Source organism: Schistocerca americana, chromosome 2 (assembly GCF_021461395.2).
Source record: "Schistocerca americana isolate TAMUIC-IGC-003095 chromosome 2, iqSchAmer2.1, whole genome shotgun sequence".
NCBI classification, from domain to species: domain Eukaryota; kingdom Metazoa; phylum Arthropoda; class Insecta; order Orthoptera; family Acrididae; genus Schistocerca; species Schistocerca americana.
In genome coordinates, this window is record NC_060120.1 from 365,454,169 (window position 1) to 365,586,532 (window position 132,364).

At 41.8% G+C, this 132,364-nt stretch overlaps 1 protein-coding gene and 4 non-coding genes across 7 annotated transcripts; 4 read left to right on the top strand and 1 right to left on the bottom strand.

The window, feature by feature from the left end:
• The first annotated feature begins 16,841 nt into the window (after window positions 1-16,841).
• LOC124595752 (iodotyrosine deiodinase 1) lies at window positions 16,842-117,833 on the top strand. 3 transcript variants are annotated; one of them, XM_047134628.1, is made up of 6 exons: window positions 16,842-17,020; window positions 67,181-67,432; window positions 81,378-81,503; window positions 101,894-101,932; window positions 113,995-114,185; window positions 117,483-117,833. In XM_047134628.1, the coding sequence occupies exons 1-6, from the start codon at window positions 16,885-16,887 to the stop codon at window positions 117,663-117,665; spliced, it is 927 nt and encodes a 308-aa protein (XP_046990584.1). In that variant the 5' UTR covers window positions 16,842-16,884; the 3' UTR covers window positions 117,666-117,833. The 3 variants fall into 3 exon arrangements, with proteins under 3 accessions (XP_046990584.1, XP_046990585.1, XP_046990586.1); XM_047134629.1 differs by having other exon boundaries at window positions 101,930-101,932; XM_047134630.1 differs by lacking the exon at window positions 101,894-101,932.
• Window positions 91,777-91,851, bottom strand: Trnat-ugu. The gene has a single exon. It is a non-coding gene; the product is annotated as a tRNA-Thr (tRNA).
• On the top strand, window positions 92,166-92,240 carry Trnat-ugu. The gene has a single exon. It is a non-coding gene; the product is annotated as a tRNA-Thr (tRNA).
• On the top strand, window positions 92,605-92,679 carry Trnat-ugu. The gene has a single exon. It is a non-coding gene; the product is annotated as a tRNA-Thr (tRNA).
• On the top strand, window positions 92,965-93,039 carry Trnat-ugu. The gene has a single exon. It is a non-coding gene; the product is annotated as a tRNA-Thr (tRNA).
• Window positions 117,834-132,364: the final 14,531 nt, after the last annotated feature.

Sequence of the window (132,364 nt, forward strand, 5' to 3'; positions counted from 1 at the left end):
TTAAGTTGTTCGTAATTGTAATACCTAGGTATTTAGTTGAACTTACGGCTTTTAGATTAGACTGATTTATCGTGTAACCGAAGTTTAACGAGTTCCTTTTAGGACTCATGTGGATGACCTCACACTTTTCGTTATTCAGGGTCAACTGCCACTTTTCGCACCATTCAGATATTTTTTCTAAATCGTTCTGTAGTTTGTTTTGATCTTCTGATCATTTTATTAGTCGATAAACGACAGCGTCATCTGCAAACAACCGAAGACGGCTCCTCAGATTGTCTCCCAAATCGTTTATATAGATAAGGAACAGCAAAGGGCCTACAACTCTACACTCTACCTTTGGGAACGCCAGAAATGACTTCTGTTTTGCTCGATGACTTCTCGTCAATTACTACGAACTGTGACCTCTCTGACAGGAAATTACAAATCCAGTCACATAACTGAAACGATATTCCATAAGCACGCAATTTCACTACGAGCCGCTTGTGTGGTACAGTGTCAAAAGCCTTCCGGAACTCCAGAAATACGGAATCGATCTGAAATCCCTTGTCAATAGCACTCAACACTTCATGTGAATAAAGAGGATCACGTTAGGGAATTGCCGCGATAGAATCTGGAATGTCTTCGGATGCGTTCACGATATTGTTCAGTACAGGAAAGTGTGTTCCCGATGGGTTTCACGAAATCTAACCAACCAACACAAGAAGAACCGCACGGGAGCTAGTCTGCAGCTTTTGCTGCAGTTGTCCGCGGAAGGGAACAGTTTTCGTCGCCATATTGTCACAAGTTCAAAATGGTTCAAATGGCTCTCAGCACTATGAGACTTAACATCTGAGGTCATCAGTCCCCTAGAAGTTAGAACTACTTAAACCTAACTAACCTAAGAACATCACACACATCCATACCCGATGCAGGATTCGAACGTGCGACCGTAGGGGTCGCGCGGTTCGAGACTGAAGCCCCTAGAAACGTTCGGCCACTGCGGCCGGCTTGTCGCAGGTGATGAAACGTGGATTCACCACTAAACTCCAGGCAGTAAGCGGTCGTCAGTGGCGTGGAAACACACCTACTCTCCAAAGAGAAAGAAGTTTAAGGTGACACCATCTACCGGGAAGATGATGGCGACAATGTTTTGGAACAACGCGGGTGTCATACTCGTCGATTTTTTTTTTTTGGAAAATGGGAAGACAGTAACCGCTGACCTTTACTGCAAGGCTTTGATGCGATTGCGCGAAGCAGTCAGGAAGAAACGACCAGGGCTTCTTACCGAGGGTGTCATATTCCTTCACGACAATGCGCGACTTCATACAGGCAAGAAGACCGCCGTGCTGCCGAAGCAGTTTCGCTGGAACATCATCGACCACCCTCTGTACAACCAGTCCTCGCTCCAAGCGACTTTCAATTTCTCCTCACTCGACGGAGCATCTGGGAGGCCGATAATTCGCTTCAGACGAGGAGATGAAACACTTCGCGACAATGTGGCTCAACATGCAAGGACAGGATTTTTACCGGGAGGGTATACTCAGTCTCATCCCACGAAGGGACAAGTGCTAAACCGATATGGAGACTATGTCGAAAAATAAAGTGATATGTGTACTATTAGTTGGCTGAATTGATTATATGAAATAAAACATACACGTTTCACTGCAGGCTTCGTAACCTTACTTTCTGATAACCGCTCGTAGTAATTTACATGTCTTTTACATCGCATCCTCTCCGGTTCCTTCGAGAACATGCAAGTTATTGGTCTGTGTCGTAACACACATCTTATCATTGTGTATATTAATTGAGTTCGTATTGCACATCTATCTTTCCTCCCTGATTCTGCGAGGTATCTCCATACTTTTTGTCTTGTCGGTAAGTTTTATTATCAGCGATCTTCCCTAAAACCACCCCTTAAACGCCTAGATTATCTTCTTATCCGGTTTTTCCACGTTAGTGAATATAGTCCCCACACAGCTACGTTCCAGACATAGATTCTCAAAAAAAAATTTCCTCAGACTAACGCCTTTGCATGAGACAAGCAGATTTATTTTGCCCGCATCTCGTGGTCGTGCGGTAGCGTTCTCGCTTCCCACGCCCGGGTTCCCGGGTTCGATTCCCGGCGGGGTCAGGGATTTTCTCTGCCTCGTGATGGCTGGGTGTTGTGTGATGTCCTTAGGTTAGTTAGGTTTAAGTAGTTCTAAGTTCTAGGGGACTTATGACCACAGCAGTTGAGTCCCATAGTGCTCAGAGCCATTTGAACCATTTCTTTTTGCTGGGCATGTCCTCTTTGCCTCTGCTAGTCTGCTTCTTGTATCCTCCTTGTTTCATCCGTCATGTGTCTTGCTCCTGAGGTAACAGAATGTCTTCACTACGTCTTCTCCAGTTTTGATGTTAATTTTGTCGCTAATTCATTTCTGTTTCTAGCCTTTGCTTATCGATATTCTGTTCTCAGTAGACTGTTCATATCATTCAGCAGGTCCTGTAATACTTCGTGACATCCACTGACGATAGCAACGTCATCTACGAAATTTATCATTGATATTCTTTTATTTCCGTCACAGCTTCTACAATGCACACGTTGAAGAGCAATGGAGAAAGAATGCATCCTTGCCGTACGCCATTTTTCTTGGTCTTGTTCTTAATTTTTGTTGAGTGCTGCACTATACTTCAAAGAGACACAGATACATGACAATATTTTCCCAGTAGTCACCAAATCTCTGTAAACGTGGGAAAGTTCTGCCAATCGTTAGGTTGCTCGCGGTAGAAGTCCGCTCATTGGTCACGGAGGCATTCGACTATCGCCGTGTCTCGTCACTGGAAAATCTCTTTATCCCCAGATGTTGTTCTTTCAGTTTTCCTGAAAGGCTGCATGGACATTTTTGTCTGTGGTCAATGTCAATGACCTTCCATCCCGATTAGTATCAGCCACGTCTCTGTGGCTTTGCCCACATCGTTGGCACCATTTCACTGCAGCTGGACATGATATTGTGCCGGGTGCTTATAAATGAAGTGCAGCTGCTCACGGAGGTCCAGTGTGGGCTGCAATTATCGTACGGCTAGTACGTTGACGCAAAACCGATTTATGATGGAAAAAATCAGATCCAATTTCGGCCACCAGTTGCAAATCTGGTGGTGTACACGGTATGTATGACGGTATAATATCAACGCTGTCATTTGACATACGATAACGTGAGTAAACAGTATGGCTACTGAGAATAGAGACCGTGCGCTGTTAGTAAAAATGCTTTAGGTGAACGGAAGCAATTACAGTATTGCATTGAGAGAATATCGCAGACTGAATAGTCTGAGGAGAGGCCCTCCCTCATTAAATATACACATCAAAAAAAGTTTTGCATCATCCCGGTTCCCAGAACTCCTGAAGATAGACTTTGACTGTGGATATTGTATCACAGACACAGTAGCTTTGACCGTTCAGAGATGTCACTAAACCCGCCCAAAGATGTAAACAACCATGCATGAGCAGTGCCTATTAGACGGAGTGGGCCCGACAGCCGATCAGTTCCAGTCAGGTAGGAGGTACACGGCTCGTGTTGGCTGTAGTTCAACCATGCCTAGACGGTTAATACCGCGTTTCGATGGTGTCGGCATTGTTACTTTGTGCCAGGAAGGGCTCTCAACAAGGGAAGTGACCAGGCGTCTCGGAGTGAACCAAAGCGATGTTCTTTGGACATGGATGGGATACAGAGAGACAGGAACTGTCGATGACATTCCTCACTCAGGCCGCCCAAGGGCTGCTACTGCAGTGGATGACCGCTACCTACGGATTATGGCTCGGAGGAACATTGACAGCAATGCCATCATGTTGAATGCTTTTCGTGCAGCCACAGAACGTCATATTATGACTCAAACTGTGCGCAATAGGCTGCATGATGCGAACTTCACTCTCGACGTCCATGGCGAGGTCCATCTTTGTAACCACGACACCACGCAGCGCGGTACAGATGGGTCCAACAAGATGCCGAATGGACGGCTCACGATTAGCATCACGTTCTTTTCACCGATGAGTGTCGCGGATGCCTTCAACCAGACAACCGTCGGAGACAGATCTGGAGGCAACCTGGTCAGGCTGAACGGCTTGGACACACTGTTCAGCGAGTGCAGCAAGGTGGAGGTTCCCTGCTGTTCTGGGGTGGCATTATGTAGGGCCGTCCTACCCTGTTGGTGGTCATGGAAGGCACAGTAACGGCTGTACGGTTCGTGAATGCCATCCTCCGACCGATAATGCAACCATATCAGCAGCATATTGGTGAGGCATTCGTCTTCAAGGACGGCAATTCGCGCCCCCGTCGTACACATTTTGTGAATAACTTCCTTCAGGATAACGACATCGCTCTACCAGAGTGGTCAACGTGTTCTCCAGACATGAACCCTATCGAACATATCTGGGATAGATAGAAAAGGGCTGTCTATGGATGATGTGACCCATCAAACACTCTGAAGGATCTAGGCCGAATAGCCGTTGAGGACAATCTGGACCAACAGTGCCTTGATGAACTTGTGGATAGTATGCTAGGACGAATACAGGCATGCATCGCTGCAAGAGTACGTGCTACCGGGTATTAGAGGTACCGGTGTGTACAGCAGTCTGTACCACCACCTCTGAAGGTCTCGCTGTATGGTGGTAAAACATGCAATGTGTGGTTTTCATGAGGAATAAAAAGGGTGGAAAATATGTTTATGTTGATCTCAATTCCAATTTTCTGTACAGGTTCCGAAACTCTTGGAACCGAGGTGATGCAAAATTGTTTTTTGATGTGCGTAGTTTAAAGCAAGTGATAATATTCCAAAATCGGGTGCGCACGATGTAGCACCTGGAAGAGGAAGACGTCCTATCCCAGTGTAACTTATTGATGATGCTGTTGCTATAACTGACCAAGCAGCGTATGCCCCGGGTAGTGCTAGAACTCGTGCAGTGTCACTTGAATTGTCCATCCCAGGGCTAAAAGTGCAGAAAATTTTGCGGGATAGGCCATATTACACTGGTAGTAGTACAAGATCCAGACGGTGTTGCAACTGGAACCTCGCGATCCGCAGCAACGTTCTGAATTTGCTCTACTTTTTCTGACACAAATCGAAGTGTATGACATGTGGCCGGGCAATATTCTGTGGAGCGATGACTGAGACTGTACACTACAGTGTGCAGTCATTACACAGATCTGCCGAATTTGGGGCACTGTTACACTGCGTGTTGAGCACGAAGGGCCATTGCACTCGTGTATGCGACTGTGTGGTACGGATTTACCTTTATTCTCTGTCCTTTCTTCTTCGAAGACATTACACTCAAAGAGCCTGTCGGATGTACCGTGACGTCTACACTTTATCGAGACCGCCTTGTTGTACGTGATTCTTGTTTTGGAAGAGTATAACAGGATGGAAATCACTTTTTTCATATAAAACGGTTAATAATACAATTAACATTATGCCTTTCTCACTTTTTTAACCTTTTCTGATCACGTTCCGTTCCTAATGCATTACATAAGGGAACATTTCTATACGTCTTTCTTGCATTCACAGCGCTAGGTTTGCACCTGTTAGCCAAAATGGGAACTACTTTTTTCAGCGTAAACTGGTACATTAGTATATCTACCAAGTTTCGCTGTCGTACGATAATTACAACCCACGCAGAACTTGAATTATAATCACCCCGGTATTTGGCCCATATACTGCGAGAATTTCGCTGTAAATCATTAAGCGATTGTTTAGCTCGTGTACTTCAATTTTGGAGAACGTTTCCAGTTGCCGCATCCTACGATGCAGCTGTTACCCGTACCGTAGCAGAACTGTAAGTAGGAAACATGGACGATGTACTCTCTTCTGAGAGTGCGCCACGCTTGTGCGCGATCTTAGTGTGGGACGACGTACGTAACTTTTACTGTCTGAACTCCCTACGTCATTAGTAGCTACGTGTTTATAATTCAGTTAATCATGAGTTTATACTTTGAAGTGTCACAATAGGATACCGGAAAGTGCAACGATGTGATGTAATTTTGTTTATGGATGTTGATCACCTAAAGAACTGTAAAAAATCTCGACATGTACAGTCTTTCAATCATAGGATTAGAATGACTAAGCATGTAAATCTATTTCCATTTGTTTTTATCTCCATGTTCCTGCGACGGATCGTGTGCTACACGAAAAGCGATTTTTTTTCAGAATTGCAAATATCCTCGCCTGCTCAGTTCCTTAAACACGAATGTATTGGGTTTAGTCGCCAAATGATATCCATTTTCTGGGAGCGTCAGAGCTTGTAAACGTTGGACTTCAACCGAAGCAGCACTGTAGCTGACATAGCAGGACACTTCCATTCGTATCGAAAATGGCAAAAGTTTCACAAACAACTTATATAGTAACGGTGACATGGCTGTATTATTTTCAATTCCATTTTATTTCTTTAAAACTCTTTTTGGTTCAAATCATATGATTTTCTGGCAATTTTTCTGGGCCATTACAATTTCTTTTGCGATATTGTACTTCGACTACAATAAAACGTAATCGTTGTTTCGTTTTTCATGTATTTAAGTGGGTCGGGCGACACGAACAGAAGCGTAATGGGTATTTTTCCACAGCATTTGTTATAACTCAAAGAAATATTTTCTGATGTCTAGCCCGTTTGATGATGACACGTGTATGCAACATCCGTACACGTTGGTTCTGATGGTATTCGTTACATGGAGCAAGCGATGATTTGGGTATGTGTGATGTCTGGATTCCAATCAGATCGCGATAAACTTCTCTGATGAGATATATGACGTTTTTGTGTGTATCTTTGTACTTCTTCAGCACTAAGCTGGAGATAAATTAGAGCTCAGTGCTAAATCTGTTTTCATCTAACACAAAATTGACGTTGTGCCTAGACAACTAGCCCACTAATAGTGTTTTAGAAATAGGTTGTAGCATTTCAGCCGGCTACCACGTCTAAGACAATCACTTGTAGCACACGATGAAGAACATTAGGTTTGTCGTAGACATATTGTGCCTAAAATGTAATAGTCAAAACTACTAACCGTTCAGAAACACTTCTTCTGTTAATCACACCGAGGAAGCCTCATAAAAATCGTAAGAATTTACGCGCACATTCCTCTTTCCAGAAATTGAGCAAAAGTCTACTGTTCGAATTATACAAGAATAACACAATAGCAGTTTGGTATCCGATGAAACAGATTTGTCTCTGAGTCCTAGACCATTTCAATGGGAGAGATAGAGGTGTATCTCTCACATTTACGAGGAAGCAGACGACAGAGTCACGCAAAACAAATAAATTTCTCAGGATTATTTTATGACGAAATCGAAGTATCAGTGGTATTTAACTGTAAAGACAGACCTCTAAACATACACAGGTGTAAGGTCAATGCGATTCGTTGTAGGATTCAAGTCAAGCGTACGAAGAGGATAGTAAATGAACAAAACACCGCCAACGCTATGTTTATTCCCCGGGTTCTTGAATTTTCTCCCTCCTTTTCACTTAAGTGAGACGTTGGTTTCGTCTTCTCGAGCACTCACTGTAAGGCACATGCGTTATCTGCGATTGCGCACCAGTACGAGATATCGCGGCACAGTTTCGTCGGGTCAGTCCACCCTGGTCTCCTTCGTCACCCGAAAGAACATCAGCCCACCAGATGTGCACATTTTCTTTGTATGCACGATATCCGTACATAATTCCGTTATAAACTGTATTCTGTAGAGATTTTCAAAAATGGTTCAGATGGCTCTGAGCACTATGGGACTTAACATCTGAGGTCATTAGTCCCCTAGAACTTAGAAATACTTACACCTAACCAAAGGACATCACACACATCCATGCCCGAGGCAGGATTCGAACCTGCGACAGTAGCAATCGCGCGGTTCCGGACTGAAGCGCCTAGAACCCCTCGGCCACTGCGGCCGGCTGTAGAGTTTTTAACAGCTGTTACGATAGCAGAATTAACAGTTCCTTTAGACGTTTGATTTTCAGTAAAAATAAGAGTTTGAAATAGATGCTAATATGCACAATAATATAGGGAGATTACGAAAAATCTGCGCCCTTCACTCTTTTACGGATGTTTATATACGTATTTCCCACCGTTCTGACCGCTGAAGGTTTGTGGCACTGAATGTAGTTACTGAAAACAAAATGTATCGAGCACGACTATATGCTTGTCAAGTACAGCAGTACAATCAGAATAAGTATTTCAGACTGCTTACAGCATGATTATTGCACACGGATTGTAGATGAGTTCTGAATAGCTAATTTGTCCAGTGCTCGTTAGTTAACTTTGCGAAGTAGGTTCGCACTCTTTCATTTTGGCTTTTCATACTAGACAAATGGAGTGGTAAGACTGCCAAAACCAGAAGTGTGGTTTGAACATAACGGTGTTTGCTAGGCGTGGTCCTGTTGGAGGTGGTGTGCCGTTGTCTGCTAACCTATGAACTGACTCACGCAGCCAGCTATATGGGGACCTACAAGTGAACGTGGACACCAAATAACGGTGCAGATCGGATTGTTTCACATTAACGAAGATTTCCAAAACTGGAAGAAGCGATAACTGACGGATGAAAATCCTAGGAATGACTAGGCTTCGAATACCAGATCTTTGTGTCCGTAGGCTAACATTTAACGACTAAGCTGCCAAGTTAACAAAAGAAGTTATTCTCGAAGTTACAATGAAAATTATTTTCTAGTATGAGATTCATCGTATTCTGTCTTGCTAAAGAAAAATCATGTGTCAGGTAACTTTGCATACGGGTGATTACTCAGTTCTGACGGGCGAGACAGTTTTTTGCTGAATGCTCCTAGATATTTCAGGCACGCACACGCACGCACATACATACGGGAACTCCATTAAGATCAAACAGGAGCGTCATGTCGCACACCAGTTGGAGTTAAAACAACAAGGCAGTCGAACTTGAGTATGCCAATCGATTCTAATCATAGCATTAAAATTCTGCAACAGACTCTTTGTCTCATATGCCTCTGAGTACATGTAGTTACTGATAAGAAACAGAAGTGGAGAAGTGGCGTGTTCTACCGATGTCACGGGGGCGAAACGGTGGTTGGTAAATCGTAGAGCTGGGTATGCCAGATGCCGCTGTTTCTTATGATCATACTTAGCTTCCGCTTACGAACTATATAGTATACGTTATTCCAGAAACAACACTGCGCAAGAGAACTAAAGGAGCACTTTCTCGAAACTCTCTGATTGTATCCCACTACGATGCACAAGTTTGAAACTTGGCAGAAAAGGTGCGTTCAGCCTCCTTCTGAATGGTGCAAATGCATGGCGCACTGCGACGTCGACCTCTGGCTCGGCGACGCTCCAGACAGAAAGGTGTCAAAGGTGTCGACACATGCGAAAAGAAGGCCACAGCACAGGAGTTCGTCTGAAGTGTAGGGTAGGCTATGGTGTAACCACTATTCTGCAAAACGCCGCTGTGGAGATTTCACACGTCGAGGAGGGCGCCACACACCTCCTACCGACGCCTCTCCGACGAAGGTCAGAACAGCGATACCCACCGTTGAAATCGCGTGGTTTTCTTGTACATAGAACCGCTAAAGAAACTGGCACAGCCACGCATATTCAAATACGGAGATACGTAAACAGACAGAACACGGCACTGCTGTCGGCAACGCCTATGTAAGACAAGTGTCTGGAGCAGTTGTTAGATTGGTTACTGCTGCTACCATGGCAGGTTATCAAGATTTAAGTGAGATGGAACGGGCTGTTATAGTTGGCGCACGAGCGATCGGACAAAGCATCTCCGAGGTAGCGGTGAAGTGAGGATTTTCCCATACGACCATTTCACGAGTGTACCGTGAATATCAGGAATCCGGTAAAACATCAAATTTCCATCACTGCGGCCGGAAAAATAGCCTGCAAGAACAACGACGACTGAAGAGATTTGTTCAGCGTGACGGAAGTACAACCCCTCCGGAAATTGCTGCAGATTTCAATTCTGGGCCATCAACAAGTGTCAGCAACGAAACGTCATCGATATGGGCTTTCTGAGCCGAAGGCTCACTCGTATACCCTTGATGACTGCATGACACAAAGCTTTAGGCCTCGCCTGGGCCCGTCAACACCGACATCGAACTGTTGATGGCTGGAAACATGTTGCCTGATTGAACGAGTCTCATTTCAAATTGTATCGAGCGGTTGGACGTGTATGGGTATGGAGACAACTTCGTAAATCCATGTACCCTGCATGTCAGCAGGGAACTGTTCAAGTTGGTGGAGGCTCTGTAATGGTGCGGGGCGCGTGCAGTTGGAGTGATATGGGGCCCCTGATACTTCTAGATACGATTCTGACTGGTGACACGTACGTAAGCATCGCCCATTGTGCGTTCTGACGAACTTGGGCAATTCCAGTAGGATAATGCGACACCCCACATGTCTAAGCACTTCCGTTGACTACCAAACTCTCCAGACATGAACATCATTGATCATATCTGGGATGCCTTGCAAAGTACTGTTCAGAAGAGATCTCCACCCCCTCGTACTCTTTATGATTTACAGACAGTCCTGCAGGATTCTTGGTGTCAATTCCATCCAGCACTACTTCAGACATTAGTCGAGTCCATACCACGTCGTGGTGCGGCAATTCTACGTGCTCGTGGCGGTCCTACACCATGTTAGGCAGGTGTACCAGTTTCTTTGGCTCTTCAATGTATGTGATACACTGGTCCCGTTATGAGCACTTGTGTTGGCACCTACTCAAAATACGTACAAATGTTACAAAGTTCACTGCGAGATCTGTACTTAAGAACAAAGAGATTTTTCACGAATTTCTTTCTCAGCCAGCATAGGTAAATTCACGTATCTCTCAGTCGATTTATGGAAACTCAGATACCTTCCCACTAGTCATTATTAATACATAACTGTTAAAATGACAGGCACAACACATTACAGATTTTCTCAGAGTGACTCCGCCTGTTCGTTAGTTGATAGAGGTAGCTCAAAGAAGGGAGCAGATTTTATTGTTAGATTACCTTCAACACTTACCTCCGCTCAGATTTCTTCATATTCTCTGTCGATATCTATCCCACTAGGTTCGAGCGAATTAATGTCTGCAGTATAAACGCCTCATCTGTTGGGTCCCAGCCTGTGTACTTTCCCGATACACATCCATTTGGAACTGGAACATCACGGAACAACCTCCAGCGTGAACAACACCGTCCACATACTGGTTCACCTGTACGATGTAACTGTCTTTCCCTTTCCTGTACTCTTTGCTTCACGTTAGTGTTTATAAAATGGAAAAAGTTTCGAATTTTATTCTGCGCCCTCCTATGACTCCATAATATTAGTTTCTTGCTATAGCTCTTTGACCTAGTAAAATATATTTTCTCCTGTTACAGTTTATTTGATTGCCCTATTCGAGCAATTCTACAGGTGCGCAACTGAATTACATTGCAGCTCGCTCGCATAATTCTAATCCTCCTTCACGTCCTAATAAGTGTTAATGAGTGAAGTGCACTAAAAGCTTTAGTTCCCAAACCGATATTGCCGACTGCGAAGTTTCCATTCAGAACCGTCATAGAGTGACTCGAATCTATCAAAATGGTTCAAATTGCTCTGAGCACTATGGGACTCAACTGCTGAGGTCATTAGTCCCCTAGAACTTAGAACTAGTTAAACCTAACTAACCTAAGGACATCACAAACATCCATGCCCGAGGCAGGATTCGAACCTGCGACCGTAGCGGTCTTGCGGTTCCAGACTGCAGCGCCTTTAACCGCACGGCCACTTCGGCCGGCGACTCGAATCTATCGAATTACCGCGTACATTTCCAAATAAAAGGACAACCATCAGTCCTAATTACGGTACATTTACGAGGACATTTAGGTGTTGTTATTCATTGTGGCCGACCATGGAAACTACTAAGACTGCTTCCTAACCAAGGCGATGTGTTTCATTGGTTCAGCTGCCCATACCCTACAAGCTACAGATCAACCCGCAAATCGTTCGCAAGAAGTGAGGCGACGCCTCTGACAACACTCTGAGCGGACATGGCATTTCCGTCCCATCCTAAATCCCTAAGGAAGTACAATGAGTACCTAACGCTGGACTACTAGACAACTAATTCCAACTCAGCGCACATGGTGCGTAAAAGATGAAAGATTCATACCGGATAAAATGTTAGTCACCCCATTGAAACAGCACAGTGGTCGCTTTGAAGCGCTGTAGATGGTGTAGATCCGTTAGTAGGCGGTCATGTGAGCATCCGCAGTTAGTGTATGTCATGGAAGTGAAGTGCAGTGTTTGCTACGGCCGGTTGAATGGAATCAGCGCAAGAAGATGCATCGACGAGGAAACGTGAGAGAATGGTGAAAAAGGGCTTAAGTGTTTGGAAGTGCCTACGACCAGAACGTGAATGAAGTTGTTCGATTTATTGGTTACTACCGAGAACCAAGAACTTCACTTCAGTGTTCTCGGTTGTGGAACATTCTGGCCCAATAAAACTGTGTACTGGACCGGCACACGAACCTAGGACGTTTGCCCTTCGCAGGAAAGTGCTCAGCCGACATTTTTCAAACTTTTTTTTTGGTGGGCAATTGCTTTGCCGACTTTTTTCCCCCTTCCTTCGTTTTTCAATATTTTTTTAACCGGATTTCCCGCTTCACGTGTGCGGTCGCTTTTGTAGAGAACAAAAAAAAAACAACCACCTACTACTTGAGCAAAATGTTACAGGTGACGAGGAAACAACTAAAAACCTCAATTATTTGAAAATAAAAGACGTTCTTCATAAACTTAAATAAATATACGTTTTCAACATCACTTTTTTTCTAACGTATGTAAGTATACTTTCTCAAAACTACTACTACTTTTTTTTTTTTTTAAAGGAGAGCGCATGAGACAGGAAAATAGGCTGCAGATACAGTACCATCCGTGAAACCAACTGAGTTATCGAAGAACGACCCACGACGCTCCCTCACAGCTTCATTTGCATCAGTACTTCTATTTCCAAACTTTACAGACGTTCTCCTGCGTACGTTGTAGGAGTAGCACTCCTGCAAGAAAGGGTACTGTGGAGGCGTGGCTTAGTCGCAGCCTGAGGTATTCTTCCCTGAATGAATTTTCACTCTGCTGCTGAGTGTGCACTGATTTCAAACTTCACGGCAAATTAAAATTGTGTGCCAGACCGCGACTCGAACTTGGGACCTTTGCGGTTGATTTTCTGTTAGCAAGTTTCGATTGAGAGGGCACTCCGCTTCAGAGTGAAAGTTCATTCTAGAGACGGTCCCCCAGGCTGTAGCTAAGCCATGTCTCCACAATATCCTTCCTTACAGGAGTGACAGTACCGCACGAGAACTAATGTGAAATTTGCAAGGTAGGAGACGGGGTACTGGTGGACGCACAGCTGTGAGGGCAGTTCGTCAGTCGCGCTTCGGTAGCTTAGTCAGTAGAGCATTTGCCGGCGAAAGGCCCAGGTCGAGTCTCGGTGCGCCACAGAGTTTTAATTTGTAAGTTACAAATCAGCGCACACTCTACTGCACAAGGAAAAATCATTCTGAAATATTCTCAGTGACTGAGTGTTGCCCCTTCTTCTACGTCTTCGTGACGTGTAGGCTGTGTACATTCCTCTTTTCGAAGACGGCAATAGACGTGTTGACAGTGCCGCACACACACGTTCCTGGTTTGATGATCCTTCTGATACCAAATCGCACCTCGACTGGCCCGTTAAATCACCCACCTTAATCCAATAGAAAATTCCTGGGACTACGCTGTGCAACCCCTGTAATTGCTTCCCGTTGCGACATAAGCTTCAAATTTGGCTCAAAGGTGCCTACAACCTAGTTCTGTAATAGTCCAGAAGTATGGCGTCCTGCGATATCACCCTCGTGCTCGAAGGCGTTTCAAACAGCAAGGTGTGAACACATGCAAAAGCAAAAAAGGGACAGTTATCGATGTCACACTCACACCAAATTTCACCACAGAGTTGCCCACCAGCACCGTGGACGTATTACACTGTGGGGACGTCGACGCACCCCGTCTTGGCCACATATCTACCATTCTTTTGGCGCATTTGCGACGGAGATCAGACCGATGAAAGGCGACATCCAGCTCTGAAATCACGCGGTTTTCTTACGGGCGGCCGAGGAGGATATTTCAGATACATCCCGCTCAGAATCGGCACGAAAAGGCCTCCGGGTGTGGCATAGAGGGCGTCAATGAAACCACCCCTTCCATTAAGGCGTTGATTCCCGCACATTTCGAGGTCGAAAAAGACAGTGCGATAAGCAACAGGGAGGGCGTCATTGTTGAGAAACTTTTATGCTGTTGAAACTCCCGGACGTTTTAACCCGTCTCTAAGGACGTCGCAGGGGCTAAACGTGATCGCATCCCATTGGAGTGCAATGCAACTGCATTTCTGGTCTCATGAACAAGTTCGAAGCACCAGAGACCGTTAAAAATCATTCGACAAAATTTGAACGTGACCCACAGCAGCAAAGGATAATTACGGCTTTTGAGCCCACCTGTTTTGTACCTCCTGTGGTGTGATGACGCGACAGTGTGACACTGACATTTGAAAATAACACATGAAAGGTTCCTCTAAAACAAAACATCTCGGCAATACTCTCGGTAGCATGCACCCTTTTTGTACTTTTAAAAATATACGTTTACGGAGGAAACCTGCGAAGAAAACCTAGGCGCCTGTAGGCAGGCAACTTCGTGATGCACCTCTAATTTTAGTTGCCTGCCTGCAGGTGCCTCGGACTAATTTACAGGTTCTGTTTGTAAAGGTGCATTTTTAAACTTCTCAGTAACGGTACACATCCATCGGAGTGTTGCCCAACTCGGGAGTATTAGGGGACCCTTTCCCATTTTATTCACGGACGTGTCAGCGTCACCACCACTTTCCCCCCACCCTTCACGCCATAGAAGGGTGTGAAACAGGTGGGCTGAAAAACCATAACTGTTCCTTGCCGCTTCGGACCATGCTTCCTAGTACGAGGGGCATTTGAAAAGTCCGTGCAAAAATAAAAACTACTTCCGTATTTGGTGTAAACCTTTTTTATTTTTCGACATAGTCTCCTTTTAGACTTACACCCTTCGTCCAACGGTGTTCTAATTTGTTGATCCCTTCCGAATAATAGGAATTGTCCAAGTCTGCAAAATAGCTATTAGTTGCTGCAATCACTTCCTCGTTTGAATAAAATCTTTTCCCGCCAGCCATTTCTTCAAATTCGAGAACAAACAGTTGTCCGATGGAGCCTAGACTGGAGAGTAGGGGGGATGTGAAACGAGCTGGAATCCTATTTCCATTAATTTTGCGACCACAGCTGCTGATGTGTGTGCTGGTGCATTGTCGTGATGGAAAAGGCCTTTTTTGCTGTCCAATCGCCGGCATTTTTCTTGCAGCTCGATTTTCAAACGGTCCAATAACGATGAATAATGTACACCTGTAATTGTTTTACCCTTTTCCAGATAGTCGATGAGGATTATCCCTTGCGAATCCCAACAGACAGTCACCATAACCTTTCCGGCCGAAGGAATGGTCTTCGCCTTTTATGGTGCAGATTCTCCCTTGGTAACCCATTGTTTAGATTGTTGTTTGGTCTCAGGAGTATAGTAATGTATCCATGTTTCATACACAGTGACGAAACGAAGCTTAAAGTCCTGCGGACTCTTCCTGAACAACTGCAAACCATCCTTGCAACTCTTCACACGATTCTGTTTTTGGTCAAGCGTGAGCATCGTGGAACCCATATTGCGGATAGCTTCCTCATGTCCAAATCGTCCTCATGTCCAAATGTTTATGCAAAATATTATGTACCCGTTCATTCGAGATGCCAACAGCATTTGCAATCTCACGCACCTTAGCTCTTCTGTCATCTATCACCATATCGTGGATTTTATCAATGATTTCTGGAGACGTAACCTCCACAGGGCGTTCAGAACGTTCAGCATCACTTGTGCCCATATGCCCACTCTGATAAGTTTGAAACCACTTATAAATTGTTCCAACCGAAGGTGCACAGTCACCGTAATGTTTATCAAGCTTCTGTTTAGTCTCCTGAGGCGTTTTGCCTTTCATAAAGTAATGTTTAATCACCATAAGAAATTCTTTTTCGTCCATTTTTTTGACAATCACTCGACTTCCTTGATTCACACGAATGCCAAACACAAATAAATAGACCAATATGGCTGAAACTTGGAGCGCGTTCTTTCCGAAGATGCTACTAACAAAACATGACCTCCATACGTGCCGGTGGTGCCATCTCCCAGACTTTGCACGGACTGTTCAAACGCCCCTCGTAGACCCAACCAATACACAAGAGCAAAAACTGCTCTCACACAGCACTTCAAAGCGGTGCGATCACATCCAGTCGGGATGCAGCTCTACAACTTCTTAGAGAGGGGTTGAAGTGGAAGTCAATTACGATATTTCGAAAAACTGGCCCTTTAATTCTATTCGGAAACATAGCAGTCAGCATCCTTGCAGTTTGGTAGCTCTACAGTATCTGATCATCAGCAACTGGCTTCAGCTGGATAGGACATTCTAAAGAAACTGAGGCCACTATCAGGCTAGTAGCGTGAGTCTCTTAACTGTCTAATTTTTTTGTCTGGTGTGCTTGCCTACGAAACAATTTTGCAGTAGCTACGGTCCTGTCTGGTCTTAACGCATGTAGATTGACAGTGCTCGGTCTCCCCGGCAACGGCCCGAATCGCAGGTTTCGGAAATCGAAGTGCTACAAATTGGAGCGCCTGCAGAGAAGAGGCGAGCCGCCGAGCACAGTGCGGGCCCAGAAAGCCCAGCAGACACTCGCCGCCCCCACTCCGCCGCCCCCACCACGCGCGGTGCTCCGCGGCAGCCGCGATGCCCGCCACCAGGACCTGCGGACAGTGCGACGGCGGCGGCGGCGGCGGCTACGACTACGACGACGACGAGCAGGAGGCAGACATGGCTTTCATGCCCTACATGCCCTTCGTCAGCCAGTACTGGCCCTTCATCGCCGCCGGGCTCGTCTGCTACGTCGCCTCTCGCTTCCTGTACCAATGGAACGCCTTCACGCGCGAGCAGCGCTCTAAGGACCAAGGTAGGTGGCGAACAGCGGTTCCCTCTGGCGAGCATCCGTTGCTAAACCTACTGCAGTGCATAACCACCGTGCTCTTTAGCCTAAGTACTGATATTTATCTTTTAGTATTTGATTGAGAAGCGGAAAGCACGAATTTGTTCGAAAGTTTCGTGGCTAAAAGTATTATTTACTTCTTTTCTATTTCTACAGCTAAACATCTGTGTTGGATCTCCCAGTACCTACTGCAACCTACATCCTTCTGAATCTGTTTAGTGTATTCATCTCTTGGTCTCCCTCTACGATTTTTACCCTCCACGCCGCCCTCCAATACTAAATTGGTGATCCCTTGATGCCTCAGAATATGCCCTACCAACCGATCCCTTCTTCTAGCCAAGTTGTGCCATAAATTTCTCTTCTCTCCAATTCTGTCAATACCTCCTCATTAGTTATGTGATCTACCCATCTGATCTTCAGCATTCTTCTGTAGCACCACATTTCGAAAGCTTCTATTCTCTTCCTGTCTGAACTATTTATCGTCCATGTTTCACTTCCATACATGGCTACGCTCCATACAAATACTTTCAGAAACGACGTCCTGACACTTAAATCTGTACTCGATGTTAACAAATTTCTCTTCTTCAGAAACGCTTTCCTTGCCATTGCCAGTCTACATTTTATACCCTCTCTACTTCGACCATCACCAGTTATGTTGCTCCCCAAATAGCAAAACTCCTTTACTACTTTAAGTGTCTCATTTCCTAATCTAATTCCCTCACCATCACCCGACTTAATTCGACAACATTCCATTATACTCGTTTTGCTTTTGTTGATGTTAATCTTATATCCTCCTTTCAAGACCATGTCCATTCCGTTCAGCTGCTCTTCCACGTCCTTTGCTGTCTCAGACAGAATTACAATGTCATCGGCGAAACTCAAAGCTTTTATTTCTTCTCCATTGATTTTAATTCCCACTCCGAATTTTCTTTTGTTTCCTTTACTGCTTGCTCAATATACAGATTGAATAACATCGGGGATAGGCTACAACCCTGTCTCACTCCCTTCCCAACCACTGCTTCCCTTTCATGTCCCTCGACTCTTATAACTGCCATTTGGTTTCTGTACAAATTGCAAATAGCGTTTCGCTCCCTGTATTTTACCTGTGCCACCTTCAGAATTTGAAAGAGAGTATTCCAGTCAACATTGTCAAAAGCTTTCTCTAAGTCTACAAATGCTAGAAACGTAGGTTTGCCTTTCCTTAATCTATTTTCTAAGATAAGTCGTAGGGTCAGTATTGCCTCACGTGTTCCAACATTTCTACGGAATCCAAACTGATCTTCCCCGAGGTCGGCTTCTACCAAGTTTTTCCATTCATCTGTAGGAATTCGTGTTAGTATTTTGCAGCAGTGGCTTATTAAACATAGTTCGGTAATTTTCACATCTGTCAACTCCTGCTTTCTTTGGGATTGGAATTATTGTATTCTTCTTGAAGTCTGAGGGTATTTCGCCTGTCTCATACATCTTTCTCACCAGATGGTAGAGTTTTGTCAGGACTGGCTCTCTCAAGGCTGTCAGTAGTTCTAATGGAATGTTGTCTACTCTCGGGGCCTTGTTTCGACTTAGGTCTTTCACTGCTCTGTCAAATTCTTCACGCAGTGTCATATCTCCCATTTCATCTTTATCTACATTCTCTTCCATGTCTGTAATATTGTCCTTAAGAACATCGCCCTTGTATAGACCCTCTATATACTCCTTCCACCTTTCTGATTTCCCTTCTCTTTTTATAACTAGGTTTCCATCTGAACTCTCCATATTCATGCAAGTGATTCTCTTTTCTCCAAAGGTCTCTTTAATTTTCCTGTAGACAGTATCTATCTTACCCCTAGTGAGATAAGCCTCTACATCCTTTCGTTTGTCCTCTAGCCATCCCTAATTAGCCATTTTGCACTTCCTGTCGATCTCATTTTTGAGACGTTTGTATTCCTTTTTGCCTGCTTCATTTACTGCATTTTTATATTTTCCCCTTTCATCAATTAAATTCAATATCTCTTCTGCTACCCACGGATTTCTATTAGTCCTCGTCTTTTTGCCTACTTGATCCTCTGCTACCTTCACTGTTTCGTCTCTCAAAGCCACCCATTCTTCTTCTACTGTATTTCTTTCCCCCATTCTTGTCAATCGTTCCCTAATGCTCTCCCTGAAGCTCTGAACAACCTCTTCTATGTGAATTGTAATAGGCAATTGAGATAATTTTTGACTAACGCATCGAAACTAAAATCTACCCTGGTGCCAGTTGTAAGTTGTCGGTTCAGCACTGCACCTCCTGCAGCTCAAAGCAGCCGACTATGCTACCGCTAGTTTCAACACGGTGGCTGTTTATACTGGGTGAATCACCTAAAACTTGCATCTCAAACATTGCGCAAATGGAAAGTACTATTGTTGTGCAGTTTTCACAGAATGGATTGGTAGTAAGGGGCTCGTGTTGTTATCCAATAAACAGTTTGTAATAATACTTAGAAAGTGCATTTTATGTGCAAACATAATGCTGTTCCACTGAGACAGCAATATACAATTTCACCGCCCACATAATTGTCTTTAAAAAGTTAAAAGGCTTCAATATGAATTTTCTGTGACTTATTCAAAGCATTTGACTGTGTGAACCATGACATTATGTTACAGAAATTACAATTCTATGGTATACATGGAACAGCACATGAGGAGTTTAAGTCATATCTAGATAATAGGAAGCAAAAAGTTTATTTATATGGCTTAAGTGATTTAAGGAAGTTTACCGCTTCGTCTAACCGGGGTGAAGTTACATTAGGTGTCTATAGGCTTTGATCATGGGTCCCCTTCTGTTCTTGATATATGTGGATGACCTCCTCTCTTATCCGAAACAAGAAGCTAAACTGACACTGTTTGCTGATGATACAAGCACCATTATTAATCCAGTGAAAGAAACTCCAATAGAAAATGTTACAAATAATGTCTTTGGAAAACTTATTGATTGGTTTCCTCCGAATGGGCTTACTCTGAACTTTCAAAAAACACAGTGTATCCAATTTTCCACTGCAAGAAGTACAGTTCCTTCAATAAATGTAACACACCAACAGAGGTCAGTAGCCAGGGTAGAGTAAACTAAGTTTTTGAGTGTACATATAGACGAGAATCGTAACTGGAAAATTCGTATTTTGGATCTTATAAAGCGACTAGAATCAGCAACTTTTGCTATCAGAAAAGTTGCCAGTTTTGATGGTATAGAAATTAGTAAGCTAATGATGTCATACTGGATCAGGGGCGGTTCTAGAAGTCGGTCAAAGGGGGGGGGGGCAATTGGGGGAGGAGGGGATTGGAGGAGTGGAATATCGCTTAACAAAAGGAGAGTTGGGGTCCTCCGCCGACAAACTGGTAAAATCTGGTGTTGCTTACAGTAGTTTTTGGTAACTGTTTTGGAGTTCAGAGTAAAAGAAACTTATTTTCACATGGGAGATTTTATAAATTTCGTAAACCATGAACTTACAACAAATAAGTTTTCATTAAGTTTCTGGATACAGAAGGTGACATGAATGTAAAAACTTGAACTTGACATGAATATAAAAAAATTCTGTAACAAAATTCACTGTATATTTCCGTCTTCTGCCCAATTTGTCATGCTCATTCACCTCTGTTTCTTTTTACTGAATATGTTAATGATATTTTCAATGTCCATATCTCTTTCTTTATGGTTATTTGCAAGAGCCAATCCATTTAGTCTCACCTGCCCCATCGTGTTACGCAAATAAGTCTTTATTCATCTCAAAGTAGAGAAACTTCGTTCAGGAGTGCTTGTGGTAACAGGAATAGTCCCAAATATTTGAAGTAAAACATATGCATTTGGGAAAAACTGCTTGTCACAGTTCTTTAGTGGTTCAGTTACTGTTTCAGGTCTTCTACTTTCATCAAACCACTTTTTCTTCCATTCTATAACTCTCCAAAAACTGTTCATATTTCTCTGATACCTGGATCACTTCATCCTCACCGTATTTTAAACACTATGCAGGAATAAGACCTACAAGTGGTAGTATGGTGCGAAAATCTTGGGGAAATCTTGTTTCTAGCTCGGCAATAAAACGATCCACAACAGGTAAAAAGACTGTGCGCCTGAAGTATTCCTCGGCTTTTAAAGCAGGAACGTTGTCTCTTTTGGTTTGTGTTGAAATAGTTCTTGGCATTTCTATTACACTTCCAATATCTTCTGCCAGTTTAACAGCGCCTTCAAATATACTTCCGAATTGTATTTCCGAATCCGTCCTTATATTGTTGAACACTTCAAGCATGTCATTGACATGATTTAAGGCACTTGTTAAATCCATTTTAGGACTTTGGAGCTGTTCGCTTAGTCTTAGAGTTAAAGAGAAGCAATATGCTGCAGTTGCTAAATCTACTACGAAGTCTCCTCTTCGGATAGCAGAACTAAACATACAAGCTTTACTAGCCGTTTCTGCGTTGGTTTCACGACTACTTGAAGGTTCGTCAAGCAAGGTCACGACCGGGACAAATAGCTCCTTGAAAGTAATAAGGGTATCGTGCCTTTCCACCCATCTTGTTCAACACATTGACTTCAACTTTGTTTTGTTTGACTCTGTAAACGGTAGTTGTGATATAGCTTCCTCTAGGGAACTTTTTCTGTTTGCAGAGACAGAGAAGAATGCTGAAACTGATCTTACAATTCCCATCATATTTGTAACTATTGGAGTATCGCAAGACTTTGAAATGCACAAGTTCAAAGAGTAGCTAAAACAGTTGGTATAAATAGCCAACGGTTGTTTACTTAAAATAAGATTCAAATTCAAATGGCTCTGAGCACTATGGGACTTAACATCTGAGGTCATCAGTCCCCTAGAACTTAGAACTACACAACTCTAACTAACCTAAGGACAGCACACACATCCATGCCCGAGACAGGAAAATTTGACATATTTTGTGTTTTCATGATGAAGAAGATCGTCTGTAGCCTTTTTGTATTTCACCAATCAAGTAATAAAAAGTATTGCTGTTGTCCTCGATACCAACAAATCTTCAGTTATTGAAGAAAACCGGAAATGCTTGAGCCCTGTTATAAAGACTATAGTCCTGTGTGCTAGAAATAACCTACCTTTACAAGGACATCGTGATCATGGTTTAATTCCTCAGCTAAAAGAAGAATTTTACCAGTGTTTCAACAACTGATGTCACCACTAAGGAACAGATGACATTTTGTATTACGTAACTGACATAGAGACCTTTGTTACCAAAGAAGACTTTCTGGGCTTTACTGAGCTTAAATCAACTACTGGCACTTCGATTGCAGAAGAAGAACTCAAGACACTGGGGCTGTGCTATCAATATCTTTGTGGCGGCTCAAACATGGCTGGGAGATTTAAAGGAGTTCAAGCTCTTGTTTTAAGCCGGCGGTTCTAGGCGCTTCTGTCTGGAACCATGCGACTATAAAAATACATTAAAAATGTCTTAGGTAAATGATGCCCGTCGCTCTTCGAAGAAAACCTGTACATTCCTTGCAATATGTGGCCGGGCAGGGTCCTGTTGAAATTGTGGCTTGTGGAGATGCCCAAAGCAGGGGAAGTACCTCAGGCTCCACAACCTCCGTTAGATACCGGTTGCTGTTCAAAGTGCCCGCAATACGTACGAGGCGAGATCGGTTGTTGCAACCAATCCAATGACGCCCCAAACCATCACACCTGGTGTTTGTCCCCTCGCCGCTCCACATTGCTGCCCTCCAGGTTGCGCTGACCACGGTACCGCCAGACACGTATGCGGCCATCACTGTAGGACACGTTGAAGCGGAACTCATCCAAAAAGATTACATGTTGCCGCTCAGCACCCCAGTGACGGTGTTCACGTGCCCATTGCAATCGGAGGAGCTTGTGGTTCCTGGACAATGGAAGCCTATGTAATGGTATGCGTGCAACCAGTCCAACCTGCAGCAGACGGCGACGAACCTTCGATGCAGACAACTTCACACCTGTTGCAGTGCTCCAGCGACGAGCCAATACTGTAGATGACGCTGTACGGTCCGTAATGGCCATATGGACAAGATGACGGTCATCATGGGATGTTCCGTGGGCCAGTTCCCGCTCGTCGCTGCGTACGCTATTCCTCTGTTCACTGCTTCCACACACGCATCACTGTCATAGCAGCATGCACTGTGCGAGTCGAAATGTCATTGTATGATAACTACGTTTCCCGGAGACCGATCATACTGCCCCGTTCGAAATTGCTCACATGCAGATATGGCTCCCTTTGACGTCCAATTGTACCTTTCGTTTGAAATCCAACTTTCGCTTTCGTTTTTCTGGAAGCATGTGCACCTCTGTCGGAAAATGCACAATTGTATGACATAGCAACAAACTGTTGTCCATTGCGAGTCCGTTATTTTGATAAAAAAATCTTATTGTTAAACATAAAATTTAAAAAATTGTTTGTAGTCTTCTTTAGCTGAGATCTTCATAAATGAGCTACAAAATAAGTTTTTTAACCAAAATCCTGACGTCTGCGAAATAACTGTCTATTACAGATGTTATGTAGACCACATCATACTACTGTACAAACGTGACGGAAAAAAATAGCAAGGCAGCAGAAAAAATGGGTGGGATGAATGAAAAAATTAAGTTCACAGTGGAACAGAAAGCAGAAAGAAATATGTTTTTTGGATCTTAGATTAACTTAACGAGATCGACGGCATTAGATTAACATATTTAGAAAGACGACAGCTACTAACACGATTATAAATGTGAGATCTTATCATCCTATAAATGGGCGTTCTTCAGAGCCATGACCAATAGCACGCCTAACGACGAAGTGAAAGAATTAAATCAGACAAGTAACCAATACAGAGAGGTATAGGGGCAGCGACATAATAAACCTTCATAATAAACTAAAGTAAAAAATAAGTGACAATAAGGAGACAGTAGATCCAGAGGGGAAGAAATTTGTTGTTATGTCATACAATGGCGCATTTTCCGACAGAATTGCACATGCTTTCAGAAAAACGAAAGCGAAAGTTGGATTTCAAACGAAAGCTACAATTGTCTCTAGGCTACGCCTCAAAGTTGGCAACAAAATAAACAAATATTTAGAATCTGGTGTCTACTAGATCAATTGTCAAGGCTGTGACAAGTTTCATATCGGTCAAACAGGAAGGAATTTGAAGACTCGTTTCAGAGAACTTACATGTAAGCAAAATAAGAGCACTCGGTACACATCTAGATAAAGAAAAACGTTCGGCAGGAAACATAGAGGATAATATGAAAGTGTTGCACAGGGCACCAAAAGGGGCAATTACTGAACCTACTCGAGAGAATGGAGATCTATGTTCACAGAAAACGCCAATCGGAATTGCTGCTGAATGAACACAAGGAGTTTAGCCTGAATAGTTTTTTAATGTGTTCAGAAACCTACTGGTTTGAGCAGCGTCGAGCGCCGAAGCGGCTTGGAGACGGGGCCTTCCTTCGCGGGCTCCGCCTCAGGAAAAGTAGAGCTTCAAACGGAGAAGCCACGAGGCGGCGCCATTGAGATCCCACTCCGAATGTATTATCTGCTATTGACTTTCTGATTAACAGTCACTGTTTCGTTGATTACCTTACGCTTACGATTATGGTTTAACTATTTTGTCCTGCTTGAAAGTTTCGATTTATAGGTGTGACTTTTTAATTAGTATTTGCGCTTATTATGTGGATTTTAAGTATCGATCTAATTCCACGTACTGTATATCACTACATGTTTTATTGTTAGATGCTCATTTAGCATATGAAGTAATTTTAATTAATGACTACACATACTGCATTTTAACTATTAAATTTGCGATACTGGTTACGCATGTACCCAAGCTATAGTGTCCTTGGCTGGCCTCAGTTATTTATATTAATACCAGACGCATCCAGGTCATCACCAATTCTGACTGTGAACCTACATATACAATTTGACGTTGATACCTACATCATAATATTTTATGGTATGTGTGGCTGGTATGCACGCCTGTTAATCATGTTGACGTTCTTCTAAATTATCTTACGTATCACCAGGTCTGTTACAGATTAGCTTCAGCTAAATGAACATAGTTGGTTATACCACTGTTTTTTGTTTGTAGTAGATCCGAAAATGGCAGTAGCTTAAACCGGTAATAGCGAAGTGTAATAAAAGTTTGTGTGATGGGAGGACCTGTGAAATAAAGCGCCACAATATGATCACGGACTCATTTCCAGATTTTATATATTCATTTGACAGATATAGAAGTATCAAATTATCAAAAGAAGATTTTTAAATATTTTATGATATGCCGATAATGCCTTCACGTGATGTGGAACGTGATTTTCAAAGGTAAGTTTACAATTTACATTATGTCTATAAAGAATATTGCATTGATATTTCGAAAAAGGTGGGAATTTAAGGAGATGGGACCTGGATAAACTGAATGAACGGAAAGAAATACAGTAGAAGAAGAATGGGTAGCTTTGAGGGATGAAGTAGTGAAGGCAGCAGAGGATCAAGTAGGTAAAAAGACGAGGACTAGTAGAAATCCTTGGGTAACGGAAGAAATATTGAATTTAATTGATGAAAGGAGAAAATATAAAAACGCAGTAAATGAAGCAGCAAAAAGGAATACAAACGTCTCAAAAATGAGATCGACAGGAAGTGCAAAATGGCTAAGCAGGTAGTTGTCAGTCGGAAGATGAGTTGTTTAAGGCGAAACACGTCATGGGAGGATAAATGAAATAAAAAAATCCAGTTCTACAACCAAGGCTGTCTTTCCTGTCACAGGCTATCTGTAAGTTGATTTTTTATAACTATCATAAATTTTTATACTTTTATACGACACTTAAATGTAAATTCCTTCCCTTGAATGTGAGTTGCTGTACCTAAATCGAAACAAAGATGTTGTATCAGCTGATTTATCTGTAAATTTTCCGAAAGGTGCCGCTTAACAATTAGTGGAGGTCACTTAGCAGCTCCGTTTCCTGAATGATTTACTAATGAAAAGAGAGGTAGCACTAAGTTGGGCTGCACAAGGACGGCGAAGGAAGTTAGTGTTCGTATAGTTTCAGAAACCCTACTGGCATTCGCCTCACATGATGTAACGAAACGGCGGAAAACCTAAAGTATAATGACTGAAAAGCATTCCCCAGGATACGAACCCAGTGACTCCTGGCTCTGTAGCACAGCTGGTCATTCTCCGTAGAAGTTACGCTGTGAGCAACGTTCTTCCGTAATTACTTCTTTTACTTTAAAGGAACATAAAAGTACTCAGTAGGCTTAAGCTCAAAATTTACATCACGTTACAGATTCCACAGCGTAAAAATGAAGGAGACACACTCTCACTGTTTATTATTAGGTTGGTGCATAAGTTCGTACCTGCCCGCATCTCGTGGTCGTGCGGTAGCGTTCTCGCTTCCCACGCCCGGGTTCCCGGGTTCGATTCCCGGCGGGGTCAGGGATTTTCTCTGCCTCGTGATGGCTGGGTGTTGTGTGCTGTCCTTAGGTTAGTTAGGTTTAAGTAGTTCTAAGTTCTAGGGGACTGATGACCATAGATGTTAAGTCCCATAGTGCTCAGAGCCATTTTTGAACCATAAGTTCGTACCGTTTTTGTTTTCCATCTTGGTATTTCGTTTCCTATGAGTTTATTTATCAATTGTTATTTTTTTATTTGCAGTTCACTGTTGCTATTTGAATTTACACGTTGTCATTTGAATGTAGTGAGTGGACATGTGGCTGCCAGAAAATGGAGTGACAATTGGAAAAATCGGAACATTTCCGACATATTCTTCTGCTTGAGTACAATAGAGGGGTGGCAACAGCGGAGTGGCAGCGCGGTTAGAGGCGCCATGTCACGAATCAGGCGCCCACTCCCGCCGGAGTTTCGAGTCCTTCCTCGGTCGTGGGGGTGTGTGTTGTCTTTAGCGTAAGTTAGTTTAAGTAGTGTGTAAGTGTAGGGACCGATGACCTCAGCAGTTTGGTCTCATAGGAATTCACATACATTTGAACATTTTTTGGTGACAGAAACGTAGGCAGCTAGAAACATTTGCGCCGTGTATGAGTATAATGCCATTCGACAGAGCCCGGCAAAAAAATGCTTTTCTCGTTTTAACGAGGGATTATTTAACGTTAGTGACTCCCCACGTACAGGAAGACCTTCGGGGTTCGAAGAAGATCGTCTAAAAGCATTAATCCATAATGATCCATGTCAGTGTACTCGAGAACTCGCAAATGTGATGAACTGTGACCATTCCACCATCACGCTACGTTTGCTTTCTATAGGAAAGATTCAAAAATCGGGTGCATAGGTACTGCAACCTCTAAGCCAAAATCACAAAAATCAGCGAGTCGCCATAAGAGCACCTCTGCTTGCTCGTCATCAATTGTCTCGCGAACAACATCAACCATTCCTATCCGATATTGTTACTGGTGACGAGAAGCCGTGTCTTTATGCTAACATAAGGAAAAGAAGGGAATTGTTGAGCCCAAACAAAGCTGCAACTGGCCGTAGAAAGACCTGCGCGCATCCATAAAAAATTGTGTTATGTCTGATGGAACAGCGACGATGCGATGTAATACGAATTGCTTCCCCGAGCTGTAACTATCACTGCTTAATTTATTGTCAACAACTGAGACGTCTTGCAGGCGCAGTCCAAGAACACCCACCGGAAAGACTGCGGTGAAGTGATACTACGCCTGCCCGCGTTCTGCTAGACTGACAAAAAACCCTACACAGGAGTTGGGTTGGGAAGTCATTCCGCATCCACCTTATTCGCCTGATCTTGCACTCTCAGGTTTTCACCTTCTCCGCTAACTATCGAACAAACTTCAGGACGGCTGGTCCCGGTGGAGGTTCGAGTCTTCCCTCGGACATGAGTGTGTGCGTTTGTCCTTAGGATAATTTCGGCTAAGTAGTGTGTAAGCTTAGGAACTGATGACCTTAGCAGTTAAGTCCCATAAGATTTCACACACATTTTTTGAAACTTCAGGAAACTACCTTTCCGGACGAAAATGAGCCCCAAACATAGTTCGATGAGTTCTTCGCCTCAAAACCATGTTATTTCATCGGTTGCGGAATGAAAAAGTTACCCCTAGGTTGGCATACTGTTGTAAATAGTGAAGGAGGATATATTGTTGATGGCTAAAGTCTCTGTTATGTGTATTTATTGTGTTTATTAAAATTATGGAAAGACGCTACGAACTTATACACCAACCCAATAATATGTATTAATTAGTTTTACTCACGACCACTGTAGTCACAGAACTCCCATGATTTTTTTTTTTTTTTTTGCCAAAGACGTAACATCTATACATTTACCATATTGTCAACCTGTTATGCTTCTCATAGTTACGGTATTGCCTTACTTCTTCCGTGCACGAGCTTACGGCACACGCATTGCGTGTACACGAATTGTCCTGTGATGTACGATTCCGCTTCAGGCAACCGCTGCTTCGTGACACACACTAAAATCTATAACGTTGCTCGCTCTACAGTGAAACACTACTCATAATTCCAGTGTGTGATAGACTTTCTCACAGTGGTTCTAAGCAGTATGTCTTACAAGCGCGGCTAGGACTTTTAAAGGTCAAAGGATTAGCTCACCTGTAATATAAAGTAAAACTAGCGTAGCAAGTGCCGCTACATACTGTCGAAATAGTAAGAGAAAAGGGACGTGTGCAACAATAAAAATCAATAATTTCTTTGCTTCAGAGCACCGCTGTTGGGGGGATTAACAATCGGTGGCTGCGATGGACCACTTAAACAATAGCGTATTTCACGTAATATACCCTGGATTGTTGGACTGGGTGATGAACACAAACATTTATGTGATGCATATATGCAGAATGAAGTGATGATTGAAAATTTGTATAGAGACCGGGATCCGAATCGCAGACTTGGTACAAATTTTCATTCGTCTCTTCTTTGTGCGTATATACATCATAGATGTTTAAGGTCTCTGGAACCATATCGTTTCATTTGACAAACACTTTCACTTGAGAAATCAGATTATTTTGCAAATAGCACCAGGAAGCTACTGCATCTCTTAACAGAAAGGAAGTCACTGTTTGATATACGTAGGTTTAGTTCCTCTTATTCAGTTGTGAGAAGGCAAGGCCACGCAGTCATTACTATCTTGCTCCCTCGTTGACGATACATATACGGACATGTTTCAGTCCTAAAGTTTCTTATACTGTATTAATAAAAAATAGAGAAATGTTATGATGATGGTTTTAATGATTTTGGTGTTCTGCATGCTTACCCCTCCCTTCCCCCCCCCCCCCCCCCTCTCAGCCCCACTTGCGTACAACGCACAGTACGTTCATACAAACATGTGAAACGGTGAGAAAAGTAGTACTTTTGCATGTTGTTCAACTCGCCCGTCGCGTTGGCTTGCACGTCGGTTCGTCGGTTATGTTGTCAAAGCTTTGACTGCTCAGCTGAATCTGTTGAGTTTGTCGTTTTGTGGTAGGTTCGCATTGATAATACCAAGTCTCGTCATCTGTGATGATTTTTTCCAGAAACTAATTGTCTGCCGTTGCATTTCAGTCAGGACAGGGCTGGTGTCCGCACGTCGTTGTTTTTGTTCGGAAGTCAAGATGTATGGGGGTAACTTTGTACACACTTTTCTTTTTTTTCAAAACATTCTGTAGAATGCCTTGAAGGCTTGAGTTCCCCTGCGCGCTCACAAGTGAATGATCGAATGCTCATCTATTGTTTACAGTTGTTAGTCCAAGCTGCCATCGTAGCTACTACGCTGACGTCGCTTATGTGCCAGGAACAAAATCAGTCTCGCAGCTTTTTGGACGGAGTGTGTACACATACCACTGAGTATATACTATATATCGTCTTTAGTTATTGAAGATTCGATTCATTGAGGATAAAATAATGGTTACTCCTGTTTAGAGATGAGGTAATGAATTCCAAATGGCTTCAGAAGCAGCGTACACACAAACTTCTTTCTTGGGAAGCATGTTGCTCCACTAGTTTACGATCGGGGAACTTTGCTTAAAATAGTCAGCAAGGAGAAATTTGTGGGCGATTATCTGCTCGTTATCTGACTGGCTAAAAGAGCGACAAAGTAGGTCAGGATTCACGCACTTCTGTGTGGTGTTAGCCAACTCGACTGATAAGCGGGCGCTCTAAGCACACATCTGTCGCAGGGCAGCGACCTAGCTAAGCGCGGTCTGGAAAGCGGGACAATAGCTTAATAGTGTTTATTGATCCAATTTGGTCAGATATGCATTGTTACTGAGTCTGAAGCCACTGCATAGCGTGACTGCTCAGCCCTATCACCTTCTGTGATCCGCATGCAGGGATTTCACAAGACACAACAAGCGCAGGTAAACTCCGCAGTATTACAATAAAACAGCGCATATTTTTTTGTTTTCATTTCGTATCTTCTATCACAGCTAAAGAGTTTCCGGACAAATAAGTCCACAAATTCACAGTTGCAATAGTTACACACTTTGTTCACACTCAGCAGCCTAAAATGCCACCTCTCATTTTTACCTCACTAACGTCACCCGTTACCGCTGTCGCTTCTTTATGCAATGGGCGAGAAAGTACTGTAAGTGCTGAGGTGATTATTGCTGTCAGTTTAAATCGCGTTCTGTGTTGACAATAGAAGCTGTGTCTCTAGCTTTGACAGGCTTGCATTTTACAAGGAAATAATGTCCAGAATAGCAAGGCTGAAGTAGTCCCGGAGTGGTTCGACGAACAGGTGAGCATCAGAACAAGTCTCTTATGCCGTCCACAAACATGGGATTGAAATATTGTATTCTGTGTTCTAAGTACTTTTACTCAATTTTTGCTCAACCGAAACTCTGCGACAATGATACAAAGTCATGGAAGCAAAGAATGAAGATCAGGGCTTAATCTTACATCAACGACGAGGTCATTAGAGACAGAATACAAATATCTTCCTCTCTGCATGACTGTTTCAGTTAAGTGGACTTCAGCCCATTTTCTGTAGTCAGTGTTTGGTCTCTCTCTGCAGTTTTTATCCCACACGCCTCCCTCCATAACCAAATTGACTTTTCCTTGAGCATCAAGATGTATCCTATCAAACGATTCCTTCTTTCACCCAAGTTGTGCCATAGAATTACTTTTCCCCCGGTTCGATTCAGTACCTCTTTATTAGTTATCTGATCTACACATCTAATCTTCAGCATACTTCTATGGCACCACATTTCAAAAGCTTCTTTCTCTTTTTATCTTTACTGCTAACCGTCCGCGTTTCAGTTCCGTATAAATCTGCGCTCTAGACAAACACTTTCAGAAAAGACTTAAAATTTCTGTTATACGTTAAATTGTTTCCCTTTTCCAGACTCAGTAAAACTACGTAATAAGTAAACCTAGAATGACAGGGAATTTGAACGCCACTGCTTCAAAATACACGTGAAGGTCACATAGCATGTCATAATGTATTCATACAGTTTTTAAAAATTCATTGTAAAAAAAATTAAACTATGAAATTGCAGAATAATAACAATAAAAATAATAACAAAGACATAACATTTGAATTCACAATTCTTAGTAATGGACAAGGGAATGGGAAGGTGTCTAACACGGCCTATTAGCAGAAACCATACTGGTATTTGCTTAGAGTTAAATCAGATACCATTCAGGACCTTGTACATTCCTCCAACACATCTCAAGACATTGAAATAGTTAGTTACTTACTTAGTTAGATACATATTTATAGATCTCTTGAACAATTTTTGTCGAAATAATGAGATGTGAGTCAGTTTACAGGATACGTATACGTAAGTACTTTTAACGTTAATGAAGATATATCTACAATCAACCCTATTCGTGGAACTACGCTTGAAAACTAGTGTGTTTTTTTTTAAATTTTTTTTTACAGGCTGCCACTATTTCAATAATATCCGTCTATGGAAAAGAACTAGTTGTCCAAAAGATGAGTTTACTTGACAGTTAAAACTTGCTTTGCTGTCTGTCAGATAATTTATGTTATTGAGGAATTGACCAAAGAATTTTGTTGATGTATAATGAACTCTTTCTGAGCCACTAACAGCTTTAATAATGGGTAGTAAAGATCATTTTCTTCTTCCAGTATTACAGTTATGGACGTCACTATTCCTCTCAAACTGTTATAGATTATTTATTACTAATTTTACAAGCGATTATTTGTATTGTGACGGTTCAGTTAAAATGCTCGACTCCTTGAAAAGGTAGCTACATGACGGCCGCGGGTGAACACCGCGTATTATTGTTACTGATCGCTTTTGAACAATCGATACTTTCTTCCTAAATATTGAGTTAATTATTCCATGAGACATTATTCCTCGCGTAAATGGTCAAAATGACAGGAGGTCGATTCGTTTGTTTTCAAGACTAGCAATTACGCGAAGAGTAAAAGCAGCTGAACTTAATTGCTTGAGCAGCTCATTAATTACTTCTTCCAGGTCATGGTTATATCAATATGTAAAAACAAAAGTTAGGACATTCTAGCATATTTAGTACCTGATGTTCAAGTACTACATCAACTTTTGGTATGACTCTATTTGTTGTACAGAAATGATTGAGAGGAATTATTTAAAAACTCATTGCGTCACATTAAAGACGTGGACATTCAGACTCCCAAAGGTGGCTGTACATCAAATTCGGTGCGTTGTGTTTTTCTTTTTTCTTTTCTTTTTTAGCATCTGTAACTCCTTTATCTAGCACTAGACGCTTTTATACTCCAGATTTTTTTCAGTAAACAATTATGAATCAAAAGATTAGAATAAGATTATCCACTACAGATATTTTCTAACCTGTGATTTTTTTATTTATTGTAAGTACAGAAACCTGTTTGTACAACACATTCCAGATGCTGGCGATCCATCGTAACAATCGGTATATATATTTATATCTTTAGTGAAAAGTGAGTGATCTGTGTCCGTTTGCCCGCATCTCGTGGTCGTGCGGTAGCGTTCTCGCTTCCCACGCCCGGGTTCCCGGGTTCGATTCCCGGCGGGGTCAGGGATTTTCTCTGCCTCGTGATGGCTGGGTGTTGTGTGATGTCCTTAGGTTAGTTAGGTTTAAGTAGTTCTAAGTTCTAGGGGACTGATGACCATAGATGTTAAGTCCCATAGTGCTCAGAGCCATTTTTTTTGTGTCCGTTTGGCAATCACGATGAAAGCTGCCCGGTGGATTCACGTACAAAGACTGTCGCGAGCCAGTGCCCAGCACTACACTATGAAGTAAACATGTGACTTCCACGTGCGTCATCTGGAGCCTGAGAAGGTCCGAAAACTAGTTAACGGAATAAAAAAAGTGACAAATTGCGGTTTTTTGTATTTACATCAAAATTCTAGAGTCGGAGATATTCCGAAGCATCCTAGATGTAATCTTCGAGTAGTTAATAGTCCACCACTACCCCTACGGCTTCTAGCAGAATTCTTATTGGCAGCCGCGAGGCAACTGAACGCAGCTCAGTCTTGCGTCACACTGTCGTCGCACCAACGGGCGTTCCGCTACAGCATCGTGGCTTTCGCCAACGCTAAACCCACCTAGTTTCATAATGCGTTCCACTCTTAGTGCACCCACGCGAGTGGCAAATGCAATCAGGAGGAACCGACACCTTTCGGCTTGTCAAGAGCCGATTTCCCTAAACCTCAGTGCCGTGTTCCTGCGTCCACGGAGAGAGGCAACTGATTTCTTCTCATTAACACCTTTCTATACATTATGATACACAGTTCAGATGAGAAGACAATAGAATGTGGCGCTACAGAAGAATGTTAAAATTTTGATCGGTGGACCATATAACTAATGAGGAGGTACTGATTCGAATTGGAGAGAAAATAAACTTACAGTACACCATCACTAAAAGAAGTCAGTAGATAGGACAAATTCTGGAGCATCAATCAAGGAACCATCAGTTTGGTAATGGAAGAAAGTGCGGGGGTGGAGAGGGTAAAGATGTAGAGGGTGACCAAGAAATGAATACAGTATGCAGGTTCAAACGCATGTAGCGTGCAGTGAAGAGGTTTGTACAGCGTGGAGAGCTGCATGAAGCAGTCTACGGATAGAAGGCCACAATAACGATAAAGTCATTAATGTTGTAGTTTCACCCCGCGAAGAACTCAGTCGAACGTTAAAAAATAACTAGCAATGTGGTTTCGCAATCTTACTAATCACTAGGCTTTTTTTTCCAAAACAAACTATGTTGTTCATTTTGGTACAAAATAGCAGTTCTTAATGAGATAAATTCAGTGATACGAGGGGACATCAAAAAGTAAGTTACATATTATTAGGACAGGCCAAGTCTGCTCTACATTTCAAAGTGACACACATACACGACACTATTTTTCTATGCAGTTACCAAATCTCCGTAAACAACGGCCGGAACGCTCTACCAATGGTTCAGTTCCTCGACGACAGAAATCCCGTCCTTGGTCACGGATCCAATTGAGAACCGCTGCGTGAATATCCTCGTCGTTGAAAAATCACTCCCCTCCAGACATTCTTTCAACTTGAGGGAAAGATGGAAACAGTATGGTGCAATATCTGGACTTATCGATCGGTATCATTCACGTCTCTGAGGCCTTGGTCGAATTGTTGGCGCCATTTCACTACTGCTAAACGCAAAATTCCATTTGGTCCATGTGGTGCCAGAGTTATACGGTGAATCAATGTGAAATTTGTAGACATTTTTTCACAAGAATCGCACTGTTCCGCGTACTTCAGCTTTGGAGCGCGTTTCCAGTTGCCGCGCCATTTCACTCCTATACTGCGATGCACCAGTTATCCGTGCTGCAGCAGAACTGTGTCTGCGGGAAACACAGAACGTGTGCTCTCTTCTGACAATGCGTTATTCTTGTTGCACAATAGTCTTAGCGTGGGACGACATGTGTAGCTTACTTCCTGAAGATTTGACTCCATTAGGAAGTTCGTGCGCCACGACCACACAACAAGTACTGCAAACAAGGAAAACTCCGGCGTTGGTCTAATAAATTTGAAACAGTTTTCTTTTGTTTTATTATTGCATATAGATTTCAAACACAGAGCAATCATCTTCAGTGCAAGACTAAGTCCAGTGGATTCATAAAAATCATGATTAGACAGTTTGAATCTTAGGTGCTGGTTGGGATGTTCTTCACTATGAACACTTATGAAGTTGTATTCCCGACCGGTATGACTAAGGAGGAGGATACAATTAAAATGTAGATTTCTGTTGTTTTTACCATATGAGTCCACTAAGTCTTGCACTGAACATGATCATTCTGTTACTGAAGTCGATATGCAATAACAAAAAATGGGTTCAAATTTATACGACAAAACCCGTAATTTTCCTTGTTTGCATTACTTTACGATGTCCATGCGTATATTTATTTCGTAAGTCTGACATGAAATTATAGAGAATAGATATATTGAAAATGTAGATTTCTGTTAATTTTGCTTTGGGTGGAGCGGTGTACCGTCTGGAAGTTTCTGCATTTCTCAGCAATAGAATGTTTCGCCTTGATAGGAGAGATTCGATCTTCTGTGTGTTGCACTTCTGAGACATTGAATAAAATGCAGTGGAATCCATGTCCACGTCGATCAGTTTAATTGGAGTGTATGGCAGAGGTCATTTACAGTACGTCGTTCGTAAAACACTTATACTTACAACTACCGGAGCTCCTTTGTAATTCATTGGAGTAGTTGCAAGATCAATTGCTTTTGTTTGTCAGTTCGTAACCTTCTTACATCGAACATGTTTCCTAGGGCTAAACATCCAGCGTCGAGAGGTACTTGGGCAGTGTTGATGAAAATGGGTCGGGCACCTACACTCCTGGAAATTGTCCCAGGAAGGGGAAACTTTATTGACACATTCCTGGGGTCAGATACATCACATGATCACACTGACAGAACCACAGGCACATAGACACAGGCAACAGAGCATGCACAATGTCGGCACTAGTACAGTGTATATCCACCTTTCGCAGCAATGCAGGCTGCTATTCTCCCATGGAGACGATCGTAGAGATGCTGGATGTAGTCCTGTGGAACGGCTTGCCATGCCATTTCCACCTGGCGCCTCAGTTGGACCAGCGTTCGTGCTGGACGTGCAGACCGCGTGAGACGACGCTTCATCCAGTCCCAAACATGCTCAATGGGAGACAGATCCGGAGATCTTGCTGGCCAGGGTAGTTGACTTACACCTTCTAGAGCACGTTGGGTGGCACGGGATACATGCGGACGTGCATTGTCCTGTTGGAACAGCAAGTTCCCTTGCCGGTCTAGGAATGGTAGAACGATGGGTTCGATGACGGTTTGGATGTACCGTGCACTATTCAGTGTCCCCTCGACGATCACCAGTGGTGTACGGCCAGTGTAGGAGATCGCTCCCCACACCATGATGCCGGGTGTTGGCCCTGTGTGCCTCGGTCGTATGCAGTCCTGATTGTGGCGCTCACCTGCACGGCGCCAAACATGCATACGACCATCATTGGCACCAAGGCAGAAGCGACTCTCATCGCTGAAGACGACACGCCTCCATTCGTCCCTCCATTCACGCCTGTCGCGACACCACTGGAGGCGGGCTGCACGATGTTGGGGCGTGAGCGGAAGACGGCCTAACGGTGTGCGGGACCGTAGCCCAACTTCATGGAGACGGTTGCGAATGGTCCTCGCCGATGCCCCAGGAGCAACAGTGTCCCTAATTTGCTGGGAAGTGGCGGTGCGGTCCCCTACGGCACTGCGTAGGATCCTACGGTCTTGGCGTGCATCCGTGCGTCGCTGCGGTCCGGTCCCAGGTCGACGGGCACGTGCACCTTCCGCCGACCACTGGCGACAACATCGATGTACTGTGGAGACCTCACGCCCCACGTGTTGAGCAATTCGGCGGTACGTCCACCCGGCCTCCCGCATGCTCACTATACGCCCTCGCTCAAAGTCCGTCAACTGCACATACGGTTCACGTCCACGCTGTCGCGGCATGCTACCAGTGTTAAAGACTGCGATGGAGCTCCGTATGCCACGGCAAACTGGCTGACACTGACGGCGGCGGTGCACAAATGCTGCGTAGCTAGCGCCATTCGACGGCCAACACCGCGGTTCCTGGTGTGTCCGCTGTGCCGTGCGTGTGATCATTGCTTGTACAGCCCTCTCGCAGTGTCCGGAGCAAGTATGGTGGGTCTGACACACCGGTGTCAATGTGTTCTTTTTTCCATTTCCAGGAGTGTATATGCAAATCGTTCTCCAGCCAGTTTCTCCGAATTCTGTACATTTTATTACATTCTCCAAAAGTTGTCGCCAGATCAACCAATTATTCCGATGCATCATTAGCAAAGTCATTGTATACCTAATACAATTTATGCATCAAAAGATTAATTTCCGATATTTCTGATTCATGTTTCCACTAGCTCTTGGCCTGCTCTTGTATCATTTGTTTTTCAGTGCTACATGTGCTGCCAGTAAATTATGATCGGATCCTACGTCAGTTACAGATTTCCAGTCTTGTGCCTCACAAGCACTGTACGGTACATTCGTAAGTTTAAAAAAGGAGTTAACACTGTTTTAGAATTGACCAGGCCTATTACTGCACCGCGTCATCACTGTCAAAGAGAAGTGATCGAAGATATTCTTTAAGATTTGGAAACAGATGAAAATCGGGTGGGTCCAAGTCGGGACAGTAAGGAGGATGATCGACGACAGTGAACCCAAGGCGTCGGATTCTTGAAGATGTCACAGCGCTCGTGTGTGATCTAGCATTGTTATGCTGAAGGAGAAGGTGCGCTATGTGTGGACGAACTCTTCGAATTCGGCCGGCCGGAGTGGTCGAGCTGTTCTAGGTGCTACAGTCTGGAACCGCGCGACCGCAACCATTTTCAACTCTCTCGCTCATCTCTCTCCCCTTCCAGCAGAATCTTTACAGCAAAAAAAGTATAAAAATATCGAAAAATAACAATCTCTTTTCCGATTACTTCCGTTGTCAGATGACAACTCGCTGTCGCAACCAGAATACAGATACGATGTATTAATAATGGAAAGTTTTCCATTGTTTAAAATCTTATTTATATTATAAAGGAAGTCATTATATTTCAAAACAACAATAAAACTTATTTTGCTGTTGTACTCTAACAGTTCGCATAATTTAACTTCATTTTAATCGAGGCAAGCATTCTGTGTTTCATGGTTACTGATATGAAGTATTCCTAGTAGTATCACCTGCTTGCTTTTTTCAATCCACTGTGTGTAATGTCACAACGTAAGTGGTATGGGTGGCTTTCTGTTGAAAAATGTTACGCAAAGGTCGAATGTATCCTCCCTAGTTTCCAGCTTTCCACATGTTCCGACAACCTAACTCAAACAGTTCTGCCTAACTGATCAACATATACGTTTCCACAGTGTTTGCATCTGATCTTACACACACGACTGTGTACCAAAGGTTTTGTTGTGTCTTTAGTGTTGAATAATACCTTAGCTAAGATGTTGTTATTGTAAAATGCAGGTCTGTAGTTGCGGGCAAACTTTTTTGCTAGCTTGTCTGAAACTTTGCCAACACATTGGATAGTCCATCAGTTGTTGTCGGTACTGAGTACCTCCTGTTGACCAGCGTACAGAGCTGGTGTAATTTTACACTTAAAAGTTAGTGAAATATTTCGAGAAAGATAGGATGCAGGACTCCCACGTTCACGCTACGAACGACTTTTAGTGAAACCCATCATGTTTTTGGAATGGAGTGGGCAACATGGATTTTCAACTTCACTCACCTTCTTTAGCTGGTATTACTAATGCAAAAGTATCGACAGTCGCCCAGTACTGAATGTTTCCTCCTGCTTATTCTCCTCATCGTCGCATATGAATCATTTCTGTGACTTCCTGAGGTTAATCTCCTTAACTGAGAAAACTTTGTTACCACAGTAGAGATAAGCAATAATTTTGTAGTGTCCAAAAATAGGGCCACGAAGTATTTTCAAACGTCGCTCTCCTCGATCCATAAGCGAACTGGCAAGTTTCACAACCGTATATATGGCGCGTTGAATTTCCCATTATGTATTTCAAATGCTATCGTATTATGTCGGCGTATTGGGAAGTGAACAAAAATGCAGAGAAATCAAACAACAGGAAAGGACCAAAAGAAAATAGCTAAGATAATAAACGAGCTCATTGTAGAAATCTGGTAAAAGATTTGGGGATTCTAACCACACTGTCAGACGTAAGTAGGCTCCCAATGCTTTATGCAAATTAAGAAAAACATTAGTCATTATTCAGCTAACATTTACTCTCAATATCATAAAGTAAAGTAAGACTTAACTTTTGCGTGCCGGAAAGAATTAAATAAGAACACTTCTAGAGAATCAAAATGTGCAACATACTCACCAAGGAAATGACAGAGATCACTGGAAAAACGGAAATGAGCGTATGGCGTCAGTGGCCGGGAGTTCCCATTCGGGAAGTTCGGCCGCCAAGTGCAAGTCTTACTGAGTGCGACGCTTCATTGGGCGACCTGCGCGTCGACAATGGGGATTAAATGATGATGAGGACTGAACAACACCCAGTCCCTGAGGGGAGAAAAATCCCCTCCCCAGCTGGGAATTGAACCCGGGCCCCCGTGCGTTGCATTCCAACTTGCTGACCATTCAGCTATTGAAATGTAATTAAGTCAAGACCTTAATTTGCCGACAGGCGTTGATATACATCAACGGAGACAGTTGAAAATGTGTGCCCCGACCGGGATTCGAACCCGGGATCTCCTGCTTAGCATCACTAGCTTAAAGCTAATGTACATCAAATTTTTCTCGAGTAAGTAACATGCTATGTATAGAGAGACACGAAAATCAAAGTGTGCTTAGAAACTAGAGTCACATACAGCCGGGCTTCAATAAAGGGTCTTTCGCTTACGTTATCTGTTAGCCCCACCAAATCTCACTGCAGTGGTGGCAGAATTAGTTAATTATGGGTACACATTTGTCCCATATTCCGAGAAGTGACAAACTCGTAAAGGGTGTGCACAGTCGCCGAGATTTTGTGTTAGTGCATCTCCTAGCGTCACAGCAATGGTAGATGAAGCCCAAAAGAAAAAGCAAGGATAGTTTCATTTCTTAGACTGCTGCTGAGATACACAGAAGAAACTTTTAGATTGAGACACGAGACAACACAAAATTCCTAGTTGACGACATCCAACTGAGCTTCCGCTTAACGCAATGGTTGCCACATGCATTGTGATGGATGTTTCGCCTCCAGTTCTCTGTGAATGCGGCTGCTATTGCTAAATTTCAGAATTTCAAGGAGACGTTAAAACAACTTCCTGTCACGAGAACGGTATTTTAGGAACTGCCCTGTTTGTGATTTATTGCTCTTTCCTTTAATGACGTGCTCTATCACGGAGGGAACCATTCGCTGGTAGCCAAACACTAAATTTGAGACGCGTATACTCGGAAACGCCCAAGGGTCGTTGCCGAATCACTGATTTCCTGTGTTGGTATTTTATTCACGAAGGTATCGATGTTCACTCCTAGCATTTACGACTAAATCGATACAGGAAGTCAGCGGTCACAGCTACATCGCATCTAGAGACGTATCTGGGCAAGGACAAATGTTCCATGGTGATAATTTAATACCGCTTATGCAGATGACTAAAAAAAAACTTGCAATGTATTTGAGATACGTAATGTCTAATGTGAAAATCGAAGCAGCAGTTTTTGGAAGTAAAATACATTTATACAGATTTAACTTTAATTGCTTAAGGCTTTTTAATGTTAAGTTTGCTGCATATGAAAGAATAGCTCAGTTTTACTAAGAAAATAGTCACCAACAATTTCATAATGTTTGCCAACGTTTTATGCATTACTTTCTGACCACATCCAACGTAACCGCTGTTTTCAGCTGCCATATCACCCAGGCATTTGAAAAGTACGTAACCCTGTGATGACAGGTCTCCATGGGTTATCGGCACCCACACTGTCTGTGGTGTTTACAAGAGTTGCTGAATGATACTACGCATTGGATCCACGCATTGCGCAGAATGATCAGCGTTTTCCCAAAGATGTTCAGTCAAGTAAAGATACAGGTCATTTTGGGGGCTATGGTCATACTTTTGGAGTGTTGATCGTACCTTCCGATCTTCTACAGATCTCAAGATTTTAAACATGGCTGAAACAGCACCTATTGAAATTCTTCACGGTAAATGATAATAGCCAAATAGTTGCAGGATAAAGAGTTATTAAAAGCTTTCGGTACATCTAAATATGACTTCATCATAGGTAACTGGTGCTTTTCATTTATTAGAAGTAAGATACACTAAAATCACATCCTGCAGTGGAGATACATAAAACAATCGTGCCAAAGGCGTCGTCAGTAGTTAAAACATCGTCTCCCAAACCAGCCATAAATATAGTTATACAACCAATTAAAAGTAAGAATCAACCACAATTATAAGTATCTAATATTGGTCTGAAACGAATTAATAAATAAACCCCAGCAGTAACAAGAGTAGAAGAATGAACCAAAGCAGAAACAGGAGTAGGAGCAGCCATAGCAGCAGGAAGTCAAGAAGAAAAGGGAATTTGAGCTCTTTTAGTTATAGCTGCTAAAACAATTAATATAGTAATAAGCTTTATTTCAAAAGAATTAGAAATAAAATCATAATAATAAATATAATTTCAACCACCAAAATTCAATATTCAAGCAATAGAAATTAAAATAGCAACATCACCAATACGATTAGAAAGTGCAGTTAACATACCCGCACTATAAGATTTCACATTTTGGTAGTAAATAACTAAACAATAAGAAACTAAACCCAAACCATCCCATCCTAATAAAATTCTAATCAAATTAGGACTAATAATTAAAAAACCTATAGAAAGAATAAATATTAAAACAATAACAATAAAACGATTTATATTTTTTTCTCCCGATATAGAATCCTCTCTATAATAAATAACCAAAGAAGAAATATATATAACAAAAGACATAAAAATAAGAGACATTCAATCCAAAATTAAAGTCATAACAACCATAGAACCATTTAAATTAAAAAGTTCTCATTCAACAAAAACTCTATAATCAATTATTAAATAATAAATACCCAAAATAAAAATTATAGTTCTAGAAAAAAATAAAGAAAAAAAACTCAAAGAAGAAATAGAAAACAAATTCACGGCCTAAGATGAAAAATTCATATCATTGATTCCACAAAACAACATTTTTAATTAAAATGTTGTATAAATGGAGATGATGTTTTAACTACTGACGACGCCTTTGGCATGATTGTTTTATGTATCTCCAGTAGTTTTACTGCCCAATAGCTACTTCAGGCGATCGTTTCCCATGTTTTCGATTCCGGTTGCAGAACGTTAGAGCATTAGCACTCCTAATTAGAACACAAAACGAACGGGGATACCGCAACCTCCTCCCTATAATGTAATAAAATATTCATTAAAATTACCACCAATTGCACGAAAGACTTTGAAGACTTTAGATGTGGACATAGCTCAAGAAACTCAAGAAACCGTAAGTTAAGTGGTGAAAGAAATTAAATAAAGGAACAATGTTTTTAAAAAGGGTTTGACTGAGTTTTAACAAAATATCTTCTGATGTCGTCTGAGAACCAACACTCGACTCAATCTATGTTCGTATGCTAAAGAATATTCACTTCAAAGCTACAATTCATTACGATAGCAAGCAATCAGGGAAGGAGACCTCGTAACTCCAAAAATATACTCCGCTATCCTACAGTAAATTTATTGCAACGTATCTTAATGATATTTCTTTTTCTGAATAAATTGTACTGTTCGCCTGTAGAGGTGATAAAACACAACGATTAGAAAAGCTTAGTTGAGTGCGTTTGAAAGTAGACTGAAAATCAATTACAATACGCCCAAAAAAATTACACTCTGCAGCGGAGTGTGCGCTGATATGAAACTTCCTGGCAGATTAAAACTGTGTGCCCGACCGAGACTCGAACTCGGGACCTTTGCCTTTAAAATCTCATTCTGGAAACATCCCCCAGGCTGTGGCTAAGCCATGTCTCCGCAATATCCTTTCTTTCAGGAGTGCTAGTTCTGCAAGGTTCGCAGGAGAGCTTCTGTTAAGTTTGGAAGGTAGGAGACGAGGTACTGGCAGAAGTAAAGCTGTGAGTACCGGGCGTGAGTCGTGCTTCGGTAGCTCAGTTGGTAGAGCACTTGCCCGCGAAAGGCAAAGGTCCCGAGTTCGAGTCTCGGTCGGGCACACAGTTTTAATCTACCAGGAAGTTTCATATCAGCGCACACTCCGCTGCAGAGTGAAAATCTCATTCTGGAATTTACAATTGCTTCTTAGGACCAGTGGATGAGTTTGCATACTCGGGGCTGTAGAGGACACTGAGTAAATGTGCAGCAAAAGACATAAACAGAAAAGTAATACTGGTCTATAGTGCTTTCGGCGTATCACAGCTAAGCTTCTGACATATCTGGAAAGAAGAGATTAGAGTGCATTGCCAAATTTAAAGTACAGCAATGGCAAATGGAGTTTTAATGCAAAAATCGTTCGAAAACTAAAGGCTGCTAAGCGAAAAAATGAAGAGATTCCGGTTGAGCATTACTAAGAGAGGGTCAGGAATTACAATGGAGCGGAAGAAGTAATCATGACTGAAATTAAATTAAAAGAGGTTCAGTGGGGCACGTGGCCAGGAAAATGGATGTCACATGGATGAACGAAGCTTTTTGCGGGATTCCAAGAGAGAGGAAAAGGCCAAGACGACGATCTAATGGGATGCAGGAACCGCGCGACTGCTACGGTCGCAGGTTCGAATCCAGCCTCGGGCATGGACGTGTGTGATGTCCATAGGTTAGTTAGGTTTAAGTAGTTCTAAGTTCTAGGGGACTGATGACCACAGATGTTAAGTCCCATAGTGCTCAGAGCCATTTGAACCTTTTACCTTTACAAAATGTTCCGGTAATATGGTTTCAGCTACCTCAGTACGTTCCACACATTCAGTTGTCTGATGCAGGGTGGGACACGAAGTACACTAGCCGTGAAAAGCTGGGAAAAACTTTCAGCATTGCATGGATTCGTAGACTGTTGTTGTTGTTGTGGTCTTCAGTCCAAAGACTGGTTTGATGCAGCTCTCCATGCTACTCTATCCTGTGCAAGCTTCTTCATCTCCCAGTACTCACTGCAACCTACATCCTTCTGAATCTGCTTAGTGTACTCATCTCTTGGCCTCCCTCTACGATTTTTACCCTCCACGCTGCCCTCCAATACTAAATTGTTGATCCCATGATGCCTCATAACATGTCCTACCAACCGATCCCTTCTTCTGGTCAAGTTGTGCCACAAACTTCTCCCCAATCCTATTCAACACCTCCTCATTAGTTATGTGATCTACCCATCTAATCTTCAGCATTCTTCTGTAGCACCACATTTCGAAAGCTTCTATTCTCTTCTTGTCTAAACTATTTATCGTCCATGTTTCATTTCCATACATGGCTACACTCCATACAAATACTTTCAGGAACGACTTCCTGACACTTAAATCTATACTGGATGTTAACAAATTTCTCTTCTTCAGAAACGCTTTCCTTGCCATTGCCAGTCTACATTTTATATCCTCTCTACTTCGACCATCATCAGTTATTTTGCTCCCCAAATAGCAAAACTCCTTTACTACTTTAAGTGTCTCATTTCCTAATCTAATTCCCTCAGCATCACTCGACTTAATTCGACTACATTCCATTATCCTCGTTTTGCTTTTGTTAATGTTCATCTTATATCCTCCTTTCAAGACACTATCCATTCCGTTCAACTGCTCTTCCAAGTCCTTTGCTGTCTCTGACAGATTTGCAATGTCATCAACGAACCTCAAAGTTTTTATTTCTTCTCCATGTATTTTAATGCCTACTCCGAATTTTTCTTTTGTTTCCTTCACTGCTTGCTCAATATACAGATTGAATAACATCGGGGAGAGACTACAACCCTGTCTCACTCCATTCCCAACCACCGCTTCCCTTTCATGTCCTTCGACTCTTATAACTGCCATCTGGTTTCTGTACAAATTGTAAATAGCCTTTCGCTCCCTGTATTTTACCCCTGCCACCTTCAGAATTTGAAAGAGAATAGTCCAGTCAACATTGTCAAAAGTTTTCTCTAAGTCTACAAATGCTAGAAACGTAGGTTTGCCCTTCCTTAATCTAGCTTCTAAGATAAGTCGTAGGGTCAGTATTGCCTCACGTGTTCCAACATTTCTACGGAATCCAAACTGATCTTCCCCGAGGTCGGCTTTTACTAGTTTTTCCATTCGTCTGTAAAGAATCCGCGTTAGTATTTTACAGCTGTGACTTATTAAACTGATAGTTCGGTAATGTTCACATCTGTCAACATCTGCTTTCTTTGGGATTGGAATTATTATGTTCTTCTTGATGTCTGAGGGTATTTCGCCTGTTTCATACATCTTGCTCACCAGATGGTAGAGTTTTGTCAGGACTGGCTCTCCCAAGGCCATCAGTAGTTCCAATGGTATGTTGTCTACTCCGGGGGCCTTGTTTCGACTCAGGTCTTTCAGTGCTCTGTCAAACTCTTCACGCAGTATCGTATCTCCCATTTCATCCTCATCTACATCCTCTTCCATTTCCATAATATTGTCCTCAAGTACATCGCCCTTGTATAGACCCTCTATATACTCCTTCCACCTTTCTGCTTTCCCTTCTTTGCTTAGAACTGGGTTTCCATCTGAGCTCTTGATGTTCATACAAGTGGTTCTCTTATCTCCAAAGGTCTCTTTAATTTTCCTGTAGGCAGTATCTATCTTACCCCTAGTGAGATAGGCCTCTACATCCTTACATTTGTCCTCTAGCCATCCCTGCTTAGCCATTTTGCACTTCCTGTCGGTCTCATTTTTGAGAAGTTTGTATTCCTTTTTGCCTGCTTCATTTACTGCATTTTTATATTTTCTCCTTTCATCAATTAAATTCAATATTTCTTCTGTTACTCAAGGATTTCTACTAGCCCTCGTCTTTTTACCTACTTGATCCTCTGCTGCCTTCACTACTTCATCCCTCAAAGCTACCCATTCTTCTTCTACTGTATTTCTTTCACCCATTCCCGTCAATTGTTCCCTTATGCTCTCCCTGAAACTCTGTACAACCTCTAGTTCTTCCAGTTTATCCAGATCCCATCTCCTTAAATTCCCACCTTTTTGTAGTTTCTTCAATTTTAATCTACAGGTCATAACCAACAGATTGTGGTCAGAGTCCACATCTACCCCTGGAAATGTCTTACAATTTAAAACCTGGTTCCTAAATCTCTGTCTTACCATTATATTATCTATCTGAAACCTGTCAGTATCTCCAGGTTTCTTCCATGTATACAACCTTCTTTTATGATTCTTGAACCAAGTGTTAGCTATGATTAAGTTATGCTCTGTGCAAAATTCTACCAGGCGGCTTCCTCTTTCATTTCCTAGCCCCAATCCATATTCACCTACTACGTTTCCTTCTCTCCCTTTTCCTACTAGCGAATTCCAGTCACCCATCACTATTAAATTTTTGGTTACCCTTCACTATCTGAATAATTTCTTTTATTTCATCATACATATCTTCAATTTATTCGTCATCTGCAGAGCTAGTTGGCATATAAACTTGTACTACTGTAGTAGGTGTGGGCTTCGTATCGGTCTTGGCCACAATAATGCGTTCACTATGCTGTTTGTAGTAAGTTACCCGCATTCCTATTTTCCTATTCATTACTAAACCTACTCCTGCATTACCCCTATTTGATTTTGTGTTTATAGCCCTGTAGTCACCTGACCAGAAGTCTTGTTCCTCCTACCACCGAACTTCACTAATTCCCACTATATCTAACTTTAACCTATCCATTTCCCTTTTTAAATTTTCTAACCCACCTGCCCGATTAAGGGATCTGACATTCCACGCTCTGATCCGTAGAACGCCAGTTTTCTTTCTCCTGATAACGAGATCCTCTTGAGTAGTCCCCGCCCGGAGATCGGAATGGGGGACTATTTTACCTCCGGAATATTTTACCCAAGAGGACGCCATCATCATTTAATCATACAGTAAAGCTGCATGCCCTCGGGAAAAATTACGGCCGAAGTTTCCCCTTGCTTTCTGCCGTTCGCAGTACCAGCACAGCAAGGCCGTTTTGGTTATTGTTACAAGGCCAGATCAGTCAATCATCCAGATTGTTGCCCTTGCAACTACTGAAAAGGCTGCTGCCCCTCTTCAGGAACCACACGTTTGTCTGGCCTCTCAACAGATACCCCTCCGTTGTGGTTGCACCTACGGTACGGCTATCTGTATCGCTGAGGCAGGCAAGCCTCCCCACCAACGGCAGGGTCCATGGTTCATGGGGGGAGGTTCGTAGACTGCTTTACATTTATCATTAATCTGCTGTAATTTCATTGTGCATCTGCGAATTACTTTGTCTTCTGGCTGGTTTTAAGTTCTATGAAAAACTGCAAACTTACATATTCACATAATGAAATGTAAAAATTACTTTCCTTACTAAGTCCGCACTGTAACTTCAGCTACAAGTTTCTGCTGGACTGCTCAAGGAAAGTACTCAGTTGTTCTTGGCTCCTCAGAACAGTCATACGACACGACACAATCAGTATCTGCATTGAATCCGTGACCTGTTAAGAATTCATGAATAAGTTTACTAACAATCTAAGTTTTACACGTTGCTCAATACTTGGTTATGCTCGCCAGAGCACTGCGAGGGTTGCCCAGAAAGTAATGCACGAGATTTTTTTTTTCTCAGCTGAAATCAATGCTACGAAAGCGAAATGTTACGTTGTATTATTTGAAGTCTCCTAGGTGAGCGCGCCGAGTTTCCGTCACTTCCGACAGATAGCGTAGCTGCAGGACAGTTTCAAAATGGCGTCTGCAGGTGATGTACGTTACAAGCAACGTGCCGTCATTGAAAGAAACTGTAGGGAATATTCACAAACGCTTGTGCAAAGTCTATGGTGCATCTGTTGTCGACAGAAGTACGGTTACTCGCTAGGCAGAGAGGGTGAGGTCATCAGAGGCGGTTCGGCGGAGCTCCACGATTTTCGGCGGTCTGGGAGACCATTCACAGCTGTCACACATGACATGTTGCAGAGAGCTGATGTTGTCATTTGCAAGGGATAGACGCATTGCGACACGGTAGTTGGCGCTGCATCTGTCAATCAGCAAAGGAAGTGTGGATGCAATTATCCGCACTCTTGGATATTCAAAAGTTTGTGCAAGATGGGTCCCACGGTGTCTAACGGTGGGTCACTAACTGCACGGAAAGAACATTTATCTACATTTGTTGCAACATTTTGAAGCTGAGGTGGAGACCTTCTTGTCCCGGTTTGTGACAGGTGATGAAAACTCGCTTCACCATTTTGAACCCGAAACAAAACGACAGTCGTTGGAATGGCGCCATTCCCACCACTCAAAGAAGAAAAAAATTTAAAGCAACTGCATCTGCCGATAAGGTCATGATCACAGTGTTCTGGGACTGTGAAGGTGTGTTTCTCATTGATGTGATGCCAAGAGGCGGTACCATTAATTCAGAAGCATATGTCAACACATTAACAAAACTCAAGACGCACAAGCACCCCAGAAAGATGTTTTGCTGCAGCACGATAACGCTTGGCCCCACCCAAGTCTGAGGACTGCTGAAGACATCGCAAACTAGGGTTGGGTAATATTACCCCATCCACCCAACAGCCTTAATCTAGCCTCCTCGGACTTCCACTTGTTTGGGCCATTAAAGGATGCACATTCGTGTAAGACATTTTGAGGGCGATGAGAAGGTAATTCACACAGTGAAGCACTGGCTCCACCACCAGAACAAGGACTGGTACCGACAGGGCGTACACGCTCCAGCACGAAACAGGGGTGTGTATGCCCTGTCGGTCAGGAAGGCCATAGAATGGGATTTGAAAAAAAAAAAAAAAAAAATGCGGTGAATTACTTTCTGGGCAACCTCGCACTTACACTATCTAATCAAAAACACCAGAATACCTCTATGTAATGCGGAACTGACCACTAGGTGTCATGAGAAGCGGGCTCGCCAGTATAAAAGGAGACGTGGGGGCTCGTGTTATCATTAGAGAATCAGTAACAGCAGAATCGGTCGGTAAGGATAGCTCATTGACTTCGAACTTGGACAAGTTATTGGATGTCACCTCAGTAACACATCCATCAAGGACATTTCAACTCTACTAAAGCTGTCCAAGTCGGCTATTGTGGTGTGACTGCAAGGTGGGAACGTGTAGGAACAATCACGGCTGAATGGAGACTGTACTGACGGATAGATACCACTGAGTATTGAGGAGAGCAGCTGTAAAAAAAAAAAAAAAAAAAAAAAAAAAAAAAAAAAAAAAAAAAAAAAAAAAAAAAAAAAAAAGCCTGCAATCATCGCAAAGAATCACTCGTGAGTTTCAAAATGCTACCAGCAGTCCAGATTGTACGACTCTGCGCAATGAATTAAGAATAATGGGCTACGATGGTCGAGTTGCCCCTCACAAGCCACTCATTTATGGAGGCAGTGTTCAGCGACACTCCAGACGGTGTAAAGAGTGACGCTGCTTTGCCGTTGATGACTGTGAATAAGTGATTTTAAATGACGAAGCGTGCTGTATGCTGTGACAATCCAGGGTCTGAGTTTGAAGAATACCTGGGGGCAGTGGAGCAGATGAGACGGCATCGTGGCAAGAAATTTCTCATCTACTTTTCTCGCAGAAGTGCCCTACCGACTAAGCTACCCAAGTGCGGCTCACGACCCGTCCTCACAGCTTCAATCCTGCCAGGACCTCGTCTCCTACCTTATACCGGGTCGTGAGTCGTGCCTGGGAAGCTCACGTGCCCTTAGCGCTAGCATTTCACCCGGCACAATTCCCGCCCATTCAGCCCCCTCCACGCCCATCCGTAGTGTAAGGCCCTCCCCTAAAGAGCCGCCAGTTCCGCAAACTGGAAGCTACATCAAAGTTGTTATCGTCACAGTCCAACACATGTTACACTGTGTTGAAATTCAGTAATGATAAGAAATTTAAGTTTTTCTGGACAGTAATATAATATGAATTTGCATTATTTAAGAAATAAAAATATTTATAGAGAATTGAAATCATCGCCAGCAATAGAAAACAAAAAATAACGTGATGTTATTTAAGGGCAATAAGGACAAATTTTCATTAACTAATTCACTTACTATAATACGTTCATTTGAGGGAAACAGCAGAGCAAACATACAACGCGAAAACAATGGTCTTGAATCTGTCATTTCGGTGGTAATGCCACGGATGCAGACGACTAACTCTGATGTCTAAAACCAACGTTACATAGAAATAAGTGAAAGTCGTTTTGTTTATGTAGGCCCTCATAGCAACTCACGAAAATTAAAGAATATAAGAATGCCATAAAGTAGCAATGCTTAATGAAAGCAGTAAGATATTTGCTTATATGACAAATGGTTCAAATGGCTCTGAGCACTATGGGACTCAACTGCTGAGGTCATTAGTCCCCTAGAACTTACTCGTAGAACTAGTTAAACCTAACTAACCTAAGGATATCACAAACATCCATGCCCGAGGTAGGATTCGAACCTGCGACCGTAGCGGTCTCGCGGTTCCAGACTGCAGCGCCTTTAACCGCACGGCCACTTCGGCCGGCGCTTATATGACATATTTCGTTAGTATTTGCATAGGTAATGGGTGAATTTTAACTTGTAAATTCTTCCAATGCCATACCTGCGCATTATAAACGAGGTTATAAAGAATTGTGGCTGCTTCTGTGTGATTACTGTCCTATATGCTGTTGCAAACGTCTCAGGAAAATAATCTGTCGTTATTCTTTGTCCTGTCTATTTTTAACAGAAAGATTTATTAATTCATAAATGTCATTCAAATCATTTTTTAAAAATAGTAATGATTATGTGTATGTTTGTCACAGAGCAGCTATGGAGGAAATAAATGTTGCAGCGTTTCGCGGCTGTAAAACGTCCTTCATGCTGTGCTAGCTCTTCATCCACCCCTAAAACTTTTCAGCATAACTATTCAGTGAATAACACGCAAAAACAGCCTGGATCGATCTAGCAAAAACAAAGTAAGTTTGATGCCCTCTGTAATTATAGTGAACACTGGTGCTTGTTTCGCTTATACTGTCTGAGTTCTGAAACTCGAGTGTCAAGTGTACCGTGGTTGCTCTTTCTCCGAGAAAGTTATTCTTTGAGGGTAGGTTTTTCCTGTTTTAGCTTTGGGTGCTTTTTCTCACACAGAAGTATGTTTCTTTATAGGCTATTCATCTGAATACTGAGTTCTCGTATTTAAAGATTTCAGTGCTAAATTGTTTTCTCTTATGTTTGCTGTGGAAGTACCTGGCACAGCTGAGGCCAATTGTGCACGTTTTTTGTAACGTGTCTTTTAACTATCCGGCAAAATTTAAGACCTAGCAAGATATTAATTTAACATTCACTCCAAGTGCAGCCGAACGCGGTAAACCCCGTTGGTCAACTGAGACGATGTCCAGGCGCCGAACAAAGACCGGGAAAACCGTGGGTGAGTGGGCGGGACTTGTTCCGGGTGAAATCCTGCCGATAACCGATTCCCGGGAAGCTCAGTCAGTAGAGCATTTGCCCGAGAAATTCAAAGGTCTCGAGTTCGATTCTCGGTCCGGCAAACAGTTTTAATCTGCTAGAAAGTATCATAGCAGTGCACACTCCGCTGCAGAATAAAAATTTCATTATGGAATTTCTCATCTGCTGGTATTTCCAAAGTGCACTTCTTGCTATTGATCGTATGTATCCAGCAGATCGGATGGTGCCAGAATTCTCATAATTACAGGTTGCATCGGTAGATAATGAGGTCTTCAAGTTTCATTGTTCACCCTCTGTTCCGTTTAGCACTGCCGTATGTAATTAATTCGCGCCTGCACATAGTCACCACGCGAACAGATTTGCAAAGCCGGCTGGTGTCTCGCCTTCCCGAACATTTGGAAATTTGTGGATGTCCCTATGGGACCAAACTGTAGAGGTCATCGATCCCTAGGCGTTCACACCACTTAATCTAACTTACACTAACTTACGCTAAGGACAACACACACACTCATGCCCGAGGAAGGACTCGAACCTCCGAGGGGGAGGGGGAGCCACGCAAACCGTGGCTAGGTGCCCTAGACCGATCGGCTATCCCGCGCGGCCCGGACAATTCGTGGCAAAGAACTGCATGCACGTACACAAGTTTACCGCATTCAAAGGTTGCCCATTTTGAGCATCTCTAGTGTGAGTTACAAACTTGGAGAGCTGCTCTGTCCACTGATGTGTGTCTGTTTTCTGAATGCTCGCGCAGTCGTCTTTGAAACCCCAGAGATACTTATGAATAATCCTGTGTGCTCTATTACCACTCGTGCTGGAAAACAAAACGGCGGGAATTTTTTTCATATTCTTACTTCTGACTATGACAGTTCTTAAAATAACCATACGATAATGTTTTCAAAATGGTTCAAAGGGCTCTGAGCACTATGGGACTTAACATCTGAGGTCATCAGTCCCCTAGAACTTAGAACTACTTAAACCTAACTAACCTAAGGACATCACACACATCCATACCCGAGGCAGGATTCGAACCTGCGACCGTAGCGGTCGCGCGGTTCCAGACTGAAGCGTCTAGAACCGTTCGGCCACACTGACCGGCAAATAATGATTTAAAAGGGCTAATTTCTCAGTCCAGTTTCCTTCAATGAACTACCAGCTGTTCAGTTCAGACTTCTTATTTTGGAAAACTAAGCTCACCATCAATGCCTTAAATCCATGTAGGTCTGGCAGATTTTCTTATATACGAAACCCTTCGCCCTTCAATCGCTTGCAAGAGATTGCCGTCGCCTTCCAGCGAGATGGCTGCAAGCGTGCGTATCTGTTGCGTGCATCCGGTAGGAAGTGCTCATTGGTGTTGCGTGTAGGATTTGGCACCGCCTGGCCAGTACTGGAATTACCCGTCACCACTCTGAGCCGTGCCGTGTCTGAGAGCTAAGCGAAAACACTGCTCGAAGCGCCACCCACTGCGACGCTGAAGCTGTACAGGCGCAGTCTTACATACTAGGCGATTGTGTGATAATGTTACAGACTTTCAGGAACAACGGAGGAGGGTAAATGTATCAATTTTAGATAAGGGTGTCTGGTCCGGAGAACACCGAATCGAAAGTTATAAGCGAAAATCGTTCTGCTACCTTTGATAGTGGAAGAATACGTGTATTGGTACTGTTTCTGCTAAGATTGTAGGGTATACGGCTTCCAGAGGTGGCGGTATGGACCAAAACAAAAAAAAGTCTAGTGAACTTGCTCTCTAAAATGTAAACCTTAAGAACGAGGAGCATTTGTTCATCTTCAACACCGCGGAACACAAGTGATCTGCTGCAAGTTCTTTGGTTCCCATATTTTTGGAGGAGATAATATGGAAGGTAATTTGCACCAAAAGAAGAAAAAAAAAGTCCAGTAAAGCCGACGGAAGTAGCCGAGCGGTTCTAGGCGCTACAGTCCGGAACCTCGCGACCGCTACGGTCGCAGGTTCGAATCCTGCCTCGGGCATGGATGTGTGTGATGTCCTTAGGTTGGTTAGGTTTAAGTAGTTCTAAGTTCTAGGGGAATGATGACCTCGGAAGTTAAATCCCATAGTGCTCAGAGCCATTTTTGTTTTGTTTTTCTCTGCCTTCTTTAAGAAAATCGAGTGAACATGTCCAAGTGGTGTTCGGCAGAATTGTGGCGACATTTGGTGCCAGTGCGACATTATTAACTCATTTTACGCCTCACGTGAGCTTCTTAGCTGTGGCCTTCTTTTCGCATGTGTCGACATCTTGCTGTTTGTAGCGTCACTGAGTCCATGGCTGACGCCACAGGGCGCCCCGCTAATGCATCATTACAGAGGAAGGTGCAGGGGCATTTGAGCAAAATTTGGCGCGCGGGATTAGCCGAGCGGTCTAGGGCGCTGCAGTCAAGGATTGTGCGGGTGATCCTGGCGGAGGTTCCAGTCCTCCCTCGGGCATGGGTGTGTGTGTTTGCCCTTAGGATAATTTAGGTTAAGTAGTGTGTAAGCTTAGGGACGGATGACCTTAGCAGTTAAGTCCCATAAGATTTCCCACACATTTAAACTTTTTTCTTTTTTTTTTTGCCAACTTTCGTACTTTTACGACGCAGTGGGACACAATTAAGGCGTTTCGGAAAAGTGTTCTTTTAATTGTGTTGCACAGTGTGTTTGCATTCGTCACGTATTTCATTTAACGTTGCAGCTCACTGGCCCGTTGGAACTGTTTTCGTAGTTTATAACAGAACTGGGCCGGAGTATCATGACTACAAGTGTTGGTCGCAGTTCCACCGACGTAACATCTGGGCAACACGTGGCATGCGGCATTGCCGGATTTTACACGGAGCATTTCGACCAGGGCGACATAGCAGCACGCCGCATGCTGTACTGTAGCGTGTTAACCTTGCAACTTGTCACCAGCTGTCCGCCAGTTACTGCCGCATAGGCTTGTTGCTTGCGACGAGGAGCGGGCGACTGAGAAAACAGATTCTCTCACTGAAGATTGTCGTACTTCACCTGTGTTGTGGGACATTAAAACGAGTGACTAAAAAGATAGTAGATTAAAGAAACGATAAGGTAGGACAGCTGTCCAAGAAATTTATTCTTTTTATTTTTTGGCATCACTAGAATAGTTCCCGACTGACTGAAATAAGCTGACGTTTAGCTACTGCATAAGAAGGAAGTAAAAGAAACACTTTTTCCAGTATTCTAGAACAGTTTAGAAAATGCTTCTTAACTATCTGACTACAAATAACATATAGTCGAATTCACACATTGGATTCCTAAAAGGTTCTGGTATCGAAAAAGAGCGAGAATATAATTAATCCGTTAGACAATAAATTGCACCCTACTGGCAGAGTCTGTGATCTGTCTTCTTCACAATAACCTTATAAAACATCATACAACTAGAAACTAATTACATGTTGTGTCCATTAATGTTCGATCTTTGAACCCCTACTTCATCTTGTGCTATTGATGACCTGTCATCGCTAACATTACCAGATGCCACATTTTTTCTGTTTTGCAGATGATGCAAACATTGAAATAAATAGTAAAAAAAGGATTGTTTTAGGAAGATTGGTTAGTGAAATTTTCATGGATATTGGCATCCAACGAATTCCTTGTCACTAAACACTGAAAAGATACTAGATACAGTATAGAACATGTAAGAGGTTTCCTCCAAGTGTATGTCTAAAATACGACGACGAGTTGCTAGAAGAGATTGACACTGTTAAATTCTTGGGAATACATCTTAATGGCAAATTCTTTTGAGAGAATCATACAGCAGAACAGCTGAAGTCCCTAAACAAAATTTTATTTGTAATGTGGATGTTGTCAGTCACAGGTGAAATAAAAATAAAGCAGCTAGCATGCTTCGCTTATGTCCCTCTCTTGCGCACTTCGCTTAGTTTCCCTTCATCGTGCCATACAGGACCACTTTTGGAGTAACTCATCAAATCAAGCTAAAGTTTGGCGGGTTCAGCGGTATGGTGTCAACTTGAGAATGTTCTGCAGAAGTCGGTTCAACGATCTGGGGATACTAACCTTCTGCTTCAGTTAAGGAATCAATAATAGAAGTACCGAGCGAGGTGGCGCAGTGGTTAGCACACTGGACTCGCATTCGGGAGGACGACGGTTCAATTCCGTCTCCAGCCATCCTGATTTAGGTTTTCCGTGATTTCCCTAAATCGTTTCAGGCAAATGCCGGGATGGTTCCTTTGAAAGGGCACGGCCGATTTCCTTCCCAAGCCTTCCCTAACCCGAGCTCGTGCTCCGTCTCTAATGACTTCGGGACGTTAAAAAACACTAACCTAACCTAACAATAGAAGTAAAAGTCCCAGTTTTTCAGTCGAGAAAGGTGTCCATTATTCAGAAACACGCATTTTAAATAAGTTGCCGAGAGCCATACAGATTTAACTATTATCAAGTTCATTTTAGTACAAGCCTTGAAGACATATACTATGTGATCAAAAGTATCCGGACACCTGGCTGAAAACGACTTACAAGTTCGTCGCGCCCTCCATCGGTAATGCTGGAATTCAATGTGGTGTTGGCCCACCCTTAGCTTTGATGACCGCTTCCACTGCCGCAGGCACACGTTCCATCAGGTGCTGGAAAGTTTCTTGGGGAATGGCAGCCCGTTCTTCACGGAGTGCTGCACTCAGGAGAGGCATCGATGTCGGACGGTGAGGCATGGCACGAAGTCGTCGTACCAAAACATCCCAAATGTGTTGTATGGGATTCGGGTCAGGACTCTGTGCAGGCCAGTCCATTGCAGGGATGTTATTGTCGTGAACCACTCCGCCACAGGACGTGCATTATGAACAGGTGCTCGATCGTGTTGAAAGATGCAATCGCCGTCCCCGAATTGCTCTTCAACAGTGGAAAGCAATAAGGTGCTTAAAACATCAATGTAGGCCTATGCAGTGATAGTGCCACGCAAAACAAAAAGGGGTGCAACCCCCTCCATGAAAAACACGACCACACCATAACACCATCACCTCCGAATTTTACTGTTGGCACTACAAACGCTGGCAGATGACGTTCACTGGGCATTCGCCATACCCACACCCTGCCATCGGATTGCCACAGGGGTACCGTGATTCGTCACTCCACAAACGTTTTTTCCACTGTTCAGTCGTCCAAGGTTTACGCTCCTTACACCTAGCCAGGCGTCGTTTGGCATCTACGGGCGTGATGTGTGGCTTATGAGTGGCCGCTCGACATGAAATGCAAGTTTTCTCATCTCCCGACTAGCTGTCATAGTACTTGCAGTAGATCCTGATTCATTTTGGAATTCCTGTGTGATGTTCTGGATAGATGTTTGCCTATTACACATTACGACCCTCTTCGACTGTCAGCCGTCTCTGTCAGTCATCAGACGAGGTCGGCCTGTACGCCTTTGTGCTTTACGTGTCCCTTCACGTTTCCATTTCACTACCACATCGGAATCAGTGGACCTAGGGATGTTTGGGAATGTGGAAATCTCGCGTACAGACGTATGACGCACGTCACCTGACCACGTTCGAAGTCTGTGAGTTCCGCGGAGCGCCCCATTCTGCTCTCTCACGATGTCTAATGACGACTGAGGTCGCTGATACGGAGTACCTGGCAGTAGGTGGCAGCACAATCCAGCTAATATGAAAAACGTGTGTTTTGCGGGTGTCCGATACTTTTGATTACATAGTGTATTAGTGGTCAACTCCTTCTATAACATTGGCGAATTAGTAGAACCAACTAACGCGTATATTATCATTAATATTAAATAAAGTGAGTGTTACGTAAAATTTGAATTCTGCGTATCATCAGTGCATAATGAGTTTTATGTAAATAAGTGTTGCAAACTGCATTCTGTTTCATGACACATGGCGACAATAGACTAAGACTTATCATATGGACCCACTGTGTTATACATCTAAATATTTTGATGTTATCTCTTAAACGAAAACATGTTTAAGAAATTTTCTTACTTATTCTACAGCCGGCCGCGGTGGTCTCGCGGTTCTAGGCGCTCAGTCCGGAACCGCGGGACTGCTACGGTCGCAGGTTCGAATCCTGCCTCGGGCATGGATGTGTGTGATGTCCTTAGGTTAGTTAAGTTTAAGTAGTTCTAAGTTCTAGGGGACTGATGACCACAGATGTTAAGTCCCATAGTGCTCAGTGCCATTTGAACCATTTTGAACTTATTCTACATCTAGGAAGATCTGACTTAGGGCCTGTGGAAGGGACATTACCATATCTCCTTTTCTTTGTATGTACTTATTACGTATTCTTGTTTAATGTCATGTTCTAAATTCTTGAGTATCTCCTTACTAGAATCTATAGCAGCAAAAGCGTATATGACCTGGTCTAAAAGAAGAAAATCAGAACTTTATAAACAGCACTTCACTGAGAACGTAAAACACTTCAACGATCTAACAAAAAGTGGTACAGCCTTAAGAAAGCAGGGAAATGGTTTGCATATGACCTACTGAATTTATTACATGCCGTTGATGAACAATGAAAAACCATACAAAGCCAACATGTAATGGAAATTTGTGGTAAACTCCTATTGGACCAAACTCTTGAAGTCATCGGTCCCTAGGCTTACGCACTACTTAATCTAACTTACGCTAAGGACAACATACACACCCATGCCCAAGGAAGGACTCGAACCTCCGACGGGGGGAGCGGCGCGAACCGTGGCGAGACGCCCTAGACAGCACGGCTACCCCGCGCGGCGCGAACATAGCTTGCGACATTAGGTTATATACTTTTTAGATAACAGCGAATTTGTAGCACAGTTTCACGTCGGACACCATAACCTGAGAATACTTGATGACATACAGCATGGGAAAAAAATTGGCTCCTAGTGTTCTCTCGGTATATTTGCGCCTCTAGAATGTGATGCAGTGCCGTGAATGACGGAATGTGCATCCCAAAAGCCCGCTCTCCAGCTACAAAGTAATTACGGCTATTCAGCACTGCATGACAAAGGCACCCAGGTTATACATCTACATGCATACTCCGAAACTCACCGTATGGTGCATGGCGGAGGATACGTTGTACCACTAAGAGTCATTTTCTTTACTGTGACACCAACAAGTAGAGCGATAGAAAAACGACTGTTTATAAGTCTCCGTACGAGCCCTAATTTCTCTTATCTTCTTCACCATTATGCGAAATGCATGTTGGCGGTAGTGGAATCGTTCTGCAGTCATCTTCAAACGCCGGTTCTCTAAATTTTCTCAATAGTGTTCCTCGAAAAGAACGTCGCCTTCCCTCCAGGAATTCGATTTGAGCTCCCGAAGCATCTCCTTAATAATTCCGTGTTGATCAAAGCTACCGGTAACAAATCTAGATGCCCGCGTCTGAATTGCTTCGATGTCTTCCTTTAATCCGACTGGATGTGGAATCCAAACATTCGAGCAGTAATCAAGAATAAGTCGCATTAGTGTTCTATACGCGGTCTCCTTTACAAATGACCCACACTTTCCTAAAATTCTCCCAACAAACCGTAGTCAATCACTCGCGTTCTCTACCACAACCCTTGATGCTCGTTCCATTTCATATCGCTTTGCAATGTTACGCTTAGGTGTTTAATAGATCTGATATATTTTTCTACGTTCAGAGCTAATTGCCATTCATCACACCAACTTTTATCCTCGTACAGTTACTCGACGACGACACCACAGCGTCATCAGCAAATAGCCGCAGATTGCTGCTCACTCTATCCGTCGGTCCTATCTCACTATCTCATTTCCCTATTACTACTTAAGAAGTCTTCGAGCCATTCACATCAGTAGGCTTGTACCTTCGTTAACAGTCTGCAGTGGGGCGCCGGCAGGTGTGGCCGTGCGGTTCTAGGCGCTACACTCTGGAGCCGAGCATCCGCTACGGTCGCAGGTTCGAATCCTACCTCGGGCATGGATGTGTGTGATGTCCTTAGGTTTGTTAGGTTTAATTAGTTCTAAGTTCTAGGCGACTGATGAGCTCAGAAGTTAAGTCGCATAGTGCTCAGAGTCATTTGAACATTTTGCAGTGGGGCACCACGTCAAACGCTGTACGGAAATCTAGGAATATGGAGTCTGTCAGTTGCCCTTCATCCATAGTTCGCAGGACACCATGTGAAAAAAGGGTAAGATGAGTTCCGAACGAATGAAGCAGTGTTCCTTGACTTCCGAAAGGCGTTAGACACAGTTTAGCGCTGTATTTCAGTGAATATAATGCGAGTTTACGGAGTATCATGTCATATTTGTGACTGTATTCAGGGCTTTCTAGCAGACAGAACGAGACGAAATCGACGGAGGTAAAGATAATATTATGAGAATCCAAACGGGTTGATATTGTTTGCCGGCCGCTGTGGCCGAGCGGTTCTAGGTGCTTCAGTCCGGATACGCGCTGCTGCTACGGTCGCAGATTCGAATCCTGCCTCAAGCATGGACATGTGTAATGTCCCTAAGTTAGTTAGGTTTAAGTAGTTCTAAGTCTAGGAGACTGATGACCTCAGATGTTAAGTCCCATAGTACTCAGAGCCATTTGAACCATTTGATATTGTTTACGATAAACACAAATACTGTTATTGGTCACAGCGAGACTGAATGACGTCTGGTGGCGTTGTGAGCACGTGGAGCGGAAGAGAGACGAAAGCGGCATTCTCGCGACGAAATTGACCACAGATGGATAGAAATCGACGCGACGAAATCGACCACAGATGGATAGAAATCCACTGCATCTGAACAGTGTCAAAGGCAGCATGAAAATACTGCCCCAGAGTCTCCACATCTGGAAGGGGCTCTGCATACAAGATACTTCTGAAATGATCCCATAAACAGAAATGGCACCAGTTGAGATCCGGTGAACGAGCAGGCCATGCAACTGGACCCCCTCATACGATCCATCGACCAGGGAAGACATGATTGAGATGCGTCTGGACGTAAATGGCGAAGTGGTCTGGAGCACCATCATATAGCAGCCACATAATCCTTCGAATCATCAATGGCACTTGTTCCAACAGGGAAGGCAAAATCACCCGCAAGAAACGCCGATAGTTCCGGCCTGTTAAGGGACGTGGAAAGAAGACTGGTCCGAAAATACGGTCGACAATTATCCTGGCCCACACATTCCGGCTGCACCGATGCTGATGATTGGCTCTCACCATACCACTCCGCATAATCTGAGGATGACACAAATCCCGGAATCGTGGTTTCATGGTGAAGAAACCAGTCACAAAACTACTCCCGATGTGGAGCCCTGTACACGCTGTAAGTGAAAACGCAGAAACAATTGTCGTGGAGAATGTTCCACACGGTCGTCTGGCTTACTCTGCACTGGCGGGCCAACTGCCTGGCACTGATTCGGCGGTCGCCTTCCACGGTTCTTCCAGGTCTGGTCTCCATAGATTTCTGATACGTCCTTCATGATTTCCTGCTTCCTGAAACGACCATGTCTCAGACAAAGTGCAAAACATTGTTGCAAACATTGAATGCTGTGGTTGTTGCCAGCAGGGATAGGTCTCCTGATACAACCTTCCTGCCCACCGCCCGTTGCCATTTGCCTTTCCGTTAGTACACACCACGTCGGCAATTCTAAATTCGGATACGGAACCATTGTGTACAACGCTGTATCACATCCAGTACAAGGCGAGTCAGCATGAGAAGTGAACCGGACACATCACCAATTACTATAGCAGGAGAGGACGCTAGGGCATCACGTATGAGGAACAGTACCACCCTCTACGAGGAATCCATGCATACTGTAACTATGGCTGCATGGTACAGCGCGTATTTGACTGCAGTCTCTCTAACAAAATATGAATGAATAAATAGTCTCTAGCACATACACCATGCATTTCCAGACATCAGTTCATTAGACCATTTTTGTTCCGAATCCTCTCATCGATCAATCCCTAGAGCTTGTACAAGGTAGAAAAAACCATCCTGTATATTAAGGTCCAGTGTATAATATCAGAATCTCCACGGGACTTTTTGCAGACGATGCTGTTGTCTAAAGCACGGACGCAACGCTAGAAGATTTTAGCAACATGGAGGAAGAACTTTGGAGGATCAAAAATTGAGCAACGGGTTGGTAGTTGACCATGAAAGCAAATAATTGTAGCATATTCAGCGTTAACTGCTGAAAAGAACGATTAGTGTTCGATTACGATGTTGGTGAGACATAACTCGAACCGTAACACCTGTAAAAGAGCTACAAGTAACCGTAAGCGACCTAAACGGGAACGTCCATATAAAACAATAGTAAAGGAGAACGAGGGAATACCGACACCATCGTTTTCTCAGTTTGTTAGCGCTGTAGTGCCTGGGAGCTTGTGCCGCTGCACAGGAGGCAATGCCAAGTGTGCCTGCAGGGTTGATAAGTTCTTGTAAATGACAGTCTTATTGTGGTACTAAAAAATTGATTTTTACTGAATTTTGATTTTGTGGTTTACATTTAAACTGAGGTAAGCGTTTCAATACTCTCTTAATCGTAATGTAGGTAATTACGTAATATGTTTTCTACAGTGTATTTTAGCATGTGTTTTATATCTACCAACAGACGAATATGTGACGTTGTTGACAGGGTTCGATATTTCCTCGTGCTCTAGACTTCAGGAAAAAAAGTTTTGTGCTTAAACAAGATTTTATATCTAATTTCAGGTGTCGAGGACAAGAAAAAGAAAATTAGAAAGGGACTAATGGAGTGAATCTATTACAGTCAAATTCAGACGAGATACCTTCCTCGGAAAATTCTGCTTTTCCTCTTTAAGAAAAACAAGAATTAACCAATCATGCGTGTACATTGGCAGAATTATTCATTAGTATTTTCCTGGTTGAGTTGCGTCGAATTGCATATGACCTTGCCGAAAAATTATGCCTTAAGCAAATTTCGGTAAAATTCCCCAGATGGCAGGAGAAGACAGGGTTTCTAGTTTTGAAAAGACAAAGCCTAAAACGAACTTATGAAAACCATCAGCAAGAAGTATCAGCAGGCGTCTGGATTTCAATAAAGCTAAAGTTGATTTAGTTTTGTTTCCATCACAGTGATCATTTCTGAAAAACATGCATATTTAGATATGTTATTAAGATAATATAACATCTTACTCTCTTAGAACAGGAATTTTATAGTCCCTGTATTTCGTAAAGTTGGTATTATCCTGTAAGGGTGTCGATATTACCCACGTACTCGGGAGAATACCGATAAGTTGCAGCCTTAAGAAAACGCTTGTACAGCTCCGAAGGTATTCAACATTTTTCGATTTTTCTGGTACAAGTTACGTAAACTGAAGGTGGAGGGGGGAGGGGGAGAAAGGAAAGGGAAGAAATTCATGATGCCAGCTGCATCGAGACTTCATGCGAAGTTAGCTGCTACGAGTGAAAAATCTGAGCCGCACCATATTCGAACCCGGGATCCCCAATTTATTAGGCAGTTCCGTTCACCAAACCGCCTTCCGGTCACAGTGTTTATCCCAATTGGACCGACTGTCTCGGTACGCCTCTCAATCGACCCACACTCCCAGCCAGAGCCATCTACAGGCAGTTCAGTTTACATAGTTTGTATCGCAGCTACGAATTCCACATAGTGTCTGTTCTTTCGGACACAGCTATGTGTCTAACATTCATGAGTCACAGAGGGTGCCATGAAATTTTTCCATGGAAGTGACAGATTCAAAAAAAAAAAAAAAAAAAAAAAAAAAAAAAAAAAAAAAAATCGGAAAATCTCTTAAGGCGTTAGTGCTCCCCCAGTTTCCCCTATATCAAGGCTGAGATTAATGGAAAAAACTTAAGGAAACTTAATTCATCCACCAAAGAATATGCTTAAAAACACTTGCTCGACCGATTCCTGGCTATTGCTAGTCAGTCTTGGATACTTACGAGTCTGTATTAAAAGCAGAGGCAGAGAAGATCCAACGAAGAGCGTCTTGTTCTTCTCACGCACTAATCACAAATGGGAACAGGAAACGGGGGGAAGTGATACTGGTGATACAAGTACCCTCGTACACACGCCATGGCTTGCTAACTTTAAATGGGCGCAGATGTTGTAAGGTTACAGATATAGTTCCACTCTGGGCTACAAAATAGCAGGTCAGCAACTGGAAGCAGTTAATTCCATAAATTATCTGGGAGTACGCATTAGGAGTGATTTAAAATGGAATGATCATATAAAGTTGATCGTCGGTAAAGCAGATGCCAGACTGAGATTCATTGGAAGAATCCTAAGGAAATGCAATCCGAAAACAAAGGAAGTAGGTTACAGTACGCTTGTTCGCCCACTGCTTGAATACTGCTCAACAGTGTGGGATCCGTACCAGATAGGGTTGACAGAAGAGATAGAGAAGATCCAACGGAGAGCAGCGCGCTTCGTTACAGGATCATTTAGTTATCGCGAAAGCGTTACGGAGATGATAGATAAACTCCAGTGGAAGACTCTGCAGGAGAGACGCTCAGTGGCTCGGTACGGGCTTTTGTTAAAGTTTCGAGAACATACCTTCACCGAAGAGTCAAGCAGTATATTGCTCCCTCCTACGTATATCTCGCGAAGAGACCATGAGGATAAAATCAGAGAGATTAGAGCCCACACAGAAGCATACCGACAATCCTTCTTTCCACGAACAATACGAGACTGGAATAGAAGGGAGAACCGATAGAGGTACTCAGGGTACCCTCCGCCACACACTGTCAGGTGTCTTGCGGAGTATGGATGTAAATGTAGAGTATCGATATCTGTACCTTACAGGTAACAGCCTAGCACAGCAGCACTACCGCCAGGAGAACTCACAGTGATCGAGAAGCTCGGTTTTGCGCCAACAGTTACGGATGGCGCGGAAGGTAAGTAGTAGTGGGGAGCCGTACCTGGACGTCAGAGGTGGTTGGACGATACGTGCCCACGTGCCGTGAGAAGTTCGATAAATGTGTTAAATGTTGCAGTATTCATGAACGGGATTGAGACCTCATCCATATTAAAAGCGAGTCGTTACCAAAGATCGGTAGAAGCAATGGTTACCTCAGAAAGGTAAAAACAAGTTGAAATAAAAGTGTACATCAGTATTGTGCATAGAAACAATAGGACGTGCTCCATGCCATGCACTAGAGACCATAAACCTTTCAGTTTTATGGGGTCAATGTCTTCTTTCGTATCCTTTTCATATCTATTAGAACTTACAGAGTGCGAAGATTTTAAATGGCAGTGCTAGTAGGTTTCATAAGGCGTGTACCGGTAGGTACACGGTCCCATTTTCAGTCTTCACGTGCATCCTTCGGAGTAAGATGCCCACTCTAAACTTTGCAGCATAAACATTGGTCCAGTCGCCACTGTTATACAAGGGTCACTCCAAAAGAAATGCACACTATTTTTTTTAAAATCCATCTTTTATTCTACATGTTTGAAAGTTTTACAGTTTTAGGAACAATATTTTCATTTCTCCACATAATTTCCATCCCTCTCAACTGCCTTGAGCCATCTTGGAACCAGCGCCTGTATACTCGCACGGTAAAATTCTGGACCAACCTGTTGGAGCCACTGTTCGGCAGCGTGTACAGGGGAGACATCGTCTTCAAACCTTGTTTCTCGAAGAGAGTCTTTCAGTTTCCCAAAGAGATGATAGTCACATGGAGCCAGGTCAGGACTGTAAGGCGTGTGTTTTAGCGTTGTCCTTCCGAGTTTTGTGATCGCTTCCATGGCTTTTTGACTGACATGTGGCCGTGCACTGTCGTGCAACAGCAAAACATCCTGCTTTTGCCGATGTGGGCGAACACGACTCAGTCGAGCTTGAGGTTTCTTCAGTGTCGTCACATATGCATCAGAACTTATGGTGTTTCCACTTGGCATGATGCCCACAAGCAAGAGTCCTTCGGAATCGAAAAACACCGTAGCCATAACTTTTCCAGCAGAAGGTGTGGTTTTGAATTTTCTTTTCTTGGGGAAATTTGCATGATGCCACTCCACTGATTGCCTCTTCGTCTCTGGTGAAAAATGATGGAATCATGTTTCATCACCTGTCACGATTTTTCCAAGAAATTCATGTCCACCATTCTCGTACTGTTCCAAAAGTTCGCTGCATACCGTTTTTCTTGTTTATTTGTGAGCCACTGTCAACGTCCTGGGAACCCACCTGGCACAAACCTTTTTTAACGCCAACACTTTCAGTATTCTGCAAACACTTCCTTCCCCTATCCCAACGTAGCGTGTCAATTCGTTCACTGTGATGCGTCTGTCAGCAGTCACCAATTCGTTAACTCTCTGTACATTGTCTGGATTGTGTGCAGTTCGGGGCCTGCCGCTGCGAAGACAATCCTCAATATTGCCGTGCCCGCTTTCATCACGTAACCTGCTTGCCCACCGACTAACTGCACTGCGATCGACATCAGCATCTCCATACACCTTTTTCAACCTCTTGTGGATGTTTCCCACTGTCTAGTTTTCACAGCACAGGAATTCTATGACAGCACGTTGCTTCTGACGAACGTCAAGTGTAGCAGCCACCTTGGAGACATGCTGTGACGGCGCCACTCACGGGAACAGGTTGAACTAAGTTTGAAAATAAGCGGGAAGGATGTATCTACACAGTGTAAAGCTTTCGCACATGCAGAATGAAAATTGTATTTTTACGAAAATAGTGTGCATTTCTTTTGGAGTGACCCTCGTATCAACACAGCTAGTGATACTGACAAGGGAACCTACCCATCGCACCCCGCTCAGATTTAGTTATAAGTTGGCACAGTGGATAGGCCTTGAAAAACTGAACACAGATCAAACGAGAAAACAGGAAGAAGTTGTGTGGAACTATGAAAAAAATAAGCAAAGTATACAAACTGAGTAGTCCATGCGCAAAATAGGCAACATCAAGGAAAACGTGAGCCATGGAGCTCTGTGGTCCCGTGGTTAGCGTGTGCAGCTGCGGAACGGGAGGTCTTTGGTTCAAGTTTTCTCTCGAGTGGAAAGTTTTATTTTTTATTTTCGCAAAGTTATGACCTGTCCGTTCGTTCATTGACGTCTCTGTACACTGTAATAAGTTTAGTGTCTGTGTTTTGCGACCGCACAGCAAAACCGTGCGATTAGTAGACGAAAGGACGTGCCTCTCCAATGGGAACCGAAAACATTTGATCGCAAGGTCATAGGTCAACCGATTCCTCCACAGGAAAGCACGTCTGATATTTTCTATACAACACTGGTGACGGCATGTGCGTCACATGACACAGGAATATGTTGTCGACCCACCTAACTTGTACACTTGGCGAATGGGTAAAAAGATTCTTCTACCTTGTCCGATTTAGATTATCATGTGGATGTGGTAATCACTCCCAAAAAAGTGATGAAAACATAAGGGTTTCTCACATAAACTGAAAATAAGAAATTAAACTTTTCACTCGAGGGCAGACTTGAATCAAGGACCTCTCGTTCCGCAGCTGCGCACGCTAACCACGGTACCACGGCGCTCCGCAGCTCAAATTATCCTTGATGTTACCTATCTTGCGCATGGACTACTCAGTTAGAATATTTTGCTTATTTTTTCATAGTTCCACACAACTTCTTCCTGTTTTCTCAATTAATCTGTGTTCAGTTTTTCAAGGCCTATCCACTGTGCCAACTTATAACTAAATCCGAGGGGGGTGCGATGGGGAGGTTCCCTTGTGAGAAACTCGGCCATCATAGATGCGAATAAGCGAGTAGGCATCCCAGCGAAGGCGGTCGGTAAGCGCGGCTTCGGCCCTACTTGTTGCAGAGGCGGCGCGCGAGAGGGAGGGAGAGGGCTGCCTCGAAGACGAGATGTGCGCCGACGGCTGCGACGGGCCGACGAGCGCGCTGCCCTGGGACCTGCGCCACGTGCCGCTCCAGTTCACCCGGCTGCCCGTCGAGGAGACGAGCCGGCGCGCCGCCGAGTTCTACGAGCTGCTCAACAGGCGGCGCACCGTGCGCTTCTTCAGCGACGACCCCGTGCCCGCCGACGTCATTCGCAACATCGTTAGGGCGGCAGGTACGGCCCCCACTTACGGTAAAACTGTTCCATAAGAGTCACATTTAACAGCCACCGAGAGCTGATTACATTTCTTCAAAAGTCCAGGTTTCTGTCCTTCAAAAGACCAGGTTTCTGTGAATTGTGAATTATTACTCTCATAACATACACTTACAAATCATGTGATTATGGTACTGGAGACACGTCAAAAATTACATACTAGAATCTAATACTAATTTTTAAAACTATATTTAGTCTGTGTAGCAGTATCTATATTTTCTTATTTTCCAGTATACGTAAATACACAACTGACCATTAAAATTGCTACACCAAGAAGAAATGCAGATGATAAACGGGTATTCATTGGACAAACATATTATACTAGAACTGACACGTGATTACATTTTCACCCAATTTGGGTGCACAGATCCTGAGAAATCAGTACCCAGAACAACCACCTCTGGCCGTAATAACGGCCTTGATACGCCTGGGCATTGAGTCAAACAGAGCTTGGATGGCGTGCACAGGTACAGCTGCCCATGCAGCTTCAACACGGTACTACAGTTCATCAAGAGTAGTGACTGGCGTATTGTGACGAGCCAGTTGCTTGGCCACCATTGACCAGACCTTTTCAATTGGTGAGAGATCTGGAGAATATGTTGGCTAGGGCAGCAGTCGAACATTTTCTGTATCCAGAAAGGCCCGAACAGGACCTGCAACATGCGGTCGTGCATTATCCTGCTAAAATGTAGGGTTTCGCAGGGATCGAATGAAGGGTAGAGCCACGGGCCGTAACACATCTGAAATGTAACGCCCACTGTTCAAAGTGCCGTCAGTGCGAACAAGAGGTGACCGAGACGTGTAACCAATGGCACCCCATACCATCACGCCGGGTGATACGCCAATATGGCGATGACGAATACACGCTTCCAATGTGCGTTCACCACGATGTCGCCAAACACGGATGCGACCATCATGATGCTGTAAACAGAACCGGGATTCATCCGAAAAAATGACGTTCTGCCATTCGTGCACCCAGGTTCGTCGTTGAGTACACCATCGCAGGCGCTCCTGTCTGTGATGCAGCGTCAAGGGTAACCGCAGCCGTGGTCTCCGAGCTGATAGTCCATGCTGCTGCAAACGTCGTCGAACTGTTCGTGCAGATGGTTGTTGTCTTGCAAACGTCCCCATCTGTTGACTCAGGAATCGAGACGTGGCTGCACGATGAGTTACAGCCATGCGGATGCCTGTCATCTCGACTGCTAGTGATACGAGGCCGTTGGGATCCAGCACGGCGTTCCGTATTACCCTCCTGAACCCACCGATTCCATATTCTGCTAACGGTAATTGGATCTCGACCAACGCGAGTAGCAATGTCGCGATACGATAAACCGCAATCGCTATAGGCTGCAATCCGACCTTTATCAAAGTCGGAAACGTAATGGTACGCATTTCTCCTCCTTACACGAGGCATCACAACAACGTTTCACCAGGCAACGCCAGTCAATTGCTGTTTGTGTATGAGACATCGGTTGGAAACATTCCTCATGTCAGTACGTTGTAGGTGTCGCCACCGGCGGCAACCTAATGTGAATGCTATGAAAAGCTAATAATTTGCATATCACAGCATCTTCTTCCCGTCGGTTAAATTCCGGGTCTGTAGCACGTCGTTTTAATGGCCAGTAGTGTATCTTTCTTGATAATGGACAATTTGTTTTTTCACAATATAATGCTAATTTGCGGTTGGATTCTGTCCAAATTATCAGTTCATCTTCCATTAACTCTTCTAATGAGTAATAACATTTGTGTATAAGAATCTCATGTAACTTCTTTCTTAGTATCCCTAGTTCCACGTTTAGAATTTTTTTGCCTGAGCATATAATTTCAATCTATGGGCAGGAAGCATGAAATTATCTTTATTCCTTGTACTGTATGGATGATCAAATTGGTTTTTAATGAACAATTCCGGTTTGTTCTGTAAAAATATCATTAGCTCGTATATGTATAGGGAGGGGACAGTCAAAATTTTTAGTTTCTGTAATAATGGACGACATGGTTCTCCTTGCTGTGCAGTGCACATGTTTCTGATACTTTTCTTCTGGAGCTTCAGTACACGAGACATATTGGAGATCCCCCAGAAAATAATGCCATATCTTATCACTGATTCAAAGTAACTTAGATATGCTACTTTGCGAGTGGACATGTTAGTAGCACTTGATAACATATGCATGGCATATGCAAAGCTGCCCAGTTTGCTGCACAGGTACTCAATATGTGTGTTCCAGTTTAAATTCTTATCGAGGTGTAGACCTAGAAATTTGGCCAAATGCTTTTCTGTTAATTCTTCACTTTTATGATTTATACTAATTTCCTGGTCTTTTGACTGTTTGGTTCTGAATTAAATCAAGTTTGTTTTTGATATGTAAAGTTTCAGACCATTTAACTGGAACTATTACTCTAGCCTGTGTAATATACCAGTGACTCTATCAGGAATCGTTTCTGTTTCTTCGCTTTCTATCAAGACAGACGTGTCATCAGCAAACAGAACGGATGGTGAATATATGTTTAATGGTAAGTCGTTGACATACAATAGAAAGAGAATTGGTCCGAGGATCGAACCTTGTGGGACACCCTGTGTTGTTGTTTTCCAATCTGAATGGTAGTTTACACCATTTGAAGAGATGATTGTTCTTTGTTTTCTATTAGATAAGTAAGAAGTAAGCCACTGAAGTACTGCACCCTTAATCCCATATTTTTGTAGTTTGTGGATTAGTAAGGAATGATTTACAGAATCGAAAGCCTTTGTCAGGTCGCAGAAAATTCCGCCTACTTTACTGTTTTTGTCTAGAGCTGTGCTAATTTTTTCTATGAAATTATTTATGGCACCTGTTGTATTTTTCCCTTGCTGGAAGCCAAACTGATTGCACAAAATAATCCCCTGTGATACAATAAAGTTTTGGATTTGGATAGCAGCTACTTTCTAGAAAATTTTTGACAGCACTGGAAGGAGGGAGATAGGACGATAATTCCCCATATCTTCTCTTGACCCTTTCTTAAAAAATGGTTTTATTTCTGCGTATTTTAATGATTCTGGAAAACAATCTTCTTCAAATGATTTGTTGATTAATTCAGCTAATGGAGGACTTACTATTTTGTACATTGATTTAATTACTTTCGCAGGCATCCCATCCCAACCCACGGAATTTTTATTTTTTAGTGGTAATATAACGTCTTATATTTCTTTCATTGTAATATTTCTAAATTTCATGGGAGATAAATTTCTTCGATCAAGCCCATATGGACATACACTTTTCTTGTAATTTGTAACATTGAATTTTGATTTTGTCACATTGATAAAGAATTCATTGAAGTGTTCCGATATTTGAGCAGGATTTACAATGGTGGTGTTTTCATGCTTTATTTTACAAGTTTCGTGGCTGCCGACTTTATCGCCCAGTTCTGATTTAACAGCAGACCACGCTGCCTTTGATTTATTCTTATGATTTGAAATTAGTTCGCTGTTAAACATTTGTTTTGCTGCATTTACAACATTTCTGAAAACACTTTTATAATCATTAAAATACGCGGAAATAAAACCACTTTTTAAGAAAGGGTCAAGAGAAGATATAGGGAATTATCGTCCTATCTCCCTCCTTCCAGTGCTGTCAAATATTTTCGAGAAAGTAGCTGCTATCCAAATCCATATGCAATAGAAACTAGATCTTTGTTATATTTCAGCTCTTTGTGCAGCTGCCGTTTCCTAGCACTAGAAATTTTTATCCGTTCTGTTATCCAAGTTAGTTTACTTGGCACTTTAGTGTTGGCACACTTTGGTGGAAAAGTTTCATTGGATGTAAGAAGGAAGCTGTTTAGTAATTTTTGAAAGATTACGAACAGTGGTAACTCAACGACTGGTTGCTCAGTAATGTAGTACAGGGTGTCCCACACAAACAGTGTGTCATGTACAGGCTAATCATCTCTAGTCGAATTGCTTATCAAGTGGCAACACTGTCTCACTGCATTTTATCGGAAAGTTGAGTATGTCTGTGTGTTTCCGTTGTTGAGTTGTTACAGGAGTGGTGCAGTTTGCATTAGAACAGCGAACTGATATTGTGGAGTGTTATATAAAGACGGACTCCATCAGGGAATGTAAAGAAATGTTTCACGCGAAGTATCCTGGTTGGAAACTTCACTATTCGAGATCTGCACAGGAAATGGAGAACTGTAGGATCCGTTCAGAATGTGCAGAGGAAGAGGCGACCAATAGTGAGGGCCCCTGAAACTGCAGATAGAATTTGCATGGACATTACGAGAAGTCCCCACAAGTCAGTAAGGAGGTTACTGCAGCAGTCTGGTGTATCTCGTACATCTTGTACTAAAAGATATGAAATTAAAGCCTATCGTGTGAGTGTTGAAATCTGAGGATCAGGAAAAAAGAGTTTATTATTGCTGTTGATAATTCTTCCGGGTTATATGGCCGTGGTCCATGGAATTTTTCTATTCCTAACGTTTCGTCCAATACTACGTTGGATATCTTCAGAGGTATGGCTGGTCCCGCTGAGAACTGCCGGCAGGACTCAGCAGGACCAGCCATACCTCTGAAGATATCCAACGCAGTATTTGACGAAACGTTAGGAATAGAAAAATTCCATGGACCACGGCCATATAACCTGGAAGAATTATCAACAACAGTACCATCCGGTCGTGAAAGCCTTCATTGTAGTTCATTATTGTAACTGGCTGTTAACATCTACTGCTCCGCACTTTACTTCATGTCAGATGAGGCCCATTTTCATTTGTCAGGTTATTTAGACTCTCAGAATTGCAGATACTGGTGGCAGGACAACCCACATACTCTACATGGAAAATGTCTCCACTCAGAGCAGATAGGTGTTTGGTGCGCATTGTCCGCCATGCGGATTATTGGCCCCATATTTTTCGATTACACCTTAAGCAGTGCCAGATACCTAGAGGTCTCTGACTTTTTCTATGCACAATTAACAGATGCAGAGAACCTGTATGCAAGACAGAACAACCCACTCACACATCCAACCAAAGTAGTGGCCCACATCACCAACGTGTTCTGTGAAGACAGACTTGTCAATAGAGGCCTCTGGCCCCAAGGTCCCTGGACATAACATCGTGTGATTTTTGTTTATGGGCTGCACTAAAACGCAAAGGGTATGCTGACAGTCTTCGGACAATAGAAGATCTTAAACGGAAAATTACGAGAGAAATTAACAACTTCGCACCTGCGGAATTAAAGTGTGTCGCAGTGCCTCGATGCCCATGGCCACCACTTCCAGCATCTCTTATAAACAGGTAACTACAAGTTTTTTTTTTTTTTTTTTGACATCACTGTTATGTAAACGTTTTTGTTAGTTCATTGTTACGTTAATCTCGGACGTGAGGCGTACCAGTTTTATGTGGGACACACTGTAGAAAATGGCTGTCTATGAATTCAGGACTCTGTGGCTCATTTTCAGTTATGATGTAGGACCATGGGCATCTATGGGAATAAAATACACCTTAGGGGTAAGCAGGGACAAGGATATAAATTGTTTTAAATAACTGAGTTTACAATTTTAGATGGTGGAAAATGTAACACCAGGCATTCGATTATGGAGCGCAGGTTTTGTTCCTGCAGTTTCTGATCAGAATATCTGGACACTAACTAGAGGACATTAGTATGGGGTGTGTCACCCCTTCGTCTTTATGAAGGCTTGAGCTCTACTGGGGACACTTTCAATTAGGTGTTTGAGTGTCTGTGCAGGAATGGCAGCTCATTCTTTCTCAAGAGCTACAACTAGAGGATGTAGTGATGTTGAACTCTAGGGTCTGGAGCAAAGTTGACGCTCTAACTCAGGTCGAGACTCCAGATAGGCCACTCCATTTCAGGATCGCTGTTGTCCATAAACAATTGCCTCATGCTTCATGACAGCGTGCATTATCGCACTGATACAAGCAGTCATCATCTCCAAACAGGTCCTCTACTGTATGCATTACATAATGCTGTAAAATGTGTTCATATCCTTCCTCATTTAGCGTTGGGGATCACATCTTAACCATATCCTAAGACCTTCTTCTCCATACTTCACTGTTCACATTACACTTGATGGCAGGCAACGTTCTCCAGGAGTCTGCCAACCCAAAACGTTTCCATCAGATAACCACAGAGTATATCGTGATTCATCACAGCGAATCACTGGTTTCCAGACATCCACCGTCCAGTGGCGTTGCTCTTTGTGCCACTTGAAGTGTCGCTAAGCATTGGCTTCAGGAATGTCCGACTTAGGAGAAGCTCCTCGACCACTCTTTTTCATATCAGATACACAGTCATTATACTAGATGCAATGCTGGTAGCCCTTGGAACTCCTAACTGATTCCTTCTGCTGATTTAATTCGATATTTTACAACCGCTCTCTGCACTACTAGATGGTTCCAGTCCATCAGTAGTTGAGATCTACCTTGTTTTTCTTCAGCTCTGGTTGTTTCTTCATATTTCCACTTTACATCACAAACCGTCGACAATGTCCCTGATGGATTTGTTACTCAGTCCACGTTCGAAGTCACTGTGCTCTGCTGTATGAATAACATGCTGGTGGATCCACATATCGTGACGTATGAGGCCTGTTAGAAAAATATGCAGTCTTCGGCTGGGGAAAAAAGGTGGCTTACCTGAAGTTTTGGACACCTAATCGCCCTCAGAGTAGCTCCCTTGGGACTTACACACTTTTCTCAGCGGTGCCGCCATTTCGGGGAGAATTCCGAGAAAGCCTCTTTTGGAATGGAGTTTAGCTCAACTGCCATTGCTATTGTAATGACTTCTCTTGTCTGAAATCGCGTTCCTTTCAATGGTCTCTTGAGTTTGGGAAGCAGCCCGAAGTCTCAGAGGGCCACATCAGGAAAGTAAGGAGGCTGTTGAAGGACAGGCATCTGGTTTTTCGCCAAAAAAGTCTGGATCAAGTGTGAGGAATGTGCTGGAATATTGTCCTGATGGAGGCACCAATTTCCTGTTGACTGAAAATCTGGTCTCTTCCATCACACGGCATTATGTAGGCAATGGAGGACATCCCTGTAGTACTGTAAGGTGATTGTTTGGCCCTGTGGTATGTACTCATGGTATACTACAGCACTGGAGTTAAAGAAAGCAGTCAGCATCATTTTGACGTTGCTGTGCACTTATTGGGACTTCTTTGGTCTGCGTGAGAAAGAATTAGATGACTGGGATTTGGTTTTCAGGTTGTAACGGTCCACCCAGGTTTTTTCAACAGTGATTATGGTGTTCACAAACTCGGGGTCACTGTTTGTGGAGTCCAGTATGTCCTGTGCAACTTCAACATGAAGTTGCTTTTGCTCTGCAGTCAGCATCTTCAGCATGAATTTCGCCAACACTCTCTTCATGGCCACATATTCGGTCACAATCGAAAGTGCCGAAATTTGCTGATACTCACCTCTTTCGTCATTTTCACGATGGTCCCGCATCACCATAGATTCCACTTTGACAATGATCTGGTCATGTTGGCAGGTTGATGAGCAACTGGAGCGTGGCTCACTCTCCACCTATGTGCAGCCATCTTTAAACTGGTTGTACTCCTCCTTAATCTGTGTGATTCCCACATCATCGTCTCTGAAAGCCATCTGAATCTTCCAAACGGTTATCACCTGACTGTCGCCCAGTTTCTGGCAAAGTTTGATCCAGTAGCGCTGCTCCAGTCGTTCTGTCATTTCCCTTGCAATGAAAAACCGACGCAATCACTACGCATTACCGCAGTCGACTGCTGCTTGCCGGTAACTGCTGCTGTCAACAGACAGGATGTAATTCATGCATGGGCGTGAAGGTTGAAGGTCTGCTCATGCAAGTGTGGCAGATTAAAATCCATCAGGTGGTTGCAAAAGAAAATGTTGGTTGCTTTTCTAACAGACCTCATACAGTGCTCAATTCTGCATTACATTGGCGTATCTGAATACTTTTGATCAGATAGTGCAAGTGAGCCTCTCTTCCAAATGTCAGAGCTTTCTACTGTACCGTGCAACAATTAAAGTAGCAAAACAGTTGCTGTTTTTGTGTTATTGCCTTTTTTGTCATTCTGTTCTCAAGTTAACTACAAGGAGAAGCCCAATTCTGACTGCTGGTGTAATCTAATTCCCCATACTGTGCATTGCTGAGTCATAATATGGAATATAGTGTAGACCCTACATCTTACATGCATTTCTAAAGAGTGAGTTGTTTGATGTGGACGTAAGCTTATTCACAACGTCTTGAATGAGGGCTCTCTAGCCCTGGATCGGCTGAAGGTGGTGTAAGTCAGTCCACTTTGGGGGGGGATGACTGTTTTGTGACTGCCGCCAATATTGGCTATCTAGAAATACAGTACCATGTATACTGAAGCCATTACAGAGTGACTGTCATACCACTGTGTTCTGAAGCAGTAAGCACATGTGAAGTACCAGCAAAATGCGAGTAAAGTGCAATTTGTTCACCCCAGCACTGCCATTTGCCCCACGGTTGTCTACGTTTTGGTCTTTGAAAGGTGGGACTTGCTTCCTCTGCTCCCTGCAACACTCCCCCCCCCCCCACCCCCACCCCCACCCCCCAGGAAAATTAAAAATAAACCTAGGTAAGGTGTGTGCACTTTTCCCGCAGTGACTCATATTATTAATAGAACACATAGAAATCAAATGACATCGACTGGTATTAACTGATTTCTGTAAGAAATGGAACTGATCTGACTGACTAAATGAAAACTTTGATGAAAGGGAACACTAATGAAACAATTTGTGATAAATCTGTAGTTAAAAACTTGTCACATATGCTTTTAAAGTCATTACTGTTCATACGTGCAAACTGTGAATGCCACTGCTTTTAGCTTCAGGTGACAATGAAGTTACTTTATTTTGTAAATATTGTTTTTTTTTTTTTTTTTTCATGCAGCAATTTTATTTTACTTCTTAACTTTTCTTTTCTGGGACTTTGAGGCGATAAATGAGCTTCACTTCCTACAGAAACAGCTGTTATGTGACACTCTGCAGGAGTTTCAGTGCTTGATCAGTGTTGGAATTTCATTCCTGTTTTCAACCATTAGTAGCACATAGGTATCACTTTAAGTGAAGACAGTAGGCTGCATTAAAAATGAATTTATACAAATGTTTTGAATTAGGCTCAGACCTATTATGTAATATTAGTCATATTTATTTAGTAAATGACCATTGATAAGAATAGAAAAGAAACTTTTGTCAAGCTTTGTCCTAAATATGAGTTTTTCCATTATGTAACTTTTGGTATAAGCCATCATCTTCTTTGCCATTTACTTCCAGCAATAAGAATAACAATAATGTGTAATCAGTAATTTGAGAAACAGCTTCAACGAACTGTTCACATCCAAGCTGCTGGCTACAGTATTTGCACGTGGCATGCTCACCCAGTGAAATGTGTCTTTCCTTCCAACTTAAGGGACAATTCTGATATGTTAGCAACATCTAGTACACAGCAACATATCATCTAAAATGAATCAAGTGTCAAGTAGCCAGCCACCATATTTCTCATTACAAACCCTTCAAATTTTATACTACAATGTAGTTGGAAATTAGGTATCACAGTAACTATGACCAATATCAAAAAACAGACACTTCATCATCAAACTGTGATACAAAACTATAAGATACAAAATTAATCAATTTCGTTTGTCAGTTAGTGTCCTCAAAATGAACAGTAATGAAGGAAATGTGCAAATGCAAAACAAACATTTTTAATTTTTTAAAGGAAAAACTGAGCCTCTGCCATAAAACAAAGTCCTGGAGTTGATGAAGCTTTGCTTCATTTACATAAAGCATTTTTATGCAGTTTAATGAGCTTTTACTGTTTACAGCAAGAAAACCAGAAAACTCATTTTTCTCATGTGCTGCTATCAGTCACTTCATGGGAAGTGCTTGTTACTTTTCTGTGTTATATTTTTATTACTGATACTTATTATATATTTCTAACTTTAACAGTACATTAAACAACTATTTACTTGTAAGTCCAGCAGCTGAAATGCACAATTAATGAAATAAAAAAATCCTCCATTTGCCTTTAGCTTCAAAAACGTTTGCAGCAGTTGCTAAAGCTGTAGTTAATGTGGCTGTCAGTGCTATGCCAGAATTGTCTGAACCCGTGGTTTTGTGTATTTACAGACAATCATTCCTAGAAGTACTTGAGAGTTCTGTAGTAAACAAACAGTCTGACCTTCAGATTCCAAGGATGAGGGACCCAAGTGCTACTCTTGTGAACACCTTGTCAGTGATAGGTTTTGTGGATGCTATACAAAATTATGACCTGATTTTGTGAAAAGTCATGAACAATGTCAACTGCAACCTGACAGATTATCATGTGTCGTTGTGGAAATACGTGTACTCTAACTGTAATTTAATAATTCTGAAGTGATATCTAAGTTAGTGAAAATTCTTAGCAGCATTTAAACCTTTGTTGACTACCAGTTTTGATCAAGCAATCACTATAAGGTAACAAAAAATTATTTATAGTATTGTTCTTATTGTGGCACAAAAAATAAATAAACTCATCATGTATCTCTGAAAAAGCCATCAAGTGTATTAATACAGTCAACAGTAAAATGGATTACTTAAGTTAAATAATTTTAGTCCATTGTAAGATTCCATACACATATCTAGAGTGCGCTCTCTGCAGGAAGATGAAACCTGAATAGGCACTAAGATAATTTAAGTATGTTTATGAATTTTACTGTTGACTATATTGATGCATTTTACTGCTGAGGGCAGTTTCAATGACACATGATGTTTTTTGATTTATTTTGTATGTCACAGTAACAGCAATATGACACAGCCTGATGTAAATAATTTTGTGGTAGCTGCTGATGATTAGTTGATCAAATCTGATAGTGAGCAAAGGTTTATTTAATTAGGTCACCATTTGTACAAAATGTTCATTGTATTGTCTTCTTACTTCTTCTGAGTCAAAACTACTTTGTCATGGACTGAATAACTGTGTGCTCCCAGTTCTGATGTTAAAGAACAGCAGGATTCAAATATCTGTCCACAAGGAGAAAAAGGGAGAGAGATATGGGTTTAATACCCCATCAATGATGAGGTCGTCAAAGACAGAGTAGAAGTTTCAAAAAGTCAAGGATAGAAGAGTAAGTTTACAGTGTGATTTTCGAAGTAGTCATTCTGGAAATTGGCTAAATGCATGGTTGAATTGAAATTCAGTCCTACTCCTACAGAGCGTGATTCCAGTGTGATAACCACTCTGATACCTCTCTCACATCTCCTATGACCATACACACTTGGATTCTCCGTAGTTTCCTTAAACCAACTCAGATGAATATTTGGATGCTTTCTTTGAAAAGCAATGGCAAACTTCTCATCTACTGCTTGTTCAATTGGAGCTCGTTCCTATCTCTGATGATCTTGTCATCAATGGGACATTAAGTATTAATCTTCCTCCCTTCTTCTTTCGTTCTAGATTCACAATTTATGCTAGATGATGGTAATGAGCTCCTGTTTGTCTATTACAGATTTCAGTGGCTCAATATTGCTATAAAGACCAGATCAGAGTGTTATTTCAGTCTCATACTCAGCAAACCAATGTTGAACATCTCCAATCATGTGATTGGGGGCACAACCATCATGGAAGATAGAATCCCTTGCTGGGAACCATCACAGTGACATGGAATCAACATTATCACCAAAACCGGTTTCATTGGTCATGTCAACTATCTACATCTACATGTACTTCTACACTTCAGGAGCCACCATATGGTGTGTGTTGGAGGGTACTTCTGGTACCACTATTTGATCACCTCTTCCCTATTCCATTTGCAAATGGCAGAAGGGAGGATGATTCTAGTAAACCTTGGTATTAGTGCTACGTTGTCAGATTTTCTGGTCATGACCATTTCACAAGATGTTTGCAGAAGGAATTAGTAATTTGCCCTACTCCTCATAATATACTCTCTTGGAAAGTCAGTAGTAAACCTCTCTATGATGGACAATGTCTCTCTTGTAGTGCCTACCACTGATGTTTGCTGAGCATTTCCACAACACCTATGTCTCTTCTACCAATAATCCAACCTAATAAGGACCCCAGACTGTTGAGCAACATTCAAAAACTAGTTGAAGTATTTTGTAAGCCACTTATTCTGTGGATAAATTACATTTCCTTATGATTCTTCCTACTAATCTCAGCCTTGCATCTACTTTTCCTACAATTTGTTCTATGTGATCATTCCACATTATGTCAGTCCAGATGGTTACTCCTATGTATTTTACAACAGTTACTCTTTCTAATAATTTTTCACTAATAGCATAATTGTAGAGTAGGTGATTTTTTCATCTGTTTTTGCACAGAATGTTACATTTATTTGAATTAAAGAACTGCATCATCTGAAAACAGCCTCATGGAGCTTCCAGCAATATCCATTAGATTGTTGTTGAGCTAAAATGTTATGAGCACCTGAAAAAAAGGCATGTCATGTGGCACCACAGCCTGGTAAAAGTTTTTCAATTGGATGCCACTTTGGCAACTTGCTTTTCCTTAAAACCAACAGCACATTGATTTCCTCAAACAATCACCCGTCCAAGTAGTAGCCAGGTCCAATGTTGCTTACCTTCAGTGATCGGGTGGGAATCGGTGTTACCAACATGACAAGGCCATTGGCCTCACCTGCTTAATAGCATGTTGATCCATGTTTAGAAGGCAATACAAATACCTTCCTTAAGCCAAGGAACACAGTAACAACCTGAGTGCCAATGTCTATGGCACTCTGGATCTTGTGAATGAATGGAGTGAGCTGAGTTTTGCAAGATCTCTGTGGAATTCATGTTAATTTTTATAGAGGAGATTTTCGTCTTCCAAAAATGGTATAACATATGAGCATAAACCATGTTCCATAGTCCTACAAAATACTGACATCAGTGGTGCAGGCCTATAATTTGTGGAAGGCATATTGAACATGTTTTAAAATCTGATCTATTTGTGTTCCACATCTCACCCTGATATGACTGCCCAAATCAAGATGAGCCCTTCCCAATGCTTCAAAATTTGAAGGCCAAAGTTTGTAATCAGAATGAGATTTTCACTCTGCAGCGGAGTGTGCGCTGATATGAAACTTCCTGGCAGATTAAAACTGTGTGCCGGACCGAGACTTGAACTCGGGAAGGTAGGAGACGAGATACTGGCAGAAGTAAAGCTGTGAGGGCGGGGCATGAGTCGTGCTTGGGTAGCTCAGATGGTAGAGCACTTGCCAGCGAAAGGCAAAGGTCCCAAGTTTGAGTCTTGGTCCAGCACACAGTTTTAATCTGCCAGGAAGTTTCAAAGTTTGTAATGTTCACTTCCCTTTGTGTTATGTGGTAGGGAATATTGTAAAAGTAGACAGGTCTCTATTGATCAATGATTCCACTTATGTGCTTCATGCAGGGCTGAAGCATTTTCTTTGGTTTCATCTGGTTTACAAGAGGTTTTTTAACAGCAGATCTATCATGACAATTTAATTAACACAGTTAATTTCACAGTGATTTTGTTCACAGTGGGTTTTCTGGACACACATTAAGATCAACAGATGTTTAATGCAGAGTTCTTATAAGCTTTCTGTACATTTTATGCAACATAGAAGGTAAAAAGAAAGATCACAATTAACATAGAAAAATTTACACATAAAAAACCTAAGCTATAGCCTTCATGCTATGTAAATGAGAAGAGATCTTAAGAATCTTAATAAAATGTGGAAGCCACATTCAGTAGGGCCTTCCTAGTATTGTCATTTCAGATTAAATATATTCAAGACTACAGTGTAGTAAATATATTTACACAAAAGAGAATTATTTAGTTTCAAAACAAATACATCTAGAATGTGCACATGTGTTTTCTTTTATCTAATCATTTTACTGGCTTACTAAACACATTTTTTATGTTACTCCATATTACTTAAATTAAGTAACATATTTTTTGCAGGCACAGCACCTAGTGGTGCTCACACTGAGCCTTGGACATATGTTGTAGTATCAAATCCTGAAGTCAAGCTGCAAATCAGACAACTTGTGGAAGAAGAGGAAAAGATAAATTACACTAAAAGAATGGGTAAGTGTAAAACAAATTAAAAAGCTATCAGAATACCACATTATTTGAGCAAGATATTTACTAGCTCAATGCTATGGATGTGCACAAATTTGTGCAACTCAGCAATTTTGTTTGCAGAATGAAGTTTCCACTGTGCAGTGGAGTGTGTGCTGATTTGAAACTTCCTGGGAGATTGGAACGGTGTGTTGGACCGAGATTCGAACTTGGAACCTTTGCCTTTTGCAGGCAAGTGCTCTACCAACAGAGCTAACCAAGCGTGACTCATGACCTATCTTCACAGCTTTGCTTCCACCAGTACCTCATCTCTTACCTTCCAAACTTCACAAAAGCTCTCCTGCAAGATGCAAAGGTCCCGAGTTCGACTCTAAGTCCAGCACACAGTTTTCATCTGCCAGGAAGTTTCAGCAATTTTGTATAAATAAATGTTAATTAAGCTAGCAGTATAGTTTATTGCAGATAAATCTAAACAACACTAAAGCATTGTTGCAGGATGCTCACGAACAAAAGCATTCTGCTTGATGAGATATATTTCACATCAGCATCATTCACATGAATACAGTGATGAATATTTTTTTCTTTTGCATCCATCCAACAGTCCATACAAGTGAAGTGCACATATCTCCCTTCTTTATTTTGTGACAAGTAACTACAGATCACTGCTATGACCAAAACTTGTTTTGATACAGTAAATTATTGATGCCACTCTCTCTATTTGGAAAACAGTCATGGATATTTTATATTCAGAATCACCCAATTTATCTCACTCTTCACTTAGTTTTCTGGGTGTGATACCAATCTCTTCACCAGTTTCATAGACAAGTTTCTTCTATGGCTTCTGTTAGCAGTCAGGAATTCCTGCAACACTTTGTCTGCAGTACCATTCTCTAATACATAATTGTAAGTTCCATTGTTAGTGAAGACAGTCCTTATTAGTGTCTTTTACGACACACATCAAAAAAAGTTTTGCATCACCCCAGTTCCCAGAACTCCTGAAGATAGACATTGACTGGGGATATTGTATTACAGACACAGTCCCTTTCGCTGTTCAGAGATGTCGCTAAACCCATCCAAAGATGTAAACAACTATGCATAAGCAGTACCTATTACACAGAGAGGGTCCGACAGCCGACCAGTTCCGATCATTCTGCCAGGAAGGAGGTACACAGCTCATATTGTCTGTAGTTCAACCATGCCTAGGTGGTCAATACCATGGTTCAACCACGTCCGCATTGTTATTTTGTGCCAGGAAGGGCTCTCAACAAGGGAAGTGTCCAGGCATCTTGAAGTGAACCAAAGTGATGTTGTGTAGACGTGGAGGAGATAGGGAGAGACAGGAACTGTCGATGACATGCCTCGCTCAGGCCACCCAAGGGCTACTACTGCAGTGGATGACCACTATCTATGGACTATGGCTTGGAGGAACCCTGACAGCAATGCAACCATGTTGAATAATCCTTTTTGTGCCACCACAAGATGTCATGTTACAACTCAAACTGTGTGCAATAGCCTGCATGATGTGCAACTTCACTCTTGATGTCCATGGTGAGGCCCATCTTTGCAACCACGATGCCATGCAGTGCAGTACAGATGGCTCCACCAACATGCCAAATGGACTGCTCAGGATTGGCATCATACTCTCTTAACCGATGAGTGTCACATATGCATTCAACCACACAATCGTCGGAGACGTGTTAGGAGGCAACCCGATCACGCTGAAGACCTTAGACACACTGTCTAACAAGTGCAGCAATGTGGAAGGTTCTCTGCTGTTTTGGGGTGGTATTTTGTGGGGACGACGTATGCCACTCCAAACTGTCGTTGAGGAGTGGAACAACCTGGACCAACAGTGCCTTGATGAACTTGTGGATAATATGTCATGATGAATACAGGCATGTGTCAATACAAGAGGACATGCTACTAGGTATTAGAGGTACCGGTGTGTACAGCAATCTGGACCACCACTTCTGAAGGTCTCACTGTATGGTGGTACAACATGAAACATGTGGTTTTCAAGAGCAATAAAAAGAGCAGAAATGATGTTTACGTTGATCTCTATTACAATCTTTTGTACAGGTTCCGGAACTCTTGGAACCGAGGTGATGCAAAACGTTTCTTGGTGAGTGTATTTGCAATTCCTTTTTTATTCACTTAAGTCAGATTAAAACTGAAAGATATCTTCTACTCAGCAAGAGGCAGGAGAGGTATTGCTAAACACATTCTGATAAGATGTATCACTCATCACAATTAGAGAAGCAGCTCAACAGTTACTTGCTTGTATGAAAAAGTACTATTCTTGCTTTATGCATTAGATGAGACAATTCATTGCAAACGGGTGTCTGCCTCAGTTACCTGTTGGCTGTAGGCCAATGTATTTTTGATGTTGTTTTTGTTACCTCTATGCTAACAGTGTGGCATCATTTTGCCTATTCACCATGTTGTTGTTGTTATTGTTGTTGTTGTCATCAGTCCTGAGACTGGTTTGATGCAGCTCTCCAATCTTCTCTATCCTTTGCAAGCTTCTTCATCTCCCAGTACCTACTGCAACCTACATCCTTTTTAATCTACTTAGTATATTCATCCGTTGGTCTCCCTCTACTATTTTTACCCTCCACACTGCCCTCCAATACTAAATTGGTGATCCCTACTGGGTAACATGTTTCCAGTCATCAACAGTGTTATGACCAGGGAAATACTAATGAATAATTCTGACAATGTCGATGCATGATTGGTTAATTCTTGTTCTTGTTCAAGAGGAAAAGCAGATTCTCCAAGGAAGGTATCTCATCTGAATTTGACTGTAATAGATTCACTCCATTAATCCCTTTCTAATTAGCATTATTAAAAGGAGATGGAAAACAATCTCACATCGGTGAAGAATTGGAAACTAAATTGGCTGCAACCTTTCAAAGAAACCATCATAATTTCGGGCTGAAAAAAAAGACGGAGTCGGCTGCCCAATCAATTAATGCAATGATACATTCACATACAATAATGCCAGTGATAAACTTGAGTGGTTTACTGTTTCTGCAGCTGTACATCTGTCTTCAAGAACCACAAGACAAATTAGGACCAAAACTAAAAAATGGACTGTTTAGTTGCAAAAATCGTGTAATCAACATATCAAAATCTGAAAAAATGGAAAAAAAATTGTTTTCAACATTTCATTCGAAATGTATTCCTACCAGCTGCTGAAACTAATTCATTGCTTTTGTTGGATTCATGGTCTGGACATAACGACGCTTCTGCTTTTGTGGACGACGACTAAAAATCTACAGATGTAACGTGGACTCCGCTTGGTACAATTAGAGCCATTCAACGCCTCAATGAAGATTTTTTTCGACAGTGGAAAGCATATTTCAGGAAATTATCAGATAACATAATTTCCAATACCTCTCTCTCATGACACATTTAGCAGTGGAACAGTGTTCTTAAGCTCCAGTCATTTGTGCATTACCAGTTTTCTTCACCACACTTTACGAATTTGATCAAGTATGCCTGGAATGCAGTGCAATAAGCAGAACAACGTTCAGGACCGTTTCTGACTCCATCCCAGTTCTGTCTAAATAAAACTAGTGGTTACTGCGCAGTGCTTGACTGCATGACTTTTTCCTTTGTCCGTTGTGCCTGGTGCAAGAAAAAGGTTTGTTTTTGTCATTCAATAGACACTTCGCATTTTTGTGACGGCTACAGGGAATAAACAAAGAACCGTTTCACTGATAGTTCAAAAATGGTTCAAATGGCTCTGAGCACTATGGGAATTAATATCTGAGGTCATCAGTCGCCTAGAACTTAGAACTAATTAAACCTAACTAACCTAAGAACATCACACACATCCTTGCCCGAGTCAGGATTTGAACCTGCGACCGTAGCAGTCGCGCGGTTCCAGACTGAAGCGCCTGGAACCGCTCGGCCAACACTGATAGTCAAATGTACAACATTCAAACATTATTATAAGAAATGGCTTACAGGAATTGTCATAAAATGTAATACTGCAAGACACATTTCATTTCAACTAAGTCCTCATTAATGGAAGTCATCTGTGACATCAAACACTGCCATGATTTTATTTTCTCTTTCCCTATTAGCCACTTTTATCGGGTGCAAGAATTGAACTGTCGATATGAAGTTATTCAAAAAAATTTTTGATTAGTTTAAGCCATGTTTTCACCGGAGCAAGCAAGCTAACAAGCATGAGGAAAAGAGAATTCTGTATGGTGCACCCAGTAGGTGCCTTGCAGGTCTTTCAACTGGACACTACAGCAGCTAGTTGTGTGTCCCTAACCTCCCCAGTAATCGGAAAATGGAGACCTGCAGTTTAACGTGGAATCCGAACCACATATCTTTCATGGCCACTCCAATATCTGTGAGAAGTGAAAGCTCGGTTAAAAATCATAGTGAAAAAATTTGTGGTCTGAACAGGATTTGATCCCGTGCTCTCTGGATCACAAAGTGTGTGCTTTGCCACTAGACCGTTTTTTTTTATTTTCAACAAAAAAATGACCATAGTGGAAATGCTAGCTGTGTCCACTCTTCAGATGAAGCTTGACATCAGTAATTAAGTGTTCTGTCTATAAATTTCACCTCAATAGTAATCAGAAGCCAGGTAAAAACGGCAGCCTACGTACAAGGAAAATTTTGGACCAGTGCTAAGGAGAAATGGAGATGCAGTTCCTTGTAAAGTGCACGATTTCCACACGTGTCACGCTTCCATACAAATTGGGACACTTACAGTCTTCCTTCCCTGTGCCAATCTGCATACTCCGTCAAGAACAGCAGAGTTTCACATTGTGGCTCGAACAAGGTAGGAGTTGTATTCTGTATGCCAAATATTAGCTCCAAAAACTAAAAATTAATAACACAGCATTCATAGGCATCATTCGCTTCCATTCACTCCATTGGAAAACCATGCTTTAGGTGCTTAAAACTGATGTCTGTGAACTCCGGATAATTCCACTACGTGGCGCTGCGTGAGTGGTTCGCCGAGTTGCACGCTAGGCAGGCAGGGCTGTATAAACCCCTGAATAAGCTGCGGCAAAAATTGGTAACTTCAACATTTTTTACAAAATACTTGCAGTGCTTCTTAGCAGCTGAAATTTTGGCGGTACATTTCGTTGTCTTCTTCCTGTGTAAAAAAATTTCAGCACAGGCCTTCCCTTGTTAACACTAGCTACAGAAATGAGTGGCTTATGAGGAGCTGTTCGACCATTCTTTTTACACTGGAGCGCCAAAGAAACATGTATAGGCATGCGTATTAAAATACAGAGATATGTAAACAGGCAGAATATGGTGCTGCGGTCAGCAATGCCTATATAAGACAACAAGTGTCTGACACAGTTGTTAGATCTGTTACTGCTGCTACAATGGCAAGATTTAAGTGAGTTTTAACGTGGTATTATAGTCGGCACATGACTGATGGAACACAGCATCTCCGAGGTAGCGATGAAGTGGGGATTTTCCCATACAACCATTTCATGAGTGTACTGTGAATATCAGGAATCTGGTCAAACATCAAATCTCCAACATCACTGTGGTACAAAAAATATACTGTACGAACATGACCAACGATGATTGAAGAGAATCATTCAACGTGACAGAAGTGCAACCCTCCTGCAAATCTCTGCAGATTTCAATACTGCACCATCAACAAGTGTCAGCATGTGAACCATTCAATGAAACATCATCGATATGGGCTTTTAGGTCCAAAGGCCCACTCCTGTACCCTTGATCACTGCACAACACAAAGCTTTAAGACTCGCCTGGGCCTGTCAACATCGACATTGGGCTGTTGATGACTGGAAACATGTTACCTGGTAGGACGAGTCTCGTTTCAAATTGTATCAAGCAGATGGATGTATACGGGTATGGAGACAACCTCATGAATCCGTGGACCCTGCATGTCAGCAGGGGACTGTAAAAGCTGGTGCAGACTCTGTAATGGTGTGAGCATGTGCAGTTGGAGTGATATGGGACCACTGATACATCTAGATACGACTCTGAAGGTGACATTTATGTAAGCATTCTGTCTGATCACCTGCATCCATTCATGTCTATTGTGCGTTCCAACAGACTTGGGCAATTCCAGCAGGTCAATGCAACACCCAACAAGTCCAGAATTGCTACAGAGTATCTCCAGGAACACTCTTTTGAGTTTAAACACTTCTGCTGGCCACCAAACTCCCCAGACATGAACATTATTGAGGATATCAGGGATGCCTTGCAACGTGCCCTTCAGAAGAGATCTCCACCCCCTTATACTCTTACAGATTTATGGACAGCCCTGCAGGATTCATGTTGTCAGTTCGCTCCAGCAATACTTCAGACATTAGTCGAGTCAATGCCATGTCCTGTTGCAGCTCTTCAGTGTAATTTCTTATGTACAGTACTTGTGCTAGCTAGACTGTTGGCAGCACTTTGGAACTCACAAGTCATTCCTTTTGCTGATTTCATGTGATTTTTTACAATCACACTCCACAATGGTCGACAGTCTCTTTGTACGTGAAGTCTGCTTGGTCATGATTTAATGGTGGTTGTGCCTTCATGTTTCCACTTCACTATCAAATCACCAACAGTTGACTTGGGCAATTTTTGAAGGGTTTAAACGTTTCTGATGGATTTGTTATTCAAGAGACACCCAATGACTAGCCTAGGTTCAAAGACACTGAGCTCTCTGGACCAACCCACTCCACAGTTACTGTTTCTCTTTTAACAACACAATACTCTCTGCCTCACTTTACACTGTTGGGTCCACCCCTTGTGACACCTAGTGATCAATTCTGTGTTACACAGGGGTGTCTGGATACTTCTGATCAGATAGTGCTTTCATCCAGCAGAAAGAGGAAATCATATTATTCAAAGTTTAAGCATAAAAATGACTTCGTGTGAGTGTAACAGGTGGAGAGAAAAATTACTGATGACTTACCACCAACACACAATGTTTTAAACCTTTAAAGGTTAGCAGTAGCTGAAAGGATTGACAGTGACAGAGAGAAGGAGAGAAGATACTAATAGAGGAGAGAGGAAAACTGAAGGAAAGGAAAGAGAATATGAGAAACCATAAAAAATATAAATAGATAAATACATGAGAGAGGGGGAGTTTTGAAAGGAGCACCAAGTAACAAGTGCTTGATACTTGGGAAAGACTACAGCAGGAGATGAATGGATAGCTTTCAAAGATGAAACAGTGAAGGCAGCAAAGCATCAAGTAGGCAAAAACATAAGGCCCCTTATAAGTCCTCAGATAACACAAGATAGCAAAATATTTTGAATTTAATTGAAAAATGAGAAAAACTAAAAATACAGCAAATGAAGCAGGCAAAAGGGAACACAGATACTTAAAAATGCAATGGCGGAAAGTACAAAATGGATAAGAGCATGATTAGTGGAAAGACAGAAGCCACATACAGAAAAATTAGACATCTTTGGAGAAAACAGAAGCATCTGCTTAAGTGCTCAGCTGACAAGCCTCTACTAAGGCTGACTGGAGGAAGGAATATGTACAGGGGTTACACAAGCCAAATTATATTCCAGACCACATTAGAGAAAAACTAGAAGCAAGTAAAGATGAGATGGGGGATTTGGCACTGCAAAAAGCTACGGACCAGCACTCCTCTGATCACCTAGTATCACCATGGCCTTGAAATGTTCAACCACACCATTCACTTGGCTACTTCTTGTCATCCCCTGATATGAGGGATATCCTACCCCAAATCCTACAAACATAACCCAAAGTTGTATTCTGCTGCTGACTCAATCTATAGAACATCCTTGTCCAATCCTATTCAAGTCCTGTGGTCAACTCAGGTACCAGATCTGTCTCATACATCCACCGACAATCTCCTACCAGAGTGCAGTCACAGGTATTTCCTACCCTATAAAAGGCAGAGTCACCTGTCAGAACAACCATATTATGTATCAGCTATGCTGCAATTACTGTGCAGCATTCTCTGTGGGCATGACAACTAACTAACTGTCTGCTTGCATAAATGGCCAACACCAAACTATGCCAAACCATCCAGTTGCTGATCATACTGTGCACCACAATGCAAATGATTTCAACAGCTGCTTCACTATGCAAGCCATTTGGATACCTCCTGTCACATATCCTACACTCTCACAATCCCCCTAGCCTAAACCAATGCTAACCTATTTTCCCATTCTCTCTTCTGTTCATACCACTCTTTCCCCTCCCTGATTGTGTACTGCCTTCTTCCACCACTCTTCTCCCACCCCTCCCCAAGTGGGTATTCTCTCTCTCTCTCTCTCTCTCTCTCTCTCTCTCTCTCTCTCTCTCTCTCTCTCTCCTCCCCCCCTTCCTCACCCTCTCAATCTCCCTCTCCCTCTCCCTCCCTGTCTCCCTCTTTTTCTTCACCTTCATTTCCTTTCCTTCCATCTCAACCCCCCCCCCCCCCCCCACCAAGAATCTGTCAAAAGACCTGCCTCACACTATCCTGTTACTTCCTCCTTGTCTCATGCACCCTTCCCTACACCCTCCTCACATGCATCTGTCCAGGTAACTGCTATTTATAATCAACAATCAGTCTCATCATGGCTGTGGGTGTGTGCATTTGTGTATCTGTGCAGCTGAGTGCATGAATGTGTATACTTTTACTACAGAAGGAGCAAGAGCTCAAAAGTTAATGTAAATACTGTTTTCTGTTGGTGTTTCTATGCAAACAAATCTGTCAGATACAGGCAATTGGTTGTCTTTATTTTATGTATTATTCCATCTAGGAATTTGTATTGTTATATACAGCTAACTCATTTAGAGTGTAACCAGCCACCAAAAACCTGTAAACATCAGTAGATACATTCATTAAGCACAACATACATAAACAATAATAATTTAATTGTTCATCAATGTGTTCCTCTTAGCAATAAGATGTAACTGTGTTCCAAATTGAATAGCAATGTCAATGTGTTACATATGAAGCAGTCAAAGCACCTGCTAACATTGGCCTAGCAGAGAAACAGTGCACCTGTGATATTTGTGTCACATAACAGAAGTGTTTCTTTTTATCTCCTCTTATAACTCAACAACTTTGTACACATTGTTATTTCACATACTGTAGATATAAATGTAAACATTAAGGTGTTCAACACAATTTATTAACATTGCTTTGTGCAACAAAATTTTTTAAGAAAGAACAGAAATTCATGCCCATGCAAAAATCACCAGGATATATGCTCTTCTTCAGCCTTACTGTAATAATTGAAAGAAATTAAATCACTCCACAAAAAATTGTGAAAATTAGTTTATGAGTAGCGGATGTGGGAGAATTTTCTTTTCTTCTTCTTTTTTGTGGTTCATTCATCCTATGACATCATGTCACAAATTTTAGATTATAATTGGTATAATATTTACAGTAATAAATAACATCAAAACGACATTTCTATGAACAACTGCATGTATTTAGTGGGATATGTGGCAAGTTGTATCCAGCACAAACCACCACTTCACACTGCGTAAATTTATCTACTGAGTAATGCCATTTCAGTATCAGGGCCTCATGTAGCTTTCTTTTCAGAGGACCTAGCCTCGTCTCATTAATTTATTCATTATTAATTTTCATTCCCACATATTGAGGAGCCTGGGTATACAATTTTTGGTGGCAGATTGCAAGCATAAACTTTTTTCTGTTTCTTAAGTCATCGTTATTAACAAAATGATTTTTCTCAAATAGTTCCTATATTATATATGACAGTAGTATCTGTTCCCGAAAGAACAGTTACCGCGGATGACAATGCAGCTTTGCTAGAAATGAAATGATAATTAAATGGACACCCTAGCTGCAAACAGGCATTGATGTATTTCATTGGGGACATGTTGAAAATGTGTGCCTCGACCCGGACTCGAACCCGGGATCTCCTGCTTGCATGGCAGACACTCTATCCATCTGAGCCACCGTGGGCACAGAGGATAGTGCGACTGCAGGGACTTATCCATTGCACGCTCCCCGTGAGATCCACATTCCCAACATGTCCACACCACTACATTCGTAGTACGCCTAATAGATGTTTGCCCATCATACTCATTACTCGTGGCAGATTAATCTACCAAGTCCCGTACGAGTTCGGGCATAGCGTGGGCGTTCGCACAAGAAGGTCAATGGCCGGGAAGCCATATTTAACTATATATGACAGTAGTATCTGTTCCCGAAAGAACAGTTACCGTGGATGACCATGCAGCTTTGCTAGAAATGAAATGATAATTAAATGGAAACCCCAGCTGCAAACAGGCGTTGATGTATTTCATTGGGGACATGTTGAAAATGTGTGCCCCGACCGGGACTCGAACCCGGGATCTCCTGCTTACATGGCAGACGCTCTATCCATCTGAGCCACCGTGGGCACAGAGGATAGTGCGACTGCAGGGACTTATCCATTGCACGCTCCCCGTGAGATCCACATTCCCAACATGTCCACACCACTACATTCGTAGTACGCCCAATAGATGTTTGCCCATCATGCTCATTACTCGTGGCAGATTAATCTACCAAGTCCCGTACGAGTTCGAGCATAGCGTGGGCGTTCGCACAGGAAGGTCAATGGCCGGGCAAACATCTATTAGGCGTACTACGAATGTAGTGGTGTGGACATGTTGGGAATGTGGATCTCACAGGGAGCGTGCAATGGATAAGTCCCTGCAGTTGCACTATCCTCTGTGCCCACGGTGGCTCAGATGGATAGAGCGTCTGCCATGTAAGCAGGAGATTCTGGGTTCGAGTCCCGGTCGGGGCACACATTTTCAACATGTCCGCAATGAAATATATCAACGCCTGTTTGCAGCTAGGGTGTCCATTTAATTATCATTTCATTTCTAGCAAAGCTGCATGGTCATCCATGGTAACTGTTCTTTCGGGAACAGATACTACTGTCATATATAGTTAAATATGGCTTCCCGGCCATTGACCTTCTTGCGCGAACGCCCACGCTATGCCCAAACTCGTACGGGACTTGGTGGATTAATCTGCCACGAGTAATGAGTATGATGGGCAAACATCTATTAGGCGTACTACGAATGTAGTGGTGTGGACATGTTGGGAATGTGGATCTCACGGGGAGCGTGCAATGGATAAGTCCCTGCAGTCGCACTATCCTCTGTGCCCACAGTGGCTCAGATGGATAGAGCGTCTGCCATGTAAGCAGGAGATCCCGGGTTCGAGTCCCGGTTGGGGCACACTTTTTCAACATGTCCCCAATGAAATACATCAACGCCTGTTTGCAGCTAGGGTGTCCATTTAATTATCATTTCATTTCTAGCAAAGCTGACCTTCTTGTGCGAACGCCCATGCTATGCCCGAACTCGTATGGGACTTGGTAGATTAATCTGCCACGAGTAATGAGTATGATGGGCAAACATCTATTGGGCGTACTACGAATGTAGTGGTGTGGACATGTTGGGAATGTGGATCTCACGGGGAACGTGCAATGGATAAGTCCCTGCAGTCGCACTATCCTCTGTGCCCACGGTGGCTCAGATGGATAGAGCGTCTGCCATGTAAGCAGGAGATCCCGGGTTCGAGTCCCGGTCGGGGCACACATTTTCAACATGTCCCCAATGAAATACATCAACGCCTGTTTGCAGCTAGGGTGTCCATTTAATTATCATTTCATTTCTAGCAAAGCTGCATGGTCATCCACGGTAACTGTTCTTTCGGGAACAGATACTACTGTCATATATAGTTAAATATGGCTTCCCGGCCATTGACCTTCTTGTGCGAACGCCCACGCTATGCCCGAACTCGTACGGGGCTTGGTAGATTAATCTGCCACAAGTAATGAGTATGATGGGCAAACATCTATTAGGCGTACTACGAATGTAGTGGTGTGGACATGTTGGGAATGTGGATCTCACGGGGAGCGTGCAATGGATAAGTCCCTGCAGTCGCACTATCCTCTGTGCCCACAGTGGCTCAGATGGATAGAGCGTCTGCCATGTAAGCAGGAGATCCCGGGTCGAGTCCTGGTCGGGGCACACATTTTCAACATGTCCCCAATGAAATACATCAATGCCTGTTTGCAGCTAGGGTGTCCATTTAATTATCATTTCAGAGCCTATATTGATACAAAAAGGTAACAATTTCATAAACATGGAGGGATGAGATAGTTAATATTTGTAGGCCTCTAAACAATGGGGAACATCATTCTTTCTGATGTACAATGCACATATTTCGAATGGTATTTTTTCTGTATCCCCATTATGGTTGCAAAGTCCCTCATCCACACCAAAAGAAAAAAAAGAAAAAAAAGTATTATACCTAATAATTTGTTCAAAGTAACTTCTACATCACACTTTTTTATTAGATAACATTTGCATTCCAAATGCAAAGCTGCTTAATTTATTTTCTGGGTACTCAATGTGTGTCTGTACACTCAAATTTTTATATAGATTCAATCTTAATAATGTCATGGAATCAACTTCTATATCTTGGATGCTGTGAACAATTTCAATCTGGCCACATTTTGGTTATTTGGGTCTTCATGTGAGTTTTAGATATGTTCAGATTTCACCCATTCAACTTAAACCAAGATTCTAAGCTACTGATGATACTGATCAACAATTCAGGAATTTTTTTCTGCATCCTTATTTTCAACTAACACAGAAGTACCAGTATGATCTGCAGACAAATCTCATGAAGGATAGCTATTTATTGGTAAATCATTCAACATAGAACAGAAAGGAACTGAGCCTAGTATGGAGTTTGTGAGACACTCTGAGAGATATTTTTGGTCAGAATAATATTTTACCTGTTTAAAGTAATGATTACTCTTTCTGTTCTAGCCCATAAGCAGGATTTATGAAAGGGGGGCTGGGAATTCTTGAGGAATTGTTGTTAAAACTTTCTCTATAAATTAACTGGTGCAGACGGTTAGGAAAGCAACTCATGATGAAAATATAATAGAGTGCTTGGTGTCAAACAGGCCTGATCTCTTTGACTTGGTTCCTATACAGACTCAGTGGTGGTGGTGATGATGCAGTTGTAGCTACAATGATCAATAATGTCGAATCCACCTGGTTGTTGACTCTCTGATGTAATTCTCATTGTCCAATAACATTTCTTCTTTCCAATGTTTTACCAATGTGTGCGAGTAGTATCTTCAAAAATTAGCCATGCACAATGGAAGAACATCGGGCAATGAAATGTTAGTGAATGATGACCAATGTGCCCAAGAATCAACCATGAGGTGAATTCTGAAAGCCTGAATAATGCTATCAGTGGTAAACAACATACAAAATGCTACAAAAATCAGCAGAAAGTTATACATGTTCAGTAAATTAAAAAAGATTTATGCTGCCTTGTTTGACAAGCAACAGTCATCTAATCCAGGCAATGAACAAATAGTAAATGCTGCTCAAGGTTATGTGAATAGCTGATGACACACTACAAATATATGTAAACTGCAAAATAACATTAACAATGATACACCATCCTATAAGTAAAAGAACACCAGGGGAAACTTACTAAGTGGGGAGAAGTATGAAAGCATACTCTTATGTCATCCAATAGTGTACCTAAGATATTAAAGATGAACAAGTAAAAATTTATGTGGTGGTTAGTAATATAATAATGTAACTTTGCATTTTCTTTCAAAATTTATAAATTATTATAAAGTTATCAATTTTAATATATTTAAAATTATTGCCTAATGTTCCTTTCCCTCATAACCTATTAAACCAATCATCGCCAAAATTGAACTTGCTATGACTACTTATACACACACAATTACACATAATCAACATTGAATATCTTTAAAAAAGATTTTATAACATTTTAAACAATGGAAAGTCCACAAGCTTTAATATTTTAGCATTTTATGATATTTTATCTCTTTTAGGTAGGATCTGTACAGGAAGCTTAGCACCTTTGTATACATATCTCAGCTTAAACGAAACATTTGAAAATTTAGCTGTGTGTGTTGTTTGTTGCACTGTGAGAAATGTATGGGCCAAATAGGAAGTTATACTATATTACAAATGTCCCAAGAAAGAGGTACTTGTCATAAAATGTTGTTTCTGGAAAAATGGATTTAAAGATTAAACTTATATTTTTTTCGATTACACCTTCTCAGAATGCTCCAGGACTGCAGTGAGAGATTTCTCTGTCAAGACTTTTCTTTTGTCTTACTTCTTTGATACGTCCTGAATAGACATTTCAGCACTAGACAAACAAGGAAGGTAAATGTTTCAAGAATGTTTACTGTGAATGCACCATCCCTGAAGCCTAAATGCTGTAACACTTCCAGTGCCCCTATGTTTTGATTATTAAAAACAAAAACAACATATATTGAAAGTTTTACTACTGTAGATGATGAAAATGTTATCTTGGGACAATTTTTCAAAATAAGAACATTCAGTGACCCAGTTGGCTTTTGAGTTTTTCCATGAACACATTTCCTTAGTAGCTCAGTATTTGGCAAGAACTTAAACATGGGCTTGATAACATTCATTACACATTCAGGGAAGCATCTCTTGAGGGTGTTGGAATTGATATCCCACAGACAGTTGCAATGCAAGCATAAATAGAAAACTTCGTAAGACATAGATTTTTTTCCATCACATCCCGTATGATTTTAAGAAGGAAACTTTAGGAGATAGTTGTCAATATATTTTACTATTGAGTTCAAACAAAATCAAAAAAATGAAATATTTGGTCACTTTTGCACAGATCTCCACTTGTTGTTGTTGTGGTCTTCAGTCCTGAGACTGGTTTGATGCAGCTCTCCATGCTACTCTATCCTGTGCAAGCTTTTTCATCTCCCAGTACCTACTGCAACCTACATCCTTCTGAATCTGCTTAGTGTATTCATCTCTTGGTCTCCCTCTACGATTTTTACCCTCCATGCTGCCCTCCAATACTAAATTGGTGATCCCTTGATGCCTCAGAACATGTCCTACCAACCGATCCCTTCTTCTGGTCAAGTTGTGCCACAAACTTCTCTTCTCCCCAATCCTATTCAATACTTCCTCATTAGTTATGTGATCTACCCATCTAATCTTCAGCATTCTTCTGTAGCACCACATTTCGAAAGCTGATCTCCACTTAAGAATGGCAATTACAAAGCAACTCATAAAATCACAGACTGGCAAATGCTAAATGAAATATTTTTCATTACCTGAAGGATAATGTAACTCATCTCGTTTCATCATCTGGGACAGTTTCCAGCCTCTGGCTGCATCTGTTTGGAACATAGACCTCTCCATCGTCTTCTGTCTTGCCACCATCTCTCCATCTTCACCTTGGTCCAGTCTTCTCTTTTCTTCTGGACACATTCTTCCACTCCTTTCAGCCATCTGTCTATTGGTCTTCCTCTTGGTCTCTTTACTTCCAGTTTCATCTCATGTATCCTCCTGGGTATCCACTTCTCCTCCAATCACTTAACATGTCCATATGATCTCAGCCTTGATTTCTCTATCTCCTCCTGTAATGGTCCCACCTTTAGTAACTTTCTGATCCTCTCATTTCTTAACCTGTATATCTTTGTCACTCCAATATTGTTCCTCAAGAATTTCTTCTCACTAGCCTGTACTTTGCTTTTCTCTCTCCCTTTTGTATCCCAGGTTTCAGATGCTTATGTCAGAATCGGGACATAGTGTGATTGGTACATAATCCTTTTACTGATTTGGGGTACATTCTTGCTCCATATCAGGCTTCTGACACTCTCCCGAAATGCTTCTGCTTTTCTCCCCTGCTTGTTTATTTCTCTGTCATTTCTTCCATCTTCCTGTATCAGGCTTCCTACATACTTGAAACTATCCACTCTCCTAAATCGTTCCCCCCAATTGTTATTCCAGTTGTTTCTCTCTCCTTCATTCTTGTTGTGATAATCATCTCATTCTTACTTGAACTAAATTTCATCCCATATTCTTGTACTGTTCATGCCCATATGTCCAACTGCTCTTGTACTTCCTCCTCCTTATTCCCTGAAATCATCAGATCATCTGCAAACACCATAGCTTTCATCTTTCTTCACCAATTACTTGTGCTACTGTACTCATTATACCATCCATCACTTCAATGAAGAGTAATGGTGAAAGTACACTTCCCTGCCTCAAGCCATTATTCTGTTCAATCCATGCTGATCTCTCTCCTCCCACTTTCACACAGCTCAGACTTCTATGGTACATTTCTCTTATCCTCCAAATAATCTGTTTTGCTATTCCTATGTTCTCCAGGGATTCCCACACTTTGCTTCTATGCACACTATCATATGCTTTTTTGATGTCCAGGAAGGTCATTAGTAGATCTATTCCATATTCGTAGTGCTGTTCCTGCAGTTGTCTTACAGCAAAAATTAGATCCATGGTCTTCTCTCATCCCTTCTTCTAATTTTGCTCAAATTCGTGCTTCCAAAATTTTCTCAAAAATCTTTGCACAATCATTCATCAGTGTTATCCCCTGATAGTTCTTGCACTCTTCCCTATTTCCCTTCTTAAAGATCAGGACAATTATTCCCTTCTTTGAGTCTTCTGGGATCATCTTCTGTCTCCATACACTTTTCATTACTCACTACAGCCATTGTATCCCCACCTCTCCTGCTGCTCTCATCATCTCTACACTTAGCTCATCCAGACCTGACGACTTCCCCCCCTTCATCTTCCCCAATGCCTCTTCCACTTCTCCCCATGTAAGATCTTTTTCTATTTGCCCATGTAAGGTCTTTTTCTATTTGCTGTTCCTCCTCTCTTTTTTCTCCTCAGTTTGTTCCTCCTCATTCAGGTCTCCATTCGAGTTCAGGAGTTCTTCAATATACTCCTTCCACATATTCTTGAGTTCCTCCATATTCTCTACAGCTTGGCCTCTGTTGTTCACCATTTGGGCATAATCTGTCGTACAGTTCTTCCTCTTACTTTTGATCATCCCATATAACACCTTTTTTTAACCTTCACTATCCTTCTCTATCATTCTGGTCCACTGTTCTATCCACTTTCATCTCTCCTCTGCCACCACTCTTTTTGCTTCTTTGCTTCTTGCTTGATCCTCTTCACTCGTCTCTACTGTTCTCTTCTGGAACCATACCCTAAAGGCTCTATTCTGCTTCTATACTATATCCTTCATTTTATCATTCCACCGGGGTGTTTCTTTCCATCTCTTTTTGTTGCTTATCCTCCCACATATTGGTTCTGCCACACTTACTAATGTTCCCTAGAATCTACCCAATGTAACTCTTGCTGTCAAATCTCATTGCATGTTCTGACATAAAAGTGTAAAAATTTTTGGTAATATGTAAATGGGTATCAAAGACACAAAAGATAGTGTCCAGACATTTGTGATCATGCAGGGACTAGATTATAAAACAGCACTTTGCACAATATTCCTTTAGAAAGAAAGACTATAAGTATGCTCTCAACATTTAACTGTTGTAATACTCCAACGGCAAGGGATGGATCAATCTGTAATAATGGGGTTGAAGAGCAGCTGAAAACACAAAGCCTGAACAAGTCATAAGTATCCCAGCAGAATTCACAGGTGACCTGGCTCCGTCTGTAACCATATTTTATTGAAAATCACTTGGGCAGAAAATTGTCCACAGAAAACGAAAAGCAAAAAGTGAACAGATCACATCTATCTGCAAAATCAGTAGCACAATTGATCTAAAAAACTACCTATCTACACACACACCACTACTTTTATTCAAGTTCTAAAATACTTTTGGACTTCAAAACATGGTGGCCCATCTAGAATAAAATGACCTTGAGGGAAACGAGCAAGAGGGGTGCATGATTTTAAAATTATATATGGCTGAAGCAGTGGATTTGAAGACGTATACCAAAGGAACTCAAAGGATATTTATTCATAGACCAATAATGTTAAACTGGAATTGAAAATTAAAAGTCTCATTGCCTCTCAAAATATTGGCTACTGCCAACCTTTTTGCAGGTAGTTCATCATGATATTCTCTTTCTTAATATTAAAGTGGTTTTTAGAGTCACAATTTTATAATCAGAGGTGTTAGAGTATATCCCTAAATTATCAGATCCAACAAATATCCAATAAAATGATCAAACAGTTATGAAATAAAATTAGACAATATCTAAAAAGATAATTTCATTCATAAACCAATGATGTTAGGTTGGAACTGAAAGTTAAAATGGAACTACACTGACAGGAAAAACCCAACATCAAAAACTAATTAATCGAGGGTAATGAAATTTTGGGAATAAATTTCTCTAGGTAATGTATGTAAGTGACTAACATTGCAAGATCCCAGATTAATGTGAGCACAAGATAAGCCACTGCAAATGTGAAATTCTGGTACATCAATAACTGTGTAAGCACCAGAAAGTTGAATGCAAGCATGAAAACATTCATGCGCTGTGTTTTAGAGGTGCTGGATGTCAGTTTGTGAGATGGCATTCAACATTTGTTACACTTGGTTTGTCAACACAAGAAAAGATAATGTTGCTTGTGGATGAAGCTGGAGTTGTCATCTGATATGCTTGACTGGGGATAGATCTAGTGATCAAACAGGCCAAGGCAACAAGTCAACACTGAAGACTGTAGAGCATGTTGGGTTTCAACAGCAGTACATGGGCAAGCATTATCCTGTTGGAAAAGACCCCATAGAATGCTGTTCATGAATGGCAGCACAAGAGGTCAAAACACCAGATTGAAATACAGATTCGCAGTCAGGGTGTGTCGGATAACCACAAGAGTGCTCCTGCTGTCATATGAAATCACACCTCACACCATAACACCTGGTGTATGTCCAATGTGACTAGCAGAAGGACAGGTGGGCTGCAAGCCCTCAACTAGCCTCCTCCTAACCACCACATGGCCATCACTGGCACCAAGGCAGAACTAACTTTCATCAGAAAACACGAAAGATCTCCATCCTGCCATCCAATGAGTTCTTGCTTGACACCACTGAAGACCAAGTTGCAATGGTTTGGGATCAGTGGAATGCACACTACAGGTCATCTGGCTGGGAGCTGTCCTCAAAGCAACCAATTTTCAACAGTCTGTTGTGTCACTTTGATGAAACCTGCTGCTCAAATTGCTGCTGCAGATGCAGTACCATGCACCAGAGCCATACGCTGAACACGGCGGTCTTCCCTCTTGGTAGCACTGTGTGGTCATCCAGACAGAGCCAGATCTTCTCGCAACCGGACATTCTCGTAACTATCGCTGCCAGCAGTCATGTACTGTGGCTACATTACTGCCAAGTCTTTTTGCAATATCACTGAAGAAACATCCAGCTACTTATAGCCCTATTACACGACCGCATTGAAACTCACTCAGACATTGGTAATGGCATCTTTGTCATCTTAAAGGTATTCTTGACGAACATCAACTCTCCATGTCCAATCTCAAAGGTAACTAACACGACCGTTACAGCCTGTATTTAAAGCAAACCTGATCTGCATCCTCATAGTGGTGCTACTAGTGCTACACTTATGTGACCAGTGTGAAATTTTTCAAGCAATGGAAATTCCACGCAGGAATATCAACAATGTGGAAAAGACAGACTGCTACTTACCGTAAAGAAAACATGTCAAGTTGCAGACTGGCACGATTAAAAGGCACTCACATACAGCTTTCAGCCACAGCCTTCATGACTAAAGACAGACAGACAGGCACACACACACACATAGCTATATTACATGACCTCGTTGAAACTTAATGATACGTTGCTAATGCATCTTTGTCACTGGGCATTCCAGCTTGAGATGATGGAGTTGGAGGTCATATGTATGTGAGATGTACTTGCTTGCTTTTTGTGTCTGCCTCTCTCTCTCTCTCTCTCTCTCTTTCTCTCTCTCTCTCTTCACTGTCGAAGGCTGTGCCCGAAAGCTATATATGAGTGTCTTTGAATCGTGCCTGTCTGCAACTTGACATGTCTTCCTTACAGTAAGTAGCAATATGTCTTTTCCTACATTGTTGATGTGAAATTTTAATAGACATCATCTTCTAGATGTGGAAACATGCCTACCAACTTTTGCTTATGTGACAACTCCTTCTTGACGTTGCAACTTTTTTCTGTAATTATACAATAACATCAGAAAAATTGAGATAATATTGATGGAAAATAATAAAAAATAACCAGTCATAAAACATTTCTCACTAGTATACCTCCAAAGTGAAGAGGCTGGAAATTAACTTTAAAAATGGCATGTTTCAGAAACACTTTGAAAACTTTGGGGATTATCATTTGTAGCAATAATTACGTATTAACATGATCTACAGAGGCACATCTGAGCTGTAAATTTATGATAATGCATCATGCAGACTACTGTACCACGTCACTGAACATTCACCACCATTTGTGTCTTGTAAAACATGATGTGTGAATGCCTTAATGCATACTTTATTTAAGTAGTTCATTCTATGACACCACCTTTGCCTGAAACTTTTAGTACATGTACTAAAATAATTAATTATTTTAAATAGAATGGATTGTTTCATGCTGCTGGTCTGATGTGGTAGATGGTAAGTAAAATACCACCTTTAGAATACATGTTGATACTAAAAAATTATTCTTACATAGCAAAATACTTTGAGGATATATCTGACTTCCGTCAGTCCTCACGTGCAATTTCTGTTAGGATATGGCAGTGGTACACAAAGTAGGCAACTAGTTAGCTACTAAAATTCATTCTTCATGAACATTACCAATATTCTCCTCTCTCTCTCTTGTTCTCTCTCTCTCTTCTGATGATGTAACTTGAATATGCGTCTCCATATTGCTGAATCACAGCTTCCAACAGCAGCAGTACTCCTTGACGAATACTTGCTTTTGAAATGTTAGTGAGTTACAGGTGGCTCCTAAATTCCATTAATGAACTTATTAAGAATACAACTAATCTGCCTTTATTATTCAACAATCTCATAATGAGTGATATCATTACTGGATGAAAGAGACATGCATCTGCAGAAAATAAGAACAGTTTCAAGCTATTGTTCCCACAAACACAGACACCAGTCCTGCTTAACTGTCATTAGGATTATGTTAGAAAAACATGAAGGAATGTATAGAAATGCCACTTTCCTTTGTCGGTTATTACTGTCGTCATCAGAATACTTCACGGACAATATTAGCTGATCATGGATGTCCCACATATTTTCACTGATGGTTTCTGAGAACTACCAAAGCATAGCAGTTTCTGTCTACTACTTTCAAACATATAATTGTTTCAGACACATAATTGGTAGAAAGGATGTACAGTATAAACAAACAAATGGTTGCTGCTGTTGTTGTTGTTGTTGTGGTCTTCAGTCCAGAGACTGGTTTGGTGCAGCTCTCCATGCTACTCTATCCTGTGCAAGCCTCTTCATCTCCAAGTAACTACTGCTACCTACATCTTTCTGAATCTGCTTAGTGTATTCATTTCTTGGTCTCCCTCTACGATTTTTACCCTCCACACTTCCCTACAATACTAAATTGGTGATCCCTTCATGCCTCAGAATGTGTTCTACCAACTGATCCCTTCTTCTAGTCAAGTTGTGCCACAAATTCCTTTTCTCCCCATGTCTATTCAGTACCCCCTCATTAGTTATGTGATCTACCTATCTAAACTTCAGCATTCTTCTGTAACACCACATTTCAAAAGCTCCTATTCTCTTCTTGTCTAAACTGTTTATCAACCATATTTCACTTCCATACTAGCTGCACTCCTACAGATACTTTCAGAAAGGGCTTCCTGACATGTGAGCCTGTACTTGATGTTAACGAATTTCTCTTCTTCAGAAACGCTTTTCTTACCATTGCCAGTCTACATTTTATATCTTCCCTACTTTGACCATCATCAGTTATTTTGCTTACCAAATAGCAAAACTCATTTACTACTTTAACTGTCTCATCTCCTAATCTAATACCCTCAGCAGCACTTGATTTAATTTGACTACATTCCATTATACTCGTTTTGCTTTTGTTGATGTTCATCTTATATCCTCCTTTCAAGACACTGTCCATCTTGCTCAACTGCTCATCCAGGCACTTTACTGTCTGAAAGAATTACAATATTATCAACAAACCTCAAAGTTTTCATTTCTTCTCCATGGATTTTAATTAATATTAAAAATTTTCTTTTGTTTCCTTAACTGCTTGCAATATACGGATTGAATAACATCAGGGGTAGGCTACAACCCTATCTCACTCCTTTCTCAATCACTGCTTCCCTTTCATGCCCATTAATTGTTATAACTGCCATTTGGTTTATGTACAAATTGTAAATAGCCTTTTGCTCTATATTTTACCCCTGCCACCTTCAGAATTTGAAAGAGAACATTCCAGTCAACATTGTCAAAAGCTTTCTCAAAACCAACAAATGCTAGAAACGTAGGTTTGTCTTTCCTTAACCTATCTTCTAAGATAAGTCGTAGGGTCAGTATTGCCTCTTGTGTTCCAACTTTTCTCCTGAATCCAAACTGATCTTCCCTGAAGTTGCCTTCTACCAGTTCTTCCATTCGTCCATTTTGCAACCGTGACTTATTAAACAGATAGTTTGGTAATTTTCACACCTGTCAACACCTGCTTACTTTGGGATTGGAATAATTATATTCTTCTTGTAGTCTGAAGATATTTTGCCTCTCTCAAACATCTTGCTCACCAAGTGGAAGAGTTTTGTCATGGCTGGCTAATACGAGGCTATCAGTAGTTCCAGTGGAATGCTGTCCACTCTCAAGGCCTTGTTTCGACTTAGGCCTTTCAGGGCGGTGTCAAATTCTTCACGCAGTATCACATCTCCCATTTCATCTTCATCTATGTTTCCTTCCATTTCCATAAAATTTCTCTCAAGTACATCACCCTCGTATAGACCCTCTATATATTTCTTCCATCTTTCTGCTTCCCTTCTTTGCTTAGACTGGTTTTCCATCTGAGCTCTTGACATTCATACAGGTGGTTCTCTTTTCTGCAAAGGTCTCTCTAATTTTCCTGCAGGCAGCATCTATCTTACCCCCCAGTGATGTATGCTTCTACATCCTTACATTTGTCCTCTAGCCATCCCTGCTTAGCCATTTTGAACATCTTGTCGATCTCACTTTTGATACTTTTGTATTCTTTTTTGTCTGCTTCATTTACTGTATTTTTATATTTTCTCCTTTCATCAATTAAATTCAATATATTTTCTGTTACCCAAGGATTTCTACTAGCCCTCGTCTTTTTACCAACTCAATGCTCTGGTGCCTTAACTATGTCATACGCCGAGCGAGGTGGCGCAGTGGTTAGACATTGGACTCGCATTCGGGAGGACGACGGCTCAATCCCGCGTCCGGCCATCCTGATTTAGGTTTTCCGTGATTTCCCTAAATCACTCCAGGCAAATGCCGGGATGGTTTCTCTGAAAGGGCACAGCCGACTTCCTTCCCCATCCTTCCCTAATCCGATGAGACCGATGACCACACTGTCTGGTCTCCTTCCCCAAAACAACCAACCAACCAACCAACTATTTCATCTCTCAACCCTACCCATTGTTGTTCTATTGTATTTCTTTCCCCTGTTCTTCTCAACTGTTCCCTAATGCTCTCTCTGAAACCCTCTACAACCTCCGGTTCTTTCAGTTTATTCAGGTCCCACCTTCTCAAATTCCTACCCTATTGCAGTTTCTTCAGTTTTAATCTACAGTTCATAACCAGTAAATTGTGGCCAGAATCCACATCAGTCCCTGGAAATGTCTTACAATTTAAAAACTGGTTCCTAAATCTCTGTCTTACCCCTATATTATCTATCTGAAACTTTCCTGTGTCTCCAGGTCTCTTCCAAGTATACAACTTTCTTTCATGGTTCTTAAACCAAGTGATAGCTGATTACGTTGTGCTCTGTACAAAATTCCACCAGGCACCTTCCTCTTACATTCGTTACCCAAAGTTCATATTCACGTACAACTTTTCCTTCTCTTACTTTTCCTACTATTGATTTCCAATCCCACAGACTACTAAATTTTCGCCTGCCTTAACTATATCAATAATTTCTTTTATCTCACCATACAGTTCTTCAATCTCTTCATCATCTGCAGAAATAGTTGGCATATAAACCTGTACTACTATGGTAGGCCTGGGCTTCATGTCTATCTTGGCTACAATAATGCATTCACTACACTGTTTGTAGTAGCTTATACACATTCCTATTTTTCTTATTCATTATTAAACCTACTCCTACATCACCCATATTTGATTTTGTATTTATAACTCTGTATTCACCTGACCAGAAGTCTTGTTCCTGTTGCCACCAATTTTCACTAATTCCCACTAAATCTAACTTTAACCTATCCATTTCCCTTTTTAAATTTTCTAACCTACCTGCCCAAATAAGGGATCTGACATTTCACGCTTCAATCTGTAGAATGCCAGTTTTGTTTCTCCTGATAATGATGTCCTCCTGAGTAGTCCCCTGCCCAGAGATCCAAATGGGGGACTATTTTACCTCCAGAACATTTTACCCAAGAGGACACCATCATCATTTAACCACACAGTAAAGCTGTATGCCCTCGGGAAAAATTACGGCTGTAGTTTCCCTTGCTTTCAGCTGTTTGCAGCACCAGCACAAATGATTACAATTTTTAAAAAATTGGATGATAAAACAACGGAAAATCCAGGATGGAATGTAAAAATATGAGAGAAGTAAAGTTGCTATTCACCATATAGCAGAGATGCTGAGTCACAATAGGCACAATAAAAAGATTCACACAATCATAGCTTTCAGCCATTAAGGCCTTTGTCATCAGTAGACACACACACACACACACACACACACACACACACACACACACACACTTCTGCAGTCTCAAGAGAGCTGAAACTACACTGCAAGCAGCAGCACCAGTGCATGATGGAAGTGGCGACTGGGTGGGGGTAAGGAGGAGGCTGGGTTGGGGAGGGGGAGGGATAGTATGGTGGTTGTGGCGGACAGTGAAGTGTTGCAGTTTAGACAGAGGGTAGGAGAGAAGGTGCGGAGGGGGTAAGTAGCAGAAAAGAGAGAAATAAAAATAATCATAAAAATAAAAGAAATTAAAAGACTGGGTGTGGTGGAGAAACAATGGCTGTGTAGTGCTGGAATGGGAACAGGGAGGGGGCTGGATGGGTGAGGACAATTACTAACGAAGGTTGAGGCCAGGGTGGTTACGGGAATGTTGGATGTATTACAGGGAAAGTTCCCACCTGCGCAATTCAGAAAAGCTGGTGTTGGTGGGAAGGATCCATATGGCACAGGCTGTGAAGCAGTCATTGAGATGAGGGGTATCATGTTTGGCAGCGTGTTCAGCTACAGGGTGGTCCACTTGTTTTTTGGCCACAGTTTGTAGGTGGCCATTCAGCTTGTTGATTGTCATGCCTACATAGAATGCAGCACAGTGGTTGCAGCTTAGCTTGTAGATCACTTAACTGGTTTCACAGGTAGCCCTACCTTGGATGTGATAGGTAATGTTAGTGACCGGACTGGAGTAGGTGGTGGTAGGAGGATGTATCCTTACCCCCTCCCCCCTCTGCAGCTTCTCTCCTACCGTCCGTCTAAACTGCAACACTTCACTGTCCGCCACTCCCACCATACTATCCCTCCCCCTCCCCCTCCCCACTCCAGCCTCCTCCTTACCCCCACCCAGTCGCCACTTCCATCATGCACTGGTGCTGCTGCTTGCAGTGTAGTTTCAGCTCTCTTGAGACTGCAGAAGTGTGTGTGTGTGTGTGTGTGTGTGTGTGTGTGTGTGTGTGTGTGTGTGTGTCTACTGATGACAAAGGCCTTAATGGCTGAAAGCTATGATTGTGTGAATCTTTTTATTGTGCCTATCGCGACTCAGCATCTCTGCTATAAAATTGGATGATTTATTCATAAGGAACAGAATCACAAACTGAGCAAATCAACAATGTGATTTTCCACCTCTGCCCATTATGCAAGCAGTTATTTGGCTTAGCATTGATTGATAAGGTTCTTGGACGCCCTCATGATATAAATTGCGCAAAATTCTGTCAAATTGGCATGGTAGATCAACAAAATGCTCCAAACATTCTCAGCTTAGGAGAGATCTGGTGATCCTATTGGTCAAGGTACGTTTAGTCAAGCATAAAAACAAGCAGTAGAAACTCTCTGCAGGTGTGGGTGGCATTATCTTACTGAAATTTAAGCCCAGGATGGACTGCCTTGAAGGGCATCAAAATGGGTTTAGAATATTGTTGACATACCATTGTGCTGTAAAGGTGTTGTGGATGACAACTAAAGGAGTCCTGATGTGAAAAGAAATGGCACCCCAGACCATCCCTCCTGTTTGTTGGGTCGTATGGTATTCCACCTTTGTTTTGGTTGTCTCCAGGGTTTCTTTGCTGGTACTGGGGCCCAATTGAAATTGGGACTCATCACTAAACAAAATTCTACTCCAGTCAATAAGATTTCAGGACAAAGAAGTGTCTGGAGACACCCCAGACAGCAGTGGGATACCAACCTGACTGTCACTCGCCAAAGGGCCTGACAACCAAGAGTAACGGTATGGGGTGCCATTTCTTTTAATAGCAGGAATTCTTTGGTTGTTATCTGCGACACCTTTACAGCACAGTGGTACATCAATGATATTGTATGTCCTGTTTTGTTGTCCTTCATGGCAAGCCATCCTATGCTTACATTTCAGCAAGATAATTTCCACACACACACGGTGAGAGTTTCTACTGCTTGTCTTCCTGCTTGCCAGATCTGACTTTGGCCAGCAAGGCTGCTGAAGCTCTCCCCAGTTGAGAACATCTGGAGCATTGTGGGCAGGACCCTCCAGCCAGCTTGGGATTTTGATGATCTAATGAGTCAGTAGGACATAATTTGGCATGACATCCCTCATGAGGGCATCCAACAACTTTATCAATCGATACCAAGCCAAATAGCTGCCTGTCTAAGGACTTGAGGTAGACCAAGACGTTATTGACTTGCTCAATTTGTGAAGCTCTTTCTTTCGAATAAATCATCCAGTTTTTCTGAAATTGTAATCATTTTTTTGTTTACTTACAGTACTCAAGTGTTGATCTTCTTCTACAATGTTTACTCCACACTGCACACTGCCACCCTCCTCTCCCCCGCCCCCACCGGCCACACAAACACCAACACACACTTTCATCCATAACCAAAATGACTTTTCCTTCATGGCTCATGGTGTGACATATCAAGTGATCCCTTCCTTTAGTCTTGTTTTCTTCCCAATTAGATTCAGTACCCCTTGATTAGCTATCCAGTCTGCCTATACAATCTTCCAATTCTTCTGTAGTACCTCATTACAAAGCTTCTATTCTATTCTTGTTTATTTACATTAAACATCAACGAATTTCTCTTTTTCAGAAACACTTTTCTTGTTATTGCTCATTTGCATTTTATATCATCTTTATATCTACTATCGTCAGTTATTTTGCTATCCAAGTAGTAACATCCATCTTTCCATGTTTTGCTTTCCATCCTATTCAACTGCTCTTCTATGCCCTTTACCATCTTTGAAATAATTACAGCATCATTGGCAAACCTTAAACATTTTATTTCTTCTATCCCTTTCTTTTCAAAGTTCGCCTTGGTATTTTCACTGTTTGCCCAATGTACAGAGTGATTGGAGATAGGCTATAACTCTGCCTGACTCCCTTCTCAACTACTGCTTTCGTATTATGTCCTTTGACTCTTGTAACTGCAGTCTGGCTTCTGTACAAGTTGTAGATACCCTTTTATTATCTGTTTTTATGTCTGATACCTTCAGAATTTCAAAGAGTGTATTCACGTCAACATTTTCAAAAGCTTTCTCTAAATCTAAAAATACTATCAACATGGGTTTGCCTTTCTTTAACCTGTCTTCTAAGATACGTTGTAGGGTCAGTATGACCTTGCTGTACCTACATTTTTGATCTTCCCCAATGATGGATTTTATCAGTCTTTCCATCCTTCTGTTAATATTTGACGATAATAATGTACAACAATCACTTATTAAACTGATGGTTCAATAATATTCATAATTGTCAGTGCTTGACTGTTAACAAAACTATTCTATTTATGCAGTGAGGTCTTTCCCTTATCTGCTCTACATTTTATTGCAATTTATCACGGATATCTCTTTATGATACTACACACACACATATTTAATAGCACTGATAAATGAGATTAAGCTTGAGCAGTGATGTGTTCTCTGATGTGCAATTCAGTGTTGAAACTGTTGTCGATGTAATTACAGCAAAAAACTGATAAAGGCAGTTTCTTCTGCAGGCATGTTCAGAGGTTTATTCACTGGTCATTAGTTGTCTGCAATTTAACCTCAATGACAGTAATCATGTAAATCAACTGACTTGAATAATTTATGAAGGAATTCAATCTGCTGCACAACAATTGCTGCCCCATTTTAACTAACCATCACAAAGAACAACAATGTATTTCAAGTTGCTTCAACCATGACAGTTGCATTTTTAAATACCTAAATGGCCTATAATGACATAAATTACTTTTGGATTAAAGGAGGCCACTGATCAAAAAGCAGAATGGTTGAGTCATTGATAGGCACACACAAAAGAAAAAAAACTTGCTAGTTTTTGGAGTAATCATTTTTTGAGCTAGAGTAAAACACACACATGGAGTGCATGTCACCCTACTTACATTTCTTCACAACCTCAACATCTCTCCCATCTGCTCTACCTGGTCCTCTTGTACCCTGGACGTTGACCTTCTCCTCTCTGGTGGCTCCACCCACACCTTTGTCCACATTAAACCCACTACTCACCAACAGTACCAACATTTTTACAGATGCCTCCTTTCTATACCCAAAAATCTCTTCCATGCAGCCTTGCCACTCATGGACAACGTATTTACAGTGATGGGATTCCCTTGCTCAATATGCTGAAGACCACACGAAGGCCATCACAAACAGCCAATACACTCCAAATCTAGTCAAACAGATTTTAAATATCATATCCTCACAAATGCCTTATTCCCCACCACATCCAAGAATCAGTTACAAAGGAGCATTCCCCCTGGTCACCCAATAGCACCCTGGAACGGAACAACTGAACCACATCCTTTGCCAAGGCTATCATTCTCTCTCATCCTGCCCTCAAATGATGGACATCCTACCCAAGATCCTTCTCATCTAGCCCACCCAATCTACACAACATTCTACTCCATCTGTATGCCATGTTCATCCCCAATCCGTTGTCACAGGGATTATAATCCTGTGGCTGACCAAGGTGTGTGACCTGCCATATCCACCACGCAGCACCTCTTACTCCAGCCCTGTCACAGGCTTATTCTACCACGCCACAGGCCAGGCAACCTGTAAAAGCAGGCATATCATATACCAACTCTGCTGCAAACCCTTTTATGTCAGTATGACTACCAACCAGCTGTCCACCATGACGAATGGCCACCGCCAAATTGTTGCCAAGAACCTAGTTGACCAATCAGTGGCACAACATGCAGCTGAGCACACCATGCACAGTTTTAATGGCTGCTTCACAACCTGGGCCATCTGGATCCTTCACTCCATCACCAGCTTCTCTGAACTACACAGATGGAAGTTATTCTTACAACACATCCTCCACTCCTGTAATCATTCTGGCCTCAATCTCAGATATAATCCCTGCACCCTCCACCCAACAGATTCCCCTTCCTTTGCCCTGTCACACCTATGTTACTTACAGGGTGCACTGCTCTTCACCAGCCTATACAACTGTGCATTAAATGCATAGCTCACATACCTGCCACCCCTCCCTCTTGCATTCCTAGCTGGCAAAGCAAGTGTCTCCCTCTAAGCCACTAGCCACACCCCCCTAGTCCCTCTCCCTGTCTCTAACACCCACTATCCATCCCACCTGACACTACCCCAAAATAACTAGTCCACCCACTGAGAAACATAGCACTAGCACTGTTAGTCTAGCTGGCAACATGTAAAGATTGAGGTGTGTGCTTTTTCTGCCTTTTACTTTAGCTCATCAAAGGATTACTCTGAAAGTAAGAATGTGTGTGTGTGTGTGTGTGTGTGTGTGTGTGAACACGCGCATGTGCACACCTATCAACAACTCAATGCTTCTGCTTTTCAGTGTGTGGTCTTCTTGTATTCAAAAATATTTACATTCTACAATAACTTTCCTACGGCATCAATGTATTGGTGTCACTGAAATTCCCAACAAAGAAATAATTGCATATGAGGTCTGTAAGAAAAGTATCTGACCTTTGGCCAGGAGGGAAAAAACCCGGCTTACCTGGAGTGCTGGACACCTAATCACCCCCAAAGTAGTCCCCTTCAGACTCCACAAACTGCTCCCAGCAAGTGCCACCACTATTGCAAGCATGCTGAAAAATCCTCTTTTGGAATAGAGTTTAGGTCAGTGTCGTTGCTGCCTTAATGTTCTCTCATCTGAAATTGCTTTCCTTTCAATGGCTTCTTGAGTTTGGGAACAGCCAGAAGTTGCAAGGGGGCCATATCAGGAGTCAGGAGATTAAAGAGCCTGTCGACACACAGGAATCTGGTTTTTTGTCAAAAAAAAAAAAAAGTCTCAATCAAGTGTGAGGAATGTGCTGGAGCACTGTTGTGATGGAGGTGCATCATTTCTCTGTTGACTGCAAGTCTGGTCTCCTGCACCACATAGCATCAGGTAGGCAATGGAGGACATCCCGGTAGTACCCTTTGGTGATTGACTCTGTGGTGCGTACTCATTGTGTATCACACCACAGGAGTCAAAGAAAGCAGTCAGGATCACTTTGGACATTGCTGTGCACTTGGAAGGCCTTTTTGGTCTTGACGATGAGGAATTCTTCCACTGTGACGACTGGTATTTGGTTTCCGAGTTGTACCTGTATGCCCAGTGCTTGTCACCAATGATTACGGTGTTTACGAAGTCAGGGTCAGTGTTTGTGGAGTCCATCATGTACTGTGAGACTTCAATATGAAGCTGTGTTTGCTCCACTGTCAGCAGCTTTGGCAAGAATTTCGCAAACACTCCCTTCATGGCCAAATCTTGAGACACAATGGAATGTACTGAAAAAGTGCTGATGCCCACCTCTTCTGCAATTTATCTCATAGTTACATGACAGTCTCACATCACCACAGTGTTCACTTTGGCGATGACTTGGTCATTTTGGCATCATGATGGCCAACCAGAGCATGGCTCACTCTCCACTGATTTACAGCCACCTGTAAACTGCTTGTACCACTCCTTAATCTGTGTGATGCCCATAGATCGTCATTGAAAGCAATCTGAATCTTCCAAATGGTTTCCATTTGGCTGGCGCCCAGTTTCAGGCAAAATTTGATGCAGTAGCGCTGCTCCAGTCATTCCGTCATTTCCCTTGCAATGAAAAACTGATGCAAGCACTACACACAATCTCACTTAACTGCTGCTTGCCAGCAACTGACACAGTCGACAGTTGGGAAAAAAATCGTGCATGCGGATGAAGGTTCAGGTAGGCTGATGCAGGCATGCTAAATTTAAATCAATCAGGTGTTTGCAAAAGAAAAATAATGTTGGATACTTTTCTAACACACCTCATATAGTAATCAATTCTGCATTACACAGGTGAGTCCAAATACTTTTGATCAAGGATTATTTTCTAACACACCCCACATAACCACCCACATAAAAAAAAAAAAAACAGATTATGAAACCAGACTGTTGCTTAACTAAAATTGGTCTTCATGTTCAGTCTTCTTTGGACACTCAGGTGAAAAGTACACAATTCAACACTACTGTCCAATTAGTGTGTTTGTTCTCAATGCTCACTATTTTTTAAAAAAAAACACCACCTCTGTATTTCTTCTCAGTAAGTTTCCATGTACTCAAAAGGAGTCATGCTCCATACAGAACAATAATTAAAATTTTTAATTTTACTTTTTGCTTGTTGACGTACTGAGTACTGACATTGGTGAGGTATATAGATGCCTGAAGCAACGTTTATTATTTCCTGACAAAGATAAAAGAATTTGTGTTTAAGCATACTCTATTTACGTATCTTGCACCAGTTGTTGCAAAAGTCACAATATTCATGCATGGTTTGTATCCTTTTCTGCTCCGAGATTCCCATGGTTTGCTTTATGCTCTGGTGATTTGTTTATGGTTGTGAATGAAATATTCGTGGATAAAAATTTATTTTTCAAATTTCAACCTACACAGCGATCACAAAATTGCATTTCAAGATGTAAAATTCAAGAAGCCCACCTTCTTGAACTAATGTTTCCTTAAAACGACATTGCCTTTTTCCATTTTTAAATAATGTTTTCTTTGGAATAGCCTCAGTAACAATGAACTTGGAACTTTTTTATTTAAAATAATGAGACTGAAGCTGTTTCCAATATTCACGATGATTCAAAATTTCCTGTTGTTGTGACAAAGGTTTTGGTGTACTAGTCACATGATAAATCCAACTTAGTGTAGACATTAATTTTATACTGTGCAAAATATTATATTCATTAAATCTTACTAATTCAGAGGATTTGTTACTGCTTTTACAATAAAGTGAATTCTGACAGCATTAGTAATACAGTTTTATTAGCAATATAATTTCAAAATTCCAAATAATATTATCTTGCATAGAAGTTTACCTAATGATCTGTTTCTGTTAGGCGTTCAGTGGACAACTGATTTAAAGCCACTCCGAACAAACTGGATTAAAGAGTATCTTACAACTGCTCCATATCTCATCCTTGTATTTAAGCAGCTCTATAGCTTAAAGGAAGATGGAACAAAAGTCATACATTATTACAACGAGATGAGTGTTGCAATGGCAGCAGGAATACTCATCACAGCTGTACATGTAAGTATTAACAATTAATGACTTATTGCTCTCTCTCTCTCTCTCTCTCTCTCTCTCTCTCTCTCTCTCTCTCTCTCTAAATATGCACACAGTTAGTGTGTTTTGAAGAGATATGCAACTTCAAAATTATTGTGATCATCTGGGAAGAAATAACTGTTAAAAAACATTCTGGTCAATGACTGACTTTAACGTTCTCCAGACTGTGTTATACACTCCTGGAAATTGAAATAAGAACACCGTGAATTCATTGTCCCAGAAAGGGGAAACTTTATTGACACATTCCTGGGGTAAGATACATCACATGATCACACTGACAGAACCATAGGCACATAGACACAGGCAACAGAGCATGCACAATGTCGGCACTAGTACAGTGTATATCCACCTTTCGCAGCAATGCAGGCTGCTATTCTCCCATGGAAACAATCGTAGAGATGCTGGATGTAGTCCTGTGGAATGGCTTGCCATGCCATTTCCACCTGGCGCCTCAGTTGGACCAGCGTTCGTGCTGGACGTGCAGACCGCGTGAGACGACGCTTCATCCAGTCCCAAACATGCTCAATGGGGGACAGATCTGGAGATCTTGCTGGCCAGGGTAGTTGACTTACACCTTCTAGAGCACGTTGGGTGGCACAGGATACATGCGGACGTGCATTGTCCTGTTGGAACAGCAAGTGGTAGAACGATGGGTTCGATGACGGTTTGGATGTATCGTGCACTATTCAGTGTCTCCTCGACGATCACCAGTGGTGTACGGCCAGTGTAGGAGATCGCTCCCCACACCATGATGCCGGGTGTTGGCCCTGTGTGCCTCGGTCGTATGCAGTCCTGATTGTGGCGCTCACCTGCACGGCGCCAAACACGCATACGACCATCATTGGCACCAAGGCAGAAGCGACTCTCATCGCTGAAGACGACACGTCTCCATTCGTCCCTCCATTCACGCCTGTCGCGACGCCACTGGAGGCGGGCTGCACGATGTTGGGGCGTGAGCGGAAGACGGCCTAACGGTGTGCGGGACCATAGCCCAGCTTCATGGAGACGGTTGCGAATGGTCCTCGCCGATACCCCAGGAGCAACAGTGTCCCTAATTTGCTGGGAAGTGGCGGTGCGGTCCCCTACGGCACTGCGTACGATCCTACAGTCTTGGCGTGCATCCGTGCGTCACTGCAGTCCGGTCCCAGGTCGACGGGCACGTGCACCTTCCGCCGACCACTGGCGACAACATCGATGTACTGTGGAGACCTCACGCCCCACGTGTTGAGCAATTCGGCGGTACGTCCACCCGGCCTCCCGCATGCCCACTATACGCACTCGCTCAAAGTCCGTCAACTGCACATACGGTTCACGTCCACGCTGTCGCGGCATGCTACCAGTGTTAAAGACTGCGATGGAGCTCCGTATGCCACGGCAAACTGGCTGACACTGACGGCGGCGGTGCACAAATGCTGCGCAGCTAGCGCCATTCGACGGCCAACACCACGGTTCCTGGTGTGTCCGCTGTGCCGTGCGTGTGATCATTGCTTGTACAGCCCTCTCGCAGTGTCCGGAGCAAGTATGGTGGGTCTGACACACCGGTGTCAATGTGTTCTTTTTTCCATTTCCAGGAGTGTAGATATACAAAGTTGATAATTTTGTTATGAAAACCATATTTCTTATGAGCAGTTTTGATCCTCTTCTTGTCTTAAACGATAAAACAGATAACCAGTTCTGGAAATGCATATAATGTAATTTCATGATGAAAGTGATATGGGTGCAACAATTGTCAGTATTAAATTTATTATACCCCAGTATACCAACATTTGTGATTTTTACATAATAATCACAGTTATTTGGCATCAAACTCAACACTGAGTGTGACACATAACATCTGTATTCTGCAAGTCACCATAGTGCGTGATGGAGGATACATCTTATTCCAGTATTATTTTTCTCTTTTTCTATTCCATTTGCAGATTGTACATAGGTAGACAGATTGATGGTACCCCTCTGTATGAGCCTCAATGTCTCTCATTTTAGAGCCATCATTATTACACGAGATGTATGCTGAAGGAAGGAACATGTTTCTCAACTTGGAATGGAATGTGAAATCTCAGGATTTTGCGAGTAAGGTGTTATGAGATTGATGGTTACTTTCTTGTACCATTACTCGTTGCTACTGAATGATGGAGTGTCCTCCTCACTCCTTAGTACTCTCCACAGCTTCTTCTTATCTAGTACATGGCCTACAAATCATCTAAACTTATGCCCGAGATTTTCCATATTATCTTTTCCAGAGCTGAATGTTTGCTGGTGACTGCTCAGGTAGTTTCTAATTATTTTCCTATTACAGCTGTTAAACAGAAATATCTTCCTGCTTTTATTACCTTTTGCCCAATACCAGTGATCAATAATGTTGCAATAGCCTTGAAGGTCATAGAGTATTACATCTATGTTACCCAAATCAAAATATTTGGGCCTACTTGTTGCCAGCAGATACAATGCGTGTCCCTCTTGGATGCACTGTTTTACTGATTGCTCTAAATAATTTTTGCAAAATATATTTATTACAGTGTTTCACAATTATTTGCACTTGCCTTCAATTCTAAAAGCATGTGTGTGTACAAGTCTATAGCTGGCAGACTGACCTACCCCATTTCTCACCCATCAATTTGGTGAAATCCTCAATAGCATCATCCAACAATGTAGAGTTACAGATTTACCATATTTCGTTCATGCAAAGAGCAGGAGCATGTTTTATCACCCAAGACAGCATTAACAATGACTGATTATGGATGTCTCTCTGAAAGTCATCCTGGAACAGCTGTTTCTGTTCAGTGGGCACAAGACAGTTGTATTGGGAGAAAAGTGTTTGTTTCTCTGCAGCACACATTTTCAACAAGGTCCCACAACTACTAAAAGTAACAAAATGAATATTTTCTAATCAAAGCTCATCACTTTTTCTCTATAGGAGTAATATATGTCCACTTAATTTTGATTGTTCTCAAAGTAGCTTACTAAAACAAATGAAATTTAGAAATAATTTTTGTAATGAGGATTCAGAATTGTTACTTGGTCCACTCATCCTGATTTGGAGTTTTCACTGTTTACTCAAGTTATTTCAGATGGATGATATATTTGTTTGTACCAATTCATCTTTCCGTAACCATTATTAGTAGTTTGACATTAACAATGTGTACAAACACATTCTTACTGTGCACAAAAATGGAGATAAACATGAATACAAATTTCACTTGATTACTTGTAGGTTTCTCTCATATCATGCTAATAGTAATGATTTATAATACCTTATTTCAGTATGCTGGGCTTGTATCACTCACTAGCACACCACTCAACTGTGGACCAGCACTACGTAAACTGTTGGGACGGCCAGCAAATGAGAAACTTACTCTGTTGCTGCCAGTTGGATACCCTGCAGATGATGCTACTGTACCTGATCTCAAACGCAAGCCACTAGAAGATATACTGATTGAAATATAGGACACTAAGTATTTCTGTGAGCTACTATTTAGCTTACAAGGACACTGCCACAATAAAGTGCATTTTTTTCTTTACTTTTCTAGATTTATGAATACTTGTTATACATTAACAATTTTGTGTATCATTTATTGCACAATTCTTGTGTGGATTTGTACCATAAATACAGAAAACTTGTAACCCGTGTTCACCATCTTCAAATATGGAATTCATTTACCTTACCTTTTCAAAACTACATACAAATGACTCAGTCATGTGCTAAATGCTACAGCAGTATGGCACAGATACAGGCATTGCTTCATCACACTCAGTGTTTATCGTCCTGATTTACTCTCGCACACACAGGCCACAAAGAGATGTACAGATGTGTGGCAACATAAAAGAGAGCAAATGGAAGAATGATGTAAGTATTGTAACAAGTGTTACTTTCGTATCTTCCAGGAAGAAAAATGCAGCTACCCATTGGTTAAACTGTACCTTCATAATAATTTGCAGTTTCTCATTTTAAGACACCCCACTTTCTGAGACAATAATCAATGCATTTGAACACTGTAAGACACTGTGGAGTCTATGCAAAGCCATTCAAACTAAAGAGGCACATTGTCTTCAGGTGACTGTGAGACTATGCTGACCTGTACACTCTGGCATTATAAAAACTCGTCAACAGTTAAAATGGGGATGCGACTGATCATCCTTCCTATAGTACAGATCTGGTTGGCATCACGTGGCATCCATCATTTTTAAGAATTGGGTGGACAATGTTTCACCTCAGAGGAGAAACTGCAGAGAACAACAACAACATACCAAATGTATAAAATACAGTATAGACACGACTCTTGATCCTGCGTGTGTGGTACTGACATGTGAAGGTTTCTGTTCTTGTCTGTGTTGGGCAGAGATATTAGATGTGGTGAAAACAGTGGAGTGGAGCCACTCAATGCCATTAGTCATCATCATGACGTGCTTAGAGTTATGTATCTCCACAGTGCAGTGCATTATTATTATTATTATTATTATTACTATTATTATTATTATTAAGTTTATCTCTTGGTAAGGTATAAAGACAGATGAAACCCTCGGGAGATTTACGCAACAGTTCAAAGAAGCAGCTCATTTGAGGTCTTGAGTGTTTACTTGGCACAAGCTATCTTTGGCGGGTCATAGCACTTGAGACTTAGTATCACAGCCGATTGTGAACTAGCATAACAAACAACAACATTAGCCTTGTTCAACAACTTCTTGAGGGTGACAGGTGTCTCACGGCTGCCAAGATTGCAGGTGAGGTCGATGTAAGTCATGCCAAAACCTTTGCAGTTATCACATCTGCATCTACATGACTAGTTAGCAATTAACACTTAACTGCTTGGCAGAGGGATCAATGAACAATGCCCAGACAACTGATTTACTTATACACTTTTGAATAGTGCACTGGAAAAAAGACTAAAATTTTTTCATGCATGTTGTTATTTTATTAAAATGATCATTTGCCCTATATACGTGGGATTCAACAAAATATTTTGGCAACTGCAGTAAAAAGCTGGCAACTGAAATTTTGTGAAAAGATCTGGCTGCAATGAAAAGCACCTTTGTTCCTGTTTTAATGATTTCTATCCCAATTTACATATCATATCTGTAACATGCTATCGTGTTTCACGATAATACAACAGTAGCTGCCCTTCTTTGAACTTTCTTGATGTTGTTCATCAATCCTTTCATGTAAGGATTCCATATTGTGCAGCAGTACTCCAGAAGAGGACAAAAGGCATAGTGAAGGCAATCTTTTTAACTGATTTGTCGCATTATGTACGTGTTCTGTCAATAAAATGCAGTCTTTGGTTCACCCACAACATTTTCCAAGAGATCATTCCTATTCACATTGTTTGTAATTATTATCCCCAAGAATTTAGTTGAATTCACAGTCTTTAGATGTAGACAATCTATGGTGTAACCAAAATTTAACATACTCCTTTCAGTAATAATGTGGATGACCTCACACTTTTTATTGTTTAAGAGTCAACTGCCACTTTCCACCCTACACAGATACCTTGTCTAAATCATTTTGCAACTGGGTTTGCTCATCTGACGATTTTTCTAGATGCTAAATGACAGCACCATTTACAAAGATGGCTGCCCAGGTTGTCTCCTTAATCATTTATACAGATTAGCAACAGCAGAGGGCTTATAACACTTCCTCGGGGAATGCCAGATATCACTTCCATTTTACTCAATGACTTCTCATCAGTTATTATGAGCCGTCATCTTCCTTACTGGAAATTATGAATCTAGCCACATTACTGAAATGATACTCCACAGTCACACAACTTGATTAAAAAATCTTGTGCGGAACAGTGTCAAACGCATTCTGGAAATCTAGAAATATGGAATCAATTTGAGATCCCCTGTCGATAACATACATTACCTTGTGTGTATAATGAGATACTTGTCTTTCACAAGAATGATATTTTCTGATTCGGTGCTGACTGCATGTCAATATATTGTTTTTTTCGGGGTAACTGATAATGTCTGAATGCAATAAAAGTTCCAAAATCCTACTGCAAATCAACGTCACTGATATGCATCTGTAATTCAGCAGAGCACTTATATTTCTCTTTTTGTATATTGGTGTGAGCTGTGCAATGTCTGTCTTTGGTATGGAAGCAGTTGTATACAGTTGCTAACTACGGAGCTATTATATCAGAAGACACTGGAAAGATCATAGTTGGTGCACAGTTACACTGAGACAATCTACTTCTCAGTTACATTAGCAGCTGTTCGTTATTTGAATTCTGGAATATTTACTTCATCTTCTTTGGTGAAGGAATTTCAGGAAGTTGGGTTTAGCAACTCCACTTCAGTGCCATTGTCACTGTAACATTCCCACTGATACCACACAGTGTAGGTACTGACTGTGCCTAGCCATTGGCATACTTTACATACATCCTGTTTCTCTTTGGATTTTCTGCCAGATTTTGAAAGAGATTTTTGGCGGGAATTATTAAAAGTATCTCACATTGGCGACCACATTAAATTTCAGGCTTCTGTGAAACATTGCCAATCGAGGAGATTTTGTGTTCTTTTAAATCTGACATGCTATTGCATCAGGCGAGCTAGCATTCAGGAAATTGTGCTCCTGGTGGTTTCATTGCCTTTTGACAACTGATAAAAAACTGAATTGTTTGCATACTTTGTCTAGGGCAGAGAATTGTTTCTAACTCACGTTGTCTCCTGTGATGAAACACTGGTACATCATTACACCATTGCATCAAAAGCAGCAAGCACGGAATGGGGAATGGAGGGACCATTGAACGCAAAATTATGGCTGTCAGCTGCCAATGTCATGGTGACTTTACTTTTTTTTTTTGACCAGAATGACTGCATACACAAAAGACTTGATTCTATGAGGACAGGATGTTGAAGTTACCTGTTTGGTGGAGGTAATGTTTTATGACAGCAGGGCTATGCTGAAAAATGGCCTAAATACTTTTTACCATCAATTAAAAATACTTAGAAAATTAAGTCTCATGTATATTTGATTCACCCTCACACCTTAATGGACAGTATAAGGCATTCTTGCACAGGGGACAGGAAAGCTGATACACTGTTACAACCAATGTCATGATCGAATGGTGATAACATTGAAAATTAGACAATACATATGTGCTGTATCTGTGCATATACCCTTTCTGATATTTACTTTTTTCAGATTTACAGCCGCATTCAAAATTTAAAAAAAATGGCATTCTAATTTTGTTACTGTAGATGACCAATTTGAAGCAATGATTGTACAGGAGGCATATAAAAATTATATTGTTGTTTTTGTGGTCTTCAGTCAAAATATGCAGGTCCCCATGCTACTCTGTACTGTGCAAGCCTCTTCATCTCCAAGTAACTACTGCATCCCACATCTTTCTGAATCTGCTTAGTGTATTCATCTCTTGGTCTCCCTCTACAATTTCTACCCCATACACTTCACTCAAGTACTAAATGGTGATCTCTTTATGTCTCAGAACATGTCCTCCCAACTGATCCCTTCTTCTAGTCAGGTTGTGCCACAAATTACTTTGCTTCCAAATTCTATTCAGTACTTCCTCATTAGTTACATGATCTACCCATCTAATCTTCAGCATTCTTCTGTAACACCACATTTCAAAAGCTTCTATTCACTTTTTGTCTAAACTGTTTATCGTCCATGTTTCACATCCATACATGGCTGCACCCCATACCAATATTTTCATAAAAGTCTCCCCAACACTTAAATTTATTCCTGATATTAAAAAATCTCTCTTCTTTGGAAATGCTTTTTCTTGTCATTATGTCAACAGTTAATATCTCTACTTCAGCCATCGTCAGTTATTTAGCTGCCCAAGCAGCAAAAGTAATCTACTACTTTTAGTATCTTGTTTCCTAATCTAATTCCCACAGCAACACCTGACTTAATTTGATTACATTCCATTAGCCTAGTTTTGCTTTTCTTGATGGTCATCTTATATCCTCCTTATAAGACCTTGTCCATTCCATTCAACTGCTCTTCAAAGTCCTTTGGTCTCTCTGAGAGAATTAAAATGTTATTGGCAAACCTCAAAGTTTTTATTTCTTCTCCCTGGACTTTAATTCTACTCCAAATTTTTCTTTGGTTCCCTTTCCTGCTTGCTTAATGTACAGATTGAATAACGCTGGGGCTAGGCTACAACCCTGCCTCACTCCCTTCTCAACCACTACTTCCTTTTCAAGTTCCTCGACTCTCATAAATGCTGTCTGGTGTCTGTACATGTTGCAAATAGCCCTTCATTTCCTGTATTTTACCCTCAGAATTTCAAAGGGAGTATTCCAGTCAGCACTGACAAAAGCTTTCTCTAAGTCTACAAATGTTACAAACTTAGATTTGCCATTTCTTAACCTATCTTCTATGAGAAGTCATAAGGGTCAGTATTGCCTCACTTGTTCCTTCATTTCTCTGGAATCTGAACAGATCTACCCCGAGATTGGCTTCTACCAGTTTTTTCATTCCTCTGTACAGAATTCGTGTTAGTATTTTGCAACCATGACTTATTAAACTAATACTTCAGTAATATCCACACCTGACAGCACCTGCTTTCTTTGGAATTGAAATTATGAGAGTTGACTGAAAAGTAATGCCTCCACCTTTGTAACTCTTCAACAGTTGGCAGCATTGGTATGCAGCAGGTACTGGCTTGTTCCATAGCCTCTTCTCTACAGCTCTAGTTGGCGGGAAGCCTTAGCACTGAATGGTTTTGTTGTTACGGTGTGAAGTATGGAGCCCTGTGCAGATGGTCGCTCAATGCGATTTAAGCAACGCCCAGTCATTGAACTCTGTACAGCAGGTGTCACCCCAAAGGAGATTCATCAAAGAATGAATGCATTTTATGGTGATTGTGTTGATGTGAGTGCTGCACGTCGTTGGGTGAGTAACTTTAAAGATGTTGAGGTGGGAACATCTGACCTGCATGACAAACAAAGAGTTGGATGTCCTGTGACAATAACCACCGAGTTTCACACGTAAAATGTTGACAGATTGATTCAGAACAATCATCGTATAACTCAGAGAGAAATTGCAAGCACAATCGGCATTTCACAAGAAAGTGTGGATCACATTATTGCTTTGCTTTGTTATCGGAATATCTGTGCGCAATCCCGGAAGCTGACTCCTGAAGTGAAAGCGCACAGATCTGAAATTTGCCAGGAACTCCTCTTGCGTTACGAAAATGAAGGTGATGCCTTTCTCCATTTAATTGTGACAGCAGACGAAATGTGGTTACACCATTACGACCCAGAGACGAAACATCAGTCTATGGAATATTGACACAAAGACTCGGTCCCACATTGTTCTGGGATGCAGATGGTGTTATCCATGTTGATTTCCTTGATCATGGAACGACAATAAATTCAGAGTGTTACATCACAACACTGCGAACTCTGAAACGGCAGCTAACAAGGGTCCAAAAGGAAAAGCGAAATGTTTTCCCGCAGCATGACAATGCGAAACCACACACTTCACATGCCACCACAGCAGAACTTAAGAGACTGGATCTCACCACCAAACGGCACCCTCCGTACAGTCCAGATTTAGCACCGTCTGACTTCCATCTGTTCCCAATAATGAAAGACAATCTATGGGGAAATCATTATGCTTCTGATGAAGACGTTGAGAAAACTGTTAGACCGTGGTTGCGTAACCAGGAGTGTCAACTTCTTCTGTGACAGCTTCAGAAAACTTGTTCATTGTTGACAGATGTGTATCTAACTACCTTGTGATTATGTGGAAAAGTGAATATTGATAATTAAATATCACATTCTAAGGATTATTTCTGTCTTTGATTTATTAAAATATTCCCATCCAAACCCAATTAACGAAGAAGGAGGCATTAGTTTTCATTCAACCCTCGTATTATATTCTTTTTGAAATCTTAGGGTGTTTCGTCTGTTTCCACATCAGATGGAATATTTTTGTCATGGCTGGCTCTGCCAAGCCTATCAGTCATTCTAACAGAACGACAGAATGGCTCCTGGAGCCATGTTTCGACTTACATCTCTCTGTGCTCTATCAAATTCTTCTCGCAATATCATATCTCCCATCTAATTGTCATCTACATTGTCTTCTATTTCTATAAGTGCACCTGCAAGTTCACATCCCTTGTATAGACCCTCCATATACTCCTTCCACCTTCCCCTTCTTTGCTTAGGACTGGATTTCCATCTGAGTTCTTTGAATTCATACCACTGCTTTTCTTTTGACCAAAGGTCTCTAATTTTCCTGTAGGCAGTTTCCCCAATGACATATGCTTCTATATCATTATGTTTCCTCTCTAGCCATTCCTGATTGGCCATTTTGCACTTTCTGTCAGTCTCATTTTTTAGACGTCTGTATTCTCATTAGCCTGCTTCATTTAATGCATTTTTATATTTTCTCCTTTCATCAGTAAAATTCAGTATCTGTTGTGTTATCCAAGGATTGTTCCTAGGCCTAGTCTTTTTACTATTTAATCCTCTGCTGCCTTCACTATTTTTTCTCTAAAAGTTGCCCATTCATCTTCTACTGTATTCCTTTCCCATATTTTTGTTAATTGTTTCCTAACGCTCCCTCTTAAACTCTCAACAACTTCTTGTTCTTTCAGTTTAGCAAGGTCCCATCTCTTTTATTTTCTACCTTTTTGCAGTTTCATCACTTTTAATCTACAGTTCACAACCAATAAATTGTGGTCAGAGTCCACATCTAACCCTTGGACTAGCTTACAATCTAAAACCTGGTTCCAAAATCTCTGTCTTACCATTATATAATCAATCTGAAACCTTCCAGTGTCTCCAGGTCTCTTTGGTGTGTACAGCCTTCCTAAATCAAGTATTAGCGATGATTAATATGCTCTGTGCAAAATTCTACCAGGCGTCTTCCTCTTTCATTCCTTTTCCTTACTCCATATTCACCTAATACGTTTCATTCTTTTCCTTTTCCTATCAAATACCAGTCCCCCATGACTATTAAATTTTCAGCTCCCTTAATCATCTGAATAATATCTTACCTCATCATACATGCCTACAATCTCTTCATCCTCTGCAGAGCTAGTTGGCATATAACTTGTACTACAGTGGTGGCTGTAGGCTTCATGTCTATCTTGGCTACAATAATGTGTTCACTATGCTGTTCATAGTAGCATTCCTATTTTCTTACTCATTGTTAAACCTACTCTCGCATTACCCCTATTTGATGTTGCGTTTATAAACCCCTATTCATCTTACCACAAGTCCTGTTCCAGCTGCCACCAAACTTCACTAATTTGCACTATATCTAACTTCAGATTATCCATTTTCCTTTTTAAGTTTTCTGACTTACCTGCCCAACTACGGGATCTGACATTCCATGCTCCAATCATAGAATGACAGCTTTGTTTCTCCAGAGTAGCCCTGCCTGGACATCCAAATGGGGTACTATTTTATCTCCAGAATATTTTACCCAAGAGGACGTCATTATCAATTAACTGTACAGCAGAGCTGCATACCCTCCAGAAAAGTTATGACTGTAGTTTCCCCTTGCTTTCAGGCATTCGCAGTACCAGCACAGGAATGCTGTTTCGGTTAATGTTACAAGGTTAGATCAGTCAAATCATCCAGACTGATCGCCCTGCAGCTACCGAAAAGGCTGCTGCCCCTCTTCAGGAACCACATGTTTGTCTGGCCTCTCAACATATACCCTTCTGTTGCACCTATGGTATGGCTATCTGTATCCCTGAGGTATGCAAACCTCCCCACCAACAACGAGGTCCATGGTTCATTGGGCTGGGGGTGGGGAGGGGGGCCAGTGGGAGGGGGGGCAGTGGGAGGGGGGTGGGACAGAGGAGGAGGGGTGGGGGCATAAAAATAAGTGGTTGGTAATGGTCAATTCCAGTCATCAAGAGTGTTAATGGACTGACTTAAGAAGTTAATGTCTTATGATAATGTAGAACAGTAGTTGAGGCTGCAAGCTAACAAATGCCAAATTTGTCCTTTCACTTTGTACTGTTTAACACACTGACTTCCTTGTGGAAGGCAACAGCCAAATCAAAGCCCTACACAGGACACTGTGGCCTGCAGGTTGCCATAAGCTCCACTCTGTTTAGGACAATGCATCTTAAAATGGCATATTTGAAGTACAGTCAGTTACAAGCTGCTTTCTCATTTGGCCTGTAGATGAAGTCTTCAGCTGGTGAGATAATATCAGTTGAGCCTGGGTCACAGTTGCTGCTTCTTACAGTTCTATTTGCTGTAGATTTCTTGCTGTTCTATGCATTAATTTGTATTTCTTGAATTCATATTGTTATAAAGTGCAACAGGTACAATCCTCTATTTAATGTTTTTGATCATTTGTTCCAGAATTTATTTTCAACTGTGATATTATTTATTACAAAATTTCAGTGCCATTATTTATCACTTTTTAAGCTGACTGCCAATTTACAGTGACAAGCAGAGACATCATGATCACTACCAACTGCAAGATTGAATACAGTTTAGCGGTATTCGTAAGCACACGACTTAGGAAAGGATGAGCGTCAGTTAAAAAGTAATTTTTCTCTTCTTAAATAAAGTTTGTTATGTGAAAAATTTGAATCTGGCACTGTTCCACAAAACTACTCAAATCTCCACTGTAGTAATAACTTTCTTCATCAACAGGTGCCAGTACTGCAGTCTCTTGCAAAATGGCTGACATCAATATTCATATTAGACAGCATTCTGTGTTAGAATTATTGGAAGTAGAAGGTGAAATGCACAATTGCATTCGTGAAAGACTGAAAATGTATACGGTGGTGCAAAAGTAGGTATCCGCACTCCTAGAAGACAGGTTCATTGCTGTAACGAAGCTGAAGAGCGACAATCATTGGCTGACAAAACTCGGAGCAGCAGGGCGGTGGCTGCAGTGACTTCACACAACATTGAGTGAGTCAATGATATCATTCATGGGGACCGCCACATGACTGCAGATGATTACCTCTCTCACTAAATGTAGGACGATACTGATTATTCAATAACTTGGAAGATCAGGATGCCATGAAAATGTCCATGCATTAATGGTTTCAGAAACAGGACTGTGTGTTTTACCACACTGGAATATATGCCCCTGTTAAAACTTGGACCAGAACTGTGTAAATGGATGGAGATTATATGAGAGGTCATAAATTAATCATCGGTGTCAAGTTTTTTCAACTTTCTTGACAAATTTAAAAGAGAGAGGGAGAGGGAGGGAGGGAGGGGGAGAGGGAGGGGGGGAGAGGGGGGGGGGGGAGAGAGAGAGAGAGAGAGAGAGAGAGAGAGAGAGAGAGAGAGAGAGAGAGAAGAAGAAGAAGAAGAAGAAGAGGAGGAGGAGGAGGCATTACTTTTTGACCGACCCTCAAATATAAGTGGAGTACAGGCGAACAGGGAATCATTCTAGTGATTATATGGACCACACATTGGGAGATCCTCTGACATGAGCAACTTCCATAAAGGGCAGAGTGTTATTATAGCCCAGCTCTAAAAATGAGTGTCTTGGAAACGGCATAGCGTCTTGGCTGTTTGAAGGCTACTGTCTGCAGCATCTTGGAAAGTGGTTTGAACAACGGTGAAACTAAGAGTAGGCAACAAGGTGTTGGATGTCTGCACTTAATCACAGACTATGGAGGTTGGAGGCTTGGTCGTTCAGTAAAGCAGGATAGGCAGCAATCTGATGACCAAGTGCAATGCTAGTTCAGTAACAAGTGTTGCACTTGAAGAAAACAATCCCTCTATATTCCATGTTGACTCAACAACATCATTAATTACCACTGCAATGAGCATCAGATCATCGAGAATAGACCACGGACCAATTGAAACACGTCCTGGTTGGATGAATCACGATTCTTCTTACACCAGGTAGATGATCATGTCTGCATATGCTGTCATCCAGGAAAACAGCTGCTTAAAATCTGCAGTGTGCCATAGAAGCATGCTGACACGGGCAAAATTATTGTGTGGGGGATATTCAGCTGGACTTCTATGGGATGTAAGTGAAGGCAACATGATAACGGTAAACAAAAAGAACGTTACTGTGAACCATCTGCATCCATTTCTGCTTAATGTCTTTCCACGAGGTGATGACTTGTTCCAGCAGGATAAATCTCCATGTTGCAAGTCAGACTAATGATATAGTGGTTTGAGGAGCATGATAGTGAACTCACATTCATGTCTGAGCCTTCAAATGCTCCCGCACTGTACCCAGTTGAGTACATCTGGGACACTATTAGGTGTCGGCTCCATATCCACAAACCACTGGCCTGTAATTTACCTGTGCAGAGAAACATGGTGCCATATATCTATGAAATTCTAACGACTTGTCAAATTCATGTTACACAGGATCACTGCTGTATTGCATTTCACAAGCAAACCACCGTGCTATTAACATTTTGGAAACCAGCTACCTAGTAGAATATCAGGCCTAGGAAACCGACCATGTATGCCATTATTTAAAGCATTACTAACACATACGTAACTGATGTATCTTCAAGAGTAATACATATTAAAAAAGGACCAAGCTTCAAGAATTATTTTTCATATTTACTTTAGTTCTTTGAGAGATTACAAATTCTAAAATAAGGACAGGAAGTATAATTATACTCCCAAGACAAAAGTGCGAGGTGAGTTTAGAAGTTCAAGCAAGACAATTTATCTGTGTCAGTCACTTTTTATTTTCTCCGAAGACGCATTTAGAGAATTTGTACTATTGTCTTCAGGTGGTAAACAGTGATATCTTGTTACATGTGTTCCAACTGGATGCAGCTAGCTGTCTGTTTTGGTTACATTTTGCTAAAAAATTAATAATAATAACAACAATAATAATAATAACAATAGGCGCCTGTTATCATCATATGACACTCAGATTGTACATTTGAAGTGGTGATGGAGTTACTTACAATCTGTTCCAGTGTACAGGGTAAAACAGCCACAGTTTCCTTAAAAAACAGTCCAACATGGATGACATAAGGCAATGTGAGTTGTTGAGCAATTTCTTCCTCTCGAGCTTCCAAAATTTCTCTCACTCAACAAAGCAGGAATTTATGTCACTGTGATCATACTGGCTCAGCCAATAGAGACAGCAGCTGTTATGTTTACTAATGTTTCTTTCGAAGTAATTCTAGATATTGACAACAAAAGGCAGCACCAGCCAAGGTACAAGCAGTGAGATGTCCGTACATCGTTCTTGCACAAAATATGAGCAGGTTTACAGTGACAGGTGGCTCACATGTTGAAAAGATTGCGGCCCCAACTATACTCAAGGACGATCTTTCTAACAAAAAGTTGTGAACCGAGCTCTACTTGGGCTTGGTTTCCGTGTTAAGCTGCTATACATAATGTTTTCACTCATCAGTGTATGCTCAGTTATGAACAGTGACATCTACTCTACTGCATAATATAAATGGTTTTAGTTCAAATGGTTCTTGCACCATCAAACAATGGAATACTAAAAAATTGTAAAATACAGTTTTCACTGATGAAGAATTAGTGAGGAATGTAACAATATTATGAAAAGGAAAGTTGCTACTCGCCATATAGCAGAGATGCTGAGTTGTAGAGAGGCCTATGTGACTACCTGTGACTCAGCATCTCTGCTATATGGTGAGTAGCAACTTTCCTTTTCATAATAGAATTACTGAGGAAGTTTGATTACCAGGGTATTCAGACAATGAAGGTGTGTGTGAACAACTGATGGTGATCACAGTGGAAATGACACAAATGTGATGGTAACAGTAAAAAGTTCAGTAGTCCTTGTGCAGATGGAAGTCAGTCTGCAGTCACTGGAGAATGTTGTGGTTTGCTTTTGAAAGAGATGTCAAGAAAAAAGGAAGTCATCAGTTTCATTGTAAAAGAAACCAACAGATATGCTGCACAGTTTTTAGATGGCAACTATTTACATTGAAGTGTGTGGAGTAAGCATTGAGGAGAGATGAATTCTGAATAACTCTGTAGATTTTTCAGCACTTTTCTGCAGATGTACCCAACAGCATAAGATTGTTGAAGTACAAAAGTTCTGTTCCAGAATAACATTGTGTCTACAATAATGAGCAGAAATAACTTTATATTACTCCCACAAAAAGTGAAAACCCCGCAAAGTTCAAGAAAATATTTAAAATTTACAAATAAAATTCTGTACAGGTGATTACTGTTGCTATAGATGAAATCATGGTACCATTTTGAGACCAACTATCATTTTTACAGTATATTTCAGGTAAAAGACACAAATATGGCGTTATACAGTATTTCATTCAAGATGAGTGGTGGTGGGGTGTGGGGTCATGGAGGGCAAGCAGGTGATCAATACAAATTGTCGTAGTCCAATTAACTACACATCTTTATTCTTCCAATACGTATGCACACACAAGTGGTCGAGGTACTGGTTCCCTACTTAGAGTAGATTCCACACAGAGTCAGCTGACGCAGGAATGTGCATTATGAGCAATGCGAGAATGCTCTTGCACCCTACTTCCATGGGCTCTTCCAGCACCATCCCCAGTAAACAGAAGCTACCAAAGTGGCTCATTTAAAGACAGTATCTCTATCATACTATTTCTAATACTGCGGAAAAATGTGGTGTGATCACACATCTGACTTATTACATTTCATTGATAATAGGTGACAAATTGGCCAGTGTCACCTGCAGTAATGATTTTTTTCAGGAGGTGCAGAGGTCTTTGACTTTAAGAACAAAAAGTGATCAAATGTAACAAAAAAGTTAAGAAACTGTTTGATAACCCAACTGAAAGATAAAAAAAAAGACAGTATTCTGTATAGCTTGCTGGCATTGCTCAATAATGTTATAAGAATGAAATGGATGTTCTACATATCATATGTTCAGCTTAAACTGAAATTGAAGGAACTCCTTCAGTGGAATAAATAGATATCACTGAACAGTCAAGTACTAAAGAAATGTCATACAAGGAAGTCCAAATTGCATTGGAAATGACAGTATCAAGTCCTTGAAATTGGCTCCCTTGTTACATTAAAAGCTGAATTGGTTATTTCGCTCATCGCAATGCAAGTGAACCACGTAAAGTTCTAGTTCAGCAAGCCACCTACTGATTCCGAGGCAAACTGCAGACCATACCAGACAGTGACCAGCTGGCAAGCCATAATAGCACTGCATATATTTTATGCACAGTGACCTATACATGCCGCACAAATGTTCCATCCGAAAACTTAGCAGAAAGAATGAATTATGAATTTGGCAAAGGCATTGTGTCATAACTATTATACAACAGCTCCTCTCACAAAACTGCTTCTTGAAACGAAGACATATGGTGTGAACACTGAAAGAGAAAAGAAGGCATCTTCCCACAATTATAGACAGCATAAAGAAAGTGAAGTAGGTGGGTGAAGAATCGTCTGGTGGCACTGGCAATGGAAAATGACGGACAATGGAAGGACAGAAGGGAACTGTTTTTTCTGTCAACAACACATATGTTTCCATCAGGTAAGGACTGATCTGGAAATGAAAACTAAAAACTATAGTAGTAGTAGTAGTTGTTTTACACAACCCATAAGCAAAGAGTAGACACCCCAGACCAAATGGCTAGTTTCTTCTTGCCATTACACAAAAAAAAAAAAAAAAAAAAAAAGTTCAATACTATCACAAAATCATCATCTAATTCCTCATCCGAGAGGTAAATGATTCAACAGTGCATAAGAAATTAAGTGGAAACAAAATGTGAATAAAAAAACTTCTTGGTACACATTACAGAAAACTTTTTTTTGAAGTGTCAACTAAAGAACGATGTTTCCAAGGCACTAGCAGCCAATGAAGATTACTAAAATTTCAGGAAATACCTAAAACTACTTCACTAATGAGTGAAGGAGACAGTCACACTCTGCAGAAGCTGCAACAAATGGTTCTGCCCACCTTGTTAGTCACAAATTTCTACGTACCTATGACCACTATGCTAACCACCTACTCAATAATTTGTAAATTGTGTACATGATCATTTTCTTTCCTGTATTGCATAAGGATGGAATAAAATAAGGTTTTGTTATCCTGAATTGGCCTGGCACTGAAATGTCCATCATAATGTGTATGACACTCAACATATTAATGTCACATGGATGCTGGTGTTGTTAGTACTTATTTTTTAATGAATGAGGGGGAACAAAATAACTTTTACACTTATGTGAGAAATAATTCTGTTATGTGCCGTAAATCATATAAAAAATGT

Coding starts and splice junctions, on each gene's coding strand:
- LOC124595752 (XM_047134628.1), top strand. CDS start 16,885: ATGGCTTTCATGCCCTACATGCCCTTCGTCAGCCAGTACTGGCCCTTC. Junction 81,504..101,893: donor AAATTACACTAAAAGAATGG/GTAAGTGTAAAA, acceptor TATTTTAAATAG/AATGGATTGTTTCATGCTGC. Junction 114,186..117,482: donor TACTCATCACAGCTGTACAT/GTAAGTATTAAC, acceptor ACCTTATTTCAG/TATGCTGGGCTTGTATCACT.